The following is a 144,179-nucleotide window of genomic DNA, read 5'->3' as shown; positions in this document are numbered from 1 at the left end:
AGCCAAAGTTGCTGGGCTGATAAGAAAGAGGTGGGGCCAGGACTTAACCGGTTAAAACCTGTTTTCTTATCTGTTATCTTAAGAGATCATTGTCTAGTGAGAGGGGAAAATATAAGATGACAAATAGCAATAGTACAGACTGGACAATAATGAGAGCCGTGACAGTTCCAAAGCTGTTATCTCATCATAGTGAAGTTGGTGACCTCAACTTGCCCTCATTCTTTTTGGGTTCTCCTATCCTTAGCAACTCAGAGCACTGCATGGGCCTGGCAGATTATCGATAGATCTAGTCTATCTATCCATTATCTATCTATCATCTATCATCTACCTATCATCTATCTATCTATCTATCTATCTATCTATCTATCTATCTATCCATCTATCAATCATCTATCACCTATTTATCTATCAATCCATCTATCATCTATCAACTATTTATCAATCTATTGATCTATCATCTATTTATCTATCAATCATCTACCAATCTATCTGTCATCTATTTATCTGTCAATCTATTATCAATCATTCATCATCTATCACCTGTATCTATCATGTATCATCTACGTATCCACATCACAGACTCCCTTAATTTAGCGTTTAATCCAGCTGTTCATTTTTATTAAAACCACATAGAACACACTTATCTGTCAAACTCAAGCATATCTCAGCTCTTTTCTAATCTGCGAATCCTCTGAGGTAGGGACTGAACTAAGCCTGGCCTGGCTGCCTGGGGGGAACATGTTTGTTGTTTTTAACAGTCTAATAGGGCTATAGAAAGTAGGGCAACCAGCTGAGCAACACTCCTAGAAAATTTGAAGCGAATCCAAGGACCAGAAAGATGGCTCCCACATGTTTCCAATTTCCATTTTTTTTTGTTCTAATCATTTTTGTATCATTATCATGAGGTTAAAATCATCATCATGAGTCTTAATTCATTTTATTGTAGTCCTGTCATTATGCAAAGTAGACATAATGGTGATTTCTTTTAGTAAATAAGTATGCTGAAAGGATTTGCTTTATTAATAGTTTACAGAGCTCTGTAGAGCAGCGAAATTTCTTCAGATACAGTAAACAGTGTTTCCATCGATGCATTCTTCATGAGTCCTAGAAGCTTGTCGCATCAACTGAGGCCCCTCCGATCGCGGCTCCATACTTCTGAGTGAAGAGACGAGTTGATGAGTTATGTAGAGAAAACAGGAGGTTAAAATTATTTAGATAATAAGCTACATCTGATAAGTAATTTTCAAAATGCAGGTTAACGATGCACACAGATTGTCACAAATATATTTACCCGTGGGGATATGTTCTGAGAGAGAAGTGAAACACTTGTTTGTTCTATGCCAAGGCACTTTTGGAAGTCAACAAAAATTCAGATGCAGGAAAACAAAAAAGACGGTAAAATATTTTGAAATTCTTTTTTAAACAAAGAATGCATTTAAGGTATGGTTTAGTATCATGTGTTCACGTGAATTTCTTCAACAAAAGGAAATCTATTGAAGATTCAAATTCTGTTACCTGCCAGAATGAATGACTTCCCATTACTACGTATATGATGTACATGAGACAGGAAGCTCTCTTGGGGAGGGTGGTTGTGGTAGTTATGTTGACCAATTCGTACTTAAAAACTGGTCAAAATGACATTTTATTCTTGTTAGTTTAAAAATTGATATGATTAACCTACGTGTGTCAACAAGTTAAAATTTAGGATAAGTAGAAACTTCGAGTTTTGCCTGTAGATGTTCATGAATTTTAATGGCAAAAAGGTAGGATTGTCTTTCTTGGTTCATGGTAATTAAACTGTGTACTGTTAGGATTGATTTTGCAAGGTGAGGTCTCCAGCTTATTGAACATTCTTACTGTGTGTCCTCTTTGGCAGGCGGGGAGGGATGAGAGAGCTTTCTAAGGCATTTGGACAGCAGGTGTTCCTCTGATCTTGCCCGGTCTTCTCTGTTACTACAGATACAAATCAGAACTGGAAGCAAAAAAAAAAAAAAAAAAAAAGAACTGGAAGGAAGATTTCTTTTGGTGCCTAACCATCACCTTAGCTCCACCCTTGCTCTAGTCTGGGGTTCCCACACAGAATTCCCATTGGGTACTATGCACCTTGGGTTTTAACTGGTATCATTGCTTATTAGTTTCTACTTCATGTGACTGATATTTTTTAAAAGTCTGCCCAAATGTAAACCCAATTAAGTCATTCTCCATAGTTCCCTCTATTGTTCAAATTCCTTAGAATGACAGACAAATTCTTCAGGGGTGTGAGGACCACCTGTAGCTTACTTTCAGCTCCTGCACATACATATCTCTTTCTCACAGGTATCTTAACATTTCATTCCAGAAAACTTGTCATTCTCCTGGCCTTAATGCTTTAGAATTTATCGTTCTGTTTGATGGGAATGCGCACTCTCTGATCTTTCCACTGAATTCAAACTTCAAAAGTCAGATCAAACATAAGTCCTGAATTAGTGTCCTATTGTTGCTATAACAAATTTCCTTAAGTTAGTTTCGTTAAACAAAGCAAACGTGTTATCTTACAATTATGAGAGCCAGAAGTAGAAAATGGACTTATGAAGCTAAAATCAAGGTGTCGACAGGACTATCTTCCTTCTGAAGGCCCCAGGAGACAAGCTGTTTCCTTTTCTTTCCCAGTTTCTAAAGGTTGCCTGCATTCCTTGGCTTGTGGAATGGATGGACTCCTCTCTCCATCCTCAAAGCCCCCAGGATGACGTCTTCAAAGCTCTCCACCTAGCTCTGACCTCCTTGTTCCACTTAGAAGAACCTTTGGGATTACACTGGGCCCACGAGATAATCTTCCTCTCCTCATTCTTCATTAGCCTCTAGTTTTATAATTAAACACATTTAGAACTAGATCCTATGTCTACTGTACATGCAAAATAGGTCATTTGTAGGATCCATTGAAATAGAAATAATGACCAAGGATGCAATCGCTGTCATGAATTACAGAATTTATCGTTTATTTATGATAAAGCTTAACATTATTTTAAAGCCTTCAGGGTAAAATCTCTCTGTTACTAAGGCCAGATTTCAAAAGAGAGAAAAAAAAAAAGAATTCCAGGGCTTGCCATGATAAAATTGAGGAATCCTTTGAAGTGTTTCCATCTCTTAGGGAAATGAGAAGTACCTCTGGTCAGAGAATGAGTTCTGGAGCAGCTTCCCAACCGAGCGCTGACCTGCGAGGTGTCGGTATCCGGGTCCACAGCAGAGTGTTGGCTGCTCCCAGGCCCGGCCAACCTTCGCTCTTACCAAACATTAGAAGTGAATCCAGGCTTCTGGGCTGAGTTTCTCAAACATATTGTCTTTGTACCATGTTAATATAATAAAAAGGCTTTTTGTAGCATTTTCCTGCCATATCCTATTTAAAGTCCACAAAAACAAATATTAATTGCTATGTTTTAATCCAAATAGTCATTATAGAGCTAATGTTCTTAAGAATAGAAAACACATGTTTAAAAAGCATGTTTTTTTTTTTTTGTTTTGTTTCTTTGGTTTTAATGAGAAACCACATTTGTGAATGTCTTTGGGACTTGCCCACAAATGACAGAGCTTGATTTGTGTTGTCTTTGCACAGATGGTGGGTATGTGTTGGGGGGATAGACTCACTGACTGTAAGCTACTGTTAGAGCTTACTTTTGCCTCTGGGTGTTATTTCACTTAAAAATGGGGTGTGGCCTTCCATAATAGAAATCCCAAGTGATAATGACTTTAATAAAAATCAGAGTTCGTTTATTCTCTCACTCGTTTATGAATCCATTCACTTGGTGATAATAAGAAAGTGAGAGGTAGGCAACTCACAGCTGGCGCAGGAGCTTAGTGATATCCTGATGGCAGGTGTTGGTGTTCCCTTGGACTTTCCCCAGTCATCCTGCCAGACAAAGAGAAAGGGAAAGCAAAGGACATGAGTTGGTTCTCTTCTAAAAAATTTCTTGATGTAAATAAATAAAGTTTCTTGGCAAGCCTATCCAGAGTCTTCTCTTTATATCTTGTTGGTGAGACTATAATGGCTCCCTTAGCTCAAAGGAAGTGAGAAACACTTGTGAATTGTTTCTGTTTTTTTTTGGGGGGGGAGGTGTTATGTGTTTAATTTTTTGTTTTACATTTTGTAAAAGATTTTATTTATTTTTACTTGGGAGAGAGAGAGCATGAGCTGTGGGGGAGGGGGCAGGGAGGAGCAGAGAGAAAGGGAGAGCCAGGAGCAGGCTCCCCTCTGAGCAGGGAGCCCTACACCGGCCTGAATTCCAGGACCCTGAGATCACTACCGAAGCCAAAGGCAGACACCCAGCCTACTGAGCCACCCAGGCACCCTCGTTTTACATTTTTTAATTAAATCTTTTTGTTTTTTAATTCCAGTTTGTTAACCCAGTGTAATCCTAGTTTCAGTTGTATGATATAGTGATTCAGTACTTCCATACATCACCCGGTGCAAGCGTACCCCCTGATTCCCATCACCTATTATACTCAATGTTTACATTACTTACTTTCTTATTAATTTATAAATTAGTTCATAATTGTGTGGCTGGACACACTACCCCACAATGTCCAGTGTCCACCGGAGAATGTCGCAATCTCTCAAACTTGCCATTTGCAATACTATTTTACTGTATAGTATCTTAACTTTGTATTGTGACTCCGAATCACATAAAATGCAAGTTAATATAACCCTAGGATGATTATTCCTCAAGATTTATTATAGAGTTCCTGTGTAGGCTGGGTTTCTCCAATGATCTTTAATTGGTAACAAAGAAATTGGGAATGATGATTTTAAGGAGAAAAGACCTTGACTATAGTTAATAAATTGGGCCCTCACTTTTATAATTAATTCTGTTTGCTTAGAAGCTTTCAGAAGACTTTAGCGTCAAAGAGAAAAAGTTCCATTACTTTTAAAGGTGATTCTAGGTGATTTTGAAGTCTTTTCTTCCTTGCTCTCTTTTCCTCATCAGGGGAAATGTTCCCCCCAAGTGGGCTAAGAGGAGATACTCTAGTTTACTGATGAGCAAAACACTGTCATGTTGTCTGTCCTCCTAGAGGAAGATCCCAGAGACTAAGAATTAGAAGACAGAATATCTATTCTTCCTTTTGCTGAAATTTCTCTAACTCACTTTCTACTTTTGTAAATAAGAGTTGTAATATTTAGCTTCCCGACATCACAGAGTTGTTGTAAATATAAGGTAAGGTATGTAAAAACACATCAAGAAATTTTAAAGTGCTACGTAAATTATAGGGAATTATTGACTTCTCAGAGTAGTTTATAAAATGCTTCTTAGAGATAAGAAGAGTACTTTGCGTTAACTTCTCCCATAAATGTTTTATTGTGAGAAACAGAAAGTAAAGGAGTAATTCTATCTCCTAGGCAATGTAAATTGTAGGGGGGAAAGTAGTGCGTCACATGGATTATTTATACCTCGGTTACAATCATGTATCTTGAATATAATGATAGCCGTTGGACAAGCTTTATCATCTAACTTACATTTTCCAAGTTTTAAGGAATGTTAATGACCATCATAACAATAATTCTCAGTGAGGATTCAGTTAATCATTATAACGATTCTACGGCCTAAGTGCTGTTATTATCCTCGGGTTATACGAAAGGAAAATGAAACAGAGATGTTAAGAAACTTGCAGAAAGTCACAGAGCTAAAAAGTCACAAAGGCAGAATGATCTCTTAAACTTCCCACTCTGCAGCTTGAGCTACTTATCAGTAAAAGCTACACAGTTAAAAGCTTTCTTTCCCATTACTGGAAGATAAGTTTATAATATTAATCATTGATTGAGGAAGCATATTGCACGTGCTCTGCATTTCTTCAGGTTCCTGAATCTGCACGCCCAAGGCTATGTTACTCAAATCTCTGTTCTGTTTGGCTGGCTAGGGATCTGGCTTCATTTAGTTCCCAAAATGTTTTGGACATTATGGTCTTTACACTTCGGACACCACAAGGAACTGCTAAAATAGATGTGTAATGGCTAATAGGCTTTGAGGCTTAGGGAAACAATCTATACAATTCTGTTTTCTTCTCAAAAGCCTAATGTAGGATGCATATCGTTACCCAATGCCTGACCTTGTCAGATCCCCCATGTGTTCTGGGTCTCAGCTTCCATATCTGTAAAACAGAGATAATGGTACCCAACCTACAGGGTTGTCGGGGATTAGATGAGATAAAAGCCACACAGTAAGATTCCTGGTATATGGAAAGCTCTTAAAGAGTGCTGGCTGAACTCTAGCAAACTCCTCTGTGGAAATGGAGTGATTCCATGACCCATAGTGTTGTCAAATTGATTGACTTTGGATTTTTTTTTCTTGTTAGCCAAGTGAGTAAAAATAGAACTGCCAAAGCACAACAGGAGGATGCCTATAGGATTAAACTCTATTTAAAAAATAAATTCTAACAGAGCGAATATAACAACCATTAACACTTTTCCAAAACATGTGATACAAAGTAACTTGATCAAATCCTTGTCAAGCATATGTTGTACATGAGGGTTTATGATTTGATTCTGAAAGGAATTCCCAATCTGAGAAAGAATATCAACTTGTCGCTCTCAACATTGACTACATCTGACCAGATATAGATAAGCTATTTTAAACACTCTGGAATATAGTCACGTAGCCAACTTTAGGCACCAGCTTAGTAGATCGAGTTAAGAGTAGAAAGAATTTGCAGCATTCTCAAAATGCAATAAACAAGCTTGCACTAGGTTACAGCTCTCCTCATATGCGTAGTGCTGATCTTTCTCTGCCGGGGGACTTTTCAGTTAAATCAGTTGAAGGAATCCAAAGATTGGGCCTCCGAACATTAACACACACACACACACACACACACACACACACACGCATGCATGCACATGCGTACACACATTCAAACTGAAATGGCAGCTCTACACTCAGAAAGTAATTTTATATGCAAATACCTACTGGGACTCTAGCTCTGCTTTTTAATTGTTCATCTAAATATAATTCTCATGATAAAAATGAGTTCTGATCCTGTATCTTATTAAGTGTAGGGGACAAGATTAGGAGTCCGGGCAAAACTTAAAATAAAAAAAAAGCTCATCATCAAGACTTACCTATTTTGTCTTGTTTTGTTTAGAGCACCTTCTTCTTTCTCCCACAGGACTTGTCTCTAGGTATGTAAAGGTTCTGGACGCAGGTAGATCTAGGTGGTTTCTTAACCTCTTTGAGTTTTGTTTAGTAATCTGGAAGATATGACTAATGACAGCTGCCTCTGAAGGTTCTGAGACTGATCTTACAAAATTACCTGGTACAGTGTTGGCATTCACAGAATAGTACTTATTATCATTCACTCTGTCACCTGGCTCGGCTGGATTTATAGCTTGGTCCTATTCATGTGATGCTGGATTTTACTGAAGGACACGCACATACACAGACACACATTCACATCCACAGAAATATACAGACCAGAAACATATATACAAATGCTAAGCAGTGGGCTTTATCAGACATCGCAGAACCAATGTAAAAATATGACTAAAACATGGTTTCTACCATTGAGCTAATTCACCCTTAATAGAGGGGGCAGTGACTAAACAAATTAATTAATTTGCATGCAAGTAGTCCCACGAGTAGACTAATACATCATGCACATGAGCAATGATAAGCAGTGAAGCTGGGCATATGGTCAGAAAGGTGATAGAGGAGGAGGAGATGAGATACCAGAATCAGCCAACAAATGTCACATGAAAGATAAGAAGATAGAGACAGCGCTGAGGTTTTTATCCTAGGTGCCTCAACATGGAAAACACTATGGAGCTTGCTCAAAAAACTAAAAACAGACTTACTTTATGATCCAGCAATTCTGCTTCTGAGTATTTATGCAGAGAACACAAAAACACTAATTCAAAAAGATGTATGTTCCTTATGTTCATTGCAGCATTATTCATGCAGCTAAGCTGCGGAAATAAGTGAAGTACCCATCAGTGGACGATACACATATACATTCATATATAATAAGGAATACTACTCAGCCATAAAAAAAAAGAATTAAATCTTGCTATTTAGGACTATGTAGATAGTATTATGCTAAGTGAAATAAGTCAGAGAGGAGAGAAAAGATAAATACTGTATGATTTCACTTTTGCGTGGAATTTAAAAAGCAAAACAAACAAAATAAAACAAACCAAACTCAGATGGGCCGAACAGATGAGTCATTGCCAGGAGGGCAGGTTGTGGGGCGTAGGCAAAACCGGAGAAGGTAGTCAACAGGTACAAGCTTCTGGTCATAAAATAGGTAAGTCGTGGGGAGGTAAGATGCAGCATGGCGGCTATGGTTGATAAGAGGGGACTTATGACTGGATCTCTTGTGGTGATCATTTCCTACTACACACAAATGTCGAGCCATTATGTTGTACACCTGAAACTAATATGATGTTATATGTCAATTATACCTCAATTAAAAGAAAAATCACAGCACATTGGTTCCCTGGTGGTGCCAAATGAGTTTCGCAAGTGTTCGAAAGCCCAGAGAGACCGAAGTGGAGTAGGTGGGAGTAGATAAATCCGTGCATGTACAGATTACACCCCCAAAAAATCAGCAAATGAGGATTCAACACCACCAGTATGGGTCTGCTGGATAGCTCAGCCAGATATAACAAACTATGAGAGAAGGATATATCACTATTCATTTCAAAATCTGGTCCTACCTTCAAATTAGCCCCGAATCTACTTTTCATTCTATATGTGGACCAAATAAAAGATGGCCTAGTCATTGTTTATATTATAAAGATTATCCTAATCTCAGAAGAGCATTAAATCTTCACAATTTATTGAAAGTCCGATTGCCATGGATTGATAGTGGTTTGCAAAATTTCTTAATCCTTATTGAGCTCACCAACAAAAGTGCTGAGTTCAATAATCACTACCAGGCCTCCCACAGTTGTGAGATTGAGAAAGATAGCTCTTGTGCAGTTAGATTCCCTCCTCTGAGCTCAGATATATATGTGTGGAGAGGCTCAGGCTGGATCAGAGGCAGCCTCAGGGTGGGCACCACATAATCATCCATCCCACTAAACGTTCCTATGCATCATTTTTGTACAAAATCTGTTAGCTCAAATATTTTCCTTCTTATTTCCACATGTCTTTTTGAGTGCTTGCTGTTATATTGCAATTGGCAGGTTTCTTTTATGAGTATCAAACAGAGCAGGACAGTCTTCCACCCCTACCATGAGAGCAGAGATTTCCCAGAAAATTACAAAAGCTTCACAATCACCCTGAAAATTGGGCTGCATTATGAAGACTTGTCAATACCATGAACCAAAGGTGAGTAGTTCCTGGAATTGCTCAAACAGTAAATAAAAATATTTAAAAAACACCTAAAAGGAAGAGACAAGGAGCTTTTATCTTTATCATAACTCTATTACAAAACCCTAAAACACAAACAGTCAGTTCCAACCAAATGTCTTTTCGTGCTTAAGAAAGAAACGAGAAGAAAATGAGTTTCAATTTCTTTATAGCTTCTTCTGTACAGGAATGTATAATACCCAGTCATCCCTACTGAGTACGCTGGCTTTCGTACAAACATGAAATCGAAACTCATAAAATGATTTTACTGTCTTACAATTAAACAATCCTATCACATACGTAACACTGTGGAGGGAAATCATGCAGTTGAATTCTCTCCCTTGACTCCCCCTAAAAACTGGCAAACTGTATATGACTTGCTTTACATTAGGGGGACCCTCTTAGCCTTCTAGCATCATTTAATCATATCAATATAGTCAACGCTCAAATGTCTGGTATTAATAATCAGTTTGTGAATTATACACACTCTGATCTTTTTTTTTCACTTCAGACTATCCTTGTCTCTTAGTTTTGGGTGTCGTTTTGTTTCTGTTTTTGCTAGTGACCCTGACTGTGCTTTGGTGTCTCCAGAAGTGGAATAAATACAAACCGGACACAAAAGAATCAGGCTTGGGTTTTTTTTGTTTTGTTTTGTTTGGGGTTCATTTGTTTGTTTGTTTTGGCTTCTCTATTAAGGCCTAGGAGAAAGCAGGCTCTAGAGAATCTTGAGGTTTCAACCAGTTTCAGTCACTCAGGTTTTCCTGCCTGCCCTGTCTTCCTGGCCTCTGAAACTAACCCCACTGCCATCAATGAGAGTTGACTGAAGAACTGTCAAAGTGGTATCAGAAAGAACAGCGTTACCTGAAACATGGAGACTGGTCACCCTTAATTCTATGTCACACTTTCTCATGTGTATTACCCACTTTGCTTTCAAAGTGAGGCACACCAACACCGAATTCCAGGGGGTAACACAAGGGCAAATGGCAGAGCTGTGATTTGCACCCTATTGCAAAGCCAGTGCTCTTTCCTTGCCTCCAAGTTGATTCCTCGTGAAAGTGAACGACAGTGACAGTAGATGTCAACTCAGGTTTAACGATGTGTCTGGAGGTCTCTAGTTATATCAAATTTGATTTTGTGGATCTCCCAGGTCCCGAAGCCTTGATCTAGTCTCCAAATCAAAGTTTCTTGTTCCCCATGGTTATGATTGTGTTTTCACATATTATTTCAAATATATATTGGTAAGAACATACTAGAAAACCGTCTTCGACGGTGGACTTTTATTCTCCAAATAATGTACTTGCCCTCACTGGGCTTAATCAGATAATATGCTGAAGAGTTTCTGGGAAATGAGTGTCTTCTGGCTTGAGTTTAAGAGATGAATTTGGGTCTCTCATTTTCTCGGTATTTTTCTTAAAGATTTATTTATTTATTTATTTTGAATGAGAGAGAGAGAGAGAGAGAGAAAGAGAGAGAGAGAGAGTCCATGAGCACATGCACGGTGGAGGGGAAGAAGTGCAGAGGGCCAGGGAGACAATCTCAAGCAGACTCCCTGCTGAGTCCAGAGCCCAATGCGGGGCTCAAACCCATGTCCCTGAGATCATGACCTGAGCCAAGATCAGGAGTCAGTTGTTTGAGCCAACCAGGCACCCCAAAGTGTATTTTCAGTAGGTCTCCTATTAATTTATAATTCACTAGTTTTGGCAACTGTAGTATATGAAACCCCCCTCCCTCTCCCTGGAGTAAAGAGAAATGCCATTTTAATACAAAGACATGATGCTAAAAATTGGCTGATACTTTAAAAATCTGACTTTCTTTTATAATGACACTTCAACCTCAGTTATTGTTTTAAAGTTAAAATTAAGACACTTTAGAGATGCCAATAATTTTAAGGCAAATGATTTTCAGAAACAAATTCTAGGATAAAGTCAACATAGTTTCATTTCCCCTCATTAAAAAAATTTTTATAGGTTGTAAAGTCAAAACATACAATTTTTATAAAAAGAATTAAATAGAATATTGTAGTTTCCCAGAAAATAACAGTTGAATAATGAAATAATTAGTCATTTAGCTATAGAGGTGCTTTTCTTTAAATCATAGAAACTAACATTTGTGGTGTACTAACCTGTCATTCAACTCGTAATATTTAATCTTCACAGCTACACAAATGGGGAAAATTGAGGCTGAGAAGGATGGACAAACTCTAAGTTCACGCAGCCCATAATTGATGGTACCAGTTCTTAACTCTACGTCTTGGCACAGGTTCCACTCTCTCATATCCCTCTGACTCTTCCTCTCTCCTCAAGATAAGGAAATTAGGACCAGGGGCCAAGAAAGAAAAATCCCGTGAAATAAAATGGTTCAATGTGGTGCATTTCTCTCAGAATTGGGCATAGAATTCAGTTAAAAAAAAATCTCATCTTCAAAAACACTTACCACTTGGAAATATTTGTATAAAGTGTACTTGCGACTGATAAAATGAAAGCAGTTGCCAAATCAGTGTTTAATGCATACATATCATTGGAAAACATAGGAATTACCATCTTAGGAAGGAGGTCTGAATTCCAACTAGATCTGAAGGGAGGAAGGAAGCACCAAGTTTGTGCTGCGTTTCTCACTCCAAGGATCCTGCCTTGATTAATGTGCCTGTGTTGAACTGAGGAGTAAGTACTTGAAAGTGTATTTACTGAGTTTGTTTTCAAGTGTGAGATTCATGAAATTCAAATATATTTATGAGCCGATAAACACATCTATGTCTACCAAGGATCATTCAAATGAAGAATAATTCCTGTAACCCTAGTTTTAACCCCCATCCACTGCTTCGGGACTTTGGGTTGCCTTTAAATTGTTGTTTGGTCTGGCCGAAGTGTTCCTAGGGTGAGTCGTGTGTGTCCAGTACTACCTACTACCTATCCTCCCGTATTTGCCAACTTCCCCCTCTCCAGACCAGGACCTCTGAGGTGGGAGGTATCTTCTTGACATTGCTCGGCTTGCTAGGGTGAGAGCCTCTCACGTTAACACTATAGTGGGTCAGAGGAAAACCGACTGAGGTTCCTCACAGATTCCTGTCTTCTGACGATGCCACCTGAAACATCCATGCTGGGACTGCTGATGCCTTGGAGACCTCAAGCTAGACAACTGACTCCCAGGGGAAAGAGCTCAAGGCTTCCCTATGCTCCCGTCTCTGCTGACTTCCTCCCCAAGGAGGAGGCTTTTGATAGATTGGTCAGTTTCCAACTCACAAATTGGGTTCAATTTTCTATGGGACAATATTTTAAAGAAAATAAAAATCTAAGCCCTCCTCATCATAATTTCTTTCTTCTTTCCCTCCAACAGGACTAGCAGCTGAGGTAGTCCAGCCAAAGAGCCATTCTCCCTCTCCTGAGATGTCATTTTGACCCTTTTGGCATCTACACCAGAGTTACTACCAACTGGGCTCTAGCACGAGGGCAAATGCTTGTGCTTGATCTTCCTCTTTGACTCCTGGTCTTCTGGCATTGCTGGTGGTGTTTTGATTCAACCTGTCCTGCCAACGGGATCAGAAGTAGGATCTGCCACTGCTTAAAGGAATGTGAGTTTTCTAGTGCTGCATAAAAATTAGCACAACCTTAGTACCTTAAGGTGATATCCACTTACTGCCTCATCATTATTAGGTCAGACACCTAGGAGGGCTCAACTGGGCTCTCTGTATGGGGTCTCATAAACCCGAAATCAAAATATTGGCCAGATTAGTCTCTTATCTGCAAGCTCTGGGGAAAAATCCACTTCCAAACTCTCTCAAATTGTTGGCAGAATTTAGTTCCTTGTGGTTGTAGGGCTGAGGTTCTAGCCTTCTTTCTAGCTATTAGCCAAAGGTCACTTTAATTCCCCAAAATCTGCTTACAGATCCTTATGCCTCCATTCCCCCAACCCAGCTCTGCAATGAATCTCTCTTTTGTCAAATCCATCTTAAACTTTAAATCTCCCTGACTTCCTCTTCTACCACCAGCTGGAGAAAACTTCTTTCTGTTTTTGAAATCTCACGTAATCAGATTGGGCTAGTCTAGAGACTCTCCCTATCTTAAGGTCAACTGCTTAACAACCTTATTTGTATCTCTAAAATTACTTTGCCATGTAATATAATCAGGATAGTGACACTTTATCAAACCCACGGGGGGGGGGGGTCATTTTAAAATGCTGTTTACCACCCAAGGTATTTTGAGGAGGCTTACTTCAGCTCTCATTGCCTACTTCTCCTGGGCCCCTAGGCTCCACTTACCTCTCCCTCACACTACTTTGTCCCAAATTCATCAATAGTATAGCAAATAAAAAACTATTGTATGCAGCGCACTTTACTTTCAGTTAGGGTATTAGTATGAGATTATATCAGAGCATAATAAATACAAAAGAAATTTAAATAAAGATGAGAAAATAATAAACTTTCCTCCCAGTCAAGTCCTGATAGTTGGTTCATGACCATCTTCTCAGGGTCAGTTCTTCTTCTTAAAGACTTTTTTTTTTTTTCCTTCTTCCATCTCTAGCTGTCTATGACTTCTTTAGAAGACAAAGTCACAGGGATGCCTGGGTGGTTGAGTTGGTTAAATGTCTGCCTTTGGCTGGAGCCATGATCCTGGGGTCCTGGGATCAAGCCCCGCATAGGCTCCCTGCTCAGCTAGGGAGTCTTCTTCTCACTCTCCCTCTGCTCCTGCTTTCTCTCTCTTGTTCATTCCTTCTCTACAACTAAAGAAGAGGAAGAAGAAGAAGGAGAAGGAGGAGAAGGAGAAGGAGAAGGAGAAGGAGAAGGAGAAGGAGAGAAGGAGAGAAGGAGGAGGAGGAGGAGGAGGAAGATGACGACGATGACAAGGTCACAGTTTACTGCCTACCCAAATTATCCAAAGTTACCCAGGCACACATTCTGGAGCTTTCTTTAGCAAAAGAGTCCTCATTCTCAGCAATGGTCTCCTCCCTGCCCTTACCTCCAGCGGAATATAGAAAGTGTTTTTTTCAAAAACATTTATTCTAGCTCTGCATACAGCAAAGCACTAGACATAGTAGATTTGTCTGTTTTCTTCCATGTAGAGAAACTCACAATCAGTCCCACCAGCGTCTAAGTGGAGCAGCGCAAGCTGAAGCCCTCGTGCACCAAAGCCTCATGTTTGAGAGAGGCCTGGAAAGTTCATCTCTATATCCTGGTGCTCTATCGTGTCCCCAGTAGCATTGCCTCGTGACCTATGTCTGCACTTTCCTATAAACCAGTTCTCTCATTTCTACTTGGAGGCCTCTCTCTTTCTAGAATACATAGGTGTCTTTTTGATTCATCTAAAAATGGAGAAGAAAACTGACAGATGTGATATCCTACCTTGTCCTCACAACAGAGGCTTGGCGGGGTGGCCTTTTCCTCCCCGTGGCTTTCTACACAAGAGGCTTGCCCAGTTCCTCGTGGAAACCCGCTCCTGGGGGTGCCACGTGGCAGCCAAGCAAGGAAGGATGCACAGACATGCCTGAAATGCTGCGAAGAACACAGACTCTGCTGGTTCTGGGATCACCTACACAGAGGAATTTGCAAATTGTTCTTTTCCCCATGTACCTAGACATACAGTCTTTTAATCCCAGCATGTAAGTGCTTTACCAGTTTTATTGGTCAGATTTGCAATTGCCTCTTTCACTTCTGGTTTATATGGTTGAGGTCAGAGTGTGAAGTTTTATGGGTTAACTATAAGAGACTCACTGTTCCTTCTTGTTTTTCTTGTCATAAAGAGTACAGTACTGGAGTGGCACGACTTAATGAATCGGGTCTTTGGACTGACATCCAGAGCAGCACCTGCTGGCAGCTGGAAGTGACACTGGCTATAAACCTTCTCCCCCACGGTCAGGCGGTGTTCACACTGGAGCCTTGTTAACTCACTAATCTTTAAACCGATGATAAATGCTCTTTTTTTTTATAAGGTGTTTTAGATCAGAATCTTATTTTCCACGTGTTGATTCCATCTGTGCTATCAGCTCGAAGTATCTATAACCATAGAAAAGCCAGAGTGAGTTGCTTTTTGTGCGTGTCTTTTTATTGTAGCTGCAAAGATTTATAACTTTTATCGGCCTGGTCCATATTAAATTAATACCTAAAATAAACATGGGAATTTGATTCATTCTGAAGAGTCTTACACAGGCCAGGGAAGAGAAGGAAACTGACAGACCTGAGATTTAGATCCTCTCCCCACAGCGGAGCCTCCGGTAGGGTGGCCTCTCCTTTACCATATTTTTCTGCCCACAAGGTTTCCCCCAGTCCCTCTTGTAAAACGACTCCTGGGAGAGGGGTACTTTTTCTAAGCACTTATAAACATGCCTGAAATGCTGCAAATAACACAGACTATACCAGTTCTGGGATCACCTACACAGAGGAATTTTCCAATTGTTCTCTTTCCCATGCAAATGTTCTTTATCTTCTTTATTCCAAGAGGGAAACCAAAGGCCTGTAAAACTCCAGAAGCGCTGGTTAGGATTCCTATGATCTGATAAGCCTTACCTGTCACAAATATTCAGGAACTGAATGGTTGGCTTGACGTGAAGAAAATCTTTCCTTTTTTCAAATTGGCAAAATGTGAAATTCTTTCCTTTGTTCGTCTCCTAATCAAATGCATGTAAGAAATGTGACAGTTACTTCTTCAAAGTCTTCAAAATAAAATGTGATTTTTTAAAAAGATATATTGTCTTTTAAATGAGTTCGGATAAAGACAGCTTGCAAGACAGCTAAAATGATGTGCTACTCACCCCCGGGCAGAAAAAATTATAGCGCCACCAATCTTGCATTGAGAAAGTGCTCATGGAAAGTCTTTTTACAACCAAAATTTTATCATCATGTAAACAAGCATGAGATTTGATAAACAAAAATCCCTCAAATTAAAGTTCTTCATTGAAATCCAATCATTTTCAGGATTCATATAAAACTTTACATAGGAACCTTATTCTATGTGAGGAAAATAGTTTCAATGTCTCAATGACCACAGGATTTATTCTGAGCAAATTGCTTAAGAACAAAAAAAATCTATCAGTGTTTTCTCCGTGCCAGGGACTGTGATAGGTGCTGTGAGATACAGTATTTTATTTAAGCCTCACAAAATCACAGCAAAATATGTATTTATTTATTTATTCGTTCATTGTTCAATCAGTCAACCAAGATTTTATTCATTTCCTCCGAGGCAGCAAGTACTACTCTCGTTAGTGTGTATCAGTGAGAAAGCAAATATTTCTGCACTCAAGGAGCTTACATTCTAGTGGTGGAAGAGAGAAAATATTCAATAAGTATATGTGATATACATAAGTTATGTAACATATTAAGAAGGGCTAGATGAATGGAAAAGAGAAAAATATAAGTAAGGGGAATTTGGAAGGTAGAGTAGGAAATAGTTTGCCAATAAAATAGCATGATCACAATAGATTTCATTGAGAAGTTGATATTTGTCAAAGACTTGAAAAAGATCAGGAAGTTGTTAGCTATAAGATCATCTGTGGGAAGTTGCTATGGGTACAGGGCATAGCTCACAAAAGATCTTAAAAGTATAACTTGTCCTGTAAGCATCACAGCACGATGTCCAGTATGACTGGAGGGAAGTAAACAATGTGAGGAGCAATGAGAGGTGAAGTTAGAATCCCACTTAGGGTCTTGTCTGCCATTATAGGGACTTTCTTTCTGGGTAAAATGGGGCACAGTTGCTGGCTTTTCAGGACAGGAGGAACTTAATCAGATTTACATTTAAAAAAGATTCCTCTCTTTACCTTATAAAGAGGAGAATACAGATAGGGAGCCAAATGAAACAGGGAGACAGAGAGAGGAGGTTAGAAGATATCACGATTCATGCAGAAATGAGGGTGGCCCCTACCAGAGTGGTAGCCTTTGTAAGGACTAGCTAATAGGATTCCATGCCTGACTTGATTTCAAGGATGAAAAGTGGCATCAAGGCTGATTTTAGGTTTTGACCTAAACCACTATCATGACATAGTTGTTTGAACTGAGCTGGGAAAACTTGTCCAAGGAACAGATTTAGAAGTGAAAATCAAGGACTTTGGTTTTGGACATGTCAAAAGTATGATATCTGTTAGAAATTCCATGGATGCAGTTGAACATACAAGTCTGGAGAGAGGAGAAAGCCCGGGCTGGAGATAAACACTGGTCTGGGAATCACTGGAATATAGATATTATTCAGATTCTTGAGTCTGGTTGAGATCATCAAGTGAATCCCACAAATAAAGCATATGACCAAGATCTGAACCCCGGGGCCCTACAAGGACGAGAGGTAAGAAAAAAAAAAAAAAGAGAGGAATCATCAAAGAGGCCTGGAGGGAGATAGGAGGTTAAAACATGAAGATAACCAGGGAAGGATGGTATTCTCAAAGTAAACTCAATGCAACGAAGAACACTATCTATACACGTGGCTCAAAAAGTTTAACAATTACATTAAATTTTATAGAATTAGGAGTTAGTAGATCCTGGGTTTAAAACCAGCTCTTTGACTCAGTTCCAGGTGTTTTTCTCCAAACACTAGATGCCTAGAGTGTAAGCTATATTTGGTATCCCCATTTTCAAAAGCTACGAACATGAGTTGCAAGAGAGAAGTGTTTTCTGCAAAAAGAAATTCAAGCCAAATTTAGGTCGGAAAACTGAGACAATTCACTGATTAGTGAGATTACCTAATATGATGAGATTACCTAATATGAACACTTTTTGTACTTTTATCATATGTTAAAATGGTTTCTGATCGTGGCTCACTGATAATTCTATTTAAAATCAACTAAAACACATTTAAAAATATATTTTAAGCAGCCTTAAAGTGGAGAAGAGATAAAATATACAGTAGAGAACAGAGAAGGTGAAAGATGTGGCAAAGAATATCTATGGCGCACTAACAGAACTTAACTTCAGAGAAGTGGGTAATCTAGTTGAAATACTTGACTAGAAACAGCAAGGGCTTGAGGAGATCTGCATTTTCAGGACTCTAGGACCTCTTTTTTTTTCCTAAGGAGCCCCACAAACATTTTTTTACGAATCCAATTTGTTATTTTACCAATAAAAAAAAAGAAAAACGAGGACCCAGAAGTTCTATGGCTCGTGCAATATCATGGCTATTTATGGTTGGACTGAAACTCGGTTCAACCTTAGGATTCCAAATCCAGCGTGTGTGTGTGTGTGTGTGTGTGTGTGTGTGTGTGTCTATACCACTTTCTTACCAACTTTATGGAGAAGTGCAGAGAGACCCTACATTTTTCTTCTTTTAAAAGATGCATATAAAATTCTCACTGATTGGCTAAGTAAGTAACATCCACGTTTAGACTTCAGTTAAAAGCAGCTATTGAATAAACTCAGGAGAAAAAGTATCCAAGTTCCATGAACCTATGACTTCTGCACTGTACTGTCTCATAAGGCATTGCCCCCTCTGCATTGCCAAACCCCCAAAAGTCCATCTCAAAATTCGTGTGGGAAGCTCTGGGCACCATAGGGCCCAATCCAATTCTCCAGTCACCCCCAGGGTTTGCCACAGGAATGGAGCCTGGAGGAAAACATCACATCGGTGCCTCTCAGACTCTCGAATTCTTTGCCTCCACTGCTGCTTCAGAGCCCCTGGCTCCTGCTAATGGTAACAGCTAATACTTTTCAAGGCTTATTATATGCGAGGCACCACTCTGTGTTTTCCACATATTCTTTTTTTTTTTTTCACATATTCTTTATTTAAATTCACCACAGCCTCGTGAGGTTAGTTTTAAAAGCACTTGTAGCTCAGAAGTGAGGAAACCAAAGCAAGAGTGTGAAGGAACTTGCTCGAGCTCTCATCACTGGAATTTCAAATCTGATATTCTAATTCGAAAGACTGACATTTAACCAGCATGTGCATGTGGGAACAGTCCTGTTCCTCCTGAGCCCTACCACATGCTTCATGTTTTCTGAGTTACTTCTTTCTAAGGATAATAGTTTTGTTTTTTTATAGGACTTCGTACTTTGATATTTTCTCTAAGCATCGCATCACAAAAATAGACATTATAACTCTTGCGATGTGACTCATTCCATCCGAGCCTTTCCTTGACTACATAGCTAATCTAAGAAACCAATATGAGGGAAGTTATTAATATTTATAATGGGATGATGTATGATTCCCCTACTTTGCACTCACCCTTTATTACATTTGAGAAGAACCTTTACCTAAACCAAACACAAAATAGCCGTGGAAAATATAGGCTCCAGGATAAGATTGAGGATGGATGTAGTTCTGATTTTGCCGATCTCAAATTACACTATCTGAGCCAGGTATCTGCTCTCTGTGAGGAAGCTCATCTCCTCAAAGCACTTAATTCATAAACCGCTCAACATAGGTTCCCGAATTGTTCATTGTCCCATTTGCAACTGAGATGTTTCCTGTACCTCAGTGTAGCTTCTCGTTGGCCGAGAACCGACACCGCCCCCTCCCTCCCGTTCTTCTGGAAAATGGTCTTCCCCACACTGGTGATTACAGGCTTTCTGTTGGAACTGTCAACGGACTTACATGACTGCCTCCTAAGCCCCCCACGTTGTGATTGTTGTTTGGCCTCAATTGCCTGATTCTGCAAGAATCCTATCCTAAGATTTTCAAAGTTGGGGACATTACGAGTCCCTCTTAGTCCCATTCTGTTTGCAAAGCTGGGAGAGGTAAGTTTGGGAAGCTCTGAGGTCACAACGTTCTCAACCATGCAGAGAACTTATGTCTGAAAAAAATAAAACCAATCTGAAAAGATATTCTGGGATGAGGGAATTGGTGGATGGATTTTGGCTTCTTTCAAATGAATGGAGTGAGACACACCCTTGTCGTCCTACCAGTTGGCAGCAGGATGCAGAGCAGGGAGCAGTGCCTGCCCCAGAGAGTCTCCTGCTAGACTCCCGAGATCCATCCCTCCCTCAGTTTTATATGGAGAAAACCTGTGGCCAGAAGCTGAGAGAATTTTCTTTTTATGGGGAGAATTCTGAAACCTTGAGTTGTGAGTGTGAGGGGGTGGGAAAGAGGGGCAGCCACCCCAGTTAGTCCCAAGAACCATATGGCATCTGTTTTGCACCAATTTGCCAAGTCAGAGTCAGGTCATTAGTGGCTTTGGCAACGGTACCATTGGAAGGACACCAGAACCTTCGGAGTTGATACTGACGGCAGGGGTCAGAGAGAACGAGGACATAATTGTTACTGGAATAGGGTGAAATATCTCAGAGACTCCCAGAAATAATTTTGTGAAGTTTTGGGATGGAGAGCAGTAAGGCGGTGGTGGTGGAAGAGCTCCTTTAGTGAATGGCGACAATGTCACACGAGCATGACTTACTGAAACCCGTGTGACACGTCAGTTCCATCCGGGACGAGTAAAACACAACTGAACCAGTGCAATTTCATTTTATATATATTTTAACATATATTTTATATATTTAAACATATTTTTTCATAAAATGATATAAATCATGGTTTCAAAAAGATTAAATTGTATAGAAGCGTTCATAGGTAAGACAGTATCAACCTCCCCAAGGTTCACTGCTCAGAAATAATTATTTTTAAGATTTTCATTGTCTTTATTTTTCAATGGTATCTTTACGTAATTACTTACCGAGTTACCCACCTTGAGCATAATTTATTTATTTCTTCTTAGGATTCTCTCCAATGCCTTCCTCTCCACATTTTTTTAGTATATGGCCCCCCTACTGGTGATCTGTGGCTTTCAGTAATATACGGCTGTTTCTTCCTCCATCGTTATTGACAGTATATCATAACCCCCCACTTCCTCAAATACAGATATAAATGCCTCCACATTTGTCTTCTCTAACTTTTCTTATGCCTCCCACATTCTGGCAGGTTTACTGCTACTTTCAGGTCCTCAAAGATGGTGACGTATATCTCTTAAAGGTTCTGGAAACCCAGATGAACCTTACATGCATTGGCCCCAAAGCCAAAAATAACGTTTGTATCACTATGAATCTATTAGTACTATTTTAGTTGGAATCCAGTGGTAGAATAGACTATGATGACCCCTTTCCATTGTTCTCAGGTATTCTCTAAGGAAAACAACCATATGGATCCTCCATTCCTGCGGTCTACCAATTGCTCAAAATCATGACAAATGTTTAATTTTTCAACAGATCTTTCTTTTACCGATTCTGTTGTTACTACAAAATCTGATCACCATCCTTCTTTGTCTTTATTCTTATTTGTTTCTAGGCTGGAAGATTGTGTGTGTGTGTGTGTGTGTTAGCATATACACTGGACCACATCCGTATTATTTTCCAGTATCTTGTTAATTCCACCTACTTAATAGAATGTTCTTGTAAAAGTCTTGTTCTGAAGACTTTGAATGCTTGTTCCATTCTGAGCTGGTTATGTCATATTTAGAGCATTAAACAAAAACTCACTTGAGTTTCTCCTTTATACTGTTTTTCTTTCCTATATTCTGTGCCTTTACAAACTCAGATTCCCCCCCCCCCCAGAATTCAATTTAAAAGATTAGAATACTCCAAATTCTCTCCTACAACATCATTTTTGTTGTTATTCAGACCCTCCTTCTCTCTACAGTCTCTATCTGCCTTCCCTGCCTAGAATAGTTGTTCTGTTTTGGATCCAATGATTCCTATAGATCATTTTAGAAAGTATGTGGGAAGTGAATGTCTGGTCCTCAGCTCCTGAAAATGTCTTGTATGTAGTCTTATATTTAATTTATTGTCGATAAGTTTGTCTGAGTTTGGAAATTAAGATTGAAAAATGTATTTTTCCTCCCGTATCATGAAGGTATTGTTTCCACTCCTTTCTGGTATCTTGTGTTGATAAGAACTTGAGTGTTAGATTAATTTTCATGGATTTTAAGACTTTTTTTTTAGATCAGTTTTAGGTTTAAAGCAAAAATGAGAGGAAGATACAGAGCTATCCCATACACTCCCTGCCCCTAAACATGCATAGCCTGCCTCATTACCGCCCCCACCAGAGTAGTGCATTTGTTAAACTGATGAAGCTACACTGATACATTATTATCATGCAAAGTCCATAGGTTAGATTATAGTTCATTCTTCGTGTTACACATTCTATGGGTTTGGATTAATGTGTGATGGTTTGTACCCATAATTATAAAGCAGAGCATTTTCACTGCCCTATAAATTCTCCATTCACTACCTATTCACTCAGATTGGCTTCTTTTCACTTATATGGATTTTGAGCTACTCTGTGTCTTTTCATGGCTTGACAGCTCATTCATTTTTAGGGCTGAATAATATTCCATCATCTGGATGTGCCACAGTTTATTAATTCACTTGCCTACTTGAGGATATCTCTCGGTTGCTTCCAAGTTTTGGCAATTATGAATAAAGCTGCTATAATCCATGTGCAGGTTCTTGCATGGTATTAAGTTTTTACCTTCTTTGGGTGATACCAAGGAGCCTGATGGCTGGGTTGTATGGGAAAAGTATGATTAGTTTTGTAAGAAACTGCCAAAGTATCTTCCAAAGCAGCTACCATGTTTCATTCCCACCAACAATGAATAAGAGTTCCTGTTGCTCCATATCCTTGTCAGCACTTGGTACTGTCAGCGTTCTGGATTTTGGCCATTCTGACAGATATGATGTGATATGTCATTGTTGTTTTAATTTGCATTTCCCTCATGACATATATTGTGGAGCATATTTTCATGTGCTTATTTGCAAACCATAAATCTCTTCTGTGAGGCCTATTTTTTAATGTTTTTTCCCCTTTTCATAGTTGATTTTTAAGTTCTTTGTTTATTTTGGGTAACAGTTCTTATCAGATGTATTTTTTTGCAAGTATTTTCTCCCAGTCTGTGGCTTATCTATTCATTCACTTGACAGTGTTTTGCAAAGCAAAATTTTCATGAGATTTTTCATTTTCATAAAGCCCAGCTTATCAGTTCTTTCTTCATAGATCATGCCTCTAGTGTTGTTTCTAAAATGCCACCACCATGACCACGTTCCTCTAGATTATCTCCTATGTTATCTTCTAGGACTTTAATAATTTTTTATTTTATATTTAGGCCAGTGTTGCATTTTAAGTTATTTGTTGTGAAGGATGTAAGGTCTGCGTCTGGGTTCATTGTCTTGCCCATGGATCTAGTTGTTCCAACACATTTGTGGTCTGTGCTCTGTCTACTATATTGAAATCCAACCCTAATTTAAAATAGTCAATGTTTTAAGATAGTGAGATATAATTACCAAGAGAGCTTAAAGCTTGAGCTTTAAGGCTTCACCATGATCTTCTTTGATTTTGCAGATTGGGAAGTTTAATAATATGCCATAGAAAGGTGTCAGGCTGGTGTGTCATATGGGCCCTTAATAGTTCACCCTTCATCTCCCCTGAGCAGAAGACATTCCTTTAGTGAGACATTTCCCAAAGTTGTCTACAGAAAATCTGTATCTTAGAATGTTAGTGTTTCATAAAAATGCAGAATATATGATTTTAAAAAATAAATTACATATTTTCAATAGAGCCTTTTTAGTCACTTAATTTTTTTATATATTTAAAATAGTTCAAACACATCTTGAGGACTGCTTTGCTGCCAAAAAAAAGGGGATCTGGATCAACTTGTATTTGGGATATATTTCTCATTTTAACAAAGTCTAAATATCTGATAAAATTAATCTCTATTTTGTAAAAGATTTTATTTATTACTTGAGAGGGAGGGACAGAGAGAGAGGGAGAAACAGAATCCCCATCGAGCAGGGAGCCTGATGTGGGGCTCCGTCCTGGGACCCCGGGAGCATGACCTGAGCCAAAAGCAGATGCCTAACCGACTGAGCCACTCAGATGCCCTTATTTTTATAACTAGGGTGTAAAAATACAACAGTATGTGCAAAATCATCTCCTTTCATTAACTTATTCTTCCTCTCTTTGTCCTCATTTAAAGAATTTTATCTGAGATGCCTAAGTGAGTTCTGGTTTTCTTTGTCAGCAGATGCAGTCGCAGTTACTTTCCACTGGGATGGGGGTTGTTCTTTCAATATTTTTTCAGTTCTCAGGTACCCCTGTGCTCCAGAGCCTGAAAAGATCCACAGAACCTTTCCTAGTTGCCCAACAGTCTGAAAACACAGTTAAATCCTCGTAACAAAGATGACACGGCAGCTATTCAAAATTTAACTACCAATTCCCTAAGTAATATTTACTGAGTAAATATGCTATACCCAGAGCTCAAGTGAACATGCTTTGCTGTGCTATATATAATACCAGTACATCATTTAGTACAACTTGAATTTAGTCATAATCCCAGGAGAGAATTCATGTTAAATGCAAAGAAATGGGAAAGAGAAAAATCAGAAAAGAGAAATATCAATGTCTTTTGATCAGAGTTTACCAGCTATGATCATAAAGCTCAGCTAGGAAAACCCTCTCATCAAGGGGTGAATGAGGACTCCCATCTCTCCCACACCTTGAGAGTAAATCCATCCTACACACACACTCTCTCCTCAGAAACTGTAACTGGGGATGGGGGGGAAGGTGACCCCTGGTGGGTTCATTGGTTTAGCCCCTGTCTTTGGCCCAGGGCATGATCCTGGAGACCTGGGATCGAGTCCCACATCGCGCTCCCTGCATGGAGCCTGCTTCTCCCTCTGCCTGTGTCTCTGCCTCTCTCTCTCTCTGTGTCTCTCTGAATAAATAAATAAAATCTTAAGTGGGGAAAGCCCAGTTTTTTTCTGGAAAAATTTAAATGTCTTTCCCAGCTCTTCTTCTTTTCCCCTTTATATATTATCCCTTCACATTTAAATTGGGTCCCTGAGTTGTTGGGGCCATCTACTGACCTTGCCTCCTCCTTTTGGGCTGAATACCTTGCACATCATGTAGGCATTTCTCCAAGCTGTGATTGCGCTCTTCCTGGAAAGTTTGCTTCCTGATAGGAAGGCGTGCCTGAGACGGCTCCTGCAGGAATGGCTCTAGCAGAAACAGACAGATGAAGGTTTGAACAAATAATGAGATTTACCAAGATTATTGCTACTTCTAGGCTTTGTGGTGGACAAAATTTGGGAGAACACGTTTGTTTGGCTTTTAAGACGTGTTTATACTAATAGTTCCAATTAAAATATAGCATACATAATTTTTAATAAAATTCTTTGATTTTATGTTTTTATCTCTTTCCTTTTATGCTGAAAATCTTGGTTCTAATAAGATTAACATGTTATGTATTATTGTAATGGTTTATATTATTGTATAATTTACATAAAATGTTCTCTGATTCCAAATTGCCGAAGAATTAAACTACTGAGTGAAATTTAACACTTGCTTACAGTTCTGTATCTCTGCATAAAATATATTCCACAAAGGTGGTACTGTCATATTATCATGTAGTATATCAAGTCATTAGGAAATAATTATTTTTTCTACGAACTGTATATGCAATTAGCTTGATTCATTTCAGTTCATTTTTAGTTTGTGAACTGTTTCTTAAGTATTTTAATTATATGTAATGCATATATCACTCTATCAGATGTTGACAAATTCTCTTTCTTTGGGGTTGTACTATTTTGCATTCCCATCTGTAATATTTGAGGGTGCCAGTCTTTCCCTCAGTCTAAGCTCACTGGCCTGTATTCTTAATTTAATGAAAGAATTCTTCACAAATTTTGGAGTATGAATAGCATCTTTTCCTATTTTTTCAATTGTGCTCTGCTCTTATTTACTTTTGGACATTTCAGTAAAGATTTTCAAGGAGGAGCAAGTTACTCTTGTGGAATTAATGTGCCAAATTTTCCCCCAGTACCTGACATTTTCTTGATGGCACTGAGTTTAATAGAATAGGAGACACATAGTGTTTCTATTACCCAGGGAGAGCTTGTGTAGCCATGCAAATACTAACAAGATCAAGTAAATATTTAACAATGAAATTGTACTTCTTGATAATTTACATGTATAATTATTTGACAAGTTTTGTTTACATTGAGGGGTGCTCTTGGTAGAATATAAGTTAGTTAATAACAAAAGCTTTGTGAATGAGGTTGGATACCCAGGCTTGAAACCCAGAGTCTGAATCATTCCTCCTTTTCCAGTTAGCCTGGAATGAGATTTCAACCACACTGGGAATCTCAAGTGTGAGAAAACAGCAAAAACTATAACCTGCTGCTAACTTCCTCAAAGTGTGGAAATGAAATCAAAGCCAAAATGGAAACTTTGGGGTTATCTCTGCTCCCTTTGTTCTTAATTGTCATTGTTTTCATACCTCCTTATACTTGCCCTGCTTTAATAAATATTTCTCTATTTGATTTTCTTTGAAGTTTTGAGGCAAAAAAAAAAAATCTTATCTACATATTTTAAAGTGATCAGTCTGATTATTGATGCAAACCAGCAAATACTATCTCCTCTCTATACATCTCGGTTGAATAAAGGGCATAAAGGGTGCCTGGGTGGCTCAGTCAACTAAGTGCCCAACTCTTGATTTTGGCTCAGGGCATGATCTCAGAGTCATTGGATTGAGCCCCAAAAGCCTGCTTGGGATTCTGGGATTCTCTCTCTCTCTCTCTCTCTCAAAATAAACACACAAACAAATGGCGTAAGTGGGATTCTTTCTCTCTCTTTCTCAAAACAAACAAACAAAGTGGTTTAAAATTGATGAACATTTTTAAAAATCCTGATATCAATAAAGACAAATGCAAAACAAAGTTTCTAAGATATATAATTGTCTGGCTAAATAATTTTTCTAAATTACTCTTTTTTTTTCCCCCTCAATTCAGTTGTAGAGATTTAGAGTTGCAAGGGACTTTTGATATCTTCCATTCCAGAAATTTTCTTTAAAAATGAGGAAATCATTTGGCACAGAAGATTCTGGAAAAATAGTCTGATTTGCATCAAAGAAGTAGTTCATGGTAGAGTTGGGCTGAAGCAAATCTCCCAATTTCTTAATCCAGCGTTCAAGAGAAATCTTGAGATGTTTATTATTCCTGTTGTCATTGTAGTTGTTGTTGTTAACAGGAAAAACTAAAGAGTAAAGAACTACTTAACTAGTGTTTTATGGAACCACTCTGAGGTCAGGTAGTCACCTTTGGAGGCCAGTGTGAGGCCCAGTAGTTGCCTTTGCTGTGATTCAGACGATTCTCGCTATGCTTTCCCAGGAATCTATTCTATGAAGAGCTGAGGAACTTCCTTACAGACAGCTTCATTCTAAGAAGGGGAACAAAAAAAATAATAATAATTTTTAGGGTTGACCCAATCATCACACCTCGACCTCAGATTTAGACTTACACGGAAGACAGTTCTGAATTTACCAAGATGCTTGACATGGATGTAGATGAGTCTGTTGGCTTCACCTTATGCATTTATACTTGAGACTCTGAATAAACAGAAAGAACTACTCCGTCACAGCTTCATGTGGTTCTGGAAAAAATGCAGATCTTTGGTAACATTTCACCACAGTGTTACACTGAGAAATGAAAGAGAGTCTCTAGCTCTCCATGTCGTGAAGCTTTGGCAGCTTGAGTCAGCACTGCAGGGGAGAGGTGGTACCCAGAAAGGGAAGAACTTGGCAGCCAAGTTGTTGTTACCCAATGAGATTGCTCTGTCAGCAGGAGAAAGCAGTGTCTGCCGGGTGTGACTACACGCAGCCAAAAGAACAGCGATGCTAAATAGGAATGGTTATAATTCCACAGAAAGGAGGAGTGAAGGATGATGGGGTTGTACCACAGAAGGCTTGATTGGGTTTGTGAAATCTAGAACGTCCATGAAATCTTTGGAGGTAGGGCTGGAGATGGGGAAGGAATTACTGAAGACAAGTCCTGCAGTGTCCAGAGGGCAAGACTTTCATGCAAATAACTTAATTTCATATTCTATAAATGCCCAAAGTTCATTCTTATTTCGTTGTAGCCAATGCTATGAACAAAACACGGGAGAGGTCTTTCTCCTATCATTATATAATTACAGCAAAAAATGGAAGGCGGTTATTTTTACTTAATTCGTACAACCAGAATTTTACTAAAAATAACTAAAATTTAACAAACCAGAGGAGATAAATGCACTTTGTGTTCTTTCAGTTTATTCTTTGAGGGTGCCAAATATACTGAGGCAGGATACCTCCTAGCCTTATAATAGAGTTAAGTTTATAAATATAGCACATTCCTAGTCTTTTCTCTTTTATCATTCTTTATTAAAAAAAACTATTTCAAATTTTCTATCATGTCTGTACACTGAGTTCAGTAAAAAACAATATTTTAAGAAGATTCAGGAAGAAAAGTGATAAGGAATGAAATACTGGAGTGTAAAGAAGTGTACCTGGAAGTTTTGTTTTTGTTTTTGTTTTTTTAATGAAAGTGACATAAGAAGGGCAAATTGCTTGCTTAATGTTAATCATCTATCGCTGTGTAACAAAGCACCCCAAACCTTCACAGCTTAAAAGACATTATCTAACAGTTTCCCGAGTCAGGGATCTGACATGACTTGGCTGGGTTCCTTGTAGTGCAGGGTCATTTGTAAGGCCATGATCAAGATGTCCACCAGCTTCAGTAATCTCAAGATTTGACTACAAGAGGATCCCCTGGCAAGCTCACTCAAGTGGCTACTGCTAGTCTTCAATCCACCCCCCCCCCCCAACACACACACAGGAATCTTTCCATGAGACTATTTTGTGATGGGGCAAGTGGTTTTTCCCACACAGTGATCCAGGAGAAAGAAAAAGAGAGCAACTGAGGCAGAAACCACATGTTTTTTTTTTTTTTTTTTGTAACCCTAATCTTGGAAGCGACTCCACCACCTCCACTACCTCCACCACATTCAATTGGTTAGAGTTAAGTCACTAGGTCCAACCCAAACTTACATATATCAGATATATATATCAGTTGATGAAGATCTTTGTGGCCCATTTTGAGAAGCTGCAAGTCACAGTCTCTAAGACAGAGAGATGGTTGGATCAGGGGTTAGGCATTATGTGGTTGAATAATAGGGCAGTGGGATATGGGTGTCCTAATCATTTCCCCTCATGCTATCATTCTCTTTCATTGTTGGAGTCATCCATGTTTGCCAGAACCCTCTCTGTTTTAAATTCCATCATCTCTGTTCTGGACAGTATTGATTACTTCCTAAGTGCTATAGAAACAGCTCAACTAGCAAATGCTTCCATTCATCTTTCGTACCACAACTAGTGATTTTTTTAAAGTACAAGTTGGATCATCCGCTACCCTCCAGCCCCCTTATTTTAAAGATCCTTCAGTAGACTCCAATTATTTTTAGGACAGTTGACCAAAATTTTTAACATGGCTTATATATTTTATACAGCCTTTCCATAGCTCTCCTCCTCAACCTCAAGTGACAGCAGTCTCCCCGTAAGCTCTGTTCCAGCCACGCAGCACTGGCCTCTAACCTTTCCTTGAACTGTCTTATCCCACGATTCGTGTCTGCACATGTCATTCTCTCTGCCTGGGATGCTCCATCTTCTTCCCTGGCCCCCTACTCCAACTCCTTTACCAATTATCTGTTACATCTGTAAATGGAAATTTTTCCACCAGAGCAGCACTTGCCCAAGAGACACCAACATTAAATTTCATCATAACTAGCTCAAACCAGCTGAAGCTTATAAAAATCATAAACTTTGAATGACCTTGCTGCTCCAAACCCTTATTTAACCTAACTGAAGATCCATTACTGACCAACAAACTATGAGGGTTTTTTGGTTTGTTTTTTTGTTTTTGTCTTCCTGACCATGTATAGACCTTGGATTCATTCATCTTCTTATTCAGAGAGCTAGTCTTCAAGCTTTACCTAGTACATCACTAAGAATATCCCAGTCTAGCACTTAAAATCGTGTAACTTTTCCATGGGGGTGAATGACCTAGTGAATTTCTTCACTGATATCTCTTCTCTTGCTTTGTAAGTTAAATAAGATGCAACCTTGCTCTTGTTTTCTTTTCTTTCTTTTTTTTTTTTGTTTAAGTTTTGGTGGTCTCCCTTTTATTGTCTAGCCCTTTACTTAATTAGAGCTCTCTAATTATGCAAGTATGTAATGAATATCTTTCTCTGCCACTAGACCTCAGTTTCCTAGGAAGTAGTAACTGTGTTTACCATGGTATCCCCCAGCACCTAGCAAAATCCCAGTAAATAAATAGGCTCCCAACACATATTTGTCTAGCGGATGAATAAATAACTTTCATTTTATGGCCGTTTATTGTAAACCAAGAAAGTACATACTGTGAACTTCGTTTTCTCTCTCTCTCTCTCTCTCTCTCTCTCTCTCTCTCTTTTTTAGTTGCTTAGGTCTTAGATTTTTAGGCAACAACTGCCATTTTTTAAGAATTTAATAAAGACACATCTATCTTAACTGCTTGTTAGCTTGTGTTTACCAGTTGCAAAAGGCGTGTAATGATTTGGAGAAGGTGATCTCTCTTCCTCTTCCTTCTGACATTACCAATAATGTGCTTGGCCAGCTGTGCAGCGCTGTCCATGTGCACAGAAATTCCTTTCTGAAAAGCACAGGTGATCATGTTTCACCCTGAAGCCTGAGATCTGATTACTCTTATTATAGTAGCCTGAAAAGTTACAAATGTCATTAGTAGTCATTAAATTACTCGACTTGGCTTTCTAAAAGGAGCTCTGGTATTTGACTCAGAGATCTCTTATGACCGTAAATTCCACATTTTGAACATGCATTTTCATGGGGCTGCATATTCTTTGACAGATCCTCTGTATTATTGCTCTGAAAATGACTCTCAGTAATGAAAGTAGAACCTGAACCCAAGAATTCTAATGGAAATTCATGGAAATACAAGTCTTGGAATTAAGTGTGTGTGAGTATTGGCATGTCCAAATTGTCTTCTCCACCCTTTCTACTATCCCCTTCTTTTTTGCTGTGTTCAAGCAATTTAATTCTGCATCTAATTTTAATCTGTAAACCATATCCCTTCCTGCAGTTGTAAAGCATGTGTTAGCACTTAACCAGCAGGAGGGGGTTGCCTAAGGTAAGAGGATTGATAGCATAGACCAGGCATCTTAAAAATGGCTTTGTGTGATTTGGCGCCACTAGCTAAGGCTTCGCGTGCATGGGTCCAATCTGTCTGTCCAGGGTTGAGAGAGATTCAGGCAGTGAATATAGTGGAATCTTTTATTCTTATTACTTGGTGTTGATTTTTCAGGAAAAATTGGCATAAGAAGGGGTGGCTTAAGGAGTCTGAAGGTATTCACAATTGCTTTCTTAGAGGGAGCAGAAACAATAGTGAATTTATCTCAAGAGGATGGGGAGTGACTTGGAAATGTTGATTAAGACCTGTTAAAATTATACTGAATTGTAATGGTATTGTGTAAAGCAAGAGAGGATTTGTACAATACAAATCTGGCTGCCACATAAGGCTATAGTTTATACTATTAGAAATTAAGAAAAAGCTGTTCATAAGCCAGGATTTAGTTTTACTTTAAAGTCAAGGGGAACGTTAGATTTTAAAGTTAGCATCTATAATAAAAATCACGTATACGTAAAACAATTCTTGAAAATTCTTAAAACACATATATAGTCCAAATCACGTGTGTTGCATTTGCAGTCACTAGTGGGAATAAATTGACATCATTCCCAAAACTTCTCCACCATTTTTTTAATTTGCATTATCTTTTCAGATTTATTTGTATCTGTTGTTTAATGTAAGGAATGCGACCCATCAATGGTGGAGGGCTGAGGATAATTACTGTGTATCATTGACTCTAAGGTGCATCTTTTTTTTTTTTCATTTTAACATATCTGAAATTGAGATGTGTTTTATATTTGACGATACTTTAAGATTATAATGATCAGGGTTTGTTCCTTGCTTCTTTCTTTTTTGGATAGATTCATAAATTTATTAGTTTATTCTTTTATTATGTCTCATCCTCCACTGAAATGCAAGTTTCTGAGAACAGACACTTGTTTTCTTTTGTATCTCTAGTGTGTAGTATCATTTCTGGCATAAAGAAGTCACTTAAATCCTTATCGGATGAGTGAAGATAGCTTATATTCTCTTAGCTTTGTTTCCTTCTCAGCCTTCTCTCTCCTAGAATCTTCTGACTTTTTGCTTCAATTTGGACCAGCAGCCCTCTAGGTCTGCAAGCCCAGCTTTCCAAACTTGCGTTTGGAGCCTCTAAAGTTCTTCTTTTTCTTGGTTTAGATCCTCATTTTGGGGGACCAAAATTCATGTTGTAAAAAATTTTGAGTTACAACTTCCAATTGCTATTGCTATGTTACAAACCACCTCAAAGCTTAGAAACAGTAGGCTACAATATCTGTTACCTCTTGTTTTCTGTAATATAGAAATTTAAGAAAAGCTCAGCTGGTTACTTGTGACCAGTCTTTCACTGAGGTTGCATTTAGATTAGAGCCACAGGAGGTTTATAGTAGTTGGGAGGGCTGGTCAGGCATTTCTCTTTATGTAGTTTCAGGGCCTGTCCATTTGGTCTCTCTATGGTCTAGTTTGGTCTTCTTCACAACATGGCACCCTCAGGGCAGTTGGACTACTTACAAAGAGGCTGGCTTCCACTAAATATTATTATTTGGCCCTTCCTCTTAATGATAGTTTTAGGAATATAGAATTCTAGATGGATCATTTTCCTTCAAGATTTTGAAAACAATTTTCCATTGTTTTATGACTTTCAGAATTGTTGCTGAGAAGTCTGATGTCATTTAAATTCCAGACCCCTAGAGGTCAGCTGATGTCACTGTAGAATGTCACTTTAGAATGTTCTCTTTATCTTCAGTGTTCTGAATTTTCATGTGAATCAGGGAATAGCTTTGATAAACTAATGATGTCTTACTCAGGTGGATTTTAAGTTCTACTCCATTCTATGTCCTGATAACTGGGTGCTCTTTCATTACATTGCTAATCAAGGTTGAATCATCTGTCTGTCTTCATTTAGGTTGCAAATACCCAATATTAGGTGGCTTATAAACATCAGAAATGTATTTCTCACAGTTTTGGAGTTTGGGAAGTCCAAGATCAAGGTGCCAGCAGGGTGGCATTCTGATGGGACCCCTCTTCCTGGTTCAAGCCAGGGCCTTCTTATTGTGTCCTCATGTGATAAAAGAGTTTAGGGCATTCTATAAGGTCTCTTTTCTTTTGTTTTCCTTTCTTTTCTGTTCTTTTTTTTTTCTGTTTATTCTTCTCTTTTCTGTCTTTTTGCTCTTTCTTATTACTTTAGACAGTGATTGTTTGTCTTGTCATTAATTGTCTGTTAGATTGGAGGAAATACGGTAGTTAAATTGATATGTGGAAAATTCATAAGTAAATGTTGGGACTCCACTCTAGAGGCTACAAATAAAGCCACTTCTGTATATAGTCTTCTGAAAAAACTACTTTTCAAAGAGACTCAACTTTGACTCATAGCATCCAGTCTAAAGTATTATTATATCATATGAGTCAGTCATCTGAGGTGCTGCTTGCTGAGTAGTCACATTCATGACTCATTCATTCAGCTAATATTTATAGAGCTCTTATCATGCTCTTGATGCCAAGTTGGAGCAACAAACAAAACAGGTAAAGGCTCTGAATTTTAGAGATTATTTTCTCTGATGAACAAGAAGGAAACAGATCTTAAATCACTTGGACTATAGTACCATCTTTCCAAATTAGGAGTCTGGGAGCGCATAACTTATTCTCAGGTCATGCCTTTATATTTTATGTAAATCCCAAAAGTTAATTTTGGTCACCTATTGTTTTGAAAGGAATATACTATTCTTTCTCAGAAATAGTTATTCATTGAAGGCTAGGTTCTCAAAATTTGTATTTAAACTAGGTGGTATAATTTAGAGCCATCCCTCAATTAGTTCTGTGACAGTAGTCATATTACTTGTCTTGCCCTCACCTTCAAAAATAGGGTTTTTTTCCTCAGATAGTTCTTGTGAAGATTGAAGAACACAGATCATTGTGTAAATTCAATAAAGTAATGGTAATTCAATTTTATTTCTTTTTGCAATTGACCAAGACCTACTGCCTTTTAAATTTTTTTCCTAAAAAAATAAAAAATAAATAAAATTTTTCTTTTTTTTTTTTTTTTTAAGAGAAAGCATGCATTTGAGCAGGAGAGGAGGGCAGTGGAGGGAGAAGGAGAGAGATAAGAGGGAGACAGAGGGATCCCTGGGTGGCGCAGCGGTTTGGCGCCTGCCTTTGGCCCAGGGCGCGATCCTGGAGACCCGGGATCGAATCCCACGTCGGGCTCCCGGTGCATGGAGCCTGCTTCTCCCTCTGCCTGTGTCTCTGCCTCTCTCTCTCTCTCTGTGACTATCATAAATAAATAAAAATTAAAAAAAAAAAAAAAAAAAAGAGGGAGACAGAGAATCTTAAGCATGCTCCATGCTCAGCAGAAGCCTGCCTGGGTCTTGATCTCATGATCTTGAGATCATGACCTGAGCCAAATTCAAGAGTTGGGTGCTTCACCAACTAAGCCACCCAGATGCCCCAAGACTTACTGTCTTTTAGGACAGCGAAGAAGTATGCGTTACCAGCTTGAAACAAAACAAAATAAAATAAAACAAAAAATAACAAAGCAAACAGTAACAAAGCAAAAAAAAGAAGATAAAATGCATTTGAAAAGAAAAATCATCAAACTTTCAGCACTAAAAGTTAAATAAAAATAATGTGTCATACATAAGATAGAGTTTACTATTAACTACTGCTACTATTAAATATTTATTGTCAGAAATTATTCTAAAGTCATTACATGAATTATTTTATTTATCCTCAAAACAATACTACCAGGTAGGAAATATTTTATACCAACTATAAAGCTGAGAAAATTGAGGTTTAGGAAGACTAACTAATTTCTTCATGGCTTCTCCTTTAGAACTGGGATTTAATCTTCACTCTGAGTTTTACTTAATTATGAGCAGGGCTCCCCATTTATTAAAATTTTTTTAGTTATTATTATTTCCTATCCTATCCCTGTCATAATTCATTGCCCCATTCTCTACTGTTGGACATGTTGCTTGCTTCCATTATTAAATTTCTAAAAATAATTTTGCTTTGAATATCTTCATATGTACACATATTAAAGAGAATCCTGGAAATAGAGTTATTCAGTTTATGAACATTTTACAGTTCTTGATAAATAATGCCAAATTGTTTCCATAAAGTTGGTATCAGTTCAAACTCTCATGAGTATTGTATGGTTTCTGAAGGCAAATAGATACCAGCCTTAGCTAACAAATAAACTAGGGTTAATTTCAAGGCTTTGATCACTTTATAGACATCTAAAAGCCACCAAAACCCAGCAAGGACAGCTGGGAAAATGAGGTCTAGACTTGGAAATTTGCGTGAACTAAAGTTGCCCCATCCATCTTTCAGGAACTGTACAATGTCTCACACCTGCTTCTTATTGTTGCTCTTCATTGACCACCTTCTACTTCTGATTTACTGACACAGGAGCAGGGTAAAATGTCAATCCACCGCTTATCTTTGTGACATTATAGATCTTGTACACACCTATTACTTCCTGACTGATTTAGTGTATTTTAGCTCAACTTCCTAAGAAAGAAATATGTTTCTGCCAAGCCTATGAATTGGTTCCCCAGGGGACAGTTGCATACCCCTGGCCCAATCAGGCACTGCTGGGGAGATCACATGCTTAAAAAAGGCGGTAAGATCAAGCTTGTAATTTCAGCATTAACAGCTCGTCATTTTCTTCATCAATTAGCTTTACTGATGATAAATTACTTCTCAATGTTTTAAGTTTGAATCTTCATTAGTGAAGTTTACATAAAATATGTAAAATTTACACACTCATTTGAATTTCTTCTGTGCCTTCTGTTGGGTCTCGTTGTTCATTTATCTCGAGGTGTTAATTTTTGCCTCATTGCTTTGTCTACATTAAGAACACCTTTAAATTTTTATGAATTAAACACATTATTCAATTGTGTTGTTTACTGATCATCTTCTTTCCATTTGGACACTTGTTTTTTTACTGTATTTTTTTTTGTTGTTGTTGTTGTTGTTGTTGTTCAAGGGACAGGCTACAGATTGAAGATTAAGATCTTGCCATGATTTTTTTTTTTTTTTTTTGCTTTGAATGTGTTAGCACCAAAAAAGTTCTTCACTATTTCAAAATTAGTAAATCTTGAACTACATTAACTTTAGAAAAATCTTTACTCTTTCAATTAATTCCTTAATGTTCTGAACTAAATCTTGAGGAATTAGGTGAAATTCTATGTAAAATTTCATTTTTTTCCCTATTTAGCTAATATTCACCTTTTTTCCATTGTAACAGTCCATCTATTAAACATATTAGAAAACTTTACTCGGAGTGCATTAAAGAGTTCTACAACCTAATCAAGTTTTTAATTTAAAAAAATACTGTAGAGAAAATATTGAACAGATGGTTGATTATAGACAGGAATTAATTAGGAGACTGTTGGAATGGTCTAAGTAAGACGTGTGTTTCTAAACTAGGTAATAGAAATACACAGAACAATTAGAATCTTGGTTCATAACAAATGAGCATTTCTTTAAGTTTTATTTATTTTATTTAAGTAATCTCTATGCCCAATGTGGAGCTTAAACTCATGACTCTGAGATCAAGAGTTATGTGCTCTTCCAGTTGGGCCAGCCAGGTGCCCCAAGAAGTGTGCATCTATAGGAAATTGTGACTATATGTGCAGAAGAGAATAGAAAGTCAGAGATGGAGGATGTAATGATATAAAGATTTTTGGCTTTGACTGTTAAGTAGATGAAAGGTGTTATCCCTTGAGGAAAAGATGATGAATTTGCTGTGGACAGGGATGGATTTCAGTCTGGGGAAAGAGCAGAAGACAAATCGATGTGCAGATCTGGGATATCTGGACTGGAGATCAAGATTTCAGTATCAACAGCTTCTAAGTATATGTAAACATCATACATATGCTGAGATTCCTTCAAAGATTGTGAAGCATGAGACGAGAAGAAACTGAAATGTCAGTCAATAATAAGCTCGCAAGAAAACATAAGGGTAGACTGAACAGATGAAGATAGGTAGCAAAAAAAGAAAAAAAGACATCACTGTTAGAAAGACAGAAAAATTCAAATGAGATTAGGGTCACATAAGTCAATGGAGACTGCAATTTATTTATTTTTTTAAGATTTGATTTATTTATTTGAGAGAGAGAGAGACAGAGAGAGTGCTCAAGCAGGGGGCAGGGGTATAGGGAGAAGTAGAGTCGCTGCAGAGGAGGGATTCTAACGTGGGGCTTGATCCCAGGACCCTGGGATCACAACCCGAGCCAAAGGAAGGTGCTTAACCAACTGAGCCACTCAGACACCCCTGAAGACTGGACTTTAAAGAAAGAGTGTCCATTCTGACAGACATCAAGGGAATCCCAAGCAGGAAAACATGATTTGGTCAAAAGTATTTTCAGTGGAAAATAGCATACATGAGTGGAGAGAGGAATGGAAGAAGAAGGCAAATTATAGATAGTTGAGGTGAAAATAGGAAGCCAACGAATTTAGACAGTGCTGCACACTATTTTCAAAGTCTCAGCTTTAAAGAAAATGAAACAGGGACACCTGGGGGGCTCAGTGGTTGAGTGTCTGCCTTCAGCTCAGGGTGTGATCCCAGGGTCCTGGGATCAAGTCCCGCATCAGGCTACCCACAGGGAGCCTGCTTCTCCCTCTGCCTGTGTCTCTGTCTCTCTGTGTGTCTCTCATGAATAAATAAAAATCTTTTTTTAAAAATAAAGAGATTAAAAATAAATAAAGAGGATGAAACAAATGGATGAAGCAAGTACAGAGAAGATTCTTCTTAAATGTCCTTTTTTTTTTTTTGCTTGAGAGCTAAACCTCAGAGGTTTGGTTTTTTTTAAAAAAAGATTTATTTATCTGTTTGAGAGACACAGAGTGCATGAGCAGGGGAAGGAGCAGAGAGAGAGCAACAGAGAGAGAAGCAGATACCCCACTGAGCACAGAGCCAGACAGGGGGCTCTGTCTCACCACCCCAGAATCATGACCTGAGCCAAAATCAAGAGTCGGATGCTTAACCGACTGAGCCACCCAGGTGTTCCAATCTTGTCACAGGTTAAATGGAAAGAGCGAATACACAGATTAAATGGAAAGAGCCAATACAGTGAATGAGGAGAGGGAAATCATAGAAGAAGATATGTCCTGAGCAAAGCAGAGGGAGTAAGTTAACTATGGGCCTGGAGCCTACAGCTGAGGAAATGGAGGGAGCAACTAGATGGACTAGAGCGACTCAGTGAAAACTAGAGGTCGGTTCATCCATTGGAAATGGAATGGTGGAGAGAAGTAGTTGAGGAAGAGGAAAACATCTGGGTTGACCACGGCGGGGTGGGTGGGGTAAAATGCTAGGTCAGAGTTGAGGGATCAAGGAATTTGGAAGCCCATGGATTTGTACTAACACACGTCCATATAGTTGGGTGGCATTTTTTTTCCCCCAGTGACATCAAAATTGAAAGGACAGTCGCTTTGTGGATAATAGAGTGAGAAACCAGAATGGTAGGAAATGCTAGGCAGAGAGTAAGACACCACAGTTTAGATCTTGGATGTGCTGAAATATTTGATAGTCATGATGAGACCTGGAGCCGGGTCCCAGGGGTCCCAGAAATGGGTTTCTGCAAGGGGACTTGAAGGAAAATAGAATTGACAAGGGCGGGGGAAGAATAATATATTTGACAGATTTTAAAATATGAATATCCAAGCCTTCCAAATATTCCAAACGTAGGCAATCTCAAAGGATTTACATTATTATCATTACTATTACTACAAATAACAACGTAACAATCATTATCTCAAATGACAAGCTTAAAACTGCTGTGGGATAATTCAGTGACAATATTCAGTGTAAAACAGCCGAACTAGTTCAGAAAAACCATGACATCCGTAGCCGTTTTTGTGAAGAAGTCAGATGAGTAATGTGAGGCCATTAATGGGTCACGGTTGTAAGTTTAATAACATAGATCAGCACCTTGGAAGGCAAAGCACAAAGAGCAGGGGTAACGTTTTATCTTAAAGTTGGGTTTAATTAGAGAAATCAATCTACCATATGACTCTCACAAGTGTCCTGATAGTTCCGTAGTTATTTATACATTATTTTTTCTTCCTTAGCAAATACCATAGCAAGAGGAAGGATTACTTGAGCCAGTCCCCACCCAGAGCAACAGAAATGTAAAATTACCAGGTGTTTCTGTCTTAATTTGACCAAGAAATCTAATAAAAGATAGAATGGTATTTTTAAGTGCTGTTATTAAGGACACTGGTGCCAGATGGCACGGGTGCTGGTGTGTTTCTTCATGTCTTCTCTTCCACCCACACTGCGACAGTAGGAAGGTGTGCTAACTTAGACTATTATCTTACAGATTCCATGAATAAAACAGGTTACCTTTTTTTTTTTTTTTTTAAGTGCTCTGTACCATTCAGAAATGTAGGGAAGTATCATTCTTGCTTAAACTCGGTGCTGTTTCCTCTAAATCTGATCATTACGATAAAAACTGAATAAATAAACCTGAAGATGCTGCTGATGGGAGGAAAAAAGTTAGGATCAATATTACGACATTCAATACGTCTTTCAAAGGTGAGAGATCTCTGGATTGTGTCTGCAAAAAGCGGGCCACAGTTGCATTCATTGTTCAGTGAGCTTGTCCACACAGTTCAACCCACCGACAGCAATGAATGTTGATTGTGACCTTTGAAAAAATAATCTCTGCGTGGAGAAGAGAACATCCTGGTGGGTTCTGCTTCAGTTTTCCGTCTTCTGCAAGTTCTGAAAGCCATGGAGTAGTAGATGATGGTTAGCTATAGGGTACAATCAACGGTCGATGGTTTTGATTTTAATTCCAAACTCACCGACAGCGTTGAATGTTCACTGAAGCAACCTCTAAACTCAGAACTCTGCTGACTGTATAGGATCTGTAAGCATCGGAAGGGGGCGGGAGACAGAAACAACACGGTAACGTTAGTCAGACATCTATGCATTTTTAAGCCATTTCAAAAGAATATGAAAGAAGAATGTGATTCTTCCAACCAAGAGCTTGGCAAACCTCCACATCACATTATGTGAAAGGAAAGGATCTGTTTCATTGAGTTAAAAAAAAAAAAATGCCTATTTTGGCTTAGTTCCAGAGATGAAATTATCTCACTCCTAATGACAGGGAGGATTTGTTATTCAAAGGAGCTTGAAGTAGCAAATCAAAACAATATCTTATAATTTAAATATTGCTACGCTTATAGTAGGTAAACATGTGGTATTTAGATTATACAAATTAAATGGAATTTTCATAAATTTCCTAAAATCAAATTGTTAGTGTTATCTTTTTATATTTAGTATTGTTTTCCTAAGGATTATAGAAAAATAAAATTTTAAAAGGCTATAAAATTAGTACATTCTCTGAAAAATTCTTATTCAGAACTACTGGACAAATAAGTGAAGAAACCAGCTCAACACGTTTTTCTTAGCTTATGGCATAAAGATTTCATTAAAACCATTAAAGGTATAAATAATCAAGGTATGCTACAACATCATTCGTTTCTAACCATTTTGGATACAAAAACCCTAACACTTTTTGGGAGGTCTTTTCATATTCCTTTTATCCAGGAGTGCTTTGTGACTTATGCTTATTTTTACATCATTACAAACTCTACTCAACATATTTTTAGAACCATTTTCAATATATATTTTTTTATCATCAGTTTTTAAAAAGTCACTTTGTTTGTGTCAAAACCAGGATAGGAAGTCACTATTTCATATGCTTAATTGGCACCTAGCGTGATTATAATTATCTGTGGGTGAGACAACCCACAATAATTTAGAATAGTGCTTTGAAGGTGACCATCGTCTGTTCAATCAAGGCAAGTTTGTGAAATATGTACTCTAAATGGTTATATATTCTAATATTTCACTCACGTAGACTATGTTAAAGCCACTGATTGTTTAGTGACTTCTAGATAAAATGTTTATGTGGAAACTGACTTTTTAAGGGGAAAAATGATTAGTAATCTCCTGAGTGACAGTCTTAGAATATAAGATGGTGGTTAATGTGAATTTTGCAGTGTTCATTCTTTTGAAACAACCAAACTTTTCCTACAAACTAAAACTTTTTAGGAAAATGCTTTATCAGTAGGTGTTTCTGTGTTGCTGCTGGATATTATCAAAGCCCTGGGGATTTGTTTGTTTGTATTATCAATTACAACTGGATGTTGCCTGTCTGTTACAATATTCGTGTCAAGTCAACATACAACCATCTTATTCCACGCCTATTCCTCTCCAGCTACGTGTGCTAATATTTGCATAATAGGGATGCTATAATAAAAGACTCTAACTTGTGTATTTTGCATTAACACGAAATGTGCATTTAGCTTACTAATAAGCAAGACTCTAAGGCAGTTAAAATTAATTGCAAGGCTTAACTACCTTCTTATTTTCCAAAATATTTTTCTACAAGCCCTTAATAGAATATAATTAACTTAAAATTCCTAACTATAAAATTGATTCACTTCTAACAATAAGAAACTACATTTGGGATGCCCGGGTGGCTCAGGGGCTGAGCGTCTGCCTTCGGCTCAGGGAGTGGTCCTGGTGTCCTGGGATCGAGTCCTACGTCAGGCTTTCTGCATGGAGCCTGCTTCTCCTTTTGCCTGTATCTCTGCCTCTCTCTGTGTCTCTCATGAATGAATAAAATATTTTATTTTATTTAGATTTTATTCATTCATTCATGAGAGACACACACTGAGAGAGAGAGAGAGAGAGAGAGAGAGAGGCAGAGACACAGGCAGAGGGAAAAGCAGGCTCCATGCAGGGAGCCCGACATGGGACTCGATCCCGGGTCTCCAGGATCACACCCTGGGTTGCAGGCAGCACTAAACCGCTGAGCCACCCGGGGTTGCCCTAAAATCTAAAAAAAAAGAAAGAAAAGAAAAGAAAAGAAAAGAAAAGAAAAGAAAAGAAAAGAAAAGAAAAGAAAAGAAAAGAAAAGAAAAGAAAAGAAAAGAAAAGAAAAGAAAAGAAAAGAAAAGAAAAGAAAAGAAAAGAAAGAAAGAAAGAAAGAAAGAAAGAAAGAAATTACATTAGATGTCTTGTCATATACAAAATAGCAATGATAAATATAGTGATTAATTTCTTCTTTCCTTGGGATAAACTAGATACATGCTTCATAAAGTTCTAGTTTGTTGAAGGTAAAAATCTCATCTCCGAGCCACATACATGTTCCCAAACTGGAAATAAGATGTCTGCATTCTGACTTGTAGGTTCCCTTGTGTTGGACAAGAGAATACATTTTAGATTATTTTCGTTCCATATGGAAAAAAAATGTTCTACTTGCTGGTTAACCTAATTTTCTGCTAATTCATGTGTGCTTTCCATTTTAAATCTCTCTCTTCCACATCTTTATTTTCATGACTTAATCCTTGGCTATAAATCACTGATCTGTGAAACACTGAGCTTCAACAGTACCAAAATTTTACAATTTCTGTAAGAAAATGTGCAGTGACACTTCTCTGCAGTGTATGTAATTCCAGAATTCTGAGGTTGACAGTAGCAATCTGCATACCCGCATAGCTTTCCTTGAACAAGAGGAGTCACAGCAGTAGGTCACTTATGGATCGATATCTTTCTGTCCACCTCCTCATAATTTTGGAGAGTTGTGTGGACAGAATAAGACCAACTTGCAAAAGGCCAGATTTATTTTAGCCTTTATTTCTCGTCTCTAGGCTTGCGAGAACATTAAATATTTCAGTTTTGCTTAAGGTTAGTAGGTCATAAATAAACCAAAGCAATTTCTTTGCTTTGAGCAAGAGGGTCACAGAATACATGAAATACCACTTTTAAACACAGCAGACCCTAACATGAATTGACAGAGGAACATGAAGAAGTAGTGTGATGTGCCTCAGCAAAAGGCCATAGGGATTTGGGAGGCTGAAGTTGTCTGTTTTAAGAATAGATTATATATCTTGTCTGATGACCTGTATTTAATTTAAGTGACTGCCTTTGCCAGTCCTTCCAGAGGGCAAGTGTGTGAAATAGAGCATCTCAATGTCAGTCTCCAGTCCTTTCCTCTGCCTGATGCCTTGACCTAAATTGAGCATGTGGGCATTGATCTGGACAAATGAAAGCGAATGAGATTTTGCTACCACATGAGTTTTATTAATTCTAGTTGGTTTGAACACTTTAGGGACAGCACATATCCACGAATAGACTTAGATTTTAATCAGTTTTATTTTCTGTTGATGGAAATGAATCTCTGTTTCGAAACATAAAGAGTGAAGATGTCGCGTTAGAAAAATTGCCATTGCATTTTCCTTCCCGTTCCCCTGGAAGAAAGGGACACCATGTCTGAAACCCAGAATAAATGAGGTGTCAGCTTAGGTGGTATTTGGGGGGCCCCCTAGATTCCTTTCTTGGGTTCATATCCATTTTCTTGGAAGATTTCTTCCTCTATTCAGGATATGAACTCTCATAAAATGTTTCAGCACTAACATTTTCACCTTCCCAATTATGCAGTTAAAGTGCCTATTGCAGAAATGCTCATTCTTGGTAATTATAATTGCAATTATTGGGACCTCTGGCTGCTTCAGTAGAAAGAGTGAAAGCATCAAAGAGGTCACAAACTGACTCAATTCAGAGAGAGCCAAGTTGAATACTTAGACCTGGCTCTTCACTGAGAAAGCAGAAAAATCAGGGCAAGTCATGCCAGAGCTTGGCTTAGATTAGACCTCTTTTACTACTGAAATACTGACAACCCAGAGGGGCCTATAATTTTGCTTTCCAACAGCTTTGTAATGCCTGATAGCTGTTAACCCCTGGTGACAGCAAACGGCCTGAACGTTTCTGGTTTTCCTTCCCTCCCAAAACTGTGGAAATAATTCCACACTACTCACTTTGTAAAATGGCTTATGAATTTGCTTTGGAGAAGAGAAGCGTTTCCAGCATAACCTCTGTGCTATCTGGCAACATTACTAGCAATTGAATTTAAAAAAATGATTATATATATATATCTCCTACATAGTGTATATGTTCCACAATAAAAAGATATTTTTCACAGACAAATCAGTCCAATTGACCCTTATTGAGTCCTTATAATTTTAAAAGGAAATTTTATTTTCTGGAAAGATTTGGAAATCTACAAACTAGCCATCTCCTTGGTGTTTGTTCTTGGAAGCGTTCATAGACATAAATATTGGTGTGTTTGTTTAAAACACATATACTATCTCAAATCAAAGTTTAATCTAACAGAGAAGGTTAGAAAAAAGAACCCCCGTAACTCCAACATGAATGCCACTTTTAAGAACAGCCTAGCATTAGTGATATTTTTTGCTTTACTTATTTTCCTTATATTAATCATTGGTTATCACAAACTGGATTACAACTTTTTTTTTTTTTTCCGCAGAGAATGTATACAAACTATGTTTACATGTATAAAGGCCTTCCGTGTATGGATGTTGTAGCAATTTGAAAGGCATTGGACGGTACAGGAGGATAAGTGAACAGCAACAAAACTGGGTCAATGGACTGGGATCTGCCCCTCACTGGCTCGGTTACATAACTTCTCTGAGTTTTAGTTTTCTAGATAAAATCTGGAGAAAAAAATCGTCCACACTCTACTAGTTCAATTTATTTTCAAATAACCCTTTAGAATAGATACTCTGCAAAGGATAGCATAATATTCCTTTTTTTTTTTTAAAGGATGGAGATTTGTATCTAGGTCTGCCAAGATTCTAATGCTTCTTCCCTTTAAAAACAGCTGCTTTCCCACTTGCAAGATGAAGAAAAAGAAATGTTAGATTTCTAAATAGCTTCAAGATACATCACTTAAAACAGCACAATAACATTCCCAGTAAGATCAGCACTCAGCTGTGTTCCTTCCTTACCTGGTAGGAGGTACTGACCAACAGGCAGGGAAAATTCTTCCAAGACAGAGAGTTTTAAAGAGGATTGATGTCTTAAAAGTTACAATTAATCTTAACCTCTCCTGACGTCAGGAGCCCTTGATTGACCTAATGCATCCTGTCTTAATGTCCAACATTATTAGCACAGTGTGGGGATTCTGGTGTATTTAGCATGACTTTTCATCTTTCAACATGATTTCTTGTTTTTTAGGTTATGTCATAAATTATTTTAAAACACATTAAGTATGTAATTGGCTATCCATTGAATTAAATTAGTGTTTAAGTATTCACTGGATTTTTAAACATTCATCAAACCTTCATATTTTTTAATGTTTGAAAGTTTGTCTACTGGAAAAATACTTCAGTGTTCCTTTGCTCTGAAATTTAAGCTTCTTCCTGAAGCAAAAAAAGAAAGAATGAAAGAAAGAAAAAGAAAAGGAAAGAAAATATACATATTACTCTCTTCATTTCTCCAAAACTCATGAGCATATTTTGTAATTAAATTATATGGACTTTTAAACTATCCCTTTATGAATAATCAAAAATAATCAAATTACCAAAAAAAGTGGTTTTTTCTTTTTACTAGAATAAAACACTTTTTTTTTTTTAGAAGAGTGTGAAGTTTGGAGTGAACTGAATAAAATGAAAAATTTAAATTGTAACTGAAGCTAAAACATATTTTTTTCATAATGAAGATTCATTATGCCAATAGTATAGCCATCATGACTTCCACAAACTGTGTCAATGCCATGGTCAGCAGTGTTTATTTTTAGCAAGGAAATATAGTGCCTTTGATCTATGACTTTGCAGGAATGGTTGATTAATCCCTCAGTTTGGAAAGAATAGACATGTTGACTGATACTTAAAATAATTTGAGAATTCACCCCCAGTAAACATACCATGTTAGTTACACAATTTGTCTTATTATGCTGATATTCTTAAGCATGTGGATTCATTGTGGAAAATTAAGAATAACACATGGATTACAGAAAATAAGCTTTTTCTAGGAAAAAACATCAGTTTTTGAGAAGAAGTATACTTTGCTTATACAGATTGCTTAAAATTTGTCATAGGAGGAGACCAGAGATACATAATCAAAAAAAAAAAAAAAAAAAAAAAAAAAGCTAGGTTTTTAAAAAAAATTTTCACGGCAGCCTGGGTGGCTCAGCGGTTTGGTGCCACCTTTGGCCAGGGCGTGATCCTGGAGACCCGGGATCAAGTCCCACGTCAGGCTCCCTGCATGGAGCCTGCTTCTCCCTCTGTCTGTGTCTCTGCCTCTCTCTCTTTGTCTATCATGAATAAATAAGTAAAACTCTTTATAAAACTTTTTTTCATGTGAAATGATCAAATATTAAGTTGTGATTTATTATGTTACACATGATTACAAATATTTTTTGAGTATCGATAACATCTTCCAAATTGTCTCTGTTCCATTCAAAATTCAGTCTACAATTTAAATTCTTCCAAGCTTTTGACTTCATTCACCATTAACTATGTTATTAAAATACCTTACTATTTTTGGAAGATATTGTGAAGGTATTTCTGGCTTCATAAATTATACAGGCATCTGTTCTTTCAATCAACAGGATACCAAATGTTTTTTACATCAATCTGTGTGAAACAATGTATATAATACAATTTTATTTCCCATGAGCTTTTAGTAAGCACTGACTTGGTAGTAAAAAAATGTTTGAATGATTTGGAGATTAGGATGGTGGAAAGGGGATGAAAAATAGTAAAAAATGTATTACACAGTACAATCTGTGAAGATTTTTAAAAAATCTAATAAGTAGAATAGGATAAACAGACTAAAAATAGAACATTTTTAAAAAGAACTTATGGTATAAAAGTAGCTTTCGAGGTTTCTCTTCTACACAGAAATTTAAAATTAATGAGATTAGCAGAACTTGACAATTTTAACTACAAAGCTAAATCTCTATTAAAAGGTTATTGCTTACGGTTCTAATGTTCTGCAAAATACCCTACTTGGAAACTATGAAAGTTCATAAAATTTTTTGATATTAAGCTCTGATATGCATTACATGGATTTTGTTTTACTCCATCAAAGTCACCTTTATAAGAATTCATCCTTTATGAATGAGTAATTTAAAGTAAACTTGAACAAGCAGGAACTTTACCTAATACAATCAGCAGGTTGCTATGTTCTCTCCACAGGTGACTTCTAGGCTGAGAAAGGATTCCAGCCACAAGTCAAGAGTCCATTACAGTTAAATATCATATTGCTCAATAAATCTTATGAAAATGAAATGCCTTAGCACAAGCTATTCATCAAATATATGCCATATGACATATTTGGATTAATTGTCGAAAGGACTTGTGCATTGATTTGAACCCTGAAAAATGACCTTGTCTAGACCTAAGATTCTGTGATTCTTACAGTTTTTATTCTATTTTTAGATTTTTCTTAGTCAAAGAGAATAATTCCTATTGGGCTTAATTAATATTTCTTACACTGTGCGCTTTAAAAGAATAAACAGGTAACAACCCGACAGTTAACCATTCACAGTGTTTTTTTTCTCTTCTTAGAAATATTAATAGATCAGTTTGTTTCTTGAACAATAAGACCATGTGGCAACACAATCACTGAAATCATAACTGAAGAAAGGAAAGACAAAAGACCTCATTCAGAGGTTACTTCACGTTTGTACCAATGTAAGAATGTTCCTTATTAAATGTGTAGCAATAATCCAAATACATTGACAATTTTATACTGCTAGTTATATTCTTTATAACTGTTCCTTCTCCCCCCACCCCCCCAAAAAAAAGTTACATGGAAATTATTGCGTTAAAATACATTTTGAGATTGGGAGAGAAAGAGAAATAAGAAAGTGACTTCATAGCAAGAAGGTTTCCTTCCCATCCAAATCTTCACTTTTGGGTTGCTTTCCTCTCATATTTACATATTTGCAGAAAATTGGATGGCTTAAGTTTGCAAAAATGTCTATATGAAACTATATAGACTTTCTATATGAAAGTCTATCAGACATGGAGGTAAGCCATCTTTGATGTTATAAGGTTCAAGTGGAAAATTGTGATTTGATTTAAGCAATCTTTATGAATTATTTGCAATCCAGAAAAGACACCCTCCCACTAACACTAATCCAGCTAGCAAACTCTTAGTTTATGGCAAAGATATGATATAATTGTACTATATTTTTTGAAATTATTCCTTTTGGACTTATGAATGAACACCCTCTCTCCTGTATTATTCCTAAATGTTTACTGGAGATTAATACCAAGGGAAACTGACACAATGACATATCTATACAACTGTTTTTAACAATAGTTATCTGCTATTAATAATAATGCAGTGGCTGGGTATAGCTCATAATTTTTAATCAGTGAAGGTATTAATTAGATAATCTTGGATCAAAGTCAATTTACGTGCCTTTTTTATATCCCCTCTGAAACTCCAATTAAATACACTACTCTTCCCAGTTTCCTGTCTTAAAACTAGTTTTTAGTGTTGCCTCGAAGCTGTTAAACAGCTGCAACATTCCAACCATGAAGCTAGCGATGAGTAAATTACACAAATGCAAATACAGTTAAATTTCTTCTGCAAAAGGGTCTAAAAGGCATACATTTGGGGAGAAAATACTTAGATGTTCAAAGAATTTTAGACATAAGACTAGAGATATGCCCACAGTACCATAAATGTTTTATGGAAAAGATGATGATTATTGTACAAATAAAAAAACATCATAGAGCCATAGGATAAAGACAAATATTTATTCTCTAAAAAGTATTAAATTATATACTCAATTAACACAGATTCAAAAACGCTAGAGAATTTGAGACAAGCTATCAGTGAATGACGGAATTCTATGGTTACCACCCATCTCGCCTCCTTATCAAATTCTCTCTATATAATTACTTAGCATCTATTTTAAATACCTTTTTGCTGCATGATTATTAGCTAAGAATTATTTTTTAATCGTGCAAGAAGATAACATAATGTTCTATACCCCAAGACTTTTAAAGGCCAATTAATGTTGCCTACTGAATTTTAAAATGAGAGAATAACGAAATACAATGGACTAAAGACATGTACACCGAGGAGACACAGACCTCTAGTTTCAACATTATATATATTTTCTCTGTGAAATGGACTCTAAAAATGAAAAATGGATACGCAGATAATTTTATGAACCCCCCCCCCTTTTTCGTATACTTCTCTTACTTTGTCTATTTTCCCCACTAGACAGGGAGATCCTTGAGGTCGGGAACTGTTTCTCACTCATCTGTGGACCAGAGGACCTAACATATTTCCTTGAACATAGTTGGTGATCAGCGTGTGCTTGTCGCCTCCTCCTTAATTCTCTGGCACACATCTATCTAGAATATCTAACTGCTCAAACAGAGTCCATGTCCCATCTATTCCTCCTTTTCCTGACTCTGTAAAACCACAGAGAAGCAGCTAACTTCCATGCAGGGGCCCCACACATCTGGACGATCTGGAATCTAAAGTCTAAATCCCAGAAGCTAATCATTCTCAAAGGTTCTGCTGTGGAAAAGCGTGAACAGGTTAAATAAAGCTCATCGGGGATCTTGGCCAACTGTTATCCGAACAATTGATAGAGAGCAACGCACAGGGTTAATTTTCCAACAAATAATTCTTTCTCTTTAATATAGCATCTGATGAAATGATGAATTTTACTCTTCTGTGCAATAGGCCATATGTTGTCTTCAGGTGATGTGAACAAAGGTAACCGTGTGTTTAAACCTTGCAATCATAAACAGGTGTCCAAGCCCCAAATACCTCTTGGTAGACTATATACTTCTTCTGATAATATTTTCATTTTTGAAAACATGTCTGTATTATCTCGATTGAACAAGACATGTGGGTACCGCGGAAAGGATAACAATTTGGGGACCGATTCAACACTGTATGCTTTAACTGTCCCCATGTTTTGTTTAGTAAATAGTCATATATATATATAAAGGACAGCAGGGGAGGGGGGGAGCGGAGTGCTCTGGTTAGATAAAAGTTCCTCTTTATCTAATTCTGTTCTTACCAAAACATACCTTGAGGAATGAGTTGCATGCCCTCTAACTATATTAACCACATACTGTTCCCTCCTTGAGGTCCAGTAAAGATTATTTTCTGATCCCTTTTTAGTATTTCCTCCAGGTGGGTGTTCAGAACAAATATCCAAATAATCTGGTTCTGTCCACCACAATGAACTTTAGAGGGATTTCATTCAGCACAGATTAGATTAGTTGTTTTATTTCAGTCCTTGTGTATCAATGATCAAACTACTTTATGCACCAAATGTCACAGGGGTTTTCCAGCTATATTCTTGAAAACTGAATCACCCTCAAAGGATGGAGACTTGTCTTCTTTCAGTATCTTTTAAAAATGGGGTTTAGAGACACCGGGGTGGCTCAGTGGTTGAGCATCTGCCTTTGGCTCAGGGAGTGACCCTGGGGTCTCGATCTCGAGACCCTCATTGGGCTCCCCGCAGGGAGCCTGCTTCTCCCTCTGCCTGTGTCTCTGCCTCTCTCCGCGTGTCTCTTATGAATAAATAAATAAAACCTTTTTTAAAAAATGGAGTTTAAAAATAAATGGAGTTGGATTTAAAGGCAATCCCCCAAAAGTTGTGACCAATGGCGGAGTCCCTGGCCTGTGGCACCACCTTCCAAGGCAATTAACTCCAAGGGGCCAATGGAGTTCAGATGTGTATATAGGACTATGTTTACCCAGAAATCAGTCACATTAACATAAATATTGATATTTATAAAAAAGTCTCAGCAAGTGAAATATTTATTCCACGGCTGATTTACAGCAACACAAGGACTTATTTACTAATAGTTAAGATCCTGTCAATTATAATATCCTCAAGGGAAAATGTTCTAGCCTTTTAGAATTTTTTTTAATTAAAAAATCATTTTAGCTAGAAGATATTTTCCCCAGAAGATACCATTAGAAAGACCTTAACAAAATCATACGTTACTCTATAGTCTTCTTTCTCTAACATTTCTTTTGTTTTTATTAAATTCAGCTTACATCAATGTCCAAAAAGTTGACGGTCATTCATTGTCATGCTACCAATCTTGTCTTATTTTTCAGGACATCATGCTCTTTGAGATGCCTGTGTACATTGTGGTCATCTGTGGTCATCGTCCTGTGCCTAAAATCTCATTTCTTAATGTTATCCTGGATTTCTGCTTGTTGCTCAAAAGAATTCTCACAAGAAAGCAACAAATTGAATTATGTAGTTACCGAAAAGGATAAGCATCCCCGAAATAGTTTCAGACATATTGACTAATTTGAGCAATCCAATTAGTTTCTCCCCATACCTCATACTTACCACAGGGAAGGCATATTTTACATAATGAGATTTACAGAAAATTCTGTCATTCTGGAGAGAGAGCTATAAAAATATATTATGCTTCAGTCTATTTTCAGCTTTTATTTTCTGGCAAAAAAAAGGAAAAATAATTTTGGCAATAACTTGTCAAAGAGTCCCCTCAAATCTTTTTGTTGTTTTAGGGTAACAAAAATATTTTTACGAGACGGAGTTTTGACCTAAGTGTTCACTTAAAAATAGTTCCTTTCACATTCTCAATTCTACACTCTGCCCAGTTTTGTTAAGATCACCTGAATGATACAAAATTATGCTAACTTATACCAATTTAAAAACAACCATAAAAGCACACAGTCCTATGGACACAAACAACAAGACTGTAACTCTAATAAACAAGATTGGCTTCATGAAATGTTTTTCAATGAGCACTTTTAAGTTACCACAGTTTTCCCATCCTCTACGGGAAACATTCAAAGGCACTCCAGAGAAATATTATCTTTTCTTTGGGATATAAAATTAGTATCAAAAAACTAAAAATATCTATTGGAGACAAAAGATATCAACAAACATGCTTTCCTTTCTATTATGGGAAAAAGCCTGAGGCACATGGCAGGAATAATGGCAAGGGCTTCAGTTTTCCTACAGCCGTTAAAATATAACATTTTACCTCACTTAAAATCAATATTACATTAAAAGTACAATTTTCATGAGTTTCTATAGTTACTAAAGATATCTTACTGGAATGGGTAGTAAAATTTAAAATTAGATGTATGTCCATTATTACAAATTTGGAATACTTTAGGAGAAATAATGGAATTAAAAAAATATATATATATATAGCCCACCGAGAAATTCTTAATACATGTCTCCTGAAATTCAGTATATTTACATACTTATAAACAGTATATTTTCCCCAAACATGACATTTTTTCTTGAGGACAATTTGTGTGTCTTCAGGATGATGGGGGTAGGAAAGGAAAAATATATTTTATTCGAAGTTCTGTACTTAATGACACTTCCTAAGTTTGAGTCTTTACAATTAATCCAAGTGCAGTAAGACATTTCCATCTGGAGGAATATTTGAAAGAATAAAGATTGGTAATTTGCTTTAAGCTGACTTACTTTTCATGCTTTCGTATATGTCCTATGAAACATTTGCTCAGCACTCATTCCTTTTCTTTTTATATTTTTAACGATTTCAGAGATTGGTGCATAAAAATGTATGCCAGAGCTGTTTTCAAATATCTTTCTACAGGAATAGGCTGAATTTGGAAGCTGCATCCATTTTCTTACTTTCTGACTTTATAAAGTTTGTTTTGGAATTCTCAGTAGAGCGTGTTCAGGTACTTGTTACAAAACCTTGCAAACGTAAGGCAAGTCTGCAGGAGCCCCAAGTTCAAAATTCCAAACAGAAATAATCCATTTTTGCTAATGTCTAGAAACAAACATGAAAATCAAATGCTCTGCTTCTATTGTTAATTTAGTGACTGTGCATCGAAGCTCCACATATAAACAAAATATTTTTCCGTCTAAAGCTACCATAATTTTTTTTCTTAGTCAAATGCACCACAAAAAGAAAAAAAAAAAAAAAGAAGGAAGGGAAGGAAGGAGGGAGGGAGGAAAAGGAAAGATTTTTAAACTGGCATGCTTGAACAAAAGCTTTATCTTAAGAAAAAGAGAAACAAAGAATCTTTCTAAAAGTTGCTTTATCTTGGTTTTCCTTTGTAAAATTTAAAATTCTCAGAGTCTATGTTTTAATGTCAGAGAGTATCAGTAGGAGGACTTGACACCAAATACAGCATAGTTTCTACCTTAAATAAACAGATAGGCACTACTCCTTTGAGTATAGATTACTAGCTGAAAGTGAATATAAATTTGGATTACATCACATTCACTTAAAAACATACACTCTCATAAAATATCTCTTTGAGATTTTTTTGATGACACTTAGAATTTTAGATCTTTAATTCTAATATCATTTGCCTCCTATTCAAATTGTTTTTTAAGCTCTTTATTTTTTTTCTTTTTTTAAAAAATGCATTTAAGAATCTAGAACTTCTAGTTCCTTCACATTAGTGTCATCACACTGGTGCCACATGCCACATGGACAGGCGATCTCTCCATTTAGACCTTCCCTCCCATCTCCTAAGAAGCCACGAGGAAACATGTATGACCTCAAAATGTCATGAAACACACTTCCATTCATTTTGTTTTTGAAGAGCAAGAATGTTCAATGGATTTATTTCCTTTGTTATTTTCCCTTGGAACAAGAACTTGAATGCTTTATGTTTTGTAATAAATAATTTTTTTAAATCTAATTCTTAAAGCCCTAGATACTTGGTCTTCTTTCTTCCTCCTGCTCCTCTTTCTCCTTCCTCCTCCTCCCCCTCCTCCTCCTCCTTTTTCTTCTTCTTCTTCCTCTCCTCCTTTTCCTCCATCTTCTTCTCCTTCTTCTTCTTCAAAAATAGCCACCTCATGTTTCAATATTTGAAATGAAGAAGGGTGAAGTATAACTCATAAACAAAAGAATACATTACCTGCAGAATTAGACATTGGATCTTGAAATAGTTTTCTTGGTATATTTTCCCATTATTGAATTGATTTTCTAAAAAACAAATACTATACAGTTCAAGTTATACTTGCTCTCTGTGAGAAATAATTTTAAAATACGTTGTGAGAGACATTTACCAACCTGTATTATTAATAGAGTTATTTAGGTTATGGATTAATTATTACACTAGTTTGAATTTGGCTATTTATGGCTTTGTCTCTTGCCTTTTCCTAACCCAATCTAAACTCACCAAAATATAATCAGATGCTTAGAATATAAAACTATTCTAATAATACAGAAAAATATAGAAAGTGGTAAGTGGGAAGTCCAAACAAATGGGAAACCCCAAATTTTCTGAAGCCTTGTCTGACCAGGAACAAAGCAATCTTCTGTATGGTCAGGCATCAAGAGCCATCCTTGACTCCCGTCCTTATCTGCGACAGTCATGGCGCTATTCTTACCTCTACAAATACCAGTAGACTCAATAAGCAAAACAATGTGCTAGCTTTCCTCTATGACTCCTTGATAAGGTTTAGGGAGTAGATTTTTCAAGGAATAAATGAAGAACTAGGTGACCAGTAAATTGGGGGTTTTTGTTGATTGGTTAGTTGGTTGGTTTGCACAGAGTTCATTGTAAGGAATTTTCCTGCATCATTATATGAAGTAAAAAGGAAAATAATTAGAAAAGGTCAGATGAAACACATTTTTTTTTCATTCTAAATGAACAATGACTGACGTTAAAAATAGTTTCCCATTCATTTAAAAAGAGCAGCTGTGTTTGGCAAGAGAACGCTGGGAGTGAATGCAAGATGGTACCTGCTGACCCTTTATGCTACCAAGGCCAGAGTCCCGTTGCTCTGGGCTCCTCTCCATGGTGAGGAAGCACAGCACCAAGACCCCCAAGTCCAACACACCTCACAGTGCATGGATTTAAAAGAAAGCAGACGTAACCCGAGAAGGCACTTGTGAGGTGGGTTCGTATCTTCTAGGGAATATTCCAAGATGCCTCTTGGCTCCTGACCCGTGCTCTAGTGACAGTGTGCAGGGGGTAGGAGCAATGATGGGAGGCAAGTCATCTGCTTTAGGGTCGTGCATTTCCCCACCCCGGCATTTCTCTCAAGGAGGACTCAGCACATAAATCAGAGACAGAAAGTCTGTCTCCACGGAAGCCGAGGTAGAGCAGAGAGGGTGGAGGAACCATTGTCTCCAGCACTTGGCTGTCTGTTGAGAGTGTGATTACTGGCTGGAAAAACGCAGCCTTTGCAGAGGTTCAAGTGCCTGGATTACAAAACAGAGATTAATTAGGGTAGCCAAAATTCAAAGTACTGAAATAATGAACAAGTTTTCAGGACAAATGGAATTAATTTATAATATATAGTAGGCAGTCTGCCCAATTGCTGTGCCCTTTGGACAAGTAAAATAATTAAAAGCCTACATGTTCTACCAACTGTATGTGAATTTTTTCATCTGATTTCTACAACTCTTGCTGGAACTAAATATAGCATATGCCTTTTTAGCTTGACAAATAAAATCTGCTAAATGGATTAGATGCTCACTATTACACAAGAACTGGACTAAATAATGAAGTATAAGCGTGGCCCTTCATTTCAAAAACCCTCAAAGACTCCCTTTCTGAGTCTTTTAAGAAAGCAGTTCCCTCTTTCTCTGGTGAGGTTGAAAGAACATGCTTTGCTGTTACACTGAATCTATTGATCTATTGCCACCTTGACAATGAATTAATTATTAGGTGATTCGAAATTTTTCTCTTCGGAAATACAGTCGCATTTATCGAAGATTCCAGAAACCGTGCTGAAGGCAGAAAATAATTAATACAAAATCTTGATCAATAAGGCATATCATAAAGCATGATCTTCAATGTTACCATGTACTTGCTTTAGGATGAATGTAAACACGTACAGAATTTGGGTTGACATTGTCAATAGTAAAAACTCATTTCCTCCGGGGGGCGGGGGGGTAATATTTTAAAGAGGTTAAATGGTCTGGCTGGTCATGTGTTGGTGTGTTTGTGAGATCAAACAGTAGTTTGGAATAAACAAATTATGTGACAGGAAACCATCATCATTTCATTAACTGATTATTTGATAAAATACAGCTGTATAGTTTAAGAATACGAAGTGCAGAAAAATCCATTAACACAGACTAGGACCAAACTGTTTCAGGTTCTATGAGTGTGACTGCTACATGTGATATGTCTTTTTAAAAATCAGACTATAACCCATTTTATATAGAGAGAGACCCAATCTTTATATATATATTTTTTTCAGTAGAATTTTCCAGATGTCCCTTTCTATCCTAAGTTGCCGTCTGTGCATTTTGTTGTTGTTGTCATAAAGGGTATAGACAGGGAAGGAAATTCAGCGTTCATTTCTTTGTTCTTTTCATTGCCTTCCTTTGTAATTTAGAACTGTGACTCAATCCCTGGTATACAGCAACCAACTTGTATTGAATATGTGTACACCTCAGATATTTGGCTTCAACTCTCTTAACATCTCTCTACACCTCAACTTGGTTGGCTCTCTCTTTTTTTTAAGATTTTATTTATTTATTTGAAAGAGAAAAAGAGCACGTGCAGGGGAGAGGCAGTAGCAAGCTCCCCACTGAGTAGGGAGCCGACCCCCACAGGGCTCCTTCCCAGGACCCCGGGATCGTGACCTGAGCTGAAGGCAGACACTTAACTGACTGAGCCACCCAGGTGCCCCTGGTTGCCTCTCTTATCTTATCATCAAATCCACAGTCCTCACTAGGGTTTACATGAATGGTCTGAATGGTTTCTCTCACTTTGTCTCCTACCTTTCTTCTCCTCACTCACTCTGCTCTAGTCACTTGGGTCTTCTTGCCATTAACAGAGCATGTCAAATATGAATTAGGCTCAAGACCTTTGCACAGCTGTTCCTGTTATCTGGAATGTTCAACCATCAGTTATCCTCATGGCTTATTTTCCTCCCTTAATTCATGTCTCTAGTCAAAGGTTACCCTCTTTTTTTTTTTAATTTATTTTTTATTGGTGTTCAATTTACTAACATACAGAATAACCCCAGTGCCCGTCACCCATTCACTCCCACCCCCCGCCCTCCTCCCCTTCTACCACCCCTAGTTCGTTTCCCAGAGTTAGCAGTCTTTACGTTCTCTCTTTGTAAGGCCTACCTTCACCACCTTACCTAAACTAGTCCCTGGATCTTTCTCTCTACAAATTTAACTCTGTTTTACTTTGCTTAATTGCAAGTATCACCATAGGACATTATACTGGATATTAATGCAGCCATTTAACAAATAGATAGTACTTGATAATCCCAGGCCCACAGCAGGCGCATACTGAAGTGAGCCTAGGTTCTTCGGAGAGAGCAGAGAATAAAATAGACAAACGTCCCTATCCTCGTGGGGTTTATATTTGAGTAAGCAAGATGCAACATAAACTAGACAAATTAATAAAAACATACGGCATGTTAGACAGTAACAAGGAATCATTATTTTTAGAAATAGAGTAGGAAGGGGAATTTAGCTGTGACACGGGTGGGACTGAAACTTAAAGTAGGTGCCCAGGGAAGGGGATCATAAGCACCTGAATGCTGGGAGGAAGCTAGCCCTGTAGACAGCTACAGGAAGGAAGCTCCAGGCAGAAGAAAGAGCACTTACTGTGGGTTGGAGGAAGGGGAGGGCGCGTATATTTTATCAGTTGATTATCTCTCCCTTGGAATGGAACCTCCGTTAGAGCTTCTAAATGTGTGGTTCACTGCCAAATCCTCAAAGCCTAGAACAGAAAGCTCTGGCTAAGCATGTTTGAATGAATTCAGTAAGTTAATCATTCTCAGTTTACAAATAAGAAAATCGAGGCACGGCCATTAAGTACCTTGCCCAAAGTACCAGGTGGATTAAGATTTGAACCAAAAAAAAAAAAAAAATCTAACCCCATCGTCTATATGCTAACTACTATCTTCTGCTGCTCTATCCCAGGTCTCCCTGAAAATAAGAAAGTCCATGTGGTCTGCAGCTTAAATGGCTCAACTGTCACCAAAGAAAAAGAAGGAGAGTAAAAAACTATCCTAGATTACCTATATTTATGTCAGATTTTAAGTTTAGACTCAGAAAAGTTAACACATTCCCCAAGGTTAATTCCAGAATTGTCTGAATTGAAAGCAGATAATGATCACCACTGAAGAGACCGGCCAAGGGATGGGTAGTTCGCCTCGGCTTATTGTTCATTTGTGTGTGACTTTGTGCAGTGGCCTCTCTCTGTGCCTCAGTTTCCTCAGCTGCAAAATAGAAAGGTTGGGCTAGGCAATCCCTAAATCCCCTTCTGCTTTAATGTTCTCTTTTCTCTAAATACAAAATCCATGAAAATATTCTGGAACGTTCTGCAAGTCCACGAAGAGACAAGTAGAAATTATCTGTGAAGGAAAATGTACATACAGAGGCACTCCAAGGGGAAAGAGTTTTAAAGAGAAGGCAACAGGGCCTAACAAAATTCATGTGTGAGGGAAATAGTATACAGATAGTAGACAGACAAGGCTGAAACAGGGTGAGGAGAGAGCCAAGGGGGACGTCTGAAGATGCTGTTTCTAAGCTTAGAATATGAAGAGTTTTCAGCACTGTGGTAAGGTGTTTGGATCCTAGTCGAAGGGTAATTGAATGCGTGGACAGTTTCCTTACATGTTGTTTATTTTTTCATATGGTTAGTGGTACATCGACATTATGGGCCACAGCAACAATTAATGTCTTTTTTTGTGTGTGTGTGTGTGTGTGTGCTAAGATGCTTTCTTTGACATGAATTGTTTCAAGACAAGGAGGACAGGGAAGAGACGGAGCTTTAAAAAATGAATACATTTCACAGATGCCAAAATAACATTAGAAGACCTTCCTTTCTCCATTCTTTCTTTCGTATCCTCAACCGCTGTAAACTGTCGAGGCATATGGTCCGTGTCCTCACGTAGCTTATCACAGGGCGGAAGACAACATTAAATAAACAACACGGGAAGGTACTCCTCGGGCCACCTTAGAGTATATAGGGTGTGACACTTCAAGAATAATTCTAAATTGAATATGGTCACTTCTAGAATTTTCAAATGTCACTGTGTACCTGAGAATGGTAATTGTAAAAAAAGAGTTGCAAGTTTCCTTTCTGTGGTTGGTTCAGTGGTCAAGAGACTAAGAAACAAGAAAAACTGATTACAGAGAGCCCCTCCACACCACTTCTTTTCCCCTCCTGTCCTTTCCCCTACCTCCTCCTCCTATTCCTTGTTATGCTTTGCAACAGCCATCTGCGTGAAAAGCTCAAAAAGCTGCCTTTACAGACTGTGTGATTCACCAGTCTTTGCACAGTATTGCATTTCTTGATGACTCACATGTTGGATAACCCATGTGTGCCCTTCATGTGTAACTGGAGATGGTGTTTGTCTCCTAGAGTCATATATAATTCGCATGGCTGTAGCACATTAGTACATCTACAGTAGAGGCCACTAAAAAATAATATATATTTTTTTCAGCAATAACGTGTCAAAGGCACTTAAGAAAATTTAGTAGAAATCCATTTCTGAACAGTTCAGTTGTTCGGTTAAGTTGTTATATATAACACAGATGCAAAAAAAAAAAAAAAAAAAGATAGGTACTCGGGATTTTGGAATTAGAAAATTCTAGCCACTTTCAAATCTAAATACTAACACATACTGAACTGATAAAACCGAAGCCAAACCCAAGTATCCCCATAAAGAAGAGTGACTGGATTCTAGAAAGGACTACAGTGCTTACCAGTACACTGAATTCAAAATATGAAATTCATGTGTATCATAGTGTCTGTTTCTAAGAAACCAAAGATAATTTTGTTGTGTGTGTACCACATATATCTATATTTTAGTAACATGCAGATACATTTATATTTTTAAAATAATATCTTTGCTTTAAGTAGGGAGTTGTTTTAGAAGTAAATTAATAGGCCATCTAAAACTTTATTTCCTCCTCAATATTTTGGAAGCAGTGACAACCTTAGAATTCCCTCATTAGGTCTCCAAATCACTTCCCTTTCTCTGCCTTTTTGCTTACCATCCATATTTTATTTCATTTTTTAAAATTTTATTTTGTTTTAGTTAGTGCCTTCTTTTACTCATCTCTCCCCATGTATTTTTTTTAGACCATGTCTTACCTTCAAATTATTCAGAGTTTAAAAGAACATTCTGGGTCTCACTTTTTGTGGACCTTTGTAGAGTGAACATTTGGATGTGACAGGAAGAGTATCATTAGAGAAGGGCCACCTCACAAACTTGAAAACAAATGGACTCTGGTAAAGTATCTTTTGAGACTCAGAACACAGCTCCTCCAAACATACATGACTACATCAGCTGTCAATGGTAGGCTTTTTGAAAAGTTGATGTCTGGGAGACAGCTATTTATACTTTGTGTGGGGGAAAAAAAAATCTCTTCAGTTAGCTAATCTGTCATAAGAAAGACAAAGTTTATTCATGTAAATGGGGAAACGAGGACAAATAACCATTCTCCTTTGGAAATGAAACTGTGTCATACAAATATTTCAGAGTGTTTGCATTTTTAAAATCATGTCTCTATTCAAAGTATAAATGTAGGTATGTTTCCAGTTTTCTGTAGAGAACTCTACACTTTGCTTGCATCCGAAAATATTCTAATATTATTACCAACCATCTTTTACAACAAAGTACTTTTTTCCTTTCCTTGATTTTAGTTTTAAGTGATCATTAAGCTCTGTTCGGTTTTATGCTAATGACATTGAAATGTGTTAGAAGTGAAATCAATTGGATAAAGGGAGAGATTACCTAATAATACATTCTCCGGGGCAGAGGGGCCATGTGAGCTTTGACGGGGTATAGCATAGGCATTTCTCCTGGGATTGGCATACAGATGTCTCCAGGTGGAAATGAAGCCCAGCAGCGGGAGAGGTGATAACAATCACACTTGTAATAAGAGGATGTAATAACTGTTTTCTTAATAGAAACCTAAAAGGGGTTTGGGTCTGGATTTTTAAAAGCACTTCATTCACATAGTTCTGTTTCTTAACACTTACAATGCATTTCTCCCCCCTTCTGTCTGAAAAGACATTACAATAAAAGGTGCAAAGATATTTTGATGAGGTGACTAGAGGGTGATTTTTTTAGGCTATATGAAAAGAAAAACAAATTTGTTACATTTGTACTTACTTGCATAGGAGCGTGTGGAAACTATAGTCCAGTTCTTGGACACAAAACTGGATTAATCCAAAAAATAATGAGTAAGTACCTTTAGAGGATACCCTCTTCCCTGCGTGCTAAATGCACAAATAACATTTCTATTTAATAAAATTCAAAGACAGCTAGGTTGCAAATAGTTCTAGCAATAATTACTGAAATTTTCTATAGGTTAAAAACTAGCACGCTGGAAGATTCTTAATAGTGCTAATGATCCACAGTTAGCTATAAAGACAAGCTTAGGTGGGAACCCTTTGAAGGATCCCGTTTTGAAGTACCTGCGCAATTCCTGTCATATCAGGTCAGGACTAGTAGGATTTGCGTCGAAGCTCTAAAGTATTTTTAATACTACAAAAGCATAAATGCACTCCAAGTTTATATTTAGGAAAGTTTCTCACAGTAATTCTTCCTAAGTGTAATGAGATTAAGGTCCAGATGATGGAGAATTATTTTTAAACTCAACAAATCTAAAATGTTATGCTTATTCTATTGATAAAAGAAGTATGGCATGGGGAACGTTACATACTTTGCCTATTTTTAAATATACATATTTAAAGTACTTCCAGTCCGTGAGCATGGAATACTTAGATAGTTCAGACTTTTGCTTTTGGGATACAATATTTAACGTCAACAAAAACCAATGGCAGTCATGGCTGCATGGGTTATGGGGAAAGTATAAAGAATGGGACAGAAGACCTGAGTTTGTGCTGTAGCACCAGCAGCTATGAAATCTTAAATAAATGATGTAATCTTTCAGAACTCCATTCGTCAAGAGAAAATGAATAGCTCTCAACTTCCCCATCAACTTCATGATGCTGTGGTGAGGATTAGCTTAGCTAAGGGAGAACAAAATCTATAATGGTTAAAATGGGTTTTGGTATGAGGAAGACCAAGTTTGAACTTTGACTTTTGCCACTTTCTAATTAAAGGGCCTTTTACACTTAATCTTTCAAAATCTCAGTTTCCCCTCCTATGGGTATAAAAAAAGTTGAGCCAGACTGACTACTTATCTGTCTCTCTATCATCCATCTATTTACTTATTTATCATCTGTCTTTCTACCTATCTCCCTATATACTTATTAAGTAATCATCACATTGTTAGTGCTGGCAAATATGAATAAAGTAGAAGAAAGCATTTTGGAGAGTAGTATTCCATGCAAATATAACTCCATTATTAATGGAAATAGCATGAGAAAAATGGTATTTCTTAAATGTGTTTTTTAAAGGAAAACCTTCAGGTCTAAAGTTAAGATTCTCAAGCAATTACATATTATTTAAGTCAGAGAATAGCAAGTAGGATATTATATCAATATCTAATTATAATTCCTGAAAGAAGTGAATCCATTCAATTAAGAGGAAAACACTGTAAAAAAAAGTATAAAAAAATATATGGTCTCTATCCTTCCTTCTGTCGCTCTTAAGAAAGTATTTTGGGGTTTTCTTTTGACATCTAGGGGAGTAGTAGCTGCTCAGGATGCTGACTTATAGGAGTTCTAAAAAATCTTCATACCTAAAGAGGAGAGAAAACAGGGACTCGAACTGATACTTGGACACCCATGTTCGTAGCGGCACTATTGACAGAACCCAAAAGATGGAAGCCACCCACTTTCTATCAGATGAATGAATTAACAAAATGTGCTTTATACATACAATGGAATATCATTCAGCCTTAAAAGATGAGGAAGTTCTGTTACAACACTGATGAACCTTGAAGAGGCTAAGTAAAATAAGCCAATCACAAGAGGACAAACAGCATATGATTCCATTTGATGTACCTAGAATAGTCAAATTCGTAGACACAGAAGGTAGACTGGTGATTGCCAGGGCTGGTGGGGCCTGGGGATGGGGGGACAGATGGAATGCCACGTTGTTGTTTAATGGGTATGGAGTTTCAGTTTAAGTAGATGAAAAAAGTTCCAGAGATGGATGGTGGTGATGGCTACGCAGTGATGTGAATGTATTTGATGCCACCGGACTGGACACTCTAAAGTGGTCTTAATTTTATGTTGTGTGTATTTTTCACCCTAAAAAAACTCCCTATCTAATAATTGTCTGTACATTTTTCTGTCTCCTTAGAATCATAATCACAATCTTCAGTTTTTGGTGTGTATTCAGTATTTCCAAAAATAATTTGAATGGGATGTGGAAAGGGGAGTAAAATTGATCATTTTTGCTTTGGCTGAATCATCTCATTCTAATCCCCATTTTCTGAGTTTAAAATAAATTCATTTAATCCATGTTAAGATAACCAAAATGGCTCCTGGATTTGCTTTCTTTTCTAGCTAATGGCTTTGGGCTAGAATGATTGATTGATTTAGCAAGGCAGGCATTTTATAGAACCACCCAAATAACTATCTATAAATGGAACTGAGGTCGACACACAAATAGTATTTATACAAATGCTGCAAGTATTTACAATTGGGTCTTCTAAAGAAAGTCTTCTGTAGCCAACTATCATCATATTCTTTATATACCCTCATCAGAGCTTTAAAATTTTACTCTTCACATACTCCCTTACCCCATCCATAAGCTTCAAGGTTCAGAAATTCCTAGGCTAGTCCATTAGAACATTTCTTGCCCGTGTGCACCAGAGAACATATGCAAGGATATTTATAGCAGCAGCAAGTGCAATTGCAAAGCAGACAATAACTCAGATGTCAAAGAAAAGCATAGAAAAATAAATTGAGGGTATTTGCACAATTGAATACTATATAGCAGGGAGGTAAACGAACATATCATTATATGCAACGATGTCTATGACCCCTAGCAATATAATATTTAGTGAAAAAAGCTAGTTCTAGTAAGGCTATTAGAAAATGTTGTCATTTTTCCAGGGTCTTAAACAAGCAAAAGTATCATACATATATAAAAAGATAATAGCAAAACAAGTCACAAAAGTGGCAGAGTCACTGTGAAAATCTGTGTGGGTTACACTGCACATTTCAAAGGGGCATCATTCAGATGAGGCCCAGCTAGACACGAAAGTACACATCTTGCACATTTGTAAAGTACACACTTTGCACTACTTTGGCCTTGGTAACTATAACTTCGAAGGAAGAAGGTTGAGAGGGGAGAAGCAATCCTCTTGGTATGGTTCTAATTCTTAAATTGTGTAATAGATTTATAAGTATTCATTACATTGCATATGAATTTTTTGTATTTATCAAATAATAGACTCCCAGAAATAGTTCTAGGATATATCTTGGGTTTTAGGATAGAAGAGAGCAGAGATATAAAATCAACTATTTTCCATACATGGAGAATTTTTTATTCTACTCTATTCTTTCATCCCTAAAAAATCACTGCTTTTTTGCACTCCCCCCAAATACATATCTTAAATCAAAATATTGCACTATAGGGCCCTATTTAGCTACGTCAAATTCTGAGCATAAAATACTTGTCATGATTTCTTGTCAACTGTCAACTAAGTGTGGAGATACCCAATCCTGATCCCATGAAAAAGTGATATACTAAATTTGCCCCATGCTCAGTAAGTATCTTCTGCAGCTCCTCAGGTAGGTAAAATATATTGAGGGATCCCTGACATTTCTGCTTTGGGAAAAAGACCCAACTCTTCAAACCTACTGTATGTCTGGTGATGTCCATCAACCCTACTCAATATGTAGCACACAGCATACTCTGCTGTGATTTTCTACACAAAATTATTAGATATAAAAGTTCAAAATTTTGTGAAAATTTACCAATTTACTTGTTAAAGTTGGCTCTTTCCAAAACAGGTGGACATAAACTAAAAGAAATATTTCCAGTTGAAGCTTATCTAAGGTAGAGTCACTTTAATTTAAAAAGATAAATAAATGCCTCCCATGGCATGTTAAAGCCACTTACTGTCAACAAGTATCTTGGATCTCAATCTTAATGTGATTTAAAAACTCATTTTTTAAAAAACCTAGGTAAGTAGCTGAAAATCCATGAATCCTCATATTTTTGAAACCTAAAAACAAAGTTATCACATCAGTTACTAATCTAATACATTTCTAGACAAAATAAATTTTGCTTTTTAAATTATCTGTTATAACCATTTATAAATATATATAATATTAGATAGTATTACGGTATATAATCATTGATTTCATAGTCTTGCTATCTTTTTAATAAAGTTCCTAAATTTTTTATATTTTTGAAAAAAAGTCACTGTTTCTGTAGAAAATGTAGCATCTTATTTTCCTATCTGCAGGAACACTTAAGTGGAATACTCATTATCAGAAAGTTTTGATTGCTTAATCAGTATAATAAACACTACCTTAAAAGAGCACATTCCGAACCTGTCTCTCCAGTGACAGTTGAAACATCATTATATTGTGTGATACACATACTCAGAGAATAACAGCTCCTTCTACTTATATATAATAATCACTCTATTTTATATTAGATATATTACATAAAATACTTTGCTTTAAGAACAAAATATTTTAGCTACTACTACTCTCTAATGGACACACATTCTCGATTTTCATTTAGCATTTGTCTATAATAAACCATGTATCCTTTTATATATGAAAATGATTAAAACCCTAAAACCAAACAAGCAAAAAATGTGAACAGGGGTTATCACAATAAAAAGGAAAAAAAAATCTACAAATTGGTTTAAGTTAATTAAGTTAAAATAATATAAACCAAAGTATGTCTTTTGTCTGGCTTGATTAGGTCAACTCATAAATCCAGTTTAAAAAACAATTTGCTCAATTTTTCTAGCAAAAGAGAAAAATGAGGGCAAGTACAGTATAGGAGAATTTTTAAATGAGACATACTGACAGATTATAATGTGGTGTCTCATCAGATGACGTGGTGTTTTGACTGCTTGACTGCAGAAGGGCTATAATTTAAATGCCATTAAAGACACATAAGCTCTAGCATGGAGACAGGAATACTGTAAAATTTTTTGGTCTGTAGTCACAATGCAGATAAAATTGTTCCTTTGATCTTTCAATGCCAAAGTCTGTTGTCCAGAAGGGAAATGTCTTTGTGCTTCTGTCTTAAGCTAAGACAGATTTCATTTTCCATCTAAGTCATTTTGTTAACACCACATAAAAAGTGAAGTGTATTTTATCAGCAGAGCTTAGTTTTCTTTCATTGTTATTTTAGGTTACTTTATGACTATGTAGTGCTCAAAAAAATGTGCTCAAAATACACACATCTGGGTTTAAAGTGACTAGACTAATTCCGAATGTCTTGATGTGTACAGTTTACTGGCTTTTGTATCTTAGGAATTAAGAACATTGTTGTTTTCGTCTCTTTTCTTAAAGAGTAAGGACGGGTTTGGCTTATAAGACTCAGCAGAACATAAACATACATTTGACCTCTATTATCTAGTGAGGCACCTCACTAGATAATAATCTGTAATAAAATGTATGCTACGACTATTTGCAAAATCACAGCGAATTCTCGAAGTCTCTTAATAATTGAAAAGTTGTGATATGTTAACAATTTTTTTAGCTTTAAATTGTAAATGCGTATGTTACATTTAAGGGGAAATAACGATGTGGGAGACATTCATAATAGATTCATTATGTCTTGTTCTTTGGAAAATCTGACAAAAGGAATCACTCATTGTGATTTGCACAGTCTTGATAGCTCATTGCAAATTCATGTCAAAAACAAATATTGTTTTTACACCACAGTATGCCATGATAGTTTCCAGAATCCAGTAAACTTTAGGTCTTAGGCATTCATATCGGGATTCTTTTTTAATTTTAAAAACTGAGAGATAAATTTAAAAGAAATAGATACCAAGTTAAGGATATTTTTGCCGAGGTTGAGTCCGATATAAGTAAATATTTGTTTCTGTTCTCTATTCTCACACTTAGGAAGTATTTCCAGTTTCTTTTCTAGGTGAAATTTGGGGGATGATTGAAGCAGTATATTTAAAGACCAAAAATCATATTTTTTATCCTGCCAAATTTAAAGTATCTTGACAATAAGTTACTAAAATCTTGATAATAAACTACCAAAGTCAGGTTTGAAACAGTTTAAAGGTGAAAGGTCATATGCCTAAGTAGGATTTTTTTTTCTTCCTTGATACATTTTTTCTATCGTGACATGATGAAATTCTAAGAGTCAACTTTCTGTTTGACAGTTTTTTAGAAAATTGTTTTTAAAAATGAAAGAAAAAGGAAAAAAAAACTTATTCAGCACAATTTCTGGCCCAGATCAAGCTCAAAGTACAACAATTCAAATGCATCAGGCTTTTCTGCAAGACACTCAACAATAAGGAAACAAAATCAAAACCAAAGCCTGTAACTGACCTCTTTGTTAAGGCTGTTCTTCTAAATATTTCAGAAAATGGTTTGGATTCAGTAGAAACGGAGGCTTCTTTGGTTGCCTGTCCCAGCGTGGGGACTAATTGGAGAGGTTTCTGTCAAAATCTTTGCCTGGCTTTTGTTGTTGCCTGTTGGTGGCATATTATTAGTACAGACTCTAGAGTGTAACCTCCCTGAAAGCAGTGTCCCATGCATTCTTCCTCGTATCCCCCCACCCACCCCAGAGCTCAGTACATATGTCAGATGACAGCAGTCCCCACCTGCTGGATGGTGCACCCACGCCTCTTTTGTGTAGATGAGATTCCTTGACAATGAAAAGTACATCACGGGCATACTACCCAAACCCCTGCAAAACATAAATGATGTGTAAAGACATCATCATATAAAATAACTCTGCTTTATTAGTTTTGAAAATTATGCATCTGTCTATGAATGTCTAGGAAGAACCCAAGATTGAAACAGATTTCCTATTAGTCAGGGCTTCCTAATGAAAAAGTTAATTAGAGTTAAGATAACAAGAAGGGCAAGGGCATGAATGGCAACAAAATCTACCCTAGGAATACACTGCATATTTTGTATCTGTTTTTCAGGTATTTTTTTTTTTAAAAGTTCATGTCAGTAGCTTTCTAGAATCCATAACTGCTAATGGTTATAAGTATCAGCCCCAGGCAGATCGCCTAGCAAGATTTTCTGGAGCAGTGAAGGTAAACAAACCAATAACTATGCAAACAAATATTGCTTTTATGGTTGTTTAAACACTCAGTATACACTGGAGTATTAAGATACTAGGAGAAAGCGCAATAACTTCTGGTTATCATAGGAACAGTTGGATAATACTGATAAAAAATGTTTAAGCATACACAGAATCAGTATCACAGGAAACACATCATAAATCTAGTGTAAAAATATTTCTAACCAGAAGGGAATATCAGAGATTATAGTCACTAGAAGACATAAATAATTGTTTTAAATCAACTATTTAATTATGAGAGAGCGAGAGATTGAGATTTAACCACTTATGAATATAAAATTCCAGATGTAATTAAGCAAAAAGAAAAATTAAATTAAATTGGAGATTAAGGCAAATAAAAATATACAATGGGGGATATGGTTATATTTGGGGAAAATATTAGAAAGAGGAAAATCTTGATAAAATCTGTAAATTAAATAAAAATCATGTCAATGTATTTTTGCAGAGTTATGCTCTCAATCACAGCAATCCTCAACCTGTTCTGCAGCAAACCAGTTTAGCTTCGAGGAGATCACTGGTAATAATTTTGATTAATAAGGTAATTGTAGGGTGTTACTGAAACCCATTTCATTCTTAATTTGATGATGAAAAAAGCACTAATGCTCTTATAATGAAGATAACTATTATTTGTAGCCATTTTAAAGATAAATTAACAGTAAAACACAGTAGTTATTCCTTTTGATTCATTTTAAGGAATAAAAGCATTCTGAATAAACAATATTATAGGTTTTATTGGCTCAAATCCCAAAATAGTTTCAGACAATTTAGTGAGGACAAAATACAATCGTGTATGCGCAATACTAATCATTCTGCACTTCTTTTGGAGATCTAGAAACCGAGAAGGATCTGAAAATCTCTGTTAAGAGGCACTCTGTAAGCAAACTCAAAGCATAATGATTCTCTCAATACTATGAGAATCAATTTCTAACTTAAAGTAGTCAATTCTCTTCCAAGTATTTAGATAAGAGTATGCCTCTGGATAAGCCTTCTTCCGTACTAATTACTTGAGAAAATAACAGCAGAGGTGAAACCACCAAATAAATTATGAAAAACAGCGTGATATTGAGCAAAACCTGGTTTAATTCTCTAATAAAGCGTGCGGTGTTTAACATGGCTAACTTTAGAATCTGACCACAATGAACAGGTATACATCCTGAAGAAAGACCACCTGCAATACCTCTAGGTGTCAAGGAATACTTTGGTGTATGGTTCCAAAATGCGGTTGATACGAAATAGTGTGTTCTCCGATATCCAAGCTCCTTAAGCAGCCATAAAATATCAAAACAATTAGGGCACTTTGGAATGCGTAGTCAACTTCCTGCTGTAAGAACAGGAATCACAGCTGCTACTGTAGCCGTGGGTTTCCAGATGTCAAGGCTGGAAGGATAGTGAGGTAATTGCAGGAAGGAAGGGATACAATTTTGTTATCACAGATCTCCCTCCCCTTTGAAAAGCATGGATACGGCATCAATGTCAATGTTTTGGATATGCACATCATGAACTAGGTCTTCATGTAGAAGTGTCTCAGCATTTGTACACTTGCTTCTGTGGCAAAGGATATGCCAGAATTATTAAAATGTGTGGGAAACAAAGAGTGAGCACTCTCCAAGCATCATATTGCTGGTTGTACAAAGCATCTGTAGAGCGTTAATGGGCATTGTCAACTAAAGTTGGTCTTATCAGGAGAACCAAACAACAAGATTTACCAGAACCACAGTAAGTGTTCCAGAACCACAGTTTACCCACTACATTAATAAAAAAAAAAAAAAAGAAATAAAATGTTTGGACCCAGATGAATTAATCAACAATTCTATTTAAGGCTGTCTGCAATTATTAGTGACTGAGCAGAGGAAACTGGATGATGATTTTCCAGTATTCAGCTAAAAATAGCTCCTTTCTCAGCTTCTCCTGCTGTGTTGTCAAAGGTTAGAAGTTATCAAAAAAAAACCCATAAACTTTTATTCCAAAGCCAGAATCAAGGTGCAGTATTTCCATAAGGAAATTTGAAAGACTATTCAATTTTGGCATACCTCACTGGCAAAACCAGTACATATTTGTTCACAGGTCATTAAGATTAATTGAAAAAAAATTCAACAATTTCTTGCTTGTCTGTCAAAGGTTCTCAGTGATTATGCTGAGTGTAGAACATTTGTTGAGTGTTCTCTGTAAATGAACATTAACAATTGGTGCCTTGGTTTACTTACAAGCAAGGCAAGATTGAAAATAGTGTCTGAGAAGTGGTCAACTCTGGATTCATTCTAACCAGCTACAAAGCTAAGAGATTTCTCATTTCCCTCACCCCAGAAAACCAACCCACTGAAACACTAAGCTTCTCATGGTTTGTGTGAGCAGTTGTATATTATTATTGACTCATAGTGAGCTAATAGCAGTCAACTAAATCAGACGTAAATCACATGTGCGATTCTTCTGCTATACGTCCCCCCTTCTCCAAGAATTTTGGAGTGAAGACAAGCACTATATGTCCATCTTATTACACTCGGCCTATTATTTTTGACCAAGGAACACCTGATTGCACAATTACAGGGAGAATTTACATCATCATCCAGATCAATGGTACCTCTTGGAGTTATGCAGTGCACAGCATCTATAGCCATAGGTGACAGCCCTGCATACCTTTGAAAAGATTGTTTTGAATCCCGAACGATCTATTCAATATATTAGATGTCCTGCAGTTTAATGACATCTTAGATTTAATAGGACTTTGCCAAAGTTTAAATAAAAAATATTGCATTAGTAGGGTCTTGCTGTACAAGTAAGCTGTAAAATATGTAAGGGCAAGAACAATTGCATACCTTGGGAGAGGGGCAGTGAATGGGGAGAATGATTAATTTTTTTTCTGGCAAGTGGAAAAAGGATGACTAAGGAAAAAATATGAACAAAATATTGATAACTAAGTGTTTGCTAGTGTGGGAAAATGAACTTTTACTTTGTAAGCGGCATTTAAAAAAAAAAGAGGTTTTTAGCTCATTTAAATCCCTGTTTGGGAGTAGTTTTATCAGTTTTCTTTTCCTTTTAAGGTTTCCTGTCTTTCAATGCTATGTGAAGACTCTTATTAAAAACATCCACTGTCATAAGTCATTCTTCCCAGGAACAAAGCTGATTTGGTCTATTGCAGATGAGTGAACTAAAATTTATACAACTTCTTTAACATATTTATATTTATGCAGCCTTTCCCATTTTCAACAAAGAGGAAGTTACCAACCACACTAAAAGGCTAGATGGGACTAAAAATATGTCTAGAGCAGTGAGGCTTTCAGGACCCGGACGGCCTGAGCACTTGCAAGAAATGCAGTTCTTGGGCCTCACCTATTGAATCAGAAACACTGGTCATGAAACCCAGCAATCTATATTTTAACATGCCTTCCAAGTAATTCTGATATAGCAAAAGTTTGGGAAATTTTGACCTAGAAAAGTGTGATAATCAAAATCACCCTTTAGTAATTAAGTTTCAAGAAATAGTGGCATAGTACATCAGGAAAAGAAATTCTATTTTCAATTTCTACATATTTTCTATAAAAATGCTTTATTATTTTCAAAACTCAGTAGCAATGATAAGTCCTTATATCCATTTTTCCTCTTACATGTTAACAAGGAAAGACTTCACTGTCATTAAAAAAAAAAAAAAAAAAAAAAAAAGCACATGCAGAAATAAAGCATGGCTACTCGGAGTTCTTCATAAAGAAAAAAACTATAAGCATAACTCTATTTTATAATTTCATTACTACAAGTTGGAGCTATAAGCCTTTCCAAGTTTTATGCCTAACTCTTGGCATTATAGATTCATGACTATATGTTCATTAATAATCCAATTCATGCTAGAAAGGAACTCAGCCCATATCTATTCTTAGTGTACAGATCAAGCTCTGTAAAAGGCAAACCTGTTATTTTATCTTTCATGGATCCAGAGATTTTTGTTAAATCTCAAGTCTGAAAAATATAATAAAAAAATAAATATTGGTTATATATAAATGTTAATGCCTCCATATCATCTAGTAGTGGGTCTGTAAGTAGGTCATCTTAAAGAACTTTTGAAAAAGTTCATGAATGCCTTCAAGAAGGAAGGGCAAATCAACTCAGTTTTCCCGGATGCTCACAGGGGAAGCCACACACACTCATAATACATTTATAATTGTATACAAAAGCTAAGCAAAACATTATTTAATATATTGAAATCATTCATGGAGCTTTTTGTGTTAAAGTTAAATCAAGCTAAGACTTACTGGCTTAAGTTTTTAGAAGGCCCAGGGATCAATACTATCAACACATTTTTTCCTGTCATCTAAAACAGGATTCCTTGCTTCCTGCATATTTCTCTTTGACCGCTTGCTTCTTAATCTTCCATATTAGCTTATTTTTTCCCCTTGCTTACATATATTTCCACTAAAACCCCTCAAATCCCAAAGACATATCAAGGTAATAACTTCTCTACCATCTCATTACTGTTAGTTAAAAAATAGCTGATAATCCATATTTTAAATACATGGTTATCAGCCCATTTTGATGATGATTTCCCAGGTTCTCTGCAGATTGTTTTCTTTTGTTTTCAGTAGTTTGTGTGCCATTGCAGGGAAACTGTGCTCTAGTACATGGATAAAGTCAACATGTACAGAAAACACACACGAGGGCCACTCTTCTGCTATAATCAGCTCCATGGAGAATTATCTGGTAAGAATCCTTAGTTTGTTTTCTGCTGCAGAAAGCTACCTCTGAAAAGGTATTGTTATATTTAGCTATAATGAAAAAATTTTTCATGTCCAATCAGAGGCAAACATATTTTGCATTAATTTACCTGGCTTATGTGGCAAATTTTCAGGTATGGCACAAAATATGAGCTCACAGTCAATATCCCTTAAAATCTGTGTCATTTTAATACAATATTTAATGTTTCAAGTAATGAATGTACTATTGAGATTCTATTTTTTGTATCCTACTTTTTTTGTATCCTACAGAAACATTTGCATTGTAGACCACTTCTTCACTTAGAGTGTTCTATAGAAAATGTCTATTAAAGATCCTGCAGAAAACCAACATAACTTATTTTCCATTGAGATAAGACAAGAAATAAAAAATGTCTAGACAGGTGCTTCTCAACCAAAGGCAATGTCTGCTAATGCCAATGTGGTGAGAGAGGAATGCTACCGGCATCTGGTGAGTAGATGCCAAGATGTTGACTAAAAATGTAACAATGCACAATGCTACAATGTACAATCTCCCATGCCTAGTAGTTATCTCGTCCAAAATATCAATAGTGCCTCTGTTGAGGAACCCCAGGCTAGAGAAAAATTAAGTCCTATTTAGTCAATACAAGTTGGTCATAGTTATTATAATTTCCATGATACCCACTGAAAAATCAAAGCCTGCCATCATGGCCATAGAGCTGTGGAACATGAACTAAATTCCCTTTACTTATACTCAAAATGTGAAGAGAGCTCTTCTTTTCAGTGGAGAAAATATAGCTTGTGATTACTGACCAGCACTGAATCCCCTTTTACAAGCTAACATTTTTGCACCGGCTTTGAGTTATGTGGCATATTGCCTCATGTGAACGTTGTTTTGTTAACCAACTTCTTTTCCTGAAAATGTTATTTACTTAAAATGAGACTTCATCTTGAAAAAATAAGCAGTCACTTCTCTATATAACTACTGCTCCTAACAAGATTTTTCACTTACATTTCTTCTCTTTCTAAATTTCCTTTATGATTGAAAACCTATCGATCCAGTATTTATGAAGTCGATAAAATACGAAAGCACAGCTCAGCTTCTAAATGAAATATGTTCTTGAGCCATAAGCATCTTTCAGTGTATCTTTCAGCAACCCCCACAATAGATCTAAAAATGTTTTCTCAGGTATACGTGATGACTTTGTCCTTTGTTTAGCCAAAGGATGTTTCTTCTAGGCTTCTTTTGTTAAAAATGCCATTCAAAATTTAGTATAATTGTGCAACATAAAAATTAACAATGGGCAAATATTGTTGTGCATATATATAATTTATGTGGCAATATAAATAGCAGATTGGGAATATTGTATTTTTGTGCATTCTGGTTGAATTTTCATGGAGTTAGACCCTTTGGCACTCTCTGTGGAAGAGGCAGGTGATTCACAGCTGCAGTTCCTTGGCCTTGAAGACTCTAAAAGAGGTAGTTTTATGTGAAGCCTAATTATCTCTGCAATATTGATCATAGATATCTTTATTAAGAATATACATGCCACACACCCACAAACTCTGATGTCAGCCGTGGGTTTCTTCATATACCAATAAGACAAGATCTATCAAACCCAACTTTTATAGATTAGTCTATCGAAGTATCAGGAAAAATAATTATGTTCCTCATTGGTTCTGATTTCCCGTACTTTTCTGGCTAAGGGGATGCAATTTTTCCTTAAGTCTGCATTCATTATATTATCATGTTCCATATTTTATAGATTATCATTTAAATTATGATAATTAAGATCCTGATGCTATTTAACTACATATGAAGTCCCTAAAACACAAATTAAAGTTATAGTTGAAAACTGCCACAAAATTGTTGTTTGACTTTTTAAAAAATTAGGTTATGTCACTTAGCCGTGTCCTCAATGATTTGGAACTGAAACCTATGCCCCGAATAAGTAGCAAGTAGCATTTAATTACAGAAACTGAAAACAACCTAAGTATTACTACTTCATCAAAATGTTCATTTTTAACTGAAGACATAGCAATCTTTTAAATATTTGCATCAGAAAATACTTAGAACCAAAAGTTAAACAAACTACAATTTCTTAGATATATCTAGACTTGCATCTTTAACCTTAAGGCAGTGTGGCAGGCTTTTTAAAACTCAGACATTCTACTTGTTTACTTTACAAAAATAGTCATTTCCAGTAACATCACCACACATATTTCTATGTGATGTTTCCAACACTAACCTGAGTAAATCTTTCTTTCTTTCTCTTTCTTTTTTTCTTTCTTTCTTTCTTTTTTTTTTTTTTTTTTGAATGCCTTGATATCCTAGAAAAACTAGAAAGCCAGCTTAGTGGTATAATTAAAAATTTAAAAGCTTTGTTTTATAAACATGTTTTTGGGGTATGTGTGATATTTTAGTTTTTTTTTTGACATTAAGCCTATTCTGTCTTCAAGAACAAACTATATTTCCTATAGGATACCACCAATGCCTCTAATAATAGGGTATAGCTGTGTCTCTACAGTGGATTTCCTCCCCACCCCCCTCTGCCAGTTTTTATGGGAACAGCTCATAAGTGAAAAAAAATTAGAGTTTGTCTTATTTTTTTTTTCAAGAATACAATGCTGGTGATGGAAAAGAACTTCTGAATTTCCAACCCAACTTAGGAAATAACTTACCTTCTTTTCTTCCGGGCAATCCTTTTTGTTCTGGTTAAAACTACAGAACTGTGAGTAATATATAATCAGAAGACAAAAAAAAAAAAAAAATCAAAAGGGGGTTGTACTTGTAAACAAAAATAGAGTTGACTTATAGAAAATTTGAACTTGTTTACATGTTATACATATACAGAGGTCAGAGGCTATATTAACAATGAAAGTAAGTTTTCCTAAATGCATAAAACCTCCAGGCAATTTCAATATATATTAGCAACTACTGAATGATATTATATTTACTACATGTATATTTTAATGATTATGTCTCTTCTCAGACATTTGTAACCAGTTTCTGGGAAAGTATTTTCTTGGTCTATGTATATGCAAAACTAAAATTAAACCAATGGCATTTTAGACAAGCAAGATGACTTAGATTATTTTCTGGGCTTCATTTTCTTCACTTCAATACGAGAAACTGTATTACAGATTTCTATGCTTTCTACTAACTCTCTGATTCTGTTAATTCCAATAAAAATATAAGGATAAGGCCAAATGGTAGGATGAAACTCCCAAGATGATGGTAAATATTATGTAAGCTAGACAGCTATCTGTATTTCTCAATGTTTTCTAAGTGATCCTGTCACTCTAATAATTCATTCTTCAAATTACTCTATCTACAGATTTGATTGCCTGACATCCATATGTGCATACATGCTCTTTAAAACTATTTATAGGGAGGGGGGCTTTTCCTGAGAATCCACAGTCAGATCATGTTCAAGAATGAACTATTTTCTGGCAAAATGAAGAAGTCCCTTGAGATGCAGGGTCTCCTTTTAAAATATGTTCTCTGTTTTCTAGGAGGAAGGAAAGTATTAGATGGACTTGTGCAAGACAAGGATGGAAACAAATGGAAAGTGGAAGACATGAGTATGGGAAAGAAGGAAGTCGAGACAATTAGGAAAAGGACCCCGGCAAGGGATCCCCATCATTTAGTGCATCTTTGCCATCAGAGGCCTGATTCACTGTTATATTTTGAAGTGTCTTCTTCCCAGACTCTGTGCTTAAGTAGCCATATCTTTTAACTGCCTGACTCCAATAGCTGATGCGGTTGCCACCACAGAAATAGAAATTATAGCTTCCAACCCTTCATTTTATCCCTCTTACCTATAATCCTCTAGTTCCACTCTGTCTGACCACTTGACAAAGTTTTTTTTTTCTTTTAGGTTTTTTTTTTTTTCTACGTTTTGTTTCTTTTAATTAGTGCATCTTTGTGGGACCACTTCAATATGCTTTACACACAGAGAACAGTAGATAGATATCCCTGAAAACTCGATGAGAAAAGAAAGATCCTGCTGGGAACAAAAATGGCACAGAGGGCCCACAATAATGATCCCTATAACTAGACGGCCACGTATCTTGTTCACAGCCATCGTTTACCTGGAGGTCTTTCTTGAAAAACTGCCAAGATTCTTTACAGATTTTACATAAGGTCTTTTTTTTTTTTTTTTTTTTCAAAGACTCGCTGGTCTATTTTCACATGTGTGTTGTTTGGTTAGGTCCTTCAAAGGCTTCAAGGTTTACTTTTATATTTAAAGAGGGTAAAGATGAAGGCTATTATTTGAATACAGCATTGCATTCAGTGGCATCAAGATGCTTATTATAACTGCCCTGAGGAGGAGGTCAAAGCGACTCATGGCTCCTAGTACCTTCTAATGTGTATTTAGGTGCCCTGTTGGATGGCTCGCCTAAGAGATGTGGCATATATCTGATGAAAGGGCGGTGAACAACATCAATTATAAAAGACAATCTGCTAATGAGAGGAAGAAAAGGAAGAGAGAGAGAGAGAGAGAGATACTGGGATAAAAAAGGGAGAAGAAATGATCTGTAATAGAACAAAGCATTGCAACTGAACTAAAAGAAATGTCATACCTTAATCATGTCCTAATTTTAGGGTACAACTGCTCTCTTCATTGGAGACATAATGTATTTCTTCGACTTTTGTGGGACTGTCATTGAAGAGGGAGATCAAATGGCTTTTAGTCTCCTTTATGGATTCGTTGCTAATTTTGCCAAGATCCCTGTACAAAACAAAAAGTGATAGTACATGAAACTCAAGCCATGTTAAGTAAATGAGCTAAAATAGATTTTTATCCTCTTATGGGATGTTTCCCAATGCAACAATCCATAGAGATCTGCCAACTTCTCATGTCCTAAATTTTTACTTTTCTAGGGCTACTAATTTGGCCCCAGAAAACATTGTCTGGGTTTCCCCCACCATAAAATGTCTTGTCAAGTAACAATCAGAAACCTCTGAGAAGCTAAAACAGTGTTGGCTCCCTCTGCTATGCTAAGTGGTTATAAGGATTCGTTTTCCTTTGGATGTATTTCCCATGTTTAAAAAGGATTTAAAATATTACCTACCATTAGTACAATTGATAGATAAATCTAGATTTTATTCCCAGACATATTAAACATATTTGCTTTGTTTTTCATCATCTAATTTCTCTACAGAGACTAATTCCTCTAAATAACACAATGCTATTATTCTAGCCTATGATAGCAGCTGAATTTTCAAAAAAAGAAAATATGGAATGTGACTAAGCAGTGTGGTTTTCTCCCTTTCAATTAGGTTAAATGAACACAAGCACATTGTTATTTTCCTTTTTACTCTGAAATTAGGGAATCCTGGTATCCAGTTAAAAAAAAAAAAAAATGACCGTAAGAAACACTGTTTAGCATGTCTAAGTCTGTTGATCTTCTTAGGGTAGACAGAGGTATTCTCTCTTAGAGAATCTATTTCCGTTAAAAGATAATCAGTATTTTCCCCAATATCTTCCACGCAACAATATAATTTCTTCTCGTAATTTTCTCCTTTGTGCATCGGCTCCTGAGGCTCTAGGGACTGCCAAGGAGGGGCGTCTAAGGAGGCATGAGTGACCCTGTTGGCTGCACGGCCAGGTCGTGCACTGCACAACCTCACGCACCCTCCGCTGCTGTTCTCAAGTCTTCCCAGGCGAAGGCAGTGGGCTCGGCAGTGTCGGCTGGGGCCTACAGGAGCCCCTCTTTTAATTTGGGGCTTAGGACACGAATGCCCCTTCACTTTGGCTCACTCAGCCACTCTGTGCACAGCCGCTTAGCAGACACGTGGCCACCACCAACAGGGAGGAAGTTAGCATAAAGGTGTCACGTATACTTTAAGAAATCAGAGATCACAGGGCATCAGACTCAGAGTTCCAGAAACGTTCTGAAGTGTGTGCAGACACATCAAGGAACCGGTCAGTGGCGTGGTGATTATGTAGCTTTGGTCTGATTTATTTTATCGAATTCACCAGTCTTCCTAGCTCCAGGAATGCCCTGGGATTGCTCTTAAGTCTTATTTTTCTTTAATAAATTTATTTTTTATTGGTGTTCAATTTGTCAACATACAGAATAAGTGCTCATCCCTTCAAGTGCCCCCCTCAGTGCCTGCCACCCAGTCACCCCCACCCCCCGCCCACCTCCCCTTCCACCACCCCTAGTTCCTACTAGTTTCCCAGAGTTAGGAATCTTCCATGTTCCGTCTCCCTTTCTGATATTTCCCACTTATTTTTTCTCATTTGGGGAATATAAAAAATAGTGAAAGGGAATAAAGGGGAAAGGAGAAAAAGACTCTTAAGTCTTAAAAGGTGACACAAGTGTCGCGCCCTCTTCCCACTGTGCACATAGACATGTTAGCATTTTGGAGTTAACGCGACTCCAATGTGTGGGTGAATCCTCCCCAAATTTCCCACGGTTTCCAAAATTCCCTATCCTGCAAAAGGAAACTGAGGCTCAGTCAACCCAACGGTGACTGAATACGCATCAACAGTTGTGCTCCCAACTCTCCAAGATGTGGGACACTCCCTTCCGATGGCAAATAGAGGGATGCTGTGCGCACTGAGGTTATTTTTAATGACCCAATTGAGATAGCAGCTTTATTAATTAATGTTATAAATATCTTGTTCAGAACGCTGGCTGGTATTTTGATTAGACTGGAAAGGATAGCTAGAAGGTCTCTCCTGCCATGAGTATTGCTGTGGGAATGGAGAGTTTGTGGAGAACATTTCAGGGGTCATAGGGTTTACCCAATATTCTCACTTTCCTCTCAGTCATCTCTTATAAGATTATGAAGCACTCAGTTTCTTTGCTCTCTCTCTCTGATATTCCTAGTGACTAAAGGAATTTAAGAACTGCAGGGGCTTGAAAGGGAGTGGCGAAGTACAAAAATGTGTTCTCAATTTCTAAAAACTTTACCATAATTTTTTTTTAAAGTATTCCCGGCGTGCTTTCTTGGTCTATAACCCCTGACAGCTACTATTCATTATGTTTTAACCTGTAAATGGTCTAACACTTTTCAACACATATTAAGCCCATTCGACTATTCTGCAAGCATTGAGCCTATCTATCAAGGACAGCATGCTCTTGGATGGATGGGGATCAGAATGGCAGCAGGCTCAACTGGAGAGAGAAGAAAGCAGAGGCAGTGAGCTCATTGACCGGTCAGGGAAATATTTTGCAGGGGCCCTCTCCTCAGGCAAGGGCAGGAAAGCTAAAATAAATAAATGGGATCACATTAAACCAAAACGTTTTTGCAATGCTAAGGAAACCATCAACAAAACCAAAGGGCAACGTAGTGAATGGGACAAGGTATTTGCAAATCCTACATCTGATAAGAGGTTAGTATCCAAAATTATAGAGAATGTGCACAACTTAATATTTTAAAAAGACTCTACAACTTGATTTTAATAAGGGCAGAGAACCTGGATAGACAACTTTTTTTCCCAGAGAAGACATACAGACGCCAAACAAACACATAAAAAGATGCTCAACATCACTAATTATGATGGAAATGCAAATCAAAACCACACTGAGACATCACCTCACACCAGTCAGAATGGTTATCATGAAAAAGACAAAAGAGAGCAAGTGTGGACGAGGCTGAGGAGAAAAGGAAATCCTCATATGCTGCTGGTGAACATGTCAATTGGTGCAGCCACAGTGTGGGGAGTCCTCAAAAAATGGAAAATAGAAATACACATGATCCAGCAATTCCATTCCTGGGTGAGTATCTAAAGAAAATAAAAGCACCAATTCGAAGAGACATATGCACCGCTTCGTTATCGCGACATTATTTACAACAGGTAAGGTATGGAAGCAACCCGTGCCCATCCACAGATGAAAGACACAGGTGTGGTGGATTTCCACAATGGAATACTACGCAGCCATAAAAAAGAATGAGACCTTGCCGTTTGTGACAACGTGGATGGACCTTCAGGGTATGACGCTAAGTGAAATAAGTCAGACAGAGAAGCCAAATGCTGTATTTGATTTCATTTACATGTAGAAGCTAAAAAACAAACAAAATAAAGCAGAAACAGACTCATCGGAAATACAGGAAATAGACTGTTGGTTACAAGAGTGAGGAGGGTGGAGGAGGTTAGCAGAGTAGGTGAAGGGGATTGAGAGACACAAATTACAGTCGCAAAATAAGGAAGTCACGGGGACGTACAGCATAGGGAGGAGTCGATGATACCGTGATACTTTTCTCTGCTGACAGAAGGTGAGTGTACTTATTGTGGGGGTTATTTCGTAATGTATGAAAATATCAACCCCCTATGAGGGACGCTTGAAACTAAGGGGATATTGTATGTCAACTATACTTCAAGAACACTTTTTAAAAAATAAATAAATAAAAGTGACCCCAGTTACTTTCATATACAACTGAATTGGCCTTGCAGTTCACGATGGTACATGAAGTTAAAGAAACACAAACATGCCCCACAGTTAAAAAAAAATCTCAGTAGGTCAGTGGGAGAAGCTCTTCCCTTGCATGAAAAGATCATTTTTAAAAAATTTTTTTTATTGGAGTTCAATTTACCAACATGTTATAGCATAACACCCAGTGCTCATCCTGCCAAGTGTCCCCCTCAGTGCCCATCACCCAGTCACCCCAACTGCCCCCCCGCCCACCTACCCTTCCACTATCCCTTGTTCATTTCCCAGTGAGGGTGACAAAACATGAGAGACACCCAACTCTGGGAAAAGATCATTTTTAAATCAAAACTCCAAACTTTCTCTCTCCCTTCTCTCTCTCCCTCTCTCTCTCTATTTATTTATAATATGTTGTAGATTAATTCCCTGATGAATTTCATTGGGCCTTCTTTTCTCACACATTTCTCCTTTCATCCCTAAATGTCATGCTGGCATATACGAATTTCGGTAGGAAGGAAAGCACGAAGCATGACCTTCCATAGCAAACGATGATCTTCCTTTGTCTCCCAGTCTGAGCCTTTGCACCCACACACTGCCTGGCGTGTGGAGACCAACCAGACGGCCCTCGCTGTTAGATGCCAGAAGGGACTGTGCAAGCCAAGGGCCCTGGGCTCACAAGCTAAAACTTGCATGCTTGGCAAGGCTCAGATGCCAAGGCTTGAATCTCTAATAAACCACTCGCTGCCTCTCCAGTAATGATACCCTGGGGCTGCTGGGAGGGGATTCTTTTTATAGGAAACATACTCATAAGGATTTAATATTATCTTTCTGAACCCTTTGATTCAATAGGGTGGTGGTTCTTCTTCTTCTTCTTCTTCTTCTTCTTCTTCTTCTTCTTCTTCTTCTTCTTCTTCTTCTTCTTCTTAACTTCCCCCTTTATTTTGTAGATCCTGTGATGTGAGCTAGTGTTAATTCTTTATGCAACAGTAGTATGTAATCAACATCTCTCTACTGAGCTCAAGATTCCTTTTTCTTTTTAACCATGTGCTTAAAAAAAAATAAAATATCTTGCCACTGAATGTCTTTTTACAGACTGAAAAGACTTTTAGGTTAAACAACATTTGTTAGGCTTTGATGCAATCAAATGCAATTTCAATCTTCTTGAAATATTCAGCCCTGCCTCTCTCTCAAATTGCACATATGTGTCAGCTTTCAATTTTTTCTCACTAGTGTTTTACACATGAAATCTATTTTCACTGAGAAAATGGAATCTTTGTGTCTTTGTCTCTCGGTGTGCTGCTTTCAGGCATGTTCTGGCAGGGGCTTTGACTATCGAGGCACTGGGGGAGGGGCCTGGCAGGCATTTGTCAGCTTTTCTTGCATCTGTAATTTCTGGCCACTCAGCAGTATTAGAGGGTCTTAGAAACCGGTTGAGGAGGGTGGGGGGGAGAGCTTGTCATTGATGAAAGCCAAACTCCGAATAACTGCCCGATGTTAATGACCGAAGAGAGAGAGGAGAGTCTGAGAAACTTTTATTGTGCTTTAATGAAAAAGATTTTTTGGAAATGGCTAATTTATAAAATTGCACATGGTAACATTTTCAGATCTCAGTTTAGAAAGCCCCTGTCCATATTATGTTACCGATTTCATTGCTTTTAGCTTGGCAATGGTTCATGAAACTATTTTAATTTTCCACCAGTGGCTTCTGGTTATTTCTGCCCTTATTTCCTCGTAACATAACTGACAGCCCAATTAAACATCTGCATTTTTTAATCTGAACTTTCCTCCCATAACTATTTTGCTTTTCTTCTAAAACTTCCAGATGTTTTGGCTCCTTTATGATTTTTAATGCATGCAAGTATATTTGCTCCTATTTCAAAGACAGAGAGCTAGATGGACTGACCATATGTTTCTATATAAAATGCTTTGTAATACACCAATACTACAGTGGGTATTTTGTCTCTTTGTGGATACGCTTCCCTTAGACTATATCTTATTGTCTTCTAGCACTTTCCTATTTAAGTTGATCTTTGAAACATTTTTGAGTTCAGAATTCACACTGTGACGATACTTAATCGCTTGTGGCTGATGAAAATAGTATCCAACTCTGTTATCTCAGTGTCTAGTAATAGGGCTAGAAGCTGCTGTGATTTTTTTTTTTTTTTATGATTTCTCTCTCTCTCTTTTTCTGTGAGAGATAAGAAGTTGTAAGCTGTGTGAGACAACAATGTATTTTAACTCCGTTTCCGGCTTTGTACAGACATTAAAGGAATCATCAATATCTTGCCTTGAAGTGTCTGGACAAGAGTTAAAAGAGTCTCTAATATTTTTCAAGAAAACCTGTTTCCCATAATTAATAACAGGAAGCGGGGTAAACAGACATTTGCTGACAAATGAAACTGAAACAGTAACATATACACAGAAACATGGGAAATGAAACAATGCAGCATTGTATAGTTATACCAGAGGGGCTCCATTTCCACGTACTTATGCAATACTCCCATAAAACTGCAGAGTAAATGATCATTAATTTTACATTTCAAGGCAAATTCTGACCATTTAAACACATGCTTGTAGAGTGCAATCATTTCGCCTACTAAGGATTTGAAGTGATCTTAGGTTATTTGTGTATTTAACATTTAGGCCATTTCTTGGAATACAGATTTTTCTAGACAATCAAGTATACATGAAGAAAGATACTTTAAAAAAATTGTTATGAGATTTTTAAAGGCTCTTCTTACTGCAAATTTCTGGAAATGAGAACACCTAATAGGTTGATTTGGGTATGTGCAGGGTTGTTTTATTTGGGGTGGGCGAGGGGATATAATCCTAAAGTCTCAGGCAAACTAAATGCAACAGTCATTAATTAGACGGGCGCAAAGGATCACTGGGAACTTGACCCACTTGTGCTGGGAGCTTCAGACAAAGCTTCCCAGGGAAGTAATGTGTCTTTATCTTCCAATTGTATCATACAGTGGGGCTCTCTGATCTTAGTACTGACCTTGAAAGCAGCAAACTGAATGTGATATGTGGTTTCCCTGCTTCTTAGAAACATTGAACTCGGTTTGGATTTGTGTTTTCTTTTTTTTAACAGCATTAGCCACTTAATTTGCAGTTAATTTTTAGGTATAAATGGCAATCCTTTAGGGGACAATATTTTATTACATTTTAAAGGTAATTATCCATCCAAGAACTGTTAAATGCAAAATTAAGCATTCTCGAATGTTTATTTCTGCTTTTGCAAGATGAACAGGAAAATAAAGCTTGATGGCAAAAGTGAGGAAACGTTTCCATGATGTACTAGATTGCAAATTAAAGGATGTGTTTTGATTACTTTCGTGAAAGAAACCTAAACTGTGTTATACAGCCAGAGTTTTGTGCTTTCCTGGTAAGCTCCTAATAAGTGACATCTTAACACTAGAAAAATGAGAATGGAAAGTGCCCTGGGCACCAGGGTCAGAGGTGTTTGCCCACGTATAATATACACCCATGCAACTGAACTAGGAGCTAAAAGCCAAATTAATTTTTTTCTTAGCAAAATCTACAGTAAATATAAATTTAAAGCAGGGGGGTAAGACTCAGAGCTGATTTGGTCTAATTAAAAATAAATGTGAATTTTCATATTTTATATATACATGGATGAGGAAAAGTAAATATGCCACACTTTATCACCAGAATCTCATATTCATTGTGGAATTTGAAACCCAGAAAACGAGTATCTTGAATTTAAAGAAAAAAATGAAACTATTATCAGGGTAAAGCTTTGTTAATTACAAGTGCAAGTAAGATACTTTCTAAGATGTAAAACAACACATTTGTAAAGGAGCAAGAAAAGTATGTAAAATTATAAAATGATTAAATTTAAAGCATATTTATTTGGACTTTTATGAAGTATAGGACAGAATACATACATTATTAGGAGGATGCCTGTTATTCAGAATATTTTTTGTAAAAAATTTACATGAAATGTCATCTTAGTTCTCTTTTGTTAGATCCTTAGAAAAGTAAAGCCCAGCATGTTTTGTACTAGATTATGCCATTTGCAAATTGATGCTTTGAAAAATATAAAATATGCTTCCAAAATTTTTAGGTAAGGGTCTTCTTGGAAGACTTTTAAGTATAAACTACAAATTTTTAATTATTCACCATAAGCCAACATGGAAACAATGGAGAAAAACTTTAAAAAAAATCATGTTCACATGCAAATCCATTATTGCACACATTCATGTCATAACATTTAAAGCTGTTCTTGGAAATGATTTTTCCTGAAGATCACAGAGATGATATGAGTCACATTGTTCAAAGAAATGATCCCAGAGCCACCCAACACCTGGCTACACCTACTTCTCAGGTAGGTGAGGTTGAATAGAATTACCAATGCCTGGCAAGAATAACTTTCCTTTCCTTTCTTTGACTCCATCAGAGCACAATGTACTAGTTTTTAGATGCACCTGATGGGGAAAATTTGGCGTGTTTATTATGAGAACAACAATGAGCTCAACACATAATTGCCACAGAGTCAGTAAATCATCTTGCTGATGTAGGAGAGGACTAACTAAAATTTCCTTTCCTGAAAATGCGATCTGGAAGGAAAAAAATATTATGGATATGAACCTCAGTATTATACTGGGCTTGGAGCAATATTTTGATCAAAGAGCTAAAATAGATAAAGCAAAGTTAGACGTGTGTAAATTTTCTAGCAGTAACATCTTTTGGTTCAAGTGGTGTGTGCATGGCACGTGAATCTCACTCTCCTGTTTGTTCATCATCTAAATGTATGTTTGATGGCTTCTCTGTCACACTGTTTTCTAGCTTTTATTTGCTTTTTAGGAACCTGCCTCAGGAAACACTGAAAACCTATCTCCTGACTTGCGCCTTTTCCTCTCTTTATTTTTACTTACGTATGTACTTATTTATGTATGTAGTCCTTTGTAAATGTTCTCTAAAAGGTATTTCAAAGAGATAAAACATCGATATGAATGGAAGGTGGCAAATTTATTTCTTGACTGCTTGGTGACTCTCGTCTTCTAGCATCTCTAGTAGCTCCTGTGGTCTACCTGGTACCCAGCAAATTTCCAATACGAGCTGGGAAATTTCTGCTGTGACTGTCAGGTGTGAGCTGGGTGATTTCCATTTACACCGTTGGCTGAAGAGCTCGGAAACAGTCCGGGTATGGGTGCAATTCTCTAACAGAGGATTTAGCAGCTTCAACACCCTGCTCCCCCTTCAGCCTCATTGTTATCATCAAACAAAACTCTAAAACTACTCCATACTTCTCAAAGCAAGGAAACTCCTCCAAACTCCAACCAGGTTTCTGGAGCTCTTTTCGTCTTGCATTTTTGTGTGCTTGAGTTTGCACACCTCAATATATTTCCCATCATTGTCGTCTTTCTAAACATTCACCCTGCCATACACGCCCAACCCATGAATGGGAAACATGTGATTTTGTTAATGATGTGCTACCAGCAGAAACTGTTAAGAATGAAGAGCTGTTTTTAAAAACCCAAGTATCAATAAATGATGGTTGTGATGGCACTTACATCGAAACAACAACTAGAATTGTATTTGTAGTATAAATAGAGGTCAGGACCAGACGTGTACATGGGTTATAGCTACCAGGAATGCTGGTTCTTCTGTAATAAACAATAGAGTATGCTTGAGACATAAAAAAAAAATCAACTTTTAAACAATTTTTTTGCCTAATGATAAGAGCAAATGATGAACTCTTAGGCCATTTAATTCCTATTATTCTTCTTTCATTTTCTTTTCCTACCGGTTACATGTAGTACTCCTTCAAGGCAGTCCAAATTTGTTTTGTGAGAGGGGAAATTGCGTGTACAAATTTTAATTTTAGAAAGTAAAAGCATAAAGTTTGTCTTGGTAGTTTAACAGGTAGAATAGATTTCATCCATAATTCAGAAGCTGATTTAGTTCTGCTTTACAAAATCTGTGGATATTTAAGAATAAAAATAACTTTAAAGTATAATTTGCATTTTAAACATTTAAATGAAAAATTTGAATGATGTTGCTTCAAGAGAATTCCTGATGTTTTAGGAACCTATGAATTTTCTTACAGATTACTTAGAAAACCAAAGTATGCATCATGAATTTTGTTCCATTTTATTTGCGTCCAGATAAAAGGTTTATTGAAACTTTAAAAACTTGGTACATAAATTCTCCATGAAAAGGAACTAGAACAATGTGGGTGCAACTTTTAGGGACCAATGTTGTTCAAGTCTACGTTTCTATTCGGTGTAGGATACAATATCCCTAAAGTTTTCAGCTCACTTTTATGGAAGTGTGATAAATAGGCATGTCCAATTGTACATAGAGAATAGGACACAAATCAGCTCTGCTTGTTTCTGTTGTTTTTCATTCCCTAAATAAGTATTTATTGCTCATATAAACAGGGTGTGTGCCCTTTTATTTGGAGGCCCCTATTTCTTCATTGGCTTCCACATTTCACAGGGTAGGAAGAGAATCAACGGCCATTTATATGTCTCAGGAAAAAGTGTATTGAATAGGAAAACCATAGATTTTCTTTTCTTTTTGGTAAGTCTTGCACTTTCTCTTATAAATTCTATGGCAGCATACAGCGATCAAGCCAAACTTGCTACACAAGCTTAAATGAGAATTTCAGATAATAAAAATTCCTCCTTTAACAATGTTTTTAAGCAAAGCCATTCAACACTTCCTTTTCTTTCAGCAGAACACACAATGTTAATTATATATAATGCAGTAATATTTTTATAATGAGCTCTTACAAAGTTAATACTGCAGATTAGGAAATATATTGCTAATATAGTATAAAATGAGAACTTCTTTATTTTTTAGATTATGTTACTAAGTTTCCATGTAAAATTTCAAGAAAAAATTATTTGGTTATGTTGTAAGTGTATGAGAAAATATTTCTAATGTTAATTATTAGTTTCATAAACTTAAATATTTGAGATATTTGTGGCTCTGAGGGGCTATGTATTTTTTTGTTAATGGGATTAGAAAATTTTGGGCCCTGGAACCTAAAAAAACTACCAAATAGCTATTTCATTATGCTCTTTCATCATATTCCGTATGCTCACTGAAAACAGAACAGAACGTTAAATAGAAGGCCCAGAGGATAATACACTCCAATTTCTACTCTTACATAATCTTTTGAAAACATCTAAAATATGCAATCAGGGTTTAAGCATGCCTGGCTTTCAATCAATCCAATTTTTAGAAAGATAGGGTTGAGCATCAGTGACTCTGAGAGGATAAATTATTCTATCCTACTTACTGTGTATCTACATGCATCTACTATAGCATCTCCCAAGACAGGAAAAATCACTTGTTCCCCTTAATATCTATGTGGGAACATGAAAGAGTTTCATTGGAAGGGGACTTAGACACCACCTGACCAAGACACTCTCCCTAACCAATCTATAGTGCCATCTTGAATGCCCCTGGTGACTGTAGATGCATAAACAAACACTGTTCCTTTCTGTATTTTAATATATCCTTAGTCCAGTAAATATGCATGGAATGAGTGACCCTGGGAGAAGATGGTTGATATTTCCTGTTTCTTATGCTCTTCAGCTGTCGCACTTACATCTGCAAATTCTCCTATAATCAAGGGTTAGCACAACATTGCGGAATAAAATAAAAAGAGGGATCCAAAGGGAAACTATCTTAAAAGAGATGATGAAACTTATCTTTGATGGGACACAGAAAGGTTAAAAATTCTCTTTGGGTACCAGACCAAATGATCTTCTTTTTTTCTCCCCTTTAAGAATAAGCAACTAGGAGTAGTCACCAGATATCAATCATTTAGCCTCTCAAGGTGAAAGGCAAGCTTTTCCTTAGATCATTTAAAATGATTATTTAGGAGTCAAGTCTTCAGAAAGCAAAGGTGGTGTCCAGTTCTCTGTTATACTTCCCATCTCTCTTAGCCTGAATAGCAAGCGTTTTATGGACCATCCATAGATACACAATGCATTAAACTTTGAGTTTTCAGAGGAAGGGGATGGAGAAGAGAGAGAAATGAATGCTTGACTCCAGGCTGAGAGTTTATTTGAGTCAGGTGTGGGTCTAGTAGAAATATGCAGAAAAGAATCTTGTGGAGGAAAAATGACTCACAAGAATGTGAGGGGGAAGACTTTTTAATGTCAATGTCCATATTTCCTGATTAAAATATGGACATTTGCATCATGCTCTAGCAATCTAAATATAATAGCAGCTAAGACTCTCTAAGAATACTTCAACTCTTATTCAAGAACATGAAAAAAAAAAAAGAATGAGGTAAAACCCTAACAGTCCAGTAAAAAGTATTGCCTAGTACAATAGTATCATTACAATAAAACCTGTTAGCTCATTAGTTAATATTTTCAAGTCAATGCACAGATGATTGAGCAATTTTTCAGAATTTAAATAAATAGGTCCTTGGCTAATGTTTCACAATAAGACTATGTCCATAGTTGAGACCAGAAAGAAAAACCTACATTTTTACTTTTAAAAATAGTTTGCTAAATGGTATCTTCAGAACTGCTTTTAATAACATTTAAATTTTAAACACACATAATTAAAAACAAGGCAACAAAGAAAGTAATCACTAATCAAATGCAAGCATTATCCCACAGTGAGTGCCTGTTAAAAATCACTCAAATATGAATTATTGCATCATTGTCTTAGGTCTACAAAATCCAAAGCATTGATAAAAAAAATCACTACAATAATCTTTTGAAAAGAAAGTGCTAATGGTTTTTTTATGAAGTGAACCATGTAGTCAATATTCAGAATTTTTCCTAATGCTAAAAATACTTTACATATGGCCTTTAAGAGCAAAACTCGTCTTGGGTATGCAGAAGAAAACCAGAAAAATGTGAAATATAGTGAAAAGATCTGGGATCTGGCGTCACATCTGACACCAAGCTTGTCAACCAGGCTTCTTTGAGAACTGGGATTGAGCCTAACTCCCCAAAGAGTAAGTGGGAAAACGATTGCCACAATAAACATGAGAACATGGGGTCTCTTAGAAGAGAGACTTCTTTTATGGACATCTGTTAGTACAAATCTGAACAAATAATGTGATCCAGATTCTTCTATCTTAAAATATATCCAAAATCCAGCTATTGCTCATCATTCCCACTGCTACCATCCTAATACAAGGCACCTGCCTCTCTTGCCCAGATTATTGCCATAGTGTCCTAACTGGTCGCCATGCTTCATCCTTACACATTACCACCACCCTAACCCTAACATGCTCTTCACACAGAAGACAAAGTGGCTCTTTCAGTCAAATCATATTAGGTCCACTGCTCAAACTCTCCCATTTCACTTTGAATAAACTCCCAATTCTTAACCATGTCCTGCAAGGGCCCTACAAGGTCTCCCACTCCACACCTTCACAGTATCTCCTGCCACTATTCTCTTGGTCACTCTGTTTTAACTCTAATGGGTTTTCTGAATCTTCCTCAAGCACTTTAATCACACTCTTTCCCCAGGGGGGTTTGTTCTTACTGTGTCCTGGTCTGAAAAGCTTTCTTTGAATATTCATATTGCTCCCATCATTCTTTCATTCAACAGTTGGCTCAAATACTACCTCATCATAGAGGTCTTCCCTGATAGCCTTACAGAAAATTTCATACCCCACTTATTGGCTGCCACCTTGCTGATTTCAGATATGTATTTACTGTAAGCAGAGAATGTGTTTACCACTGTCTTCTCAGTAACTAGAAGACTATCAGACTTAAAAAAATAAGTACTCAATAATCATACGTTGAATAATAGAATAAATGGGTAGCATTCAATCTAAGAGGTATATAAGCCATAAAATCTCTTAAGATGCTATCTATTTCTTGTATTTATTCCGTAGTTACCTCTTCTAATCTTACAATGGTGTATCTATTTATGTGATTCATTTATTTCTCACTGTTTATTCTTTGATGAGCTCTTTATCGGTACTTTTTAATGATTAATACTTAGGGAATAGTTTCATTAAAATCTGTAAAAGTCGGGATCCCTGGGTGGCGCAGTGGTTTAGCGCCTGCCTTTGGCCCAGGGCACGATCCTGGAGACCCGGGATCGAGTCCCACGTCGGGCTCTCGGTGCATGGAGCCTGCTTCTCCCTCTGCCTGTGTCTCTGCCTCTCTCTCTCTCTCTCTCTCTCTCTCTCTGTGTGTGACTATCATAAATAAATAAAAATTAAAAAAAAATTTAAAAAAATTTGTGATTTAAAAAAAAAATCTGTAAAAGTAACCACTGTCTTCAGTTCAGGCCATTTATTGATCACAGATTTGTAAAGCCATGGGAATTAAAGGAAATGCAATTTATTTGATAAAATCCTATAACTTCTGTCTGATTCCCTGAATTCCTAAGGTTTTTGTACTCAGCTTATAAAGAAAACTGGGACCATATGATTATTACAATTTGGACAGAGAAAATCTAAGACTCTTAAAATTGCTAGCGCTATTTCATTCTTAGAACCAGTTCTTGGCTTTCCGCAAGGGTTTTTCTAAGTCCTTGCCCATCTACTCAGTATTTCAACAAATATTCACTTTGCACCTACTAGATTAAGAGCACTCTGCTGAGTGATTGCGGTCCTGCCTTCAAGGACTGGTCTTCTAAGGATGAAAAGACAATAACACAAGGAACAAAGTGTTATGTGCCCTGAAAGGGATAGAGCTGAGAGGTTATTAGGGTTTAAACAAGAGATTATGCCCAGCAGCGATAGATAGGGAGGTGTACTGGACAAGGTGGTGAGTCGGACCACATTTGGACATTTGGAGAAGAGTAGGGAAAAATCCTTTCAATAGGAGGAAATAGCATAAGTGAGCTGGGAGATATATGGAAAACAAAACAACAGGTTCACATAATAATGGGAAACCTTGAGGTATGACTGTTTATACACTTAAATTCTCTGCATGAGACTACAGTAACTCTAACATATAGTAAGACCTACATTTTTTTTAAAGATTTTATTTATTTATTCATGAGACACACACAGAGAGAGAGAGAGAAAGAGAGGCAGAGACACAGGCAGAGGGAGAAGCAGGCTCCATGCAGGGAGCCCGACGTGGGACTTGATCCCGGGACCCCAGGATCACACCCTGGGCTAAAGGCGGCGCTAAACCACTGAGCCACTCGGGCTGCCCAGTAAGGCCTACATTTAAATGTACTTGCATACACACTTGAAAATATGCATTTAAAAAAACTAAAAATTTCCCTTGTTCTCCCTAGTTTTACGTTTTGAAACAAAAAGAAATTTTCAATGATCACAGTGAATTAGAAAATTCATAAGTAATAATCACATATTATCACAGGTCAAGGACTCCTATCTAGCTTTGAGCACTTAAAGAAAAATAAGGGAAAAAATTACATAAACTTTTAAACCATTCTTTATAGGCAGTGTAATTAGGAAATGTGTCACATACATTAGGTTACATCATAAGTGTGTTAATATGATCAGATCTTTGCTTGTGTGGCATGATGCATGCCTATATATGCACGTTGAGACGGTTTTCATGTTTTGTGTAAGTACTGAATATAAACATGGCAAACTTGCTGAGAAACCTTAGGGTAATACTGTTCTTCCATTTTTGTATTTCTCGTGAGAGTCAACATTTTATCTTCCATGTGCAATTTATAATTTCACTATAGCTTTCCTGATCCATTGCATTACAAGCAAATATGTGGCAGGGAAGGGAATATTGCTTTCAGTTAGAATGTCAGCACTGTGCATTTTCCACATCTGAAAGCATCTTACACTTTATATAGAAACATTTTCAAATGAAAAATGTCAATGTTCCTGTGCAAAGTGGATATTGAGCAAGGGAGAGAAGTTGCATGGACACTGGGAGGCCCTCAACACCATCAGCCCATTGGTGACCAGGCACACGCTCTTAGGATTGACAACCTAAAAAAAAAAAAAAAAAAAAAAAAAAAATGATTGACAACCTAGAGTCCTTCCGTATGGGGGCTGCATTTGCTTTTTACACTTTCAAGAATAAAATTATATTTAGCCTGAAACTACCTACACTGACTTAAGCGTGAGCTCCAAATGTGGAAATGGGCACAAAAATAAAGAGGAAAATAAATGGTTGCATGCTTTAGTATTGTGTTTAGAGAGTGAACCCGTCTGGGAAAAACACACGTGATAGTTCATGCTTGGCTCATTATTTAACTTTTGGCAAATACAGCGTCACCTCATCTGAACTGACGCCCGAGTTAGCCTTCTAAAATGCAAATCTGAGCCTGCCATACTCTGTTGGTAATCCTCGAACGACCCAATGACCCCTGATTACCTGATGCGTAGCAAGCGCTTCATGGCTATGGGAAGGAACCACGTGTTTATTATGAATGAGCTACATGGGATTTCCAGAAGAAAGTACCCCCAATGTGTAGAGTGAGTCAATGCCTCTGTGAACCCAAGGTGTTTAGTGGGAATTCTGTAGCCAACTGCCTTCAGATGCAAACTGCAACTCTTCCCGGGGTCTCCGTCCGGCCTGCTGGCCTACATTCCAGAGTTTGGACTTGTCAGCCTCCTCAGTTGCATGAGCAATTCCTTAAAATCAATCTTTCTCTTTTTTTCTATCTACACACACACACACACACACACACACCATTCACATACATGCATACTATATTGGTTCTATTTTTATGGAGAGCCCTGGCTGGTATAGGAAGGATGGATGTCTTAAAGATGGCTATCTGAATACCAATCAGCCTCTCCAGGTAGGTTTCGCTGTATAATTCCTCGTCAAATCGTGTCACACACTTCCCTCTTAGAATTATTTTAGAACTAGGTCAGTAGAGATCTGTTGGATGCATTGGCTTCACCTTTGTACTAGAATTATTCCAACACGCAGGACTGGCTATCCCAGTAGTCACTATTACATCTCTACAATGTCTGTGCTGAAAAGCAGCAACTTTGAAGGTTATTTCTGCTAAGCCACGTCCTGCTGTTCGCTGCCCCAGGAGGCAAAGGGCTGGGATCAGTGGAAGGGCTGAGAATAGAAGGCAAGGGCGGGGGGGGGGGGAATAAGAGAGAATCCCGCACCTCCACCAACATCTTGAGCCAAACTGTTTCCGATGCCTGCAATGAGTAATTAATTAATAGTACATAGTGAAAAGACTTGGCTAGAGAGGTTTTCTTCCTATGATTACAATTGCTAAGTATTTGTGGAAGAATTTTTATCAAATATGAATCTCAGATAACAAAGTTTCTCACATGACAAAATATATATTTTTTGTAGATATTTGCCAGGCCCTGTTATTTTAAGCATCAAGACAGCGAGGTGGTTTTAGGAACCCTGAATGGAATCGTTTATTGAAAAGGACATGTTCAATTTGACGGTGAAACCAGAGCTGGATGGTTGGTGGAAGGGTGGGGAGAAGTTGAGAAGCAATTTTCTGGGGGCCGGCTTGGGTGAGGGATCAATCTGCTTTACTCCTTACAGTTTGGAATCCTACATCTCAGCCCTGGGGGGGGGGGGGCGGGGGGAGTAAAAGGAATTTGCCTGTGGTGCAAACCTCCAGGGGATTCTTTACCCATGGCTCTAAATGGAAACTTCTGGCAAACACTTCAACCTTTGGTCCTGATGCTTCTCTGTTTAGAACTGTCTCCTTCTTATCATAGGTGTTGGTTATCTGTTCGCTGTCTTTAAGATGATTAATTTAGGTCAAGAATCAAATATGGTTGTTTTTTTTTTTAAATTCCAAAGCTGTATTTTACTCTTTTCTCTACTGTATAGTCCACCACCTTTTATTTCTTTTTTTTAAAATTTTTTTTTGCCTTTTATTTCTTGTGGGCATATCTTCATGGGGAAAGGTTCCTCCTCTTGCTCCTGACTCCACTAACACACTAGCAGAAAGAATACTCTTCATTCTTCTTCGCTCACCTCCAGACAGGCATTAATTGGAAAGTGTGGCAGGAGAAACTGTGAATGTGAGCCAGCATATACCCATCTCTCCTTGTGTGTGTGTGCGTGTGTGGTGTGTGTGTGTGTTTCTCTCTTTTATTTTCTCAGTTTCTCTCCCTGAAGGGCTGGTCTGCCCGCAGAATGTGTCTGCTCTTGGACGACCTTCTCCATACCCTCATCTTCAGCCCCCATGTTCAAAGGTGTAAGGCCATACTTTTTCAAGATGATTAGCTCCAGCAGTAATAAAGGTGATAGCCTGTCTCCATCTGTCTTCTTTTTATTTCAGGACTTGAGCAGGGAAGAAGGGTGCTATACCTTGAGTGCCTCGAGAATCCAGACGATGTGAGCATTGTTTGAAACAAACCCTTGTCTACTGCATGAAGATGAAGCATCACCAACATATATTTACCTATACTTCATACTGTCATTACGATAACCTCTTTATTTTCTGTAATTATGACTCAGAACTGTGTGCGTAATAGGGCCCGATTTGACAGATTTTGTGTTTTTCTGGTAAAAAAAAAAAAAAACTAACTCAGTTTCTTCAATTAGTTGTCCTGACGCTTCATTTTCTCTGAAATGAAATGATAATCTGTCCTTAAATTAGGATAAATCAAATGAATACAGATGAAGACTTTTGATGGCAAACACCTGTATTACAGCTTCCTTTGCTCCATGAGAGTAAATTTGACCCAAAACAAAGCAAATAGCTTTCATGATTTTCTTTTTTTAATGTTTTACCACAGCTTGTGCTATTTTGTGGAACTGACATGCACTGCCATAACAAACCTTTTAATTCTTTATGACGTTTAGACACACAAGGAGCCGAGAGAGAGGTTGATGACTGCCCTGTTACTACATCATGATTTCTTTATTCTTTCCTTGGGTGCTCCCATTCATTTAGAAGTGTCATTGCTCTCCAATAAGAAAACCTATTAAAACTAAGAGCCTAAGTAAAAATCTCCCTTCTCAGTTCTTTCTTAGCAATTGGAACCATAGAGGTTTCAAGAGAGGTAGGATGCTACTCCAGCATCATAATGTTTACCCATATAAAAGCTATGACAAAGTAGTCAAAGCTCTTGAAACTGGCTGTCCGGGGCGGGGGGGGGGGGGGGGGCGGCAAACAGATACAGTCCTATCCTAAAGGACATAATTTGAGACTCTATGTATGTTGCAGTCAACACATCAGAGGTGGCTGATAAAGGACAATATTCAGGGGGCTCCTGGGATCAAGTCCCACATCGGGCTCCCTGCGTGGAGCCTGCTTCTCCCTCTGTCTGTATTTCTGCCTCTCTCTCTGTGTGTCTCTCAGGAATAAATACATAAAATCTTCTTTTTTAAAAAAAAAGAACAAAATCCATCCTGACAGGTTCACTGAGACAATGAACTGAGTTAGCAGGAAGAGAGGACACTCCTGGGGGAACACCATGGTGCTGTCATCACAGCGGCTGGGAACTCGACACTGGAGTGTCACTGCCACAAGAAGAAGAGATGAGAACAGAATGCCAGGGGCTACCGTTCAGGACACTTGAACTCTCTTTGGAAGTAGCCCTGCACACCAGAGTCGCTATGCCCTAAACCAGAAGTGTGGCTGCTGTGTCCGAATGCCTCACGAGCTTCGACTTGATTCCTTGGTCGCAACACCCCATCATCTCCACTCAGGCTTCACCATGTGCTCCCTTGCTAACTCCTTGAATTGTGTTTTCTTCATGAAACTATTCTATGTTGTCTCGCAAATCAACTTAGAATCTCTTTAGCAGTTCCACTGGACATATATCCCTCCAAGTCCATCTCCAGAGTGAATCAAAATCCCTGATGTTGACATGGCAATTTCTAGAAAGTATGATTCTGTCTTCTAGCTCAAATATCCTTAAGGTGAATTACGGGAGAGTCAAAGTCAAAATAAGCTCCTTCTCATTTGTCCTCTAAAGAGAAAGGAGGGGATCCCTGGGTGGCGCAGCGGTTTGGTGCCTGCCTTTGGCCCAGGGCACGATCCTGGAGATCCGGGATCGAATCCCACATTGGGCTCCCGGTGCATGGAGCCTGCTTCTCCCTCTGCCTGTGTCTCTGTGCCTCTCTCTCTCTGTGACTATCATAAATAAATAAAAATAAAATAAAGATTTAAAAAAATAAAAAAAATAAAAAAAAAATAAAGAGAAAGGAGTAGAAAGATGGTTGTGGCGATACTGATGAATGGGATAGAATTAGTATGAGGATTCACTGATAAGATAAAGGATCTGAGAAATCTAAGCCCAAGTTTTGAGGTGATGAGTGGCAAGAACTCACCTGTCAATTGCATGGACCAATGGCTCTACAATCAATGATCCCATGAGCTACTCTTGCTAGGAGAGTCCAAATTAATCCAGAAAGTAAGTAGTTTGATGGGAGTATTTCGTTTCCATCTGTCTAACTCCTCAAGCACCATGTTATTCTATCAATCCCACTGCTCTGAAGTTATTTTGAGACCACTACTTTTTTTTGGGGGGGATGGGATTCCAGGTCTGCTGAAAAGATAAGTGTCACACTTTTAAGCCCCAGGAGTAGGGCAGTTTTAATTTTGAAGATTCTTGAAGCAGTGACAGGTAAGACTGAATGGACTTGGCACGTGTGGTCAATGTTTATTGCTAACTGTGCTAATGCCGTGCCATATACATTCTCAATACTACCACTGGTTTGATGAATATGAACCCTGGAACATAGAGAATGACATGAATGAACTTGAATAATCCCAAGGTTTATTTGAAATGTATCTGAGTTCTTTCAAACGCCTGTAGATTTATTGGAAAAATAAAATAAAAATGTCCTACAGCAGAAGCTACTTGTTTGGTCACACTGCAAGGTATCATCCTTTCATGTACCTGCTCTCAGAAGAGGGGAGAGTGTGATTATAGTCAATTAATAATGACTTGACAGCACTTTTTTATTCAGGATCGAAACAAGCAGCAATTATCTGATTAAAAATACTCCCACAAATTACATGAAACAAGAAACATTAATACAGATCCATTTTTTTCTGAAAAATGAACCGATACGTTTGATTAATCCTTAAATTCCCATTTTCAGATATTGTAGGAATCAAAGAACAGACTTTATCACAAAATTATACCTTACATAATCCAATGTTTGTTTTTATAATTCTGAGCTTATGATATTTCTTCTGATCTTTATTATGAGGCTCAATTATGTGAAAATTATTGAAATTAGGATGATTTTGAAAATGTAATTCCTTGAAATTTCTGCTCATTTTGGATTGTGCATACTTAGGAGGTTCCTATCCTCAAATTTAAGATTTTTTTTTGAAGATTTTATTTATTTATTCATGAGCGCCACAGAGAGACAGAGACATAGGCAGAGGGAGAAGCAGGCTCCCTGTGGGAAGTCCAATATGGGACTCGATCCTGGGACTCCAGGATCCCAACCTGAGCCAAAGGCAGAGGCTCAACCCTTCAGCCACCCAGACATTTCAAATTTAAGATTTTTATCATAAATGTTTCTACAACCATGTATAAAGAGTTGTCTTTTAATCAGCTTATAGTTAATTACTTTGAGTATTTTTATTTTATTTTGAATCAACTTCATTATGAACTCTTTGAGGATGGAGAATAAGTTGTTTTTCGCATGCTTTTGATGTCTTCCTATGTAGCCCAGTATTTAGAATAAACGAGAGCTCCATTAATAAGCTTTGAGTTAAAGTAGCACAGGGATCCAGCCTCTTTCCCTGTAACCAGAATCTAGGCAATTTGGTCAACATCTCTTTTGCTCTCCACTCTTCAGGGACACCATGTGAGTTTAACTTTACTCTTTATGTATATGGTAATAAATGCATGATAATACACAAATGTTTTATTGAATGATTTGAAAATCACTTATGAATATGAAGGTTTAAGAGAAAACTGGATGCAAACAATGAGCAAGTCCTTAAATATAAAACTTTCTATTAAGAGTTTTTGAAATGCTTTTTGTTTTTGTTTTTGTTTTTTTTTGAAATGCTTTTTGCAATAACTATTCAGTAACACTTGGAAGACTGATTGGGAGTAGTTACTTTTCAGAGATAAATAATGGAACTTTTTCAGGACACTGAACATGGAAGACAATTTTTAATTTATTGTAGAATTTCTCAGAATTTAGAGCAATATTGCAGACAGGAAACTGCCAAACCAGCTTCCAGTCTCTTGCTATTATGTTGCAGTTGACCTTAAACAAGTTTTACAACAGTAGGCTGAGATTGCACATAAATACACTAGATACATGTTTTAAAATAGTGAATACCTTCAAAGATATTTTCAAGTCAACGAAAGATACATATAGTAAAAACTCTTTCAGATGTAGTATATTTTTAAAATGCTCTACTGTTGTTTGTGGAATGAATGAGTTTCTGTAATGAGTTTCACTACCTGCCATGAAATCAAGAACTTTTTTTTTTTGGTAGAAAGCTGAGAAGCACCAAGAAAATTTTCGGGCAGTGACTGACATTTCTTCTCCAAGAGAGAAGTTGATTTGACTCAGAGTTTCACATCTAGAAACATCCAGTTGAATAACACGTAAAAAATCACGAGAAAGAAAGTCTTGTGAGTCCAACCAAGCCTCCAACTAAACCGAATTTTAGTTGTTTATAAAAATTCTAGAAAATGCCAGAAAAAAATTGAGAGGTGTGAGATTTTAGAATTTCTAAGTACATATTTTTATTTCTTGACAGACTCCATTAACCCTGATCCAAGATTAAGATTGTTTACAGATTTCCTTTTTTAAACCATGAGAACATTAACTGTGCTGATGTCCAATATCTTCCCTAGAGCTAACATGCAGTAAACATTTTAGATTGATTACGAAATGGCCACATTGTAACAATTTGATAGCATTGTCCGTGGGTGTAATTTCGTAGTTTCGTAAGGATCATTGGTGGCTGCATTCATTTGGATGGAGGCCACTGCAGGCTGACTTCTGTGCTACTGTAAATTGTCTTAAAGCCGAGTTCAGTGCATTTACTAAAATGCTAGGAGATTAATTTTTAAAAATTTGCAATCAATACCGATACGTCCTTCTTTTGCAGCGTTACTGCTATTTAGATGGAACAGCAGAATGTAATCTGTTGATTAGGTAAAGGAGACAAAAACAGGAAACTGATGGCCCATAGGGAAATACGAGAACAAATTGATTTCATAAAACAAATATAATCGGTGTGACAATAAAAGATGTGTTATCCACACAGGTCAAACGTTATCATGGTGACTTTCAAGAGAACTGGGTATATAGGAATTTTAAATAAATAAGTAAAATAAATGGGCTTTTCCATGGTGCTTATATATGTTCTGTCTCAATCTTCCTTGTAATGGAACTCATTAGAGATTTGACCTGCACATCTAAGAATTGATTACCCATGATAATGTGAGATCAGACAGGCATTCTTCCTAGAATTAATACCATCTTGCATTTATAAAATGCTTTATTACACTGATGTTCCCCTCCCACCTATTATCCCAGATTTTAGAACAATAATATAAGAAAAGTCATGAAGAAAAGCAGTTAGATGCACAGGGGAAGTGTCTGGTCTTTGGGTTCAAATGCTAGTCCACTATACAGGCATTGGGGCAACTGGGACTTACTGTGGAGCCATCCTAGTGCTAAATTTCTTCATTTCCACAAAAAGAATAATAATAGGACTTGCATCATAGACATTTTTTTTTTTTTTTTTTTTTTTTTTATTTATGATAGTCACACAGAGAGAGAGAGAGAGGCAGAGACATAGGCAGAAGGAGAAGCAGGCTCCATGCACCGGGAGCCCGATGTGGGATTCGATCCCGGGTCTCCAGGATCGCGCCCTGGGCCAAAGACAGGCGCTAAACCGCTGTGCCACCCAGGGATCCCTTTTTTTTTTTTTTTTTTTTTTTTTTTATTTAGCATCATAGACATTTTAACGAGAATTAGATGTACTGTACGTAGCGCCATGGTTTAGTGGCAGTAAGCACTTACTACGCATCCCTAGCGTCATGGGATGTCTAAGGGGGTGTGTTAGACTGTTCACAAATGAGAAGCTGAAAACAAAGGGGTTAAGTGCTTCTGGAGGAGGTCTGAGGCTTCTTATTAAAACAAATTGACTCAGCTTTATCTGTAGCAGGTCTTTTATCAGAACTAATGTTATTAAGCAAATGGAAATGTTGTGCTTTCATCTCTGTGTTTTCTTTTATCCAGTCATTTTTAGAGAGACACCTGAGAAATGGAAAGAATTCTATCTTATGCTGGATAAGTCACTCCATGAATTTTGATTATTACTCACTCACTCCTCTTTTCAGGGCTCAGTTTCTTTGTCTACTAGTAACCTCTAAGGACCTTTTCTGACTGAAAGTTAATATCATTTCATAAACTGGATAATCAAAGTCATGAACTCTGAAGTTTGACTCTAATAAATAAACACCCTAAATTCAAAGAAAAGAAATCCACACCGTGGCCATGAAAAATGTTATGTTCCATTTTATGCCTATCATTTAGGCACTGATATTTCCTAGATCACAACTTCCTTTGGTTTAGCATCTCACTTCAAAAAAAAAAAACAAAAAACAAAAACAAAAACAAAGGTTATAATGGAAATTCAGATGCATAAATTCAACTTAGCATTGTCAGCAATCATGGAATTAAAGTATTCCCTACCAAGTTCAAATGTGACCGTTAATAATGTATTGTCTGTTAATAGGTGCACATGGTACAATGTAGCACAGCTTTACAGAACGACAGACAAAATTCAAATCTGATCTAAGCAATTATTTCTGCAAGTCTACGTGATTTTCATTAAATAATTCACATTTTCAGCTAAGAAAATACTTTCTAGATGTAATATGATACTTTTATTTTCCTCCTTCATTCTCCCTTTCTAAAGATTAGGTTATATGATTATTTGAATAAAGTGACTTTAAAAAAAAAAGAGGGCTAAAGAAAATCACAGACCTTTCCCCACAATTTCATATTATACATAATTTTATGACACTTGATTTTTTATGCTGTGGATAACTACAAAGGCAGTTTAATTTGGATCTATTCTGTGTTTCCACCATATCCTGGAGGCAGAGATAATTTTGGTGGACAACAGGCTTAAGAAATCAGTTTCCAATTGTCTGATTTATGACATAATCTGAATACTTGTTAAACTGTTGATCACACTTCCCTGAAAAGATAAATTAAATCTCTTGTATAGACTCTAGTAGACAAAGATCTCAGTAGTTATAACTCTTTATATTTCCAGTTTTTTTTATATAATTCATTTCACATTTATTATTTAACTCACTTGGCATGACGTTTTCCTCCATGGACTCCCACCACTCGTGCTGCACTCCCGAGTTTTGGACCTTTTATTTAGTATGAGCCCTGCTGCTGACATTTGAAACTGAAAATTCAACTCCTCACACTTATTCCCTGTGGAAGTTCTATATACCATATACCACAATTATAAACTAATTTACACCTAAAGCATGGTCTGTCTGAATTAGCAAGAGAATTTATAACTTTCCTAAATTGTTCATAAACAAGAAATCTGAGTAAATTTGCATTGCTAAAATTCAGGGTAAAAATGTTGTCAGAGTTCCTCAACAGTCTTTCAATGATTAACTTCCCTATAATAAAAATAGAGGTAGTGTGAACTTGAAGTATAACTTTGGTGATACCTTGAAGAGGTCTATTTTGTGACTCTTAGTATGAATGCCCAGATCAGCATCTGGGAAACCCCCACATCATATCATAGGATTGCAATAATAGCAGTTAAGATCTAATGAAGTCCTTCTTGTGTTACCCAACCCAGTGGTTCCAGATTATTACAACGTTTGCAAAGAATATCCACCCACCCACCCCCCCCCACACACACACACAAAGTCTTTGTGAAGAAGTGACCATATCGTTTCTTGACCTGACTTGCTTCATCAGTAAAATGCATTGTCTGAATTATCTAAGGTCTCCCCAAACTATCTGGTTTTACAAATGCTATTTCATGCAGAAAATCAGCAGACTCAGGTGAAGAATATGCTTCAGAAGGTACATATAGGAATCAAAGTTTATATACGAAGGGATTTAACAAGTGAAAATTAGACATTTGAAAGGAATAGTCTTGAAAAAAGTAGAACTATTACTCTATTTCCAATAGGCTGGACCACGTGGCACCTGTGTAACATATTGAGATTATTTTGAAAGCACAGAATTCATTAATCTGTTAATAGTCTCAATTTTAGCTAATCATGCAGAGGTATGTCATGGGACCTTCGAGATCCAGGAGCCTTAATTCCCTAAACTACTGACAGGGAAATTGAGGTCCCAAAAGAGTCACCCAGTCACTTAGTAACATATCTTCTTATTCCTTATCCAGTGCTCTTCTTATTTGCTGTGTGACTATAATGAGAAACAGACATAAAATTACTGAGAGATATTAATGAATTGACCAAAGTTTTGGAGAAACAAGAACAAAAAAGACCCCAATGAGCAACGCTGACTATGAAATGATCTGGAGGGAAAGGATATAGGTAGCTTAAAGGCTAAAGAAGATGATGGGCAGCTGAGAAAAAAGAAAAGAAAGTTCCAGAAATATTTCATAAATATGTTTGTAGTTCTTTTTGGCCATGTTGTAAGAGAAGAAAAGACCAGTTTTCCATACTCTTGAATTCATTTTATAGTAGAAAGGTGACACCTTTGAATAAATGGTTTGGTATACAAACACTATAGAAGAGATAAATTTTAGGGACCCCTGGGTGGCTCAGTGGCTGAGCATCTGCCTTTGGCTCAGGTCATGATCCCGAGGTCCTGGGATCGAGTCCTGCATCAGGCTCTCTGCATGGAGCCTGCTTCTCCCTCTGCCTGTGTCTCTGCCTCTCTCTCCGTGTCTCTCATGAATAAATAAATAAAATGTTAAAAAAAAGATAAATTTTAAATATGTTGTATAGCAATTTGTTCTTGTAAAAAAGGTGCAGTCAAAATTATTGTATTATTATTATTATTATTATTATTATTATTATTAATACCTATCCTAAAAGATCAGGGGCCTCATTTATTGAGGGCTACAACATACTCTGATGTGAACCTGAAAAAAAAGGTGGAGTCTTACATACTCATTTATTGTCATCTTTAAACTGTCAGCCTATGGATGACGTGGAGTACATATTTACTAGTGGTTACCACTGTCCAATCTTGACATAAAGGTAGCTCATAAATGAATGCTGAAAATACAGTTTTGTTGGAGAGCGAGCTCAAGTCTCTAACCTAGGTATTTTAGTTGCATCTTTTCCCTGGAGGCATTAAGATCTTGACTGAAGTTTCAAATTGACTTTAGGTATCTCATGATACAGTGCTACCCAAATAATTAGTGAGGGACCTCTAGGGAAGAATAAATTTAAACCCACCTTCATGTAATTCTGAGGTTTTCTCTCTGAAGATTATGTTTAAGGTAACCCATAACAGTAAAGGTTCTGATGCAGATTTGGACTCTGATGCCCCTGTGGATGCCCTCACAGAGGGGTATTAGCAAGGAGACGTCTATGTGGCAATGCTTTACCACGTAGCTTATGCAAATCCGTAGCAATACTGAGCTCAAATAAGGATCTCGGTTTCAATACCTTTTTTTCAGAAATGCATTTGCTCCTCTTTAAAAAGAAATCTGACTCCACATGAAGAGGCAAAAAACAATCCTAAAGTCAATGCTCATTTCTTTAAGTATGATATTGCTGACATTTTCTTATCAAATCAAACCAAACATAACTCGGTGGCTCTTTAGAATATTTTAAAATAAGCATCTGTATGAGGTATTATGAGTGTAAAAATATCAGAACTAATATCCATGAAGCTCCTATAATATCTGCTCCTTTATAAAAAACAATACAATGAGAGCAATGACTGTTGGGTTGAAATATAAAGTTTTAGTCCTATTACCAATCCCTTATGTAACGTGAAAACAGTAAAATCTAAAGAATGTGAATAAAAGGGAGACAGGAGACATTTTCTCAATTTCTGCAACCAAAGGAGTTAGTGGTGGTTGGGCAAAGAAATCTTACAACCTAAATCTTTATATTAATTCATCATTATGGTTTTTTAACTAGAAATGAATAAATACGGTTTCCAATGAATATGTTCACTTGAAAAATCTCTCAATAATGTTAAAGTTAAATTAAGAAGCAACAGGGATCCCTGGGTGGCACAGCGGTTTGGCGCCTGCCTTTGGCCCAGGGCACGATCCTGGAGACCCGGGATCGAATCCCACGTCGGGCTTCCGGTGCATGGAGCCTGCTTCTCCCTCTGCCTGTGTCTCTGCCTCTCTCTCTCTCTCTCTGTGACTATCATAAATAAATAAAAATTAAAAAAAAAAAAAAAGAAGCAATGAATACAGGAACTTCGTATTTGATATTTCATTCATTTTGTATTGTTTGTGATACATCACTAGGTGATTAAAAATGAAGATATGAAAGACAATCTAGCAAGTAAAAGATAGTGATTACTCCTAAAGCCAAAGGGACATCAGAAAATAGAAAGGGGTTTGGGGTCTTCAACTAGATCTAGCTTATTTCTTAAGAGCTTGGAGTAAATGAAGACAAAAATACTAAAGAGTGTCGATCTTGGTGGCAGAAACATGAAAATGTATTTACACTGATTATACTTTCTGTGTAGTCTGAAATATTTCTGAATTTAAAATGAATTTTTCCTACTTTTTGTATTCTAGTTTACAAAGATGAGTTTATACATGACTTCTTTTGTGAAACTTTCAAACCTTTCTTCGTATGTGAGAGATTTCCTTTTCTTCATAGTTCAAAACTATATATTTAAAATGAGTAAATTTATGTAATTTAGAGAACTGTCAAAACTTTCAGCAGAAAGATAAAATTTTAAGTCTTTTAATGTATTCTATACTAATAGCTTTCTTTTCCCCTTTTTTGGTTTATGTAATTAATTTTGAGCCACTTGATATGGAGAGCATGTTAGCTAACATTTCAAAGGCATAAACATGGCTATTTTATTCAAAATATCGATTAATGCATATGTATCAGTGGATTATCTCTCATAGTTATCAAACATTATGTAAATATGGAAATACATTTCATAGAATTGTTGAAGTAAATGAGTTTTACTGTATTCCAGGATCAAATGGTAGGGCATTTTGTATTTTTTTCCCTTAGTGAGTGTACTTTTTTAGAAGTAAAATTAATCCCCTAGGAAAAAGAAAAAAAAAAAACAAAACCCAAAACCAAAACCTAGAACATAAGAGCTTCATAAGAGGGTACATGTAAAAAATTAAACAAATTCATTATCTGTGATTTTCTATGTTAACTTCAAGGATAACTTGTTTAGACAGAAATCACTACCTTAAATATTCTTAGAAAAATTCATCATAACAGCAAATGTACCAAGCTGGTTAAAATGCAAATTGCACTAGAGTCGCCTTAGTTATATCTTGAAGAACACCTATTGTCGCTGTTTATTAATTATAAAAGAAAGTGGATGTAAGTTTGCAAATCTTCTTAACCTCTTTTTTTTTTTTTTAATGTGGGCATCGTAACTGCTGGCTTGCTTTTTATGCTAAGCACACTGTGTTCATTCACAATTTGAGGCTTGCACATAGTGTCCAATAATGGTAAAGCACTTGCAAAAATGTTGCACCTGGAACAGGAGGAGTGACGAGAGCAAAGGTCAAATCCAGGCCTTAATAAGCATTGACTAAACAGACTTTAGACTCAGTGAAAAGTCCAGACGACCCCTGCAGCGTCATCTTACAGCTCTGATTTTCTTCTTTTCAAGATGTAGTATAATCCATAAATACAACCAAATCACTAGCAGCTTAGGCTTTGGTTTGGTTTTTATCTTCCAGGGTTTTTTCTTTTTTTCTTTTTTTCACCCCCCTCTTCACAGAGATTGGAAAAAAATTAACCCTTTTCTGGCCTCGGACTAACCAAAGAATGAATTTCTTCCTGGTCACTGTTGTCAGCTTAAATCTTTATGTCCTTCTAGGGCTGGGGGGGTGGGGGGGGGGGAAGCACTCTGTGAAGAGCAGTGGCCAAATGTTTCATTTTCTCCCATTTAACATAGACAGCCCAGCGATGGCTAAGAGCAACGGGGCAATCAGGTGACTCTACAAATCAGTGAACTATGTCTATTTTATAAATGTTCCTAAGCAATGGAATTTTGGTATGGTCCTGATTCCCATCACACAGAGGCCACATTTACATACAGATTTCTAGATAATCCCTATGCATGATAAACTATAATCGACTAGAATCAACTTTTTGATATAGTGGCCACGTTTAGGATTCTCTGGTACAGTTCACACTCTTCTTCTTATGGATATAATCCCTTTTCAATACTTTTTGTTCTATTCAACATTTGCTGCAGGAGAGGTAAGGCCCTTGGAGTTAAAAACAGCAAATTTCCCTGCAGTTAATATACCCAATCAAGTATGAAGTGCGGGAATGAAGAGTCCACGTCCAGTGCATCACTCGGGAGAAACCTTGCACCCCACGGTGGGCCTGTGGCCCAGGCGCTGATAGCGAGAGCCGGCCAATCAAATTCAGGGTAATCTTGTTATTCTGTTTACAACACTGCAGATTTTCAGGATGCCAGAGACGTCTGCGTCTGTCCCCCCTACATATATTCTTCTGATGTCACATATATCCTGTTTGCTCCACTCGCTTCACAGTTTAAAAATATAAAAGTAAAAAAAAAAAAAAAAAGAACTTTTTCAGCTCTGAGTGTGAACCGTAGCTGCATAATTAAGGGGGAGGCAAAGTCTTACCTAAGCTGGGATGGCTGAGAGCATAGCCAACTGGGTGAGAAAGCCTCAAATGCTCAGCTGTGTGCTGGAGTCTGGGGAAAGATTCTTTGGAAGGAACGTGCAAAGAGATACAAATGGTGTCCCCGGAGAGTGAAAGGGGGGCCCGGGTTTCTCAGGGATCTCGGCCTCCGACTGATGATCACAGTCTTGCACAACAGGAAAGGGGGGATAGTGAGGGGCAGACATTTCCCACAGCTGCAGAGCTCCCCAAACTGGTCACAATCGCTCCTGTGCTGTTCATCTAAAGACTTAGGGTATGCGGGAGAGCAGACGAGCAAACCCCAGCCATGGCCCCATAGAAATAAAAATATTAAAACTCATTCAGTATTCGTGATTATTTGTGATCCTGCAGAATCAAGACCTGTCTATTTTTCAGAACAACATGGAAGGAGGAGAAGTGGGAGTGACTCAAGAGTTGGGTCCCTTGTTTATACCTATCCGTTTTGAACATTTCAGCCTCGACCATCCGAAATTACAGCACCAATATCATTTTGATTATTTTCCTCAAGATCCCGTGATCCATTAGCTCCTTCATTAAACGGCTAGATTCACTGTCAGTTAGAATGTTATTTGCAAAGTAAAACCGAGCCGAAAGTATGTATGATTTTTAGACTTTGTATCGTGCCTAGGTTTTCTGTTTATATTTTGATGTCTCAAGGTTCTAAATATATTTTATGCATTCAGGGTAATAGAACAAAACACGGGCTAAATCCCTGCCACATATATTTTTTTTCTAATAGATTTGTATAATTCATGCATCAGAAGGAGAATCATCAAATATGAGACATAGTAATCAACCCATATACTTAATGACATAATGAGATTTTTTTTGGTATTTTGGTAATATTCTATATAAGCATACATATGCCAATCTCAGAAATTTAAGTTTTATGAGGTTCATTAAGAATTGACTTTCTATGTTGGTGGCTTAGAGCATGCCTTCATAGGTGTGAAGCCCATGGGCAATCACATTTCAATTTTTGTGACGCAACGAAACCCTAATTGATCTTATCAATCATAAGATGCGTTTTTCAAACAACTGCACTAGCGTGGCTTTTGATGAGGCATGCCACTTTTTGACAACTAGTGGATTTGCCTGAGATAAAAGGTTACCTGGAGAAGAACGAGCAAAGAATTCCAAATCAGAGACAACGTTGCTGTGAGGCCAGTATTTTTCAATGGCACTGATGTTTAATTCAGATGTTTTTCTTATCTCTATCACAGATTTCAAAAATACGCACCTTTGGTACACGTTTCTATCTTTATTAGTCAAAATAATGTCAGGAGCGGAAGGATAACTTGTTTTCATCTAACACTTTTATCATTCTAAAACCAAATTTTTTTTAAAAAGAAAACATTTTGACTCTTTGAAGTAGTACATAAACTATGAAGAAAATTATTTGAGTCAAGAACTTGTCCAAAAGAAACAAACCTGAAAACTCACATGCCCACTGTCACAGCATATGTGATTGCTAAGTGAGGCACTAACTATATAGGTTGTCTTCAATGCTTGCTATCTTCTAGCAAGCCAAGTCCAAATGAAATCTCCAGAAATGTTATATATATATATATATATATATATATATATATATATATATATAATGACTACACACATTAATAGACCAAGGATTTTATATAGTGGATATTCTCAAGGTTAAGTTTAAAAGTATATATATAGGTTCCAATAATGATGATTTGTTCAAAATATATTTAATGTCATCGTTCCTTCTTCTTAACTCAAACATTATGTCAATATTTTAATGTTTTTTAAGCCAATCATTTGCTTATTACCAGCTAGCTGAGAGACGATGGAGGTGCAGGATAACTTTTTTTGGATTACTTGCGATGAAACGGCACAAAGAGCCAACTCACATAATTTGCATCGAGGATTGCTCTTGCAGCTATATTAATTTTAATAAAAATTAAATGTTTTCAATCAGTTTAGATTGGCTGGTAAGGGAAAACACAAAGACAAAACTGAGGCAGCGAGCCTTACAATGCCTCCACTGATTTCTCCACTGCCCCTTCCTCTGCACATGGTCAATTAGAATTGAAAATCCTGTGCTGATTTCATTCGCTGGAATTTTTAAGCAGGTCAGGAAGAAAGATGTTATTGAAAGGAAAAGTCTCATCTAAATAAGAAAGGAGCACGTGGCCATCTGGTCCTAGCTATACATATAAAAAGTTATTTCAGCTGAACTGCAGGCTTGATGTTTAAAAAGATGTGCCAAAAATCAACCCAAAATCTGTTTACGGTAAAATATTCCAAATGTTTCTTTTTCAACCTCCAAATATGCAATACACAGTTCATTTCCTATCTGTGATTCATGAGCCCATTTGACCCCAGCGCCTCACTGAGCTTGACTTGAGTTTCAGGCCGTGGAACATTCAATCACTCTTAGAACACTACTCCTTAATGGGAGATCAACAGGACCGTGGGCCTTTTGAAAATTGTGGAAATAACTTGGATAGTTTTCACTCAAATTAATTTTGAGTGCTGTCTGCACGTAGGCTTGAAAAGAATAAAGTCGGAGGCACGACACAACCACACCAATTTTCCTTCTTTCCTCATTGTGACTTGAGATTCCTGTGCATTCCCTGGGCAGTGCTCCGGCATCTGCTCAAAATAATTTCAGGTCTCAAGCCTAAAAACTAAGGTTTGGGTTTTTCGTTTTGTTTTGTTTTTAAACCCAATCTGTCTTTTCATGAAGAGAAATTATGAGTGTGAGTCTACTTTTAGAAATCATCCTCATGATGTTAAGAAACAGTTGTTTTTGGTTTTTTTTTAATACCATTTTACACTGTTTGCCACATTAGAGTCCTATCTTTTGGTGTGACTGAAATATGTTTTGATAGGAGGCATTTGCAATAATTATATCATCAATACGTTCATTGGGCCATTGATCTGAGTATGTCCCTCTGCTAGCACAGACAGAGCTAGCTGACCTCCCCATCCAAATGTCATTGTATTAAAATACGTTAATATTCTAACCCAAGAGCAGCAAAAAACAATCCAACCAACCTCTGGTTATAAATAACATACCAACAATTATTTGGGGTCATAAAACGATATTCAAATATATTTTATATGCATATATCCCATCCACACACATGTGTGAAAACACATGATTATAGTATCAACAGACAGGCTACACAAGAGGGTGGGTTTTCACTAAAGTCTTCAAATAAATAACTCAATTCAGAATATTCTACTATATGAAACACAAGAATCTTGACATATCTCTGACATAAGATGTCATTGGTTGTTTTTGTGTATTTACTATGTTTGTTCTGCCCATTTCAAATAAATCATTACTATTGTGTAAGAAGAATAAACTGTACTATAGTAAATTGTTCTTTCTCCTTTATGCTCTGAAAACCCATTTGTTCTTGAATTGGCGTTACGTAGTTCAACTATTTCAATCAAGTCCATTATCTTCTTTTCTTTGAAAGATGCCTTTTTAGTAACCTGTATCCCCAGTGGGCAATGTCATGTTTTGTTTTTAGAAAAGTAGGTGAAATTTAAATCCAACTGCTTGTTCATTTTTTTTATATTTGACAAAACAATTATATAATTCATCCTCAGGCAAGAACTCCACTATATGCTGGAAGGACTACTTATGTAAAAATTATGGAGTCAGGCCCAAAAATTTCTCAAAAAAGTTATTTATTAGTTCACACACTGGAGTCTTACCCCACAGAATGTCACCTAACTTGTGCAGCTTGTTTTTTCTAAGTACAAAATGTGTCTGTTCTTTGAGCAATATACTTTCCTCAACAAAAGTAACATGAGAGCAAAAAAGAACAGAACACTTTTCCTCTTGTTTTAAAACAATCGTACAATGCATCAGCAAAATTAATCTCCTTCATTTGTATGTTGGTGTATAAATAGTGCTGTTCGTATACATATGTCTTGCAAATCCTTTCAAAACTAATCCTTTTCTAAGTATGCAAGGAAGAAGTACTAAGAGCAAATTCCAAAATTCAAAAAAATAATGTTCCAAATACTCGGTATTATAGGAACTGGTAAGTGTATATCAGGCCGTCCTATATGAAGTGAGGATTAACTTAAATTACATATCAAAACTTAGTAATTCAGGACATTACGTATACACAGTTGTTCCATATTTATGTCTCAGAGATAGCCATAGGTTTCCATAAAATCATTAAACTTTGCTCCATTCGACTTAAGTAAAATAAAACAGCACATTTAAATACACAGACATTATTAAAAACCTATACACTTGTTTGGCGGATAACTGTTTAGTGGAAGCCCCATAAAATAAACTTGAGGATAAACGAAAACACTGCACCAGCCCACAAAATTTTAACCCGATAATCCTCTAACCCAGAGCACACGAAAGGAGCATCACTTCTAAATCATCTGTAGACAATTCTTGCTTCACCCACCAAGTTAAGAGTGCAACGATTTAACGTCTGCAAAAATGCAAATGGCAAGTAAGGCTCCACCGAGTCAGAGCACCTATCAGCACCGTAGCATTTTTATCCCAGTGACTGCAAAAACGTTCACCATTTCCACATCCTATCCACATCACTGAAACGCGGCCACCTCTAAAAATGTTCGACCAGCCTATGAGTAAGGCTTCCCAGACCCAGAAAACTGTGCCCGGCTACAGATACCTGGATAAACATGCCAGACTGCCCCATAAACACATCTTCAAGAGAGACATAGCTGCAAATAAAACAGTCCTTCCCTGTGGGTGTTGGTTAACCCCACGAACATGTGAACTTCCTATGGGCACACACCCAACAGACACTGGCGATTAGGTGATTGAAAACGTCGCCCACAAAGGCGAAATTTTATATGTGATGACATCACCAGCAAACCAGGGCTTCTCTGTGATATAATGATATAATTGCCTGGCTGAATGTGTCTCTTGAGTGCGTGCATGTGCATGTGTGTGTGTGTGTGTGTGTGTGTGAGATAGAGAAAGAGAGAGACAGAGAGGGAGGGAGGGAGAGGGAGGGAGGGAGAGAGGGAGGGAGATGCTTAAAGAACAGCATCATCAGAAATGCTCTAACCTCCTGCAAGGCTTGCAAGAATCTTTCCGCAGACCTTTGACTTTCTCCAGATTTCCTACAGCTTCAGCTCATTCAAAAACGCCCTTCCCGCACGAGGACACGGGGTTTTGTGTCCTCAGCCCACGGTGACTCCCCAAGCATCCCCCCCACCACCCCCCGATGGAGGTGCCGGGATGAGATTTCTCCACCAAATGAGGCATGCGGATCGGTAATAATGCGATGCAGGAGTTGCAGGGTCCCCGGGGACCTGCCTGCCTTTGAAAGGCTGAGACGTCTTGGTTTCAGGGGGAGGTGGGGGGGGAATGAAAGGGTTAAAAATCGAGGCTGTCTGGGGTAAAAGAAAGGGGATATTGTTGTCTTTAATCTTTCCGCAGTATGTGTAAGACTTCCATCCCGGATCTGCACGGAGCAGGGGCAGAGGCTCGGCGTGCATTGCGTGCAAGCTCCTTGATTGTCGAGGGGGGAAAAAAACCTGGCTGGAGTCCAGACAGGCTGGAGCTCTGTTGATCATTATGTCTAGCCTTCAGGTGTCTCGGCACCCAGTGGGCGGCGGTGGGGGAGGTGTAGATAACGTGAGGCCAGACAAAGACGGGGGAGGGAAAAAAAGAAGGGAAAAAAAAAAAAAACCAACAACAGCGTATTTTAAAAAGATCATGCGAAAATGTGTGTCCAAGTCCTCTTTAATAAAAAAAAAAAAATGAATCCTACCGTCTTGGACTTTTATAATTAGAACACGAGCTGGGCTCCGGCAGATCTCTTTAAGCCATAATTAGTTATGTCTGGAGCCTTGGAATAATTCCCTTCAATAATTGATGGGAGTTGATACTCTCTCCTAAAAATAAGGAGGGCAATGCTTTCTCGCGCAAACTCTCCTTTTTGCGGGAGGCTTTGTCGTTCCAAAGCCTCATCAAGCCACAATCGCACCGACTGGATTTGCCTTTTCATTTTCTTAGGAGACTCGGCTTATAACTTTTGAAGAATCTGGATGATTCTAGAAGTACAGGCGTCATGCATTGCGAGATTGCTCTAGCTGAATGTAAAGAGAAGGCAGGGATCATTCTTCCCCCATTTGTTTCCAATTATTTTATAAATCAGAAAGAAAAAAAAAAAAAGACATACACAACACAACACAACAAAACAACCAAACCCTGCTTTGCAGGTCGCTTCCGTTGGAAACTCCATCAAAAAAACCTTACCAAGCATGTAAGTTAGATGCTAAGTGTATCTTTTGCCCTCTGCTAAGGAGAAATCCCAAATTCTTTTATTCTTCAAGCATTCTATAAAGAAGCTTCCGCATGCTTCCTCCCCACCCCCACATCCTCACTCCACCCTATTAGGAATTTAAAAAAAAAAAAAAAAATCTTTATCCATGGAAGGCTGGATCCTGATACAGACAGCTTGTCTTTTCCTTCTGCCTTTTCCCCTGACCACTTTCCACAGTCACCTTTCACTTGGGCCGGACTCTATTTCGCATTTTGTGGGCTACAACGCCGAGAAAGCAGCTCAGCCTCTATCATCATCATGAAATAAAAAGTGGTGTTTTTTTTTTTTTTTTTTTTAAGAAAGAAAAAAGAACATAAAGAAAAAGAAAGCTCTGGCTTGAAGCCATTGTTCAGAATTTAAGAGCTGTTTGCCCCCCCCCCCCCCAGTGTCTCGGCAGTCTTTCATAGCTAATTATAATAACTGTCAGATGTCTGGGAAGTCTAGGGCACCCTTGTCAGTGGAGTCTGCAAAGTTTGCCTTTTATTTATTTATTTATTTATTTATTTTCTTTCTTTCTTTCTCGGGGAACCCATCAGATCTGATCCCGACATAAAGAAGGAAAAGAAGTGAACTAAAAGTGCATCTGCGTGCGCCTTCCTTTTTCTCCTATGAACAAAGCGGCGAACAGGGGCGACGTTCCGGGGTGCAGCCCCCTGCAGCTCAGCTCCTCTCCGGAACGCCTCGCTCTTCGGGCTCCAATTCCTCCCCTCGCACGCACACGCACACACGCGCACACACACACACACACGCGCACACACACACACACACACACACACACAGAAAGCATGCAACAATTGTCCCCGCGGCGCTGGCCTGCCCGCCGCGTTACCTGGCCGGACGCACCTCCGACGGGGGCCCTGCACAGAGCTTGCGAGACCTGATGCCCCTCGGACGTGCACCCCCTCTCGGGCACTCGCTCCACGGAGAGCCAGGCATACTCACAATTTCCAAGCGCTCCTGGGCGCAGGTCCCCCCGTCCCCGGGGGCGGAGCAGCGGCTCTGGCCAGGCGGTCCCCGGCGGCGCAGGTGCAAGCATCCCCGTGCTCCCGGAGGAGGCGCGCAGGGAGGGAGGCGAGCGCCTCTTTTGCAAAGTCCCTCGGAACTCGGCCCCCGGCGCCCGGGCGGCCCCGGCTCCCGGGGAAGCCGGACTCGCCGCAGTTCTGAATTGAACTCGGCCGCAGCCCGTGTGAGCGGCGGGGCGCGCGTCACGTGGGCGCAGCGAGCCTCCCCATTGGCCGCCGCGCGGCCCGGGCCCCGCCCCCGGCTCCGGGGGCGAAGACTTGAAACTGAAAGCGTCGCCGAGCTCCGCCCGCGCGCTCGTCCCCTCCGCGCCGCGGGGCTGCGGGCCGCGGCGGCCGCTCGGAGTGGGCTCGGGCCTGAGGTCCTCCCTCCCGGGGGCCGGGGGCGGCGGCGGGGGCGGGCATCGGACGCTGAGCTCCCCGCCGCCCGCGGCGTCGCTGTCCCCGCCCGCCCCTTGCCGCCTGCGGGATGCGCCTCGCGTGCCCGTCGGGGAGGCGCGGCCGCTCACCTGTTCGCTGGCCCACCTGACGCCGCAGGTGACACGGAGCGAGCCCCCCCTTCCCTCCTTTGTGGCGCTCAGCCACGTTCGGAAGCACGAAGGCTTTGTTTATTCATTCATTCATTCATTCATTCATTCATTCATTCATTCATTCCATGGGGGCCCCGACGATGAATTGCCCGGGTTGGGTCCCGCAGAGGGGCTCCCCGCAGAGGGGCTCCCGGCGGCCCTGGGCCGCGCTCCGTTATCGGCCGTGACCCAGGCCCGGGACCGACTTTCTGCAGGAGCCACTCGACGGCTTCTGGAGACAACGACGTGCAGAGGCGACCGGGGCCGCCCGGGAAAGTCCAAAGGAAGGGCTTCGGCCCGGCACGGGGGACGCGGGAGTGGGTGGTGTCGCCCCCGGCCCGCGCGGAGGCTCCCGTGACGGCCACGCGCGCACGCGGGCGGCAGAGCTTGCGCTTGGGCCACGGCCGGGGGGCATCCGCGCGGACGGGCACGGGGCGGGGGGCGCCCAGAGACGGCCGGGTGTGGAGGGCGGCCCGAGGGCCGGGTGCCCAGGGGAATCCCCCAGAGACCGCCGGGTGCGGGAGGCAGCCCGAGGGTCGGGCACCGAGGGGAACCCCCCCAGAGACGGCCGGGTGCAGGGGGCGGCCCAAGGGCCGGGTACCCAGGGGATCCCCCCAGAGACGACCGGGGGGAGCATCCCCGCGGACAAGCACCCAGGGGATCCCCCCAGAGACGGCCAGGTGGGGGGCAGCCCGAGGGCCCGGTACCCAGGGGATCCCCCCCAGAGATGGCCGGGTTGGGGGGCAGCCCGAGGGCCGGGTACCCGGGGGATCCCCCCCAGAGACGGTCGGGTGGGGGGACAGCCCGAGGGCCGGGTACCCGGGGGATCCCCCCAGAGACGGCCGGGGATAGACGTCCCCATGTTTGTGGAAGGAATGCACTGTCCCCAGAACATTAGTCTGGGGCTTAAGGAGCCCTACAACTGGTTCAGAACTTGAAACCCACGGAACAGACAAGTCATGGATCCTTTCCAACGTGGCACCAAAAATGCCATTTCTGGTAGGGAACTATCCAGAGCCCTCATGGAGTTCTGTGAATGTGTCCCTCCTGCAGCCAGGATCATACAAATTAAAGGGAACTCCCACTCACCCCACACCCCCCCTGACCCCTGTGTGGGATATTTGTAGACTAGAGGTAATTCCTGAAGGAAACCTGATTGCGTCCCCATCACCTGCCCAACCGAGAGGACACATTGCTGTCTCTTAGAGTAGGCCCTAGCTAGGATAGCTGACGCAGGCCCTAAGCGGAATTAGAGGATAATTTCTAGCCCTCTCCTCTTAAAGACATTTCTCCTTCATTGAGTGGTGCTTAGTTTCCCCTAAATGGTCATCGCCCCAAGCTTTCCAGATTTTTTCTAGTCCTGCCTCCTCCTACCACATCCATGTGATAGTATCATGTCATCCTAGTTTCATTAGATTTCCCTACTGTGATGTAAATATTTCAAGGGGCTGAATTGCATTTCACTATTTTTTGATCCCTCATAATGTCTGTCATAACAGAGATGACAGTAATTTTTGCCGATTTTTTTTTCCTGTCTTGCAGTGACCGACTCTCACTGGTAGCCGACAGATCACAAAAAAATCTGGTTGATGACGCAAGCATGTTAAAAAGTATATTTTAAAATACAGTCCAAATACGTGAAGCCGACACTGGAGGACAAACAGCGACACTACTGTGAGACCACAGACCCTCCCCAATATTGGCCTACATTACCCATATAGGACACGCACCCCCCCCCCCAAACTAACGGTCCTAGGATGGGCACACGATTACGTAACTCCTCCTTGTTGTCACCAACCAGCTTTTACCTCGGTCCTTCTCATTCACTGGACCCAGGCTCCTGGGTCTCAGATTTCTGCTCATCTCTAGTTATGCCCTCACCCCGGTTTCTTCCAACGCTCACGAGGGCGATCCACTCAACACTCTAATCTCTCACTTCATCAATATCAATTCTGATGACGTGGCCACCCACCCTGAACATTGGAGACGTTTACTCTTGATATTTTAAACTCAAGTCACTGACTGTCTATCTACCACTTTCAATCCTTCCACCTCTGTTACCACACCTCTTTTGCAGCCTTTTTGATACCTCCAGTTTCTGGGTTCCTCATTGTCTCCTATCTATCATCCTCTTCCACGTTCCATCCCCTTTCCTTTCACACTTCCCGCCCTATTCTAGCCCTTATTTCGGGATGTCCTACGGCATCTGGTTAAGATATCCAACTTTTTTGCCCTTGTTTTCCTTCTGATGTCCCGTCAGTCCCACCAGGCAAAACCCAGTTTTGGATTCATCCAACTGATGATCTCCTCTAGGCTATTCTGGGCTTCCAGGAGCTCCTGGGTAAAAATTTAACCCGTCCGTAAAAGGTGTTACTATAAGCACATGGTCTCCAAATTTGACAACTCAACGCTGTCTAAAACTGTTTGCCCACTTAGCTTTTTCTCATTTGTCACAATTTTACCCAATCCTTTTTTCTCTCTCTACTCTCTTGTTCTCCCTAGATTGCATTGCCTTCCCATCCTCCAGGGTGGGGGGTAGGGGTGGGGGTAGGGGGTGGTGAGAACCAAAAAGCTTGGCATAATGGAGACTCATCCTTCTCATGACAGTAGTAGAGTTTCTCAACCTGCTCAAGGCAAATCAATTAGGTAACCGCTGCCTTTTCAGAAATGTTTGTCTTAGATGTTTCTACCTTTCTCAAATTGTCAGCAGCTCCTGGTCTACAAAGTCTTTTTATTAGCATTTTAAGAAGCTCCTGTGTCTTCGATATTTAAACATTCCTGCCTTTGATATCAGGCCCCCTTTCCTGTGTTCTGTCCTTCCTGGGCAAACCCTCTTCAGGAATTTAGTGACATTCACTATTTCTACTTTCTCTTCTCTCATTTCTCTACCTGCTACAATCTGGCTTCTGTCTTTTGGCATCTTTTTTCATTTTTTAAATAATTTTTTATAGCAAGACCACCCAATACCTTTGTGCTGCTTAATCTCATGAACAATCTCAGGCCTTTTAATACTTGTGTTCTCGAAAATATTTAGGCATTTGATCACTTTCTCTCTCTTGGAGTGCTCTTTCCTCGTGGCCGCATTTATTCCTGGTTTTCTTTCTCTTTCTTGTGCCTCTCATTCTCTTTTATAACCATTGGTTTTTCTCTTCTAGCTTCCAATATATTGGTATTTTTCAGATCCCTTCTCAGTCCCTATTCTCTTCTCACTCAGCAGATTCGAAGTCACCTCGTTTACTTCTATGGCTTCAATGACAACTCAACACGGATGATTTCCACCTTCCCTCTGAGACTTTGGTCTTTTTCCAGAGCACCAGAACTGTAGATCCCATTGCACCTTTTCCCTTGGATGTCTCAAACCCAATACATCCGACGCTAAAGTCATCATCTTTTCCTCTCTCCTGCGCATCTTTCGTTGTTGCCTGTCTCACTGAGGAGTACACCAGGGACCAAAGACAGAAAACTTGGACCTGATATTTAAATCTTCCTTTCCTATATTGGGCTTTCATATCCAACTAATCGTCATGCCTAGAGATCTCTTGAATCTGCCTGTTTCACTCCATCTCATTGTTGGTGTACGTGCTTCGGGATGCGTGACAGTTCAGGGTAGGGGTCTCCTTTGTGTCCAGTCTTGTTTGCCTCCACTGCACCACCTTCACTACTCTAACCGCCCTCTCTCAAACCTGCAGCCAAATGAGCCTCCTAAAGGGAAGCTGATTCTTTTACTCCTCTTAAAACCTTTAAGTGGCCTCCATTGTCCATAAGGCAAAACCTAAAGAGCCCTTAGGTGCCTGGCTTTGTAACCTCATGTTTAGTCGACAAAAATGCATGGAGATGTTTAATTCTACTCCATAGTTTATAAGTGGTATTACATGTTACATAGAATTACGAGTCTTAAACTTGGCCTCCCAAGATGTTGAAATCCTCAAGTAAAATGGATGCAATCAGCAAAGCACCACATTTGTTTAGTGATTTGGAGAATTCCCGGGGGGAACTAACAGCCCAGCCCTAGATTATAAAGACAGAGTCGATTCAATACCTTCCCTCTGAGGGAAGATTCAAAACCCACTCACATATTCAGAGGGACTTAGTTTCCTTTCCCCTGGCTTAAAAATCTGTCTTGAAACTCCAACAGAGGGACACCTGGGCCGCTCGGTGGTTGAGCATCTGCCTTTGGCTCAGGGCATGATCTTGGAGTCCTGGGATGGAGCCCCCACATGGGGCTCCCCGCAAGGACCCTGCTTCTCCCTCTGCCTGGGTCTCTGCCTCTGTGTGTGTGTGTCTCTCTCACGAATAAAGAAATAAAAATCTTAAAAAGAAAAGAAACCCCAGTAGAGTTTTAGGAAATCTTAAATATTATCAAACACCTCCCTCCCCTTCTAAGGCCCTATAAAATTGAGAGCTTCTTAAACATAGAAGAACTAATCGAAATTAAGAGGCTGGGCAAGCCACATGCTTTTTAATTTTTCTTGATCCTCTTCTTTTTTTCACATGCTGCTCATGGACCAGTTTACTCTAACTCAGCTAATAACACGTCCACCCCAAAAAACTGCTGAGTCTGAAACCTAGCTACCACTCTTGATTCCCCTCTTTCTCCTTTATGTGCCCACTGATAAGTGAATATTGTGGGGCTTATCTTCGAAAGAGACTGTAAACGCAATTACCTCTCACCATGTCTTCTGCTGTTATGCGCATCCAAACTATTATTATCTCTCACATGCATTATTCTAATCATCTTGTATCTGGTCCGTCTGCCTCCACACGTGTACTCACACCACAGGATGTTCTCCACAGAGCAGCTAGCTTTTAAAATATAAAATATATCATGCCACGTTCTTGTTTAGACTTCTGCAATTGCTTCGCACTACATTTATAATAACCTCCTTATCCATTACTATGACCTAGAAGACCCAACGTCATCCTATTACGGTCCCTACTAACACCCTGATCTCATCTCGTATCCACCCCTCTTTCCCTGCACTGCAATCACACTTGCCTTGTCTCAGACTTTCCTGTCTGATTAGTTGTGCCCATTGCCTAGAACACCTTTGTCCTAGATCGTCACCTGCTGGATCCTTCTCATCATCTCTGTTTCTCTTCACATGACGCTGCTCAGAGAAACTTCTCTTGTAGGATGACACCCACCTATTATCCTATCTAACTTATTGTCTGACTTGGGGTTTTGCCCATTAAACTTATTACTATCAGAAAATCTCATTTTTCAAATTTACTTGTCTGTTATATGTCTCTCCCCACCTGAGTATGAGCCTAATTTTCTGAAATCTGTTGTGCTTATTGCTCAAAATTTGAGCTAAAACAATCTAAATATAGTGTACAACAGCCATTTAGTATAATCAGCCATAAAGAATTGGTTGAGATGAAATATCTGGGTGGCTCAGTGGTTGAGCCTCTGCCTTCGGCTCAGGTCATGATCCTGGTCCCGGGATCGAGTCCCACATTAGGCTCCCCTCAGGGAGCCTGCTTCTCCCTCTGCCTGTGTCTCTGCTTCTCCCTCTCTGTGTTTCTCATGAATAAATAAATAAAATCTTTTTTAAAAAAATAATTTGTTGAGAAAATAAAATTGAATGAAATACCCAAATGCAGTAGTGATGAAAATAAAAATAACACCAATAAATTAGTTTTGTACTATATGTTTTGCTCATTCAAATTTGTGTATATATATATGCTTTTGTAATTACTCAAGTCCAGTCAATAAAGTAAAAAGAAAAAGTGTCTCTATGCTTTTGTCCCATAGATACATTCTCCCTACATTAAAAAGGTCAATTTCCACTTTCAACTTTCTGAAGGAAAAAAATTATTGAAGAATAAACGTCATCGATAGCAGAATTAGACCTTTTACTTATTTATTTATTTGAATTAGACCTTTTAAATTGCATATGATTAAATAAGCCCAGAATACATATCATATGATAAATCCATTTCCTAAAATGTCTTCAAGAAACACCAGTAATGGTCTTTTGTGTTTATCCAGTACTTGGCACATCTCATCTCTCAAAGCTCTTTAAGGTCCACTGTTGTCTTTGATATTTACAATAACTCAACGAGGCAAGTAGTGAAGTAGAATCGTTATCCCCTCTACTACATAGGAACTGAGATATGGGAAATTCCGTGACTTGTAAAAGCAACACAGCATAGAAAGAGCACCATGTCTTTGCACTCCCATCACTTAAAGCTATGATGACAGGGAAAACGTTCAGAGTTCTCTGTAGCTCAGACAAGCACGTACTGAATTATTTGGGTTATGTTCAGACTTCTAACTTGGCCTCAAACTTGTATTCTAAAAAAGAAAGGATACATAGAAATTTCTGCTTTTCACACATTTACATACAAACTGTTTTTGTTACAAAATTAGCTCTTGGTCGTACTTTTGTTTGTTTGTCATGGGTGGTCTGAGACTTGGGTGGGGAAATTGGGATCAGATGAAAATGATATCTGAGTAGGAAGTTTCTCAACTGTTCTGAATTTATAATAAGCACACATTGGGATGTGTGGTCAGATCTTAGGGAGTTGGGCCAAACAGGCTGAAAAGGTTGCTTCTTATTTTTTTTTCCTTTTTCTTTTTTTGCACTGCATAAAAGACAAACCTTTTATGAACTTTAGGTGTTTACCGTTAAGTGACTGAAAGGCATTTGATTTGTCTCAGTTTATTATCCTCTCGTGGGTGTGGTGTTCCCATCTCCTACAAGTAAGTAAAAATTAACAATCGGACATGGAGGATTTCCCCAAATATGTATGTGATTAATGTGAAACAAAGTTACAAAACCCCACTATTTTGGTTTGTTATTTTTTCATGTGGCTGTTTTGGCATCATGTGGACAAGTGGGAGAAGTGGGCTGACCTACTGGTGCCTAAAATCTCCCAATGCCTAATGCTTTCGATGATAAAAGACAGTGTATTTTCTGTTTCTTCCAATCACAGGGAAACAAGCTACATAGACAGCCTACAACTTGTGAACAGAGACTCTAATTTCTAAAATGAAATTCACCAAAACAAGGTATCATTATTACCTTGTCTCAGACTAAAATAACACAATTTATGTAGAAGAACAACGATTTCATTAGAGTCTTAATTTCACTTATCAGCACATCTTTTGAGTGTTTATATCTACCAACCAAACAGCAAAGCTTTTCTAACACTAATGTGCACATGAATTACCTGGGACTTGGGTAAAATGCAGAAGCTGGTTCTGTAGGTGGGAGGCATGGGTTTAGATACAGCCTGTCCAACAATCTCCCTTGTGAGGCTGATGCTGCTGGTCGGCTGAGGACACTTTTATTAGCAAAGCTGTGGAAACCACTTAGAAGCATTAGATTAGAGCCTAGCATAGAGGCCAACGACTCAATAGAGCTTACTGATTAGCTCCAGTGGGAGAGTTTCTCTCATTTCCTACCCCTCCCCCTTCTCCTCTATTGTCCGTTCTCTCCCAAAGTCTCCACATCTCGTCATACTTTGCTATCACTTGTCGGCGTATGATGTCTCCTGTAGTTGCCAAACTCCAGGGAATACTTCTACAAAGGGGCACAGCAATCCTTATTTGATCCTCAGCCACACACCAGCAAAACAGAATTTATAGAAAGTCTGCTGAACCATGCCCCAGCTCCTACGCAAAATCCTGCTACCTTATATATCCATTCAAGAGTTTACATTCATCTTCAATCCACAGCTTGATTTCACTTAGCTCTTGGATCTTTTTTTTTTTTGGCCTAAAAATATAACTAATTTTTGCCTAGTGTTTGTTATGTTTTTATGACAAAACAAATTTGAAAATAATCTACTGCTTTTCTGAAATGTTTGCTCAGCGTTTTGCTAGACTGATTTTATTAAAGAACAGTCCCCAATGTTGGTATTCCACTAGACAGCACCAGTGTGAATAAGTCAAATTAGATAAGATATTTATCCATTTGGGTATCCAGTGGCGAAAACTTTAGGCAAAAAATACTTGGAGAGGAAACATTTTGGTAAAAGATGAGATTATTTGATGATCCTCACGTAACACCATTAATTGATGCGTTATCTACTGCATTCTCGGTTTGGCATTTGTTTCTTCTAATATCACACATATGATTAATTTAAATTAAACTGTTCTAGTTTCCTTGGTATCAATTGAGTAACCATATGGTTGTAACACAATGAAATGTCAAGGTTGAAGAACCTTTTACCCCTATTTAGGGAGTTGTAAATATTTATGGAAACTTCTGCAGAATGTTCTTTCAGTCTTTCTAAGACTCTTTAATGGAAGTTGCTTTTCTGTTATTTCTTACTTATCTTCAAAAATGATCCTCACACCATGATAATGACTGAGTTGATACTTTGTGTAATGAAAGGGAGTATCTTATAGGCAATTAACTTTAAGAAATTATCTTATTGACCTTAGAAAATAAAATAAAGAAGGCACAAAGAATAGTAGTTCACTTTACAACTCCAGTTTCTTAACCAAGGTAAGTACATGGCTTTCACAGACACACTAAATTATCTATCAAGATCTTCAATTATGAAAATTGTTAGGCCTACCAGACATCACATTGCTTTTGAGCTGAATCTATATACTTGATTCCAAGTCTACTTCCAACTCTTGGGTGGTCTAAAATTGAGATAATTAATTAAACCCTTTGAAAAGCATCTGCCATCCACATTTTGTCTTGGATGAAAGAAATTATTTCATGCTTTACTTAAGGAAAGCTAATACCCAAAGGCTGCACATTAGCGCTGTCTTGAATTAGAACCTACTAAATCTGAAAATTGGTTACTCACATGCAATCCTCTTTAATAACTTATGAAAATTTAAATTAAATTGGATTAATAATTTATGTTGAAAGTTTTACCAGTGAAGCTTAAAATTTTAGAGTTTCAGAATAAGCAGTGAAAATATCAGTTGGAAAAATGGGTTGTTGAATATACTCTTTTACATATTGTTTTAAAAAACATTAGAAATAGGGGAAAAATCCTTCTTAGGGACTTGTCTATAATTGGAGCAATAAAACTATTGAAAGAAAAGTTAGAAATAAAATGAAATCATTCTGCCCTCGCTCCTGGACCGATTATTTTTTTCCACTGATACGGGTTTGGGGGGCGAGGGGAATGGTAACTGATATCAGTGGGCAGCTTTAACAGATGATTGTCAGATTGGAAATTTCCAGGTTAAGCTTTAGCACTAGAGATGGGCTCAGAGAATGAAAAGCAAATGACGAAAATATGCTTCTTAGTGGGGGCAGAAAGGACTGTACAGTGGGCACAATCAACTGTGAAGCATGCTAGGACCTGAGCCGCAGACCTGGGTAGGAGTGAAAGAAAGCAGGAATAGGTGGGCGTGATAAATTGATTGTAGACTGGTCCTTAGGTTGACAACTATTAGATCAAATAAAAGTCCAAGGCAAGGAGGAAAGGCATTTAAGGTATCTCTTGTGGAGAGCAGAACCCCTGCCAGCAGCTACGGGGACACAGGAATAGAGTGGATGCCTGGTGCATGGTTTCCCCAGAATCCTAACAAGTCCCATCGCAGCTTTCCATGCGATACACACTCTACTGGAGCAGTCCTGTCCTATTACCGAGCCCACAATGCCTTGGCCTAGATATGGGACTTTATCTGAGCTCAGTTGATTTCAGTTCTTTTCTCAGGAATTTGAACTTGTGACTAAAAGATTTTAGCTTCAGTCATTCAGTCGTAGACTAAGAAGGATCGACAGTCCATTTTTAGCAAGACTCTAGACTAGGAAGTAGGGAAAGTCTTCAGCAAGAATGAGGAGTGATGCAGAAGAGCAGACAGATATGGATGGCGTCCTTCTTGAATTTTCTACTATGCCATAGTCTGGTCTCAGTCTTAACAGTGGGTTATGCTCCAGCCCTTGGGTTTCCTGACATCTTTCCTTCAATCCCCAATGACTTACATTCCTTTGCTTCTGATCAGACATGGGCTGGTCACAGAAAAAGATATCCATTCTAGACAGGTTTGGTGCAATGCCTGAGCATCACCATCATATACTATGCAAATAAACCCCATTTTCCCTCTGCTCTGCTTAAAAATTGCATTTTTAATAGAAAAAGATATATCCCTTTTATGAGAGCCACTTCCAGCCTCATGGAGCAACGGCAAAGTGGTCCATAAGTTTGCCTCAGGCACCAGATGAAGCCCAAACATTTTCTTCATTTATAATACGTATAGGAAGACTGAATCAGTCAGCCAACAGATATTTATTGAGAATGTACTGTTTTCTAGCACTATCATCCGTTGAGAAAATGAAAGTGAGGATAATGCTTTTTCTTACTTGCAGGAAGAGAGAATAAGCTATAGAATCATTGAAATGCATCTAAAACTTTTAGGCTTCTTTTGATATATTGAATTATATAGAGTGTACCATATATGTAATCTAAACATGAGAATCATAGAAAAGACAATAAGCTTGACACCGAGGATGTTAAAGTCCAGTTGAAACACGAACACTAATGTTCTCGAGCTGTCAAGAACGTTGCTCTGCAAATCTCTCTTACAACTGTTTCCTTCTGATGTTTGATGTTCCCTGGTGCCTGTAAAGGGTATGATTTTCATTAAGTTCTTGGGGGGAGGGAGCTTTTTATCAGTGTTTGAGTTCATCTCCATCACTTCACATTTACTAATTCTCCCCTTGAACTAGAGTCATATCAACTCCCAGGGGAGGAAATCGCAAATGACACTGATGTATTTCATTTGATTTTGACTTTCCACCCCCAAATTAGAGGTTTGTCAAAATAGTCAGGATTTTATAAATAATAAGATATCACTTTTCTTATTTGCTTATATTCATGAAAACAAAAGTGAGATCAAACTTCTCATCCCCCCCCCAAAGAATTTCAATTACAAGGGCTTTTTGCTCTCTACCCTTTGCTCCCTAAAACCACATCCTTGGCAGTAGTACCAGTTCCAGATTGCTACAAACCTTGATCTTTTCAGATCCTTGTCATGAAATTCATGAAGCTCTCTGCCTCTCAACTTTCACATCCATTCATTCCTATTCCTATCGTGCTCTGCCGTCTTAGGGAAGTAGAGATTTGCTAAGACCCCTTTGTAGTCATGAGCAGAAGCGATGCTGTCATAAAGTATTCGTAAGGATACACATCTTTTAGCTATAGTATCTCTAAAATTCAGAACAGCTAAATATATTTGAGATGCCCTTTCATGCCATTTTCCAGAATATTAAGGCATCTAATTAAATTATGCATGCTACCTTGACCAAATAAGGCATTTGCTTCATTTTAATGGGGAATGACATTTATTTTCCTATCCTAAAAGAATCCCACAGAGCTTTCCTTGTAATAAAGGCTAATTTTATCTCTAATATGGTAACTACATAGACATAACCACACAATTTCTGTTTGTTGGTTTTTTTCCAGATGAGTCCTCTTAATTTAAACAGGTAGATTTTCCATACCTGCATCTAAAAATTAACAATAGGCTTGATAACTAACTTCAACTTTTCATCTTGGTTTTGTGGCATATGTTCTTGTCATATCCCCAATCTGTGAACTGAACATATCATTTGAATGTACAATTTAGAATCAACATAATTATTTTAAATGGGTTCTTTTGATGTTTCAGATGACTATTGAAATTTATACAATGGGGACAAATTGCAATTTACAAACTTTTGTGCATATTGAAAGTGATTTCTTTGGCAGTGATATGTTTTCAACAGATGATGATGATGGCAGTTATCCTCTGCTGGTCTGAATTTAATTTTAGTCATTTTTATTATGATATTCGTTTAACCCATGGCATATTAACAAATACATAACTTCTAAAAGTGCTGAATTCTCTGTGAGTTGCGGTTTATCATACTGTTAAATACTATACATCATAAGCAAACAATTCATGTAGAAAAATGTGCCTGCTCTTTGGAGAGAGGTAAATAGATAAGCTGTCCAAGGTACAAGGAAATAGAGCATAGATAATGCAGGTTTGAGATATTCTCTTGCTTAAGTGATGCATTAAATCAATAGTCTGCAAAGTCTTTTTCTTGTTATGTTATTTACTTGGATACTGTCACTATTTTCCATTAAATTGTCTATTTCAGAAGAAATATTTTTCTCAGTTCCCAATTTCATTTGATTAGTATTCTTTAAACTCTTTCACTATATATGCAAATTATCAACTATTTCCATTATGTCAGTCTCTGCTCAAAAACCTTCAATGGTTCTCTATCTCTTTTCTCATCACATGTAACCATTTTCCCCTGATTTTCAGGATCTATGGTATCTGTGCCTTCTAACTATGTAACACTATTTTCTAGTATTACCCGACATTCTCCCTAATGCACTCAGGGCTGCTTCCCACCGTCATGTAAACATACATGCTAGTTTCATCCGCCATAACATTATCTTCTTCCTCTTGATCCTCTTCTCCCTCCGATCCTCCGTGTGTGTGTGTGTGTGTGTGTAATGCCTTTCTTCCTCATCCCTTTCTTCAGTCTTTAAAGGCTGAAATCCCTCCTTCCTAAAGACTTCTCTTACTCCCTTAAAAATAATTGTCACTTAAAAAAAATTCCTGCACACTTAGTCTCTAACCATATAATATAGATCTTTTATATTTTATTTATTCTAGTAGCCATTATCATATACTGGGGGGAGAGTCACTATGTCCATAATTTAGAATAAATGAATACATCAAGATAATGCTTTGTCCACTCTTACATATGAGCCAGAATCAAGAAACCAACCTATGTCGGAATCCAAAAACATTACCCCTTACCCAACTACTCCACCTGTATCACATGAAGTCTCTCCATGGTTAAATTCCATGTATTAAGTGAGGCTGTAAACATGAAACACTGGAGGGGTAAAATAATATGTATCAATAAGTTCATACCTTGTTTTAACCCCGCTGTGCTGGCGAGATTCTGAATCTTTCTGAAGTAGATCACTTCTCTCTGTTTCCTTAAAACTCCTCAAGAGTCTTAATTCCTTAAGAGTAGTTTGTGGTTCTTTGTTTTTCTGAGAAGATGATCAAATACTGAAGACATACTTGGCATTCAATGAAAACATTTTCAGGGGGAATGTTGATTCGAATCGTGAATATAAGGAATTTTGGCAAATTAATTTGATTTATGTGTATTGGAACGTATGAAAAAATACATAATTGGTAACACTTGTCATAAAATCCTCAGGTTAGAAATTTGAAAAATACTTAATACAAGATGAGTATTAAAAATATTTGTTCATGAATACATAACCCATCTTTAAAAATGAACATGGGATTATACTATACCTATGAAAGGAAAAGATAAAATATTTCACACACAACAAACTTTAAAATGACAGATGCATGAGATGAAGTTCAAAAATAATAAGAATAATATATACATATTAATAAGGTAGGTAGTTTGTATCTTTATTTTAGCCATTCCCGAGGGTTAAGTGAATGCTTAGTAATACTAGACAACTTTGTTCAAGCATCCGAAAAACAGCTGAAACACCTAGCTTCCCTTGGAATAGACTTTGCAAATATTGAATAGTGTTTTCAAAAATATGATTGGTGATATGGTGAGCTAATATTGAGTTTTAATCTTTGGAATCTGTAAAATTACTTTAACTAGTAAAAGATGTAATTAAATATTTGGAGATGGGGAATATCTTGAAATTATCCGGGGGGGGGGGAACAATGTTATCATTGCACTGGTAAAACAGAGGTGCAAGGAGATTTGACACAGACAGAAGAGGGGGGTATACACACACACACACACACACACAGAAAAGAAGGCAAGGTGAAGATGGAGGTGGAGGATGGAGTGATGTGGCCACAAGCCAAGGAATGCCAACAGACACTAGGGGCTGGAAAAGGCAAGGAACAGAATGTAAGCATCAGGAAAACTTAAAACAAGTTAAAAATTATCGAAGAATCACATTATATCTCATAGTTTATTTATATCATTCATTCATCCTTAGAAATAATCTTTAACTTTGGTGACAACATCATTTGTAATTTTTTACATAGTATTCTCACATAATAAGATATAAAATATTGATTTCAAAATTACATTATCAATCAGATTGAGTCAATTACAGAGCCTAACTTATCAAGGGCTTGTGGAAATAACCCCAAAAGACAATGCTGCCATGAAATGTACCGCTAAGCAAAAATATGCTTTTAAAATAAAATCTGATTGAGAAGACTAAAAATTTTAAAATCAGGATAATAAAGAAGGTTTAATTACAAACCACAGATGCAGGATGGTTTTTAAACTTCAGTGGAGTGGTGGTGAATTTTTTACTTTGGGAGGGGGTGAAGAGGAGATAGGAAGGAGTCTTGATTTGGAACATTTGCTGATTTCCATGATGTAAAGACAGCCAATGTGGCTGATGTGACATCACTGAGAATGTGGCTGATGTGACATCACTGAGCACATTGGGGAAAGATGTGCACAACTGGCTCTTGCAAGCCCATGCAGCTGAATTTCAATTCCAGCCACTGGATATTTTTCACTTTTACACTAGACTTTCAAAACAGATTTCTGCAAATGTGCTTACTGTGGTTGCTTACATTCAGGGTTTATTTTCATACAAGTTATCTGTTTTTATGACTAATTATCTATGTGCTATAAAAATTTCCAGCAATGCATATGACCAAATATAGCTTTGCAGAGAGAGTTAAATGTCAAAACAACTCAATAACTAAACTTTGTATTCTTAGTTTATTTTTTTGTCTGAAAAGACATCACAGAGGAAGAAATGACAAGTTTCCAGGCAGACTAACCGAGGGTTTCATGTAAGTGGCATCTTTCATTGAGGTCTACAGGATTAAAAAAATCCAAAAGAAGAGAGAAAAGGTTATCGCAGTTTATAAAGAGCATGAAGGGCGTGGCACTTGGAGACATTCAAACAAAGTTTTCTGACATATTTTTAGGGAAATAGCTCTGGTGGCAATGTGGAGGTTAAGCTGGCGTAGGAAGAAGTATTGTATTAGGCTGAGTAGTTGTGAGGCATTGTAGACATTGTCAGACCTACTTTGAAAAAACACTAGTCCGTACCCTTTGGAAAGCTCTATTTCTGGTTTGGTACCTTAAGCTGGAGAGTTCTTAAGTATTGTGACATAGTGGACATTTCATATATATTAAATGTTGACTAAACGACCCCTGGAACTCATTTAAAATAAAAATGTTCGGTCAAGGAAACTCAGAGGTCCTCTACGATGGCCCTCTACTGCCTGCATAAACCCACAGGAACGTTTGCTTTTGTGTGACGAATACATCGCCTCAACTGATTGAATTCATCTCTTTTCTGTGGTAAGTCAACAGAACCATGGTGAGCGTGTGGCTTTACAGGCTCTCCTCCCTCTGAATTGGTAGGGCAAAGAGTCCAGATTATAGTAGCTGGGTAGGGGAAAAGCCAGGGCAGGAACGGCTATTATCTGCTCCAGGGTAGACAGTGATGTTGGAGCGTGGGAACACATGCGATAAAGCAGGTTTATCAGGTGAACCAAAGGTGGGTTAGGAAGGGGAGGGAATGGTGGAGCCTGGCTTATGTTCACTTCAATAAAGAAGGCAGCAGGGGAAATTCTTTGCTTGAGGAAGAGGCTGACAGCTTATTACCAGAGTGGAACAGGCACTGGAGAAGCTCTCGCATGCCCTATGGATGACAGGAAGAATGCCCGAGCTCCTGAGCATAGATGCGTGAGCCATTCTAGGGAAAATGAGGAAAGAAAACTCTGCTAACAAGAAGAGGGATGAGGCCACTTGTGAAAGTTCTCCCTCATTCTAAGGTAAAGTCCTGGTCACATGTATCTATGGGAAGGAGTCACATGGCCCTCTTCCATCCATGTAGGGTGACCAGTCCTCCTCGGATAAGGGAATTTGGGGGCCCATCCCACAGTTAAGCAGAAGTTCACCCACACAGACATTCCGGTCACCCAGCAGTAGAGACAGAAGTTGCAGATTCACTAAAAGGAAGAAGTTGGGCCTGTTTTAGGAACACTACTTCCAACAAGCAGAAGTACCCCTTACCACTGGGTGCTGAGCATACAGACGGTAAAGACAGAGGAGGTACACCCATCAGAGTTGTCTAAGTTGGGCTCCCCCTTAAAGTCATCGCTTCAAGATACAGTTGAGAGGGCCACTCGAGCCAACAAAACCTGTGCATCTGTGATGACGAAGGAATAACCAAATCCTGCCAACCACATTGCTTCTCTCACTCTTCCTCTTTCGTGGCTTTGCTTGGGCATTTTGTGTTTCCAATTTTTCTCCTTTCTTGGTGTATTGGTAATACTTTTTTTTTTTAAACTTTCTTTAGTGGTTACCTTGGAGCTTTCAACCTGTATTTACAACTAATCCCCGTCCACTTTCAAATAACACTGTACTACTAAACAGGTAGTGCGAGTACCTTACGACAACAAAACAATCCTAGGTCCTTCTTCCTTTCCCCTTGTGTCAACACTCTCCTTCCTTTCCCCTACATACATGTAAGTAGCCCCGTCAGCATGGGTATATGCAGATACTACACACGTATATAAGATATACACGGAAGCAGACATAACTGAGCACATTGGCAATTATTCTGCATCAACTGTAATATGTTGGAATACTTAAAAATGAGAAAAACGAGGGTTTATTTTACCTTCACTCGTTCCTTCTTCAATGTTCTCCTTCCTTTTTTTGTAGATCTAAGTTTCTGACTTGACTTATTTTCCTTTTTCCAAAGAATTTCTTTGACCATTTCCTTTAAGGCAGATCTACTGGCGACAAATTCCCTCAATTTTTGTTCGTCTAAGTAAGTCTTTATCTCTCCTTTACTTATGATTTTTCAGCATACAGAATTCCAGTTTGATGGATTTGTTCCCTCGAAGCTTTGAATATGTCACTGCACTATGTACTTGATGACTTCTGAGTAGAAGTTGGATATAATTCTTACCTTTGTTCCTCTAGAAGAGGTTTTTTTTTCTTTTTGTTTTTTTTTCTTTCTGTATCTTTGATATTCTCAAACTCAAAAATGATATGCTGAGGTAGCATTTCTTTTTGTTTTGGTTTTGCATTTATCCTGCTTCATGTTCCACGAGCTTTCTACATCTGTGGTGTGGTGTCTGACATTAATTTAAGGAAATTCACAGTTATTATTGTTTCACATATTTCTTCTGTTCTTCTCCTCCCCCTGGTTGTCCTCCTTAGGCATACATCATACCTCTTGTGGTTGCCTCAATTGTTTTCCTCAAGTGTTCTCTTCGCTTTTTAATTTTGGTGGTTTTTATTGATGAATCCTCAAGCACCGTGGTTCTTTCCTCACCTGGGTCCAGTCTACTAATGAGCCCATCAGAATCATTCTTCATTTGTGATGCAGTGTTTTTGTCTCTAGCATTTCTTTTCGGTTTTCTTAGGATTTCCATCTCTCTGCTTACCTGGCCCATCTGTTCTTACATACTATCTCCCTTATCCCATTAGATATCTCCCTCTCTCATTAGAACACTTGGCATGTTAATCATAGCTATTTTCAGTTCCTGGTCTGATTTTAACGTCCCTGCCATGCCTTTGCCGATGCTTGCTCTGTCTCTTCAAATTGTGCTTTTCACCCTGGGTATGACTTGTCATTTTTTTTTTTTCTTGATAGCCAGACATAATGTACAGAGTGAAAGGAACTGCTGTAAATAGGCCCATAGTGATATGGTGGTGAAGGATGAGAGGAGAGAAAGCTCTCTATAGTCCTATAATTAGGTCTCAGCCTTTTGGTGAATCTGTACTCTGGACTGTAAGCTTCACAAGTTTCTCCTGTTTTGATTTTTTTTTTTTTTCTCTCCCAACCCCATCTTTGGGATGGCTAGAGTGGACTGGAGTTGTTTACTTCACCTCCCTGGTCAGCTAGGCACCTATAACCCCTAGCAGGTTAAGTTCTGGTTAAGTAGTTTCCCCCGAAGGCCATCCTTGTTGAGAACAGGGTATCCTGAATTATTTCAAGTGGTTCCCTCTCCCCTTCCCTCTGCTAGAAGCCCAAGGTGATTTCTGTTCCATATTTACTCTGGGAACCCGGTGGAAGTCCAGGAGTTAAATCACACAATATTTTGTGGGTCTAGCCATGACTAAGCTCCCCCTGGAGTTTTTGATTCTTGAGTGTGGGGTGCATGGAGCCTCCAGCAGCTCATCAATTACAGTTCAGGGTTTCCTACCCCAGCTCTAGTTCCCTGGTGATTTCTGGGGGTGAACACCTGCTTCTATGAGCTGCAACTCCCTGCATTTACCTGTCTTTCCAAACTTTGAGGCAGAAGTTCACCGTGTCCTCCCTGCTCTTATGGGTCCAAGAAGAGTTGTTGATTTTTCAGTCCCTTCAGCTTTTCACTCCTTGCTTGGATAGAATGATGACTCCTAAGCTCCTCACATGAGGAACTGGGAAACCAGGAGCCCACACACAGCAGTGGCCAAGGGCTTAGGGGCCCGGAACTTATAAAGGAGGTAAATAAGATGGCCTGACACACTGCCTCTTTGCTGTACTTTGTTGTGACAGACACTAGTACAAATAAGACACTGTTAGGGTTCCGGAATGAAACCCTGAGTAACATCTACAAGGATTTGGTAGATTTATCACAGCAACAGAATACATATAGCTAAAGAAGGAACACAGGGGAGACCCCAGGTACTTAAGCTCCTTCATAACCAAAAAGAATGGAGAGAATATAACAAAGCAAAGGAGGAAGGGTTCAGAATTATCTGGCTTTTAAAACATGAGATCAAAAAGCTGAAATTGACCTACACCCCATAGACTTCCCAGTTGGGAAATACCACGAGAAAATGAGGAGGGGGGCAAGTCAGGATCTACTGCCCTCGTCACCCCACCCCCACATCTTAAATCCAAACTTGAAAAGGTGATGACATGACTGCCCCTAGGGAGGAAGCCAATGGCACAGATTAGGATACTGCCCAACTGGGACCACTTTTATGTAGAAATCACAATATTGCTCTAATTAGAAGCATATTGTAATGTTCTCCAGGTATTCATGTTTAATTTTAGCCAACACGACAGATGTGGGGGCAAGGTGGCTGTGCATGGTCACAAGTGATTGCACTGACCCTGAACGGCTAAGCAGGTGTCCTCCCCCACCCCGGGCACGTCCCGCTGAAGAGCATGACAAGCTCTTCATGCCCAGAAGAGCCCTTCTTCGTGCCGTTGTTCAGGTTAACCAGCAGAGTCAGGGCCACGTTTTGCATTCTCTGGGAAGGGAGATCCTATCATCGAGTCGGTGCAGGTTTGCCCAAAAACGCCTAGTGAGCTGAACACACTGATTTATCCAACCTGATTTTCATTTGTAATCACGTATCTTTATCTTCTCTGACTGGTATGGGATGCACGTGTGGTTACGAAGTCTCCCAGACCCATGTTGGGTTTCCTATTTCCCAAGTGCTGCTGGAGAATTCGACTTCATATTCGGGTATTTTCAGGTCCATCTACTCCAAGAAGATGCTTTATTCAAGCGCTTTGGTGCATCTGGCTGTGGTTATTCACTTATCACATCAGGTGGCATTTCCAACCAGCTTTGGAGTCGCAACCTAATACTTTCGGATTTCCTTGTAAAAATGTTTATAATGAAATAATTTAGAGGTACATCTTAGGACACATTTTGGTATTATTTATAGTGCCCTGATATATAACAAAATCAGTACTGAAAATGAAGATTTTATTTTTTTTAAAACTGACAGAAAATATCTACTTGTTTTGTTTATTTGACTATAAAACTCTAGAAAAAAAAATCTGAAATGTCAAAGATAATAAAAGGATTCCAATAGTGTTTGTAAAGCACAACTTACCTCCGATGGGACTTTTTTCAAATAATATACTTCAGAAATGCTATACTTGAAATAACATATTCGACATATGCTATCTTCCAACCTAAAATATAAATAATGCCTGGTGTCTGCTACCAAAAGCAGATACATCTTTATATCGATATTTTGGGGCATCTCTTCTGCTATTCAGCTATTGGTAATTATCTGAAACAATGTGCAGTTTTTAAACTCAAATTCTATGAATTCGGGCTAACAGTTTGTATGAGAACATGGTTTTCCCATGAAGCTAGCAATAGAAACTTTAATTCTAAAATATTTTAAATATAGGTGGAAAGCCAAAAACCATCCTTCAATTATTTTCAAATAATTACACATTTCCCAAATGTATATTTCTATAGCAAATATTGAATATGAAAAGGGTTCTTTTTTAATTGCAAGAATCCCTTTTTCTAGGAATTCTAGTCACCTGCTATCTATAGCTGACTGAGTGGATTCTTTAATCATAATTTTACTGACATACATATATTAAATTATCTTGAAAAAAAGGGAACATTTTCATGCTTTTTAATGTATAGTCATGTGATCACTCTAGTACAGCCTTCAGTTTGCCCAAGAGTACTGCTCTGGTTTTTCCCATAATTGGATCTCATCCAGTTAATGTATGACCCCTTTTAGCCCTTGTAATATCTGTTCCATAATGAGCACGGGGAAGAAAAAAGAAACCGTTGAAACTATCACGTAGTGACTGTACCAAGAAGATGAGGTGGTTAAATTTAATATGCAGCATTACTAACCAGTGATGTGAAACATTCACTATGAGCCTGCACTTGTGGGGTGCTACTTCCCTTACCTCTTGCAACCATGTAAGAAAATAAATCTCAGGTTTTCATTCTATGGAGGATGGGAAAGGGTCATAAATTACAGATTAATATGAATTTCATAGCCTTGCCCCTTTTCCACTGTTAATGGGATACAGTTGAGGCCATGCAAATATGGATCAATTCAAACTACTTGAAAATCTGGATATGCGTTTTATGAAATCATACACTCGTTTCTGGAGAGAAAACAATGTATGATAATGGGATCAGCTTACTTGGAATACTCCAGCATTCTTGTATAATTTTCATGCAGGGCAAATTAGCAAAATAGCTTATAAAATAATAGGAGAAAAATGATTGTCCCGATATCTCAAATTTCAGCTGGGCAAAGGGCACAATGATAGTGATCTTGTTGAAAGGCTTGGTGTGTGCGCGTGTGTGTGCGTGTGCGCGTGTTTTGTTTCAGAGTGCTTTCAGATTTTCATCCATCTAAATTCATCTGGAAAGGGCTGATGCATATCATTACAGAAGAATTGGAACTCACATTGCATTATGACAGAAATTAGGAGTTTCTCCTTGCTTTAAATGAGTTCAAATTTTTATGATCAAAAGAATTATAAATAACAAAAAGAATTATACACAAAAGCTTTGAAATAACTTTCAAACATGACTCCATAAACTTTGGAAAAAATTAGAGAAAGTGGAAATGTTTCCATACAAATGAAGAAATGTAATGGTGCAGATTTTTTGAAGGGTAAATAATGAAATGAGTCTGGAAACTACAGACTTGCAAATTTGATGCGAGCTCCTGATAGCAGCCAAGAGTAAATACCTAGCAAGAGTTAAACAGAGTGAGGAAGGATCCTGCAAGGAATGATCGAAAAGAAGCTGAAAAACTTCGGTTGAGGTGGATAAGTTGTGCAATAGGACAGAATGAGAGCTTTCCTCAAAAGGGATCATGTGGAAGAGGAATCAGATTGCAACGTGGCTCCAGAGGGCAGATCCCTGGGCAAACTTTAGGTGGGAAAAAAGGTGAGAAATGTTCCAGTAATTGGAGTTATTTGTAAATGTAATGGGCTATAAGAGTAATGATTACCCAGTCACTTGGAGTTTTAGCAGAAATTGGAGAACTGCTGCTTATGTTTTAAAATATTAATAAAACCACCTCCTCTTCCAGAAAAAAAAAAAAAAAAAAAACTTCCTTTATTGTGTCAGATGAAGGGGATAACTTCTCAAGTTCTTATTTGGACTCATCTCGGTTTCTTCTATCTCCTTAAAATACCCCCGTTATCCCACTTTTTTAACCAATTATAATTTATTCCTTAAAATTTTATTTATAGTAATCTGGCTTTGATGGTAGGGTTTTAGATTTGTTAAATTTAGCTTGTGACTTAGCAGGTAAATGACAAATAATTGGATTTTTATATCTTCACAAATAATGCCTCCAGATTAAAGATATCTCCTTTTTTTGTCATTGGCTATTTATATAGAGATACATGGGGCTTCACTCAAACTATGAAGATAGGAAATGAAAATACTCAACTTTATCACTTTCTTCTCTGAAAACACCAAAAATGTAAGAAATGTGGGAATTGAAATGCAGTAATTTTAAGAATATTTTTATGCTTGGGCTTGAAGCTCTTTCAGCCGGTATTGGATAGACTCAAGGAAAAAAAAAAGTAAAAATGTTTATATGTTCATAGGCTCACAGGATGTCTGGCCACATGGTTGAAATTTCAAGTTTGGCTCCTTGTGGCTCCTTCCTCTCTGAATTAATTGTAGCATTGAATACATTTTGAATCAGCTACAGGAAAGCATTACATGTAAATAGAAATCCTGCTTTGTTTGATTGCTGGAGCCTCTGGAGATCTGACACCATAGGTACACTCTCTTCTTTGGCATTTGGTGGAGGGAAGCCACTGGTAACCAGGTAAATCAACTAGTAAGTTACTGGAGTGACAGAGTAAGAAGCCATGGAAGATTATGAGGACACCAGAGTGAGAAGGTGAAAAAGACGTCAATTCTAGATTATTTCTGATGCTACTATCAAAAGATTTTTCCAATTTTTCTTTGATGGATCTGAAGGTAAGGAAGAGTCGGAATTGACTTCTGAACATCTAAGCTTGTGTTGATGTCATATTCTGAAACAGAGAATTCAGGAGGGAACAAGTTGGTGCTTTTTTAGTGGGAGATTGGAGGGAGAGCAAGATCAAATATAAACATGTGAATTTTTAGATGCTTATGAGGCATTTATGAGGATATGTCAAGTGAGATACATGAGTCTGGCACTTAGAAGAATTATCTCGGCTGGAGATAACAAATTGAAAAATCTATATTTATGTGTTATTTAAAGCCACAGAGAAGTATAAGATCACCACAGAGAGTTTAGAGAGAAAGAGAGAAATGGAGACCGACTTATCAAAAGGTACATAGGGTTAATATACATTTTTCCTAAAAGGGGTTTAATCAAACGTGCCCAAGCGTTCAATGGCAAGAGCTGAACTTCCTACCAAAATATTTCTGAAGGGATCCAGGAAAACAGGGAATTCTAATATTGAGGACAGAGCTTGGCAAGACTAACAGATTGAAGAGTTAAGAAGACTAGGCTGGATGCAATAGAGTCCCCGGGGTGGGCTCGGCACTGGGAGGCATGACTCTGCCGCAGGAAGCAAGAGCTCTCGTCCAGGAGGCACGCACATCCGTGCACATCCACAGGAACAGGCCAACAAGTCAGGGAGGGATGTCACAGATGGCAGTCGGTAATAGATCGCAATTAGTACAGTAAGAGAATGTTACACCTGATGGTCCATGCACATCTAGAGATGAACACAAGGGACCAGACCTTGAGTGATCCTCCCTTCTAGCAAGAATGTGACCTGTACCCAGAAACTCAGCACAAGGTCACTGTCCCCAGTTTTGAATTCAATGATTATGAACGTCGTCGCTCTCCCCACTAAAACCACACTGGCCCATGGAACTCAACATTTGCCAAAGTGAATGAACTTCATAGTCCCCTGCACCCCATTGTCCCCTCTTTCCTCAGTATGGACATGCTTGTTACACTTCTCGATCACCCCTACAAAGCACTCGAGCCAGTAACTGCAGCGTAAATCAGCGCATTTAATTCTCCTTATGAAACCCCCCACCCCACCCGGGGCTTCCTTTTGATCATATGATTAAATCCATGACTTCAAGGGTTCTTAAAGCTCAGATTCCTGACCCATTTTCCCTCCTCGTATTATAGCAGTCTACCTCCTACATAGGACCCTCTGGCCAACTGGCCTTTCATACTCTTAGCTGCACTAAAATCTCTCTTTAGTAATTTCACGTAGCTCTCCTTACACAGACCGCACTTCACCCTACTGTTAAGGCAGGTCCTATTCTTTCCTCAGGTTTCAGCATGTCTCTTTCTCAGAGGGGTCTTAGTGAATATCCTATTTAAAATAGTTCCCCTCTTTTATTCCCTCAGCTTGTTTCATTCCTTCTTTTTTCCCCCCTACATGAATTAGAAATTGTGTATTTACTGCTGTGTATTTGCTTGCTAGATGACTGCCTGTTCTTTTGACTATTCATTCCATGAAGGGCAAGAATTGTGGATTTTTAACAAATTACTGTATTCCCAGTATTGGGCATGTGGAATATTAGCATTAGCAATATTTGCTAAAGGAATGAATAAATACACGAATCAATGAATGAATGAAGAGCAAGTGAATGAATTAACAAAAGAAGGAAGAAACTTTCTCATTAACATCTGGCTTTTTCGTGCATGAACACAAGCCACCGGCAATGATGGTAGGGTTCAGGCAATCAACTTCTTTCTGCAGTGTGTGAAACTACAAAATGTAATAGTCGTACTCCGATAAGTAAAATGTCATTACAACATCTGTTCTTGGATTTTAATGTTTTTGATACTTGACTGAGTTATTTTTTGTATTGTTCTAGGTTTTAAATTATGTTTGGGAGTATAATTAATACATTTATACTTTAATTGATTTAGAAATCTGCTTTTATTTTTAATGATTTATGTCCGACCAATAAAGAATAGCTAATTTGCCTACTCTAGATTGAATGTGATCCTAATTTCACAACTTACTAAATTTCTTTCCTCCATTCAGGATTTAGAGAGTCATTGTTCTCTGTGTTCTAGCAAGTGACTGGAGCGTTCTAACTTTAGCCTGAGTTTATTATTATGGAACAGAATAAAGTATGCTTGCAATTTTTTAAATCTAGTTTTCACCTAAAATGTATATTAATGTCCAAAGCAAGTGATTGAGGAAATGAGGCCAAGGTTCTACCCTGGTATTGAGCCTATCGTTGGAATAGCTATTGGATAGGCTGCTAAAATCTGTGGTTGGAGGAAGAAAACATATTAATTAGTTTTTATTTCAAAAGAGATTTTCTTTGAAATCACAAATCATGGTGATTTTTGTACTAAGCTGTGCCCGGTAGGTATTAGGGACTTACACAATGTTAAATGGCGACAGAGTCCTCTCCTAACAAAATTCAAACTAATCTAGACAGTCCTTATTCTTCAAGGTTCCAATATGCACTGGTCTCAGTTATCACGGTTTAGTGTTGTAACATCCACCTCCAAATGACGCAGTTCGAATTTCAGTTACCACCGCATATTAACTGTGAATGATTGCATGAAGTACACGCTTTGCTGCTGGCTCTCTAGTTCACAAGTCACTACATAAATAATGGATGCGAATTATGTTCAGTGACCAAACATGCTACCTCTTCCAGTCTGTCACTGATTTGTTACTCTGTTCATGCACGGACAGGAAAGTGTGCAGTTGTGCCACTTCCTTGTCTCCTAGTGATAAACTTACCTAACATTTTGCAAAACAAATAACCAAAAGAGGGAGTTAGACAACAAAGATGAAATTTCAGTTAAAAAAAAAAAAGAAAAATAATAATGCTTGTGGTGAAATTTGAATACACAGAAGTATACAAGAAATACCTGTGTGAAGAGACTCTACACATGCATCCAGAGGAGCTTAATAGGCTGAATTTATCAACATTATTGGAAAGGCTGAGAAGGATGACAAAAAAGATAAAGATGTACCAGAGGTGGGGGTCGGGAGATGGGAGGGAGAAGATGTGATACCAGCAGGAAACTTCACATTAAAGGGATTCTTGGAGGTATTTCGTGATTTTGGAAATTCAAAATATCAAATGTTGCAAGTTGATCCAAACTTAGAGAGGAATAGGACAATTCACTAAGGAAAAAAAAAGATGCTCACCCTGTATCTTCCATTATGATACGTGACATTATGAGAAGGAGGCAAGCCCTGTCCAAACTACTGTTAATAAGATGTTTACAATGAAACAAAATACTTTAAATTCTCAATGTTCCTAATGTTTTATGTTACAGTGTTCTAAATAAATATTAAGCTTACTATTTGTTTTCATTTCTATATTTATAGTAAATATGAAATAGTAAGAGGTTTATTACTGATAGTAAGAGGTTTTAATATTTTAGGGGAAAAAGTTTGAACATCATGGAAAACACATAATTTTCCCATTGGTTATTAAGATCACTTGGTACAATTTCAGTTTGTGAGTCTTTATGGTCCCACATTATTGTGAAAAGCAAGGACTCCTTGTGCCAATTTCTTTCCTGATCCTAGTGATCAAGAATCAAGTTCAGTACATTTTATCAGGTAGCAGGTACTGAGTGGTTTCTAAATGATCACTAATCATACTTACATTATTTTTTAAAAAGGTACAGTTCTGGGGATCCCTGGGTGGCTCAGCGGTTTAGCTCCTGCCTTCGGCCCAGGGCATGATCCTGGAGTCCCGGGATCAAGTCCCGCATCGGGCTCCCTGCATGGAGCCTGCTTCTCCCTCTGCCTGTGTCTCTGCCTCTCTCTCTCTCTCTCTCTGTGTCTCTCATGCATAAATAAATAAAATCTTTAAAAAATTATTTTAAAAAGGTACAGTTCTGATATGCTTTGGAACTTTAATTTTGGAAAATTAAAGACAATTACTGATGTAGACTTTTAAACATGAATATTAACTGAGCCTGCCACTGATCAACATCAACAGAGGTAATAGAGCATACGGAGTCTTCACTGACCATGTTTAATTGGAAAATATGTCATAACTGAACACTGAGAAAAAGTGATTTAGGAAGCGTGATTTAAGCTTTGAAAGATACATTCTAAAGTTATGATTCATTATTTTGAAAAGCTTCATCTACATTTTCTCCTATCCCAAGAAAGATGTCATGATTTTTTGGGAAAAGTTATAAATTATTTTCATATCTCCCTAGATCATAAATAAATTAATTGCATTAAGATTTGCTCCCATTTCAGGAGCAAAGAGATAAATTAATAATGCATTTTAGTGTTAAGGAAGTACAAGTAAAGGCTTATATTTAGCCTTTATTTTAGCCTAAGCTGAAACCACAAAGCAGTAAGCAGACTGGAAACACTCTGTATCAGTCAAGGTCTAGGCTAGAGATGGAGCACACCTAAAATTGTTAAAGAGACTCTACTAAGTTGTGTGAACAGAATTAAAACGACCAACAGTGTTTGTTGAAGCAGCCAGAGATTAGCAAAAGTGAGAAGACTTCATCACCCTTGGCCTACGGGATTGAGGAGAAGACATGTTAACACCCCGGTGAACTCTAACGTCGGGGGATAAAGTCTACTGGACAAGAGCTGTCATCTGGGAGGACGCAGCCACTGACTGTAAATATGGCCTAAATCAGCAAGACAGGGCCAGAAACACCCTGGTGTCCCCTCCAGTTTCCAACCTCTGGTCAGTGGAGCCCATTGGTTAAATCCCACGGGGAGTAGCCAACAAGGGGATAGATATATGTTCTATCCTACATAAAGCATCAGCAACCCCGAGGCCCTTACCTAGAGGTCAACTTCCTAAGGTCCTACACAGAAAGAAGAGTCTGGTTCTGGGGCTCGGGCAAACAGAATAAGCACCATCATAGTAAGACCTTACCAACATACCTGTGTCCCGCTGAACTGGGCTTCGGAAGTGAGACTAAAACACATCTCAGGATTTGAAAGTGAGCCGAAGTTCAGTAAACTCTACTTGAAATTTTTCTTCGATGGGTTTTATTGTAATAATGTTAAGACCTCAAGGGGCTGGAATCCTCATTCTCCTATTGAATTTTGCTTTAGCCTTATTTTCCCACTTTATCTAAGCCACTTCTTTATATGCCTATATGTTGAGAGCCTTATAGGCACTTACCTGGGAGAGATCAAAGCTGCAAACAAAATCATTGAAATATAGCATGGCATTACATAAAAGGAGTGTGTTCAATGCCGCCTGCCCATTAAGAGGTGGTCAGGGGATGTCGTTATGTAAGATTATTAAAGGGAACAGGCCGTCACCGTCCCCAGAGGGCTGAGGCAGCATGCTCAAAGGCGAGGAAGCAGGAAGCAGCCTGAGACTTTCCTAAATCAGCAAGCAGCTCTGTGTGCTGGAGCACAGGGTAAGAATGTGAGGTAATCCAGATTCGGAGAAGGGCAGCCTTCCCCAAATGATGCAAACGCATGTGTCTTAACACTGATGTTGGATTTTATCATTTCAACTAAGATGGAGAAAAGAGTGAAGGCTAAGGGAGAACAAGCTCTGAACGCTTGCTCTTCTGGTCAGATAGATCCTTCTGAGCAAAACAGTGTTGGAGCAATTTAACTCCGGATTAAATTGGGGTGTGTGTGTGTGTGTGTGTGTGTGTGTTTTACTCTGAGGTAATAAAAACATGAAAAAACTAAAAACGGTGATTATACTGTTTATATAGTGATAAATAATAGCTCCTAAAATGCTTTACAGAGACCAGA

At 38.0% G+C, this 144,179-nt stretch overlaps 2 long non-coding RNA genes across 7 annotated transcripts; both read right to left on the bottom strand.

Annotated features, from left to right (window-relative positions):
• Positions 1-3,028: 3,028 nt before the first annotated feature.
• LOC125755362 (uncharacterized) lies at positions 3,029-7,206 on the bottom strand. Its single transcript, XR_007411700.1, has 3 exons — positions 7,082-7,206; positions 3,814-3,883; positions 3,029-3,373 (listed from the first exon to the last, which is right to left on the bottom strand). It is a non-coding gene; the product is annotated as an uncharacterized LOC125755362 (long non-coding RNA).
• Positions 7,207-38,233: 31,027 nt separating this feature from the next.
• Positions 38,234-115,409, bottom strand: LOC112648270 (uncharacterized). 6 transcript variants are annotated; one of them, XR_007411756.1, is made up of 6 exons: positions 115,163-115,409; positions 77,435-77,583; positions 67,678-67,763; positions 57,589-57,703; positions 40,021-40,083; positions 38,234-39,937 (listed from the first exon to the last, which is right to left on the bottom strand). It is a non-coding gene; the product is annotated as an uncharacterized LOC112648270 (long non-coding RNA). The 6 variants fall into 6 exon arrangements; XR_007411755.1 differs by lacking the exon at positions 67,678-67,763; XR_007411754.1 differs by lacking the exons at positions 38,234-39,937; positions 40,021-40,083 and adding an exon at positions 48,786-55,212.
• Positions 115,410-144,179: the final 28,770 nt, after the last annotated feature.

The sequence above is a fragment of the Canis lupus genome, chromosome 7 (assembly GCF_003254725.2).
Source record: "Canis lupus dingo isolate Sandy chromosome 7, ASM325472v2, whole genome shotgun sequence".
Taxonomy (NCBI): domain Eukaryota; kingdom Metazoa; phylum Chordata; class Mammalia; order Carnivora; family Canidae; genus Canis; species Canis lupus.
The sequence above is the reverse complement of the archived record's forward strand: the minus strand, read 5'-3'. Positions and strand labels throughout refer to the sequence as shown.